The 144,179-nt window shown below is 38.8% G+C and overlaps 1 long non-coding RNA gene across 1 annotated transcript; it reads right to left on the reverse strand.

Moving 5' to 3' along the window:
• Positions 1-11,629: 11,629 nt before the first annotated feature.
• LOC137141187 (uncharacterized) lies at positions 11,630-76,197 on the reverse strand. Its single transcript, XR_010916563.1, has 3 exons — positions 76,084-76,197; positions 17,591-17,697; positions 11,630-13,659 (listed from the first exon to the last, which is right to left on the reverse strand). It is a non-coding gene; the product is annotated as an uncharacterized lncRNA (long non-coding RNA).
• Positions 76,198-144,179: the final 67,982 nt, after the last annotated feature.

A 144,179-nucleotide genomic window follows, 5' to 3' on the forward strand; every position in this document is an offset into this window, starting at 1 on the left:
CAATTCGGGCTTAAGGGGGTGTTTAATTGTCAACTAAACTTCTGGTCTGGGGCTGGAGCCCAGCCTCTAGGGCCTTGCAGGGTGGGAGAGTCCCAGACCTCCAGCTAGTCTGAGCCTGGAAGTCTGCAAAGCAATGAAACAGCCCTACAACCTGAGCTCTGCAACCCCGAGTCAGCTGGCATAGGCCAGCTGCAGGTTTGTCTTTGCTGTGTAGACATACCCTTCAAGTTGTCTGTGCTTGACATACATGGAAAACATTAGTATTGTCATCTGCTCGCTGGAGCCATATAGATGTGCTAATATGCCTACTAAGGAATCTATTTGTCAAGAAAAACATTGTCCTGATTCTATTTTGCTGTCTGCGTAGTTACAGACATACTTGCTGACAGGTATTTTGAAATAAATGACCCAAATAATTGAAAATGGGGTGATTATGTTGTGTTATTCTGACAAATAAAATATGCAGAATTTTTATTTTTTTAGCACAGTATTCTCTCAGGAGTAAATGTTTGATCACCTTTACTGTTAAAAAGTGTGCCTAATTTCTCACTTGAATTTGTCTGGCTTCAGGTTCCAGCCATTTGCTCTTGTTAGACCTTTCTCTGTTAAATTAAAAAGCCCTTTAGTACCTGGTCTTTTTGCCCCATGAAGGTACTTAAACCCTGTAATCAAGTCATCTCAGTATCTTTCTGATATGCTAAACAAATTGAGCTCTTTTAATCTCTCATTGTAAAATATTTTCTCCAGCTCTTGAGTCAGTTTTGCATCTCTTTTCTGCACTTCTTCAGTTTTTCAACATTCTTTTTATATGTGGACACCAGAATTGTTCACAATCTTTTAATATCAGTCACATCAATGCTGAATACAGAGGTAAACTCACCTTCTTACTCCTACTCACTACTTCCCTGTTTATACATCCAAGTCACAGCATTGCAATGGCAGCTCATGATAAGTGCTTGGCCTTTATGACCCCTAAATCTTTTTTCAGAGTCACTGCTTTCCAGGATATAGCACCCCATTCTGTAGAAATGACCCAAATTCCTTGTACCTAAATGTATAACTCTGTATTTGCCTGTATTAAAACACATTTCGTTTGAAGTGCCTAGGATACCAAGCGATCCAGATCCCTCTGTGTGACTGCCCTGTCCTTATCATTATTTAAAACTTTGTCAATCTTTATGTCATCCACAAAGTTTATCAGCAGTGATTTTATATTTACTTCTAGCTTACTGATGAAAATGTTAAATAACATTTGGCCTACAGTTACAAATCTCAGTTATGAACACCTCAGGAATGGAGTTTGTTCATAACTCTGAACAAAACATTATAGTTGTTCTTTCAGAAGTTTACACCTGAACATTGACTTAATGGAGCTTTGAAACTTTACTATGCAGAAGAAAAATGCTGCTCTTAACCATTTAAATGAAACAAGCACAGAAAGTTTCTTTACCTTGTCAAATCTTTTTTATAAACTTTCCCTTTTTTTTTTAAAGTAATTTACATTTAACACAGTACTATACTGTATTTGGGTTTTTTTATTATTTATTTATTTATTTATTTATTTTGGTCTCTGCTGTTGCCTGATTGCATACTTCCGGTTCCAGATGAGATGTGTGGTTAAATGGTCATTTCATAACTCTGAGGTTGTATTGTATTATTAATCTTTGCAGAACCCCACTAAAAACATGACAATTCAGTAATGATTCCCCACTGGCAACCACTTCTTGCAATTTGTTAGCTTGATTCCATTTAACATGTGCTTTAAAAATTTAGCACTAAACAATATTAGTAATCAGAAACATCTGCAGCACTAAGTCAAACATCTTACAAATTGTAAGTGTAAAACATCTTTGCAGTTATCTTTATCAAACAAATTTATGAAAAAATTAAACCAGGTTTGTTTGACAAGATCTGTTTTTCATAAAACCATGTTGACTGGTATTAGTTATATTTTTATTCTTTAAAATCTCATATCAACTTTTCCAATATTTTGCCCAGGTCTGATGTCAAGCTAACAAGACTATAGGTTCCGAGGCTATAGGTTTCCGCTTGCCCTTTTTTAACACTGGCACAACAAGCACTCTTCCAGTATTCTGTAATTTCCCTATTGTTCAAATATTCAATAATATATTTAAAGTTGCCAATTCTTTTGGGACTGTTGATTTAAAACATGTTTATCCCTAGTAGATATTGTCTTACACCCTGGTTAGTTATGAATGAACTAGAAAGTACTTCATCCTCACACGAGACAATTATACCAGCTACTTTCTAAATACAAAATAAATATTTGTAACAGAAGTGCTCTTTTTCTTCATCATTTACAATTTTACTATATCCTATTAGTAATGGAGATATACCATTGCTAGGATTTCTTTTGTCCCTAATATGCTTTAAAATATACATTAAAAGCTGCTTTAACACTGGAAAATAATTATGTAAAAATAGTAGATTCCAGCTCAACATATCTGCTTCCTGTCTATATTCAGAGTTATCGCTACTCACTTTAATTTAAAAAATGATTTCACTGCTTTTTCCTGCTTTTGATTTGCAAAGTTTACACAGCAAAGACAGTGATTAGTGTTCTATTTTTTTTCTCATGTCCCAATGATCACAACTGTGCACTATAATGGAAGGCAATGGAGTTACGTATGTGTCCACAAGCGCTTTTTATTGGTACAATTATTCATAATTTCCCATTCAGAAGAATTAAAATCTTCCTCTCCACTAAAAATAACCTCACTTAATTCACATATGCTGATTGGATAATTTATAATTTTTAATAAAACCACCTTCTTTAATTTAATAATGTTTAATAAAAAAAAAAAAATCAAACTTTACATCCTCTGTGCTTGTCTCAGTCTCTGCTGTGTAGTTTTCATTTATTTATATCATTTGAATTTTAAAGTCCTAAAAGTAGCAGATGTTCATTCTTTTCTTATAGAATTTTTATTTCGTGCATATAAAAGGGATAAAATTGCTTCTCGTGACTGTTATACCCCATAGTAACCAGGGGTTGTTTCTCAGAGAGCACAGCATGATAAGAGTCAGAGGTTGAGACCAGGAGGACTGGCCATGACTGTACCCCCACTGATTAAAGTTGAAGGCGTTGGTCTGCTAAGCACACTTTTTAATAATTTTTGTGTGTTTCTTTCTTTGTTAAGGTTTTCCTCTGAGGAACTGTCAGGGAGAACGTAAGAAAGGCCATACGGGGTCAGACCAATGGTTCATCTAGCCCAGTATCCTGTCTTCTGACAGTGCCCAATGCCAGGTGGCTATTGATTGTGATTAACATAGTTGTTCTTTCTTTTTTGTGGTTCTCCTTAAATAAAGGGTGGATATCTTGGAATGGATTGCATATAAGTCTTCCCAGAGTTACGACATTGTTTGATCCCTCTCTCTATCTATATTATTTAAGATTTCTACTCTGTTAAGGGAGCACTATAAATTAACAAATTGCAATCCTGAGGATCCAGCAATAATAGGACTAAATTAGTTGATTATCTAAAGTTTGGAATTTGTATTATGCAGAGTTTAACATACTTCTAATTCTCAACTACTATGTCATATTCTAGTCTTATATTCTGTAACGTTCATTATTATCTATTTCTATGGCAGCAGAATGGCAATTTACAGACTCAGACAGAAAGTTTTATAGAAGTATAACAAATAGGAACTGAGGCTTGAGATGACCAGGGCTTTTGTAGTTGGGGTAGAGAGGAAATGACAGGTGATATAGATGATATAAAGGAAGAACTGAAAGGACTTAGTAGCAGCTTATACATGATGAGAGAGAAGGAGTTGTAAGGCTGGACAATGGGGAGGATGGTGAAATCATAGAATCATAGAAGATTAAGGCTGGAAGGGACCTCAGGAGGTCATCTAGTCCAACCCCCTGCTCAAAGCAGGTCCAACCCCAACTAAATCAAAAAAAGGAGGGAGGAGGAAGGAATTTTTAAGAGGAACATGAGTTTTTCTAAGACAGCAGGACAAACTGTTTCACAAAAATGGTGGGATATCTCTGTTATAAAGTGAAAACAATCTGATGGCCTGGTCTTGCAACCTGTGTACTAACAAGCAGAATAGAAGAATTATTCATGGCAGTAAGCAGAGTAGCCAGAAGTAAATGTTTGTGACTGAAGTTATGTCTACACTACAGTGTTACAGCTGCAGCGGCTGGTATGCTGCTGTAGCAGAATAGTGTAGACATTTCCAATATTGACGGGAGAGGTTTTAGCTATGTCAGGTTGTGGTCCAATCCCCGACAGTCCTGGTTTGCAGAATAACAAAGGTAGACCCAGTCACAAGTATGAAGGTTATCAGGCCTTCCCTTCTTCCTGCTGGTGTCAGTAGCACCCTGACACTTCCCACCCAAGTAAAATACACTCAGATCAGGTAACCAACAAGATAGTCCTCCACAGGCCTAGAAGGAAATAGGCAAATCAAGAACCCGCACAACGGTTAAGAAGGTTTGCTGGATGGGACATTCCTCAGGGCTAACCCAGAGCCCAGATTCCAGTCAGGGCCTTGTTGGAGGCCCAGTACAATTTTAGTTGCTTGACCCATGTCCTACAGGCTTAGCATAGCTTCAGTTGCTTGGCTTAGCTATTCTGACCCCCGTAGCATGACATCTTCCATTTGGCAGAGACTGAATAACCTTATAGATGTCTCAGTTTCTGCATAGCACGGCACATAACAAGACAAAATACAAATACTGTATGCTTGCAGCTGCACATAAATAACAGTGAAGGGAACAACAAGTTATCCTTGAACATCTGGGGGTACACTGTTTCATTGACAAGGGGCATACTTTTACTCCACCCCCCCATCACCAGATGTTGTTTTGATGACCCCAATTATCATGGTGAGAATGGAATGTAGTTAAGGGTGGAAACCCAATGTAGGTAATTAGCATATATGATAATGAGAGAGATAATTAGGTGAAGGTTGCTTATGGAAGGGTATAAGTAGTCACCACTTAGACAAAGGGGGGCGCTCCATCAACACCTGACTCCGCGGGAGGTGTTGCTGGTCGGACCAGAGGGTCCATTGACTCCCTGGCAGGGCCCCTGAAGAAAGTCGTTCCTGTATACAGCCTTCTGAGTGACTGCTTAGCTCTCCAGGCTTAGTGAGTATGATATATTGTAGTTAATTTTAGGCTTTGTATCTAAACCTCATTGATCTGCAAATCGGGCATACCGTTTCTCACTGGTATCCACACTGATCACTAAGTGTCCAGAACCAACAGGTCTTGCCCTAAGTGCTTCAATTAACCACTTGCATTTGAAGACTCCCCCGACCTTTGTTTAAAGGCACAGACAGTTGATTCCTGAATTGCTATTTTGGTGCTTGATTGTTTAAAGATTGACACAGGCTACCCTGCCCCATGCTGGTAGCCAAACCTTGCAGACTGAGTCAGGGAGACCCTGCAGTACCACCCATGGCAATATAGAGCAGCTCCGCGTTCCACAGAACTATACTCCTAAACTGCGTCATGCAGTCCTGAGTCATGCTGATAGCCAAGGGATAGGAGCTTGAATCTTTACCCCCCCCCCCTTTTTTTTTTAAATTAACAGAATAAGAAACTTATGAGCAGAAAAATGTTCAAGTGTCAACTTTGTTTCTATTAAACATATTGCATACATAGCATCGAACCTTAAACCTGAAAGCAGTATTCCTGGATCTACATGTTTTTAAAAAGCAATAAATGGCATTTGTCTTTAGCAACTATGCTCAGTCCATGCTCAGTCAAGGATTTTTTTTTTTTTGCCAGCAACATATGGTCTGAGTCATACTGTTCCAACTTCCTAAGTCCAATAAACAGAATTAAGCTATTATTTGACCACAAAATTGTCATAAAGTGCAAGCATACAGTATACTGTTTTATAAGCATTTTCATCCTTATGTATTTCATAAGCTCTCTCTCACCCCTTGCCCTCCCATGACAATATATTGCAAGCATCTGAATTTTATTTTATGTCATTAAGGAACATTAGAGGCTGATGTAGATTGCACACTGGGGATCTCAATGGGAATTCTTGTTTATTCCATCCATATGGATTCCTTGTAGCAATTACAAGTGAAGCCTATTAAAAGGGCATCTTCTTGACAAAGGAAATGGCATTATTTTTGCATTGTGTATCTAAATGGAAAGTTAAAATTTCTTCACAAAGAATCTTCCCACTCTACAAGTTCACCTCTTTGTTAAAAGCATTCCTACTATGTAGCACTGACACATCATCAAAATTAGAAGTATCAGTTACTTTACCTCCTTTAAAGTTAAATATGGCTTAACATTTAGAAGCTGTTCTTAGAAAGCAATATGAGACAATTTCTCAGTCTCAGTTAGTTATTATTCTACTAGGAAATGCTTTTTCGGGGCATCCAGGACTGGAAGTCACCTTGTTACCCCCATTCCTCCAAAGTTAAGGAGTCTCTCTTGAGATAGCTGGATGTCAGCACTTGTACAGAAGCAGCCTTCCAAATATTCAAGCACAGTCTTCGAAACTCCACTAGTCCTACTTTGCTTTACAGGTTATCAATAGGTGCATCCTAATCCCTGAACCCTCTTGAAGCACATTCCCCTGTAGTGTTCATCCCCATCACCAGATGCTCACAGTAATTACTAGGTTCACTATTCTCAAGGGAATAGTACTTACACAGCAGCTTGTTTGATTCAACTGAATATCAGCGCCAGTGATAAGTTACAGGCACAAGATGGAGTCCAGGGTCACATGAGCAAGTCACATGCTCTCATATGGCTTGCTGACTCACATGGGTCACCATTATCCATATTCTGGATAGGGTGTCCACAGGAAGGCTCACTGGGCGGGATGAGCTTCTTCTATGGTCCATGGTGAGAGTTAATTGCCTCTGATGGGCCATCAACACAAAGTTGTCTGGCTTAAATGTAGATTTTACCTAGTGGGTATTACCCCAGGAACAAACACATTTGGGATATGGATTATATATCCAGTATTCATAACTTCAGATACAGTGATGATACATGGATTTAAACAGGATAATCATCTTTAGCAAATCATAACTTTTCCATTGACACCTTATATTATATATTTTGTACAAGCTTCATTGCAATTGCCTAACAGTGGCAATATTAATTATATAAATCATACATCAATCATATTCAATCAATTAAATCATCATATTCAATCATATAGCATCACAGAGACTGAAAACTACAATCCTCGTCTAAAGCAGTCTTATTTCACCTAAGTCTTTTCTGCAGCATTTCAACCCATGTTGTTCTAGCTGCTGTTTCCCTGGATGTAACTGCACTGCCCAGTTTACCCACTCAACTGCAGGATAAAAGAGGGGTCCTGGAGTCTTCTTATACCTCAAAGTCTCTATGGGGCCAGTAAGACAAAGGGGGGCAGTTACTGGTACTTATCGAAACAGGTGAAGTCTGTTCACACTTCAATAAGGCTTAAGGCTCATAACAGAGACTTGCCTCTTGGGTGTGGTTCAGAGACCTCTTGTGGGATTTTAACATCTTTATCCTAATTTCAGTTGAGGCATTCTGTTAATGGTTTAGCCTGGGGCTTCTATTTCAGTTTCAGGCTACAACTTCAGGCCAGGCCTTCTATGACCAGTTTCAGACCAGGCATTCTATTAATCAATTTTATGATTAATTCTTGGATTCCACACTCCATCTCTCCCTGGCATCAACCTGTTTCTCCTGTTGATTTATGGAAATGGGGCTTGCTGCTTTGTGTCCTCCTTACATGTAGGAATAAAATTGTAATTGTAACCCTGTAGATTAATTCATAGCTTTTAATTCATACCCTTATTTGTGTCAACCTCTATATGGTTATTACTGAAATCATGTAACATTTGAACTTCTCTCAGTCATACTCCATATTGTGAATGTAAAACCCCATTTTGACCTATGTACTCCATCTTGTGTAAAAACCCCATTTTGACCCTATGTACTCCATCTTGTGTCAAACCCTTTCTAAACCTTTAGATGAATAAGATAGTTATCTGAACAAGGTATGAATGGAGGGTGTATGTGTGTGTGAGTCAGACCCAAACTGCCAGCCTGTCCTGATGAAGTTGTCCTGATGAAGTGTGAAGTCCATCCTAGGCTGAAGAGTGTGAACATAGCCCCAAAAAGCAAAGAAGGATCCACCCCAGAAAAACTTAATTAAACTTAATCAAAGACATCAAAGAACAAGCTGAAAGTCACGTCTGCTATTGTACCAGCAATCAAGGGTCACAGAGAAGCGACGTGACACAGCAGAACTGAAAAACCTATAAAAGACTGGGTGAGATTTCAAGGCTTTGGGGGAAAAACAGCGTTCTACATATCATCTAAAGAAAAGCGTCGGTGCGCGCCCGACAAGGACCCTGCTCTCCTTGTGCCCAGCTTCCCTGGCCAGGTAGCTGCCATGAGCCACGAACTCCAGCAACGAACCCTAGCTACGATCTCAAGCCACAATCAGGACTGGTAGCTATATATAACTATAGAACGCTTTCTGGTACGTTTGGGCGCATGTATGTGTGTGTATGTGTGTATGTGTAGGTTTAAGTTAGGTATTACTTTAGTTTCTGTCAATAAATGCGGCATACTGCCTTTTCCCCTTGAAAAAGTCCCGAGTGCTTAATTTTGCACAACAACAATTCTTAATTTACATCAGACATGGGGTGGACAAATGATTCCACACTCCTTTGTCTGGCAAAACCTGCTTGTCAACCCTGCACAGAACACAGTCAAAACATATTTTTAATCCATACATACAACTTAAATATCACTTGTACATTCATCACACAATTAGGAAGATCAGTATGACATAAGCTCCTACTTGACACCTTGCATAACCCTTTTTAGGTAAATACCATCAAAGCAGCATAGTAGGTGTAATGAGTTTGTCAGGCCTGATAGGCGTTGCTGCTACAGAACAGTGAATCCTTTGCCAGTTGGCTTTGAGGTGTCCTTAGCATCACTATAGCATACACCTTTATTTAATTCCTTGTCTGATTGTGTTAACAATGGGAAAGTAGACAAAGAACACATCACTTTATGAAGTTTCCTGAAGGCTTGGACTGTGGTAATTAATTACAAGATGGCAAATTCTTTGGTATGCTCATGGTTATTAAATTCTGTACTTAGGCAAGTTCTAGTGTGGTGTTACTACTGTATCTTTTTAAGATCAGTAACCTGCAGCTGACTGACTAATTTCTCCAAGCTAATTGTCTGAGACGTACATTTGGAAAGCTCAGAAGGGATAATAATGGTGTTATGACTGTTTACATGCCTCGTCAAAGGACTTAGAAACAATATTAGTCAACAATTTTAAGAATTTACTGCTTTACAAGTAGAAACTTGAATACCACAATCTCTTTTAGACAGGAAATATATTGAAGTGTTGGCAAATTTTGATTCCAAACCAACTGCAAATTATTAAATGAAATAGTACATGCTTTAATAATGAGAATTCTGTGGCACTTTAAAGACTAACAAATTTAGTTTTAGCAGGCATAAGCTTTCGTGAAGCTCAGCTCACTTCGTCAGCTGCAGAGGTAGAAATGAGAAACATAGGATCATCATATACATATACAAGTGCATAGAGAACAATGGGGGAGGTGGATGAAAGCCGGGTACTTGAGGGCTAATGACAGTCATTGAGTAGGAGTTGAGAATGGGTGAGCAAAGCAATTTACCTCTTGTAATGAGAGAATCATTCCAAATCTCTGTTTAAACCCAGTTTGAATGTGTTAAGTTTGCAGATCATTTCTAACTCAGCAGTTTCTCTTTGAAGTCTGTTTTTGGAGGTTTTTTTTGGAGAAGTACAGCAACTTTCAGGTCAGCGACAGAGTGTCCTGGGAGATTAAAGTGTTCTCCCACTGGTTTATGGATGTTATTATTTTTTATGTCTGATTTTTGTCCATTTATCCTTTTGCGTAGTGATAGTCCAGTTTGGCCAATGTACATTGCAGAGAGGCATTGCTGGCACATGATGGCATATATAACATTAGTGGATGTACAGGTGAATGAGCCCCTTTTGGTGTGATTGATGTGGGTAGAACCAGTGCTGTTGTCACTAGAGTTGATGTGTGGGCAGAGCTGACGACGGGGTTTGTTGCAGGGATAGGTTCCTGGGTTGGATTTTTTGTAGGGTGTAATGTTGCTGGTGAGTATTTGCTTCAGGTTGGGGGGGCTGTCTGTAAGCCAGGATGGGTCTATCGCCCATTGCCTGAGTGAGAGACGGATCATCTACTAGGATAGATTGTAGATCTTTAAAGATGTGTTGGAGAGATTTTAGCTGGGGACTGTTGGTGATGACCAGTGGGGTTCTGTTGTTTTCTTTGTTGGGTCAGTCCTGTAGTAGGTGACTTCTGGATACCCGTCTGGCTCTGTCTATTTGTTTCTTCACTTCTCCAGGTGGGTACCTATGCTACATTGATGACATTTTCATCATCTGGACCCACGGGAAAGAGTCCCTCGAAGATTTTCACCGGGATTTTAATAATTTCCATCCCACCATCAACCTCAGCCTGGACCAGTCCACACAAGAAATCCACTTCCTGGACACTACAATACAAATAAAGGATGGTCACATTAATACCACCCTATACCGAAAAACAACTGACCGCAATACGTATCTTCATGCCTCCAGCTTTCACCCTGGACACATTGCACGATCCATTGTCTACAGACAAGCCTTAAGATACAACCGGATTTCCTCCGATCCCTCAGACAGAGACAAACACCTACAGGATCTCTGTGAAACATTCCTAAAACTACAATACCCACCTGGAGAACTGAAGAAACAAATTGACTGTCATTAGACCTCAAGTAGCCAGCTTTCATCCACCTCTCCCATTGTTCTCTAAATGTGTTAGTCTTTAAAGTGCCACAGGACTCGCGTTGTTTTTGCTGTGTACAGACTAACACGGCTACCCCACTGGAACTCTAGTACATGCTTTGAAATGCCTCCGCTCTTTCTGAGCTTTAGAGTGCCTTGAGAGGACCAAGAGTCACACGTTCACTGTTCACACCTGTGTTCCAATAAAAAAAATAATATAGCGGATGTACTTAAAGGGCTTTGTCTGTATATACACATCTGTTCATATAAATAAGAGAAATAACAAACTGAATTAATCACTAAAAGTTACCTTTTGAGTACATATAAAGGAATTCTGTTTACCCCACCAACTAGTTGCCATATTATCTTAAGAAGCTTAAATAAGTTATAATTGTAACTTACTTAATGTCTGGTTCAAGAATGAACACTAGTGTGACATTCCTCAGGGTACAATCTGGACTATTGAACTGCTGGGTCCCCTCAGTTCTCCAACCTGGTGTGCCTTTTACACTGCTTCATTGTGAGAATAATTATTCCTGGTCTGCCCTCACACAGCCTTCAGCATGTAAATCCCCCCCCCCCCCCCGTTATACTGTAAAAATGCTATAGAATGCTGTAAGAATGCCACCCACCCATTTCAAGTCCCAGACTTGTCCCCAGAAATGTGTATCTTGTATTGCCCAGTACTCTCCTGGACAATGGAAGCTCATACAAAGTCCATTATTTCAATAATAGAATAGGATACACACAGATCTTATCTCAAATGAAGTTCCAAACACTTCAATTCAAACACACACTGGTTTAGATAAAATAACTTTATTAACTACAGATTTTAAATGATTATAACTAATGAGGCGAAAAAGTCAGAATTGGTTACAAATAAATAAAAGCTAAAACAAACTAATACTTAATGTAACAAGCTAAGTGAATTTAAAGCAAAAAGGTTTCTCTCACAACATGCTTACAACAGTCTGGCTGGATTCCTTTCAGCCAGGATCCCTTCCAAAATTCAGCGTTAATTTCTTTGTTCTTCAGGTGTTGACGCCATCAACAGAGAGAAAGGGAGGTGTTGTTTAGTGAATTTGCTCTCTCCTTTTATGGTTGTTTCTCTTGTGCAAGAATTATCTCCAGCTGAGAATCAGGAGGCACCGGGTCTGGGGAGATGGGAACTTCCATCCGTTTCTTTGCCAACATGTAAAATTCTCATTCATACTCTTTCTCCAGCCACTTAATCAGGTGATAGTCCATTTGATTTTTGTTGAAACCTGGCCGAAGCCTCAGTTTGCCTTTTGTCTTTGAGGAAATTATTTGTACCTGCTTTTCTAAACATAGAACATGTTTCAGTAATGTTATACAATAGAATCTTATAACTTTACATACAGTGTTGCCACACATACTTTACCAGGACAATAATGATCAGCAAATTATGAATTTTCATATGATACCTCACAAGGCATACCTTGTATAAAATACAGTATAGTTTTGTAAAAAGGGTGAGCATAGGGATACAGACTGTCACAACTAGGTTTTACCCTCTAAATATGTTCTTAATTTTTTTTTTGCAAGATATTAAAGACTGACCTGGCTGAGGGTTGATCTAAAGCTCTTTGCAGTTGATGGAAAGATTCTTATTGACACACTGAACTATAGATCAGGCCTTGAATGTACTAGCTTGACCTCTGTTTATTCTGACAGATCCTAAGTAGAGAATTTATGAACATTCACTTGAATAAAAATGGTACATTTTCTTTGGCAGTATTTGTGACCCATTTTATTCACTTCATATGAAAGTTTGTATGAAGTTTTTCAAAAAAAATATTAGTGGGAAGATTGTATTGCCACTATTCATGCAAATTTATATGCAGAAAGGTGATCATTCTGAAAGCTTTGGTTTGGCTGTCATCCAAACAGTTATCAGAAACAATGCCATGTGTTTTAGGTGACCATTCACTGCACAGACATTAAATTAGGGACATATCATACTCTCAGAGCAAAAATCAGAGTAATTTTTTCATGAGGAGATCATGCTGGAATATGTTTGCATAATCCATACGTCAACTAAATTTGATCAAGGACAAGTGTGCAAAAATCAATGACTTGTCTGAGTAAATCTTGGAGAAAAGATGACTAACTGCATTATATAAAATACTGTATAGAGCTCACCTTGCTCTGAAAATTTCTGGATTATTTGCACCCTGGTGGATGCAAAAGAATTAAAAACTTGATTAGAAATCATCTGTTGTTGTTTTTTTTTTTAATTTTTCAGATGTAATCATGGGACTATGGATTTTATTTGGGCTGAATAATACATAGCATAATATTTTTCCTTGAATTGTCTTAACTCCTACAAGAGCTGCTAAAAATTCAGCCCTAACGATAAGTAAATCTGTATATAATAAATGTAAATTAGTTCAACATATATTCCATTGATAAGAACAAATTAAAATCAAACTATACATTACAGTAAACAACTTAAGCTAGCCCCTTTTAAGTGTCAAGGATCCTCTTGTTTGCCATGCTCTTTTCCTTGCATAGATAAGGGGTTATTAATTGCAAAGGTATGATTCTTTTCTATTGCATTTTGTAAATGACCCAGCAGAATAAATTGGAGGGTGAGCTGTTCTCTCTGTTATGTCATTCTTCCAGTTAATGTGGAGCTGAAGTGATTATATCAATGTACTGCAGGCTGTGTGTCGTGTTGGGGTTCTGCAGTTCTCAGTTTTTCATTGATTTATTAGATCTGAAGCTGACATATGCAAGGTACACCATCAATTGCTGTTGCAGAATCCAATGCCCCTGGCAAAGTCAATGTCTCGGCTGTTTGGTAATATTTATCCTGTGTTAAGAAAAAAGGAACTTAACTGTTAGCAGTATTGTACCACAATATCCAATTTACATGATGGTCAGTTTCAGGTCATTGTTTTGTCTATTGCCAATGGCATGGTAGATTAAAATGTGACTTTTTAAAGATAACTGTTCTAGAGCAGAGATATTTACAGGTCACTGATACTAAGCTTACACAGATGTTGCTAGTTTTCTAATAATTAACACTGAATATGTATATTACAGTATCAGAAATGATCAGATTTAAACTCATAAAAGCTTGTGAATTCCTAATTAAGGCTTTCACTCCATCTTTAGGATTTACTTTGTTGTGATAAGGTTTTTCAGTTGTCTCAGACCAATGACCTGACAGAATTTGCAAAGCTGGAACCAAAAAGAACATGTTAAGAACAAAGATTAATATTTGAATTTCTTCGTTTCTATGGTTTAAATCACATTTGTGTTACTTACGTAGCATCTTTTTGTGTGTGTTTCCATTATTTTGTTTGTATAATATTATTTACAATGTTCTATTTAAAGAAACATACAAAAATCATAAATATATGAGAGAGTCTTTCTATAGTTCATGACTCATTGGTAAGATGGACCATAATAGAGTTATTTCAGCTGATCATGTCAATGTATATTTAGAGTTTGAACCATGGATTACAAACACAGTAGATCATAGCAGATCCTGATATGTGAATGGGTGATGATATGTACATAAATGTATCATTACGCAGATAGTTATTTTGTCTAAATTTAGACCATTTTCTCCTGACATTTTCAAAGGTATTTGTTTGGGTATCATAGTGGGAAGATGGGAGGAGGCTTAGCACGTGTTCATATTCATTGAATTTTATAGATGTCATGCAAAATAAAGCCCTACACAATGGAATTGAAATATAGGGCAACTGTAGGTGCAGACTTGAATGAGGTCCTGAAAAATTCTGGATTGCTGCGATGTGGGTAGCTTTATTTAAAATATTTTCACCAAAAACTCTAGTCTCAGATTATAATTATACTGAACAGTTGTATATTTCTAAATAAAGTTATTGTTTGTTTTTAATCTGCATTCTGTAGCATGCAGGTGCAGTATGTGTCTTAGAAAACCCTATGAAAAGAAGTTATTGCTTATGCCCTAAAGTTGTTTTGAAACTCCAGTGTCACTACAGTTTTATATTTATTTTGTTTTCTTTCAATGGCACTTATGGGTTAAAGATTAGATATACATGTCCACAGAAGGCCATCAAAATTAGGGGGGAACTAAAAAAAATATTAAAAAGAGTTTGAAGCTACTGCGGGTTTTTTTTTTTTCTTGTAGGACTAACTAAACTGAATTCAGCACTTATAGAAAAAATGAAAAACATAAAAGACACACAGTTGCAACATTTGTATGCCAGTTCAAACCTGGGAATAGGTTTTTATTAGGAATTTGTAAAAATAAATAAATAAATAAAGCACCCCCCCAAAAAAAAAAAAAAAAAAACCCCACAGCACTGAAATGGAAACTAGAACATAGTGTGCAAAACCTTCATTGTCTTTTATGTCAGACTCAACAGTAAAACTTTTGTCAATTGGGTCAACAGAGAAAGTTACAGAGAGTGTGTGACTTCCTACCCTTACAACCCATTGCACAACACTAAATTCAAATAATGGATGATCATTAATGTTTGCTGCAAAGTCAGGGGAAAAAAGGTAACATGAATGGGATCTTGAGGAGTAAGGACACTGATGGGTTAGCCAATGAAAATTTTTGAAGAAAATCAAAGAGACCTAAATATGTAGGAGTTCATGTTCTGTAAAATGTCAGAAAGGTCTTTACCTGTCCCACATGTTTCATCCCTCTTAAGCCGTGACATGAAGCTAAGAAACTCATTGAGAACAAAAGTTTCTTTTCAAGTAATGCTCAGTCCTTAGTGCAAAGTTGGGAAATATTAAAGAAAAGCACCAAGCTTATAAAAATGAATATGACAGCAGAAGTGTTACAATAGTGAATCTCTTTTAAGTAGGCACCATTCATCAGAAACAAGTTTTTATAGTTGGGTCCACTTATTTCTGCAAAATCTTAACTTCAGGAGACTTATTAGCAGGTGAATTGTAGATGCAGAAATTCAGGGCCTCATTGTGTAGTTCTTGTGCAAGCAAAAGTCCCAGTTACGTCAATGACAATTTGTGTTTGCTTAAGGATTATAGAATCAGGTTTTAAGGGGATTAAGAAAAAAATGTATTCATAAATTAAAATCTGAAACTGGCAGATGTTCCACCTGCTGTCAAAATTACATTACATTGAAAGTTACTTAAGGAAGCAAATATGAGTGAGGTTTCCTTTGTCAAATGTGTCATCTGTATATGTAATTCCTTTCCTTTGATTATAATCATGGAGACACAGGACAAATTCTTTGTTGGTGTAAGCTGGTGAAGATCCATTAAAATCAATCCAGCTGTGCTCATTTACTACAGCAGTGGATTTAACCCAATATGTTAATGGCACTCAAGAATCAAGCTGGTTTGAGAGAAGACACATTGCTTCTCATTTGCTCCAGAATCACTCAAATCAGTCTGATTCTGTTTAGGCTTCTAAAACGAAGAGTTTACACTGGACACACACAAAGCATCATCATGGGGATTAGCATAGTCACTTCTATATGAAGAATATAGAGTACCTAAATGCCTAAATTCATTGTCTGGACAAGCTAGAAAAAAGGAAGGAGGTAATGGATGTGGTTTAATTAGATGGAAACTTTATTCACATAGAATATCTTGGAGTACCTGGCAATGAATTTTACCATGCAGGTCATCATCATTTCCTTAGTTTTTTCCATGTGATTCCTAGCCTGGTCCCATTAATTTGCATCAGTTTAATGCATTAGCCCTATCTGGGGATAAATTCCAGTCCAAATTCTGAAACGGGTTGTATGCTACCAAACTGCACTCTCCTTTCATAGTTGTTTCTGCAAATTATTCCCACATTAGAACTCATTTTTTTGTTTTGGATGTATTAGAGTAGGTAAAGTTTCTGCTGATTGTACATGCTTCATGTGAGAAATGTTTGATGCTACACTTTGGCTTCATACTGAAGGTCATTCAAATAAATCTAAGCTGAACGCTGATCATGCTGCAGGTGACTGCATAGCTTAAGGAACTAAGCACTACCCCATATTGGCATTATTTTTTAAGAAAATGATTTGAGGTTTCAGAAAACTGAGGATTAATGACATTCAATACTGATGCTACTACTAGTGCAGTGATTTCACTCTCTCCTCCCCTCCCCTCTCCCCCCCACAAAAAAATCTTTTAAACATGGTGCTGTGTATTTTGTTTTTTTCTGATGGCACAACTGTTTGCAGATGGGCTGGTCAGGACAGTCCTTTCAGACAAAAACGTTTCCAAAAGTGCTTTGACTGACATATGATTGACCATTTGACCATTGGCTCCATTGCTGTGGTGATTTAAGCATGACCCTCTTAACTTACTTTGGATCATCATTAGTCTTCTGCACACAACTTCACAGATCCATGGATTATCCTTTTTCAGCAGGATGATCAAAAAGGAAGATATTAATACAGATCATCCATAAATATAATGAGAGGTTTCATAGGACTGACATTAAACACACATCAGTTAAGGTATGAGCTCTCTAGTGTTCTTATTCCAAACAAGAGCAAGTGGCTGATTCATAGGGTTTTTTGTGGGCACTATTTCAAGTCTTGTTAATTGTTCTGTATGGCACACTTGCTGCCTCACTCTGTTGTTCCTGCTTTACAGATAACTGCCACATTCTAACTCTCATGACCACTAGGAAACATTTAGAGAGTAGCACTTACCTGGGGGGCAAGGAGTGGGAGATTACTTTAGATTATTCAGGATGCAGAAATGGCATTAGCTAGGAAAGGCAGTTTGGTTTAAGGAAAAGAGCACTCATCCCTAGGATTAAGAATTACCTGGATCCTATTCCTTGCTCTGCTGCTGACCTCGATTGTGTGAACGTAGGCAAGTCATATCATCTTTCTGTGCCATTGTTTCCCCTTCCACAGGTGGTCTGTCATGCCTGTTTAGAACAGAGACTGTCTGCTATAGAATGATCAAACAATGAATTTTTCAGTTCGCTGGCCCTTTCCAAACATTGAAAAAGTGTTTCTTTTCAGGTCAAACTGAAAACATTTTTTAAATTTTCAATTAATCAAAGTTGGGTTAAAACAAAACATTTTGTTTCCTTCTTATTCTAAATTCGTCATATTGACTTTGTGCATTTTGACACAACAAAGGAGGACTAGATTCACAAAATGCTCTGGGAGGAAGCAAATGTGTATGCAATCCACTAGTCAGTGTGTATTACCTATCCATCACTATGCCTAGTCTACACAGATACGAATCTCTTACAGGCAGTAGCTACACAGCCTGACTCTTTGATTCAAGCTGTAGAGACTTGTGTTTTTGGCTTTGGAGGTCTCCAGTTCATAAGATGATGTCAGCCATGATGGTGGCTATCATACATGCCCCCAGTATAGAATTGTGCAGGAGTATAATCGTTACTTTCCAAACCCACCCAACCCTCTGTAGAGTGTCACGAGGGGAGTTGGGGATTTTGCTTCCCCTTGATTTTTGCTTAGAGTTGAGGGGAGGAGGACTGACAGAAAGGCTTCTGGGGGAGTTAGAGCTGCAGCTTCTCACAATTGTGGGTTCAAATCTTTGAGAGCTGCAAAGTGGTCCCAGAAAAGAGGAGCTGCATTCTGAATGTACTCTTATGTCATGTTTAACATTCACTTTTTTTATACACCCCATTAATTTCCTTTTGTCTTGCTGACGATGAGCAGTCACAGATGTATTAGAGAAACACCAAATTGTCATATACACTACAAATAAAAAACTCAGCTGTGAAAATGAGAGAGCATGGATTAAAACATCCCAGGAAGAAAATTTCATCCCAGTACTACGGGTGGGGGGGAGAGTCAGCCAATTTCAACATTAAAGAATCAAAGAGAACTTGATCATTTTCCTTGAATCAAGGTTAATTAGTTGAAGATAAGTTGGATTTACAACAAAGAACTTCTAGACATTAGAGAGAAATTGAGTCTGGCTTGAAGATATAAATATATGAAGACAATAGAAAACGATTGGCTCAGTTCACCACCCTCCCCTGCCCTTTTGCACTGGTCTGTTATCATACAGGAGTTGTAAAACTGCCCTAACTAGGCAGCTGAGTATTCCTTCAGCAAGGGTGGTACCAGTGTAGTTGGCTTTATGCCAATCTCCCCCTGGCACAGATGGGCTGTGGGATAGGGTATGCCTGGAGAAAGAGTTGGAGTATCTCTACATTTGGGTGATACCCTAAGAGTATAACATTCCTTTTGGAAGGCAGTACCAGCTGTCAATTTAGAACAGCCCTAACAATGCTCTGGGGTTCTGCAGATCTTGGACTAGAGAGCAAAAAGTAGCACATAGACAGCTTTGTTGCCCTGCTAGACAGCTTGACTGTACTTCAGAAGTGGGCCAGTGTTTCCACAGTGAAGCAGATTTTGCTATGTTAATAGTAGCCATAAGAATCAAAGTCGCACAACTCACCCTGCATGGAAACCATGGACCTGATTATTTTCTTAGGCCACTGAGATGTGTAAATCCATTTACTTTATCAGTATTCCCCTTAATTTAAAATGGTGTAAGTGAATCAGACTGGTGTAGTTAACCGATCAATATAATGTAGATTCATTTATATAATTTAAAATAATAGATAATCTGCTTGCCCTCTGACTATTTTTGATGCAGTGCATATATAGTCTTTGACATTTTCAAGGGTTTCATTTTTTTTAATCTTTGATATTTTTCCTCTATAATAAGTCTCAGTGTGTAGTTGGCATTTCCACACTTTTCCTTAAGGCTCATCAACAAAAAGTACACATAATACAAATGCAGATAGGACTTTATAAGGTAAGAACATAGAATACACAACACATATGTATCAAAAACTAATAGAGTGATGTAGTTAGAATGAAGAACAAGCACCTAAAACTCAATTGTTCACTAATTACACCTCAATAAATAAAAGAAATTAAATTAAAATTTTAATATAGTAATCACAACCACCACTAAAGTATGTGTATGTTGGATTTTTGTTTGTGTGCGCTTTCCTCGCTCTAACAACATTGAATAATTTATTTCCTGTCACAGGAATACCACAAGCTATCTCCACCACAAATTAAGGATTCTGGCAGGTTTTAATCTGTCATACATTTTGTGTGTGACTTCTATCAGCAAACTCTCATCTCCCCACCCTGTCTGTTCTAAGCCAATAGTCTGTAAAAATATTAGCCTTAGAAATATGAAACAATGAAACTGGGGGGAGAAAATTTAAAAAGAAAAAACATACAGGGGAACCCCTAAGGGGCTCCATTCTTATAAATTCTTCAGGTTTAACAAAATAGAGTAAGAGGGACTTCTAAAATTAACACAGATGCCCTGAGTATTGTCACTATTGTATTATTCATCAAGAGATGAGTCCTATCATGAACAATACAAAAGGGGAGAAACAGTTATAGTCTTGGAATCCATCCATGGTGGGAATAGACACCTATACCAGCCATCAATAAACCAGTAGATAAAGGACCAAGAAAATATCGAGAGTTATTGACATCAAGAATTAGTAGCCAAAAGCAATATCTCCACTAATGCTTCCTGTTTGACTCCAACACCACATTTATCAGCCAGTTGTGGGGAAGGTTGGAAATTCTAATTTGTAGAAGAATTGGGAATATTTTAATGATCACAGGGTGCAGTGTATTTCCCCTTTAAGAAAGGACTTTGCTCTTTCTGAAATTCGCTGGAGTAGGGAGAAAGCAGGAAGTACCATAAGAAAGAAAGGAGAGAGTCCACAGCTGGCCACCAACCTGAAAAGATGCTTGTGTGAGCTGCTTCTGTAGAAAGCCTGGAGACTGACTTGACTTCCAGATTCCCAGAGAGAAAAAGCCCCTCCAAGAATGTATAAAATATATTTAAATTATACAAGTTGTACTTTGTAAGGCATTTTATAAAATAGCATTCCCCTTTAAAACAAACAGTCAAAAATCAACTTGAGCAAGTAGCTGCAAATCTATTGAACTCAAAAGACCGAATGAACTCAGTTACAGTATGGCTGGATTTAGCCTCTTGTGTTTTTCTCTCAGTGACAATGATATATGGATGTTATAACATATGGATTATGATCCTTTTTTTGGACCTCCTAGTTGCCTTATCTCAAATAATTGTACTGTAATTTTAGGAGCCGATCTCTTGGTAATATCAAAGATCCTTGGTGAATTTTCATCTTCTGAGAAAATACAGAGCACGAAACTTATAGATTCTTTAGGGTATAAATCTGCTACTGACTGCTAAAGTCTCCTACTAAAGCATTTTAAATAAGATAAAGTAACCTAGGGGCATCTTATACTGTATAAAAGACTTTCTTGGATAGCCAAAGAAACCAGTTCTGGACTCAGCAGCACAAAAACATGTTAAGTTAGTAATAGTTGCATTTGATATTCCTAGGAGCCTGAACTAATTCTCTCTCTCTGTAATCCCAAGGGAAAATGAAAATCAAATCTGGGAGAGCTCCTGATGGACAAATAGAAATTTTTAAAAAGGGTTTTGTGATCATGCCATAGTAGATAGTTAGAAAGTAGGATTAACAGAAATGATGACAACATGCTGAGCCCAAATGAACTGTTTCCAAAAATGATCTAGAAAGTAGCAAGAGAAATGGAAATGCCATTGGCAGAGGTTTTTGCTAGCTCACAGAGAGAAAGTCTTAGAGGACTGCAGGGTGGCTATAATGTAGTTCTCATTTAAAAAGAAAAAAAGAAAACAAGAGGAAGGTATAAGCACAGATATCTAAGCTTTGCTTCAATGGTGTGCAAAGCATTATAAATATGGGGACAAATTCTACCATGAGACATGCATGTGTAGCCTCATTGAAATCATCGTGACTTGCAGAGAATTATTCCTGGGCAGCATTTGATCTAGATACCAAAAGAGCAGTTTTTTAACATACGAATATAACTTGGTAAAGGCCAATAAACAGATTTGTGTTCATGATTGATTTGAGAAAAAATAAGAAATGATAGTAAGGATTATCAGGATTTTTTTTTAAAGTATGTTAAGATAAAATAAGAGGTTGATCTGTGTGAAACTGCAAGTCTAATTTACAGGAAACTAACTAGGAAAAAAAATCTTGAGGATAAAGAGAGCACAGTAAAAGTAAAGGATATAACTTCCATAAAGAGACAAAACAATTTACATCTACATCAGCTTTATTTGTGTTTATGTTGAATATAATTACTACTAAGAGTGGGAGTGTGTCCAGTGATTAGAGAAAGGGACTGGGAGCCAAAACCTCAGACTCATTTTCCAGTTTTGCCACTGATCTGCTGTGTGACTTTTAGTAAAACACAACCTATCTACGCTTCAATTTTCCAATCCGAAATATGAGGCTACCTGAGGCCCAAGGATATTGAGAAGCTTAATTCAGTTTTGTAAAGTTCTTTTAGAGCCCTAGACAAAAGGCACAATCTAGTGGGGATGCCATCTCTTGCAGTTTTGTTGTATTAAAATGTTTGATGTTCTTCTTAAAGCCCCAGCACCTGGAGTCATGGATCATGTGGAAATCTTTCATTTAAAAGAAAGTATTTCTAGTAGAGAAAATTAATGGGAAATAGTCTTCCTCCAGAAAAAATTTCTACAGAAGAGAAATATTTTTCATTTACATCAAAGTTTATTTTTCAGTTTTTGGGGAGTTTCAATCAAAAATATGAAAATCCCAAATCTGAAATATTTCAGTTTTTTCTACATTTGATTAAAAGCCATTTTTCAACAGAAGAAAGATTGGAGGAACTGTTTCCCCACCCACCACTAGCTCTGGTTTCTAGCCCTCATGGTTCTGAATAGAAGTATGAAAAAATTGAATCCTAAAGTTCAAAACCCAGAAGTCAAACACAAAGGAACCTTAAAGTTTATTATTTTCTAAAAATCTTATGATTTAACTTCAATGTTATGATATTTTGGGGTCTGACTTTTTTTTTTTTTTTTTTTTTTTTTTTTTTAATGGTTGGGTTTCGCAGTAATGATGTTGTGTAACTGCGTTACAAAAACAGCATTTACCAAGACTTGCAACAATTAAGAAAAACTGTGATGTTCAGTGCTGTGATACTGTGGCTTTTAGAAATGCTGACTTTTAAAAAATATATGCTACCATAAATGCAAAGTATCCATATATATGAAAATGTGGGCTAACTTTAGCAAGGGTTAGAACTACCATAACACATTTAATTGGTGATGGATGGATAAGTACATTTTTCCGTGTATTACATTTTAGGAAATAAGAACAGTTACAAAACAAGAAAAAACCTTGACATCATAGGGGATAGCTCAGTCTTTGAAAGCAAATGTTAAAAATAGACCCAACAGAACACAAAGTAGTTTCTTACTGGTAAACTGCCTATAATCATCCATTATACTACTTAATCAGGTCCATTTCAAATCACTTAAAAGGTGGTGATATTTAATGTTGGCTACATCAGAAATGCAAGAAGAATAGGATCTGGGGGACAGCAGCAAGAAGTGTGTTTCAGAAAGCTGTGATATGGGAAAATGATTTTTTTTTAAATTGAACCAGAGAAGAATGACATCTTTTTACTGAACCACAAAAGAGCAAAAGCCTTGGCAGAATGAATGGAAGGAGTGGAAGTGATTGAGAGATGTCAGTGCAAAAGAAAAGTTGTCTTGAAAGCACAGAGGAAACTTGCAGAACTTTCAGTAAGAAGGGAATCAAAATACCTAGTATAATACAAAATATGATAGATAAAGGGAGGGAAGTTATTAGAGAAGTGGTTGTCTACAGCAAAAATTATACCACTTTAAGCAAAAAAAAAAAAAAAAAAGAGTTTAAAGAAATTAGGTTTTACAGCAGCTGTCATTAGATAATAAAGTGGGTACACAGGCTTCCATTCCCTCTAACTGAAAGGATGTAACCCGGCTGATTCTTTCTTCTTTATTATGATGGTGGTGTCAGGAAACTCACACATGAATGTTTTAGCAAATTGAAAGTGTTTCTTATATTGTATGGGGAGGGAAAGAAATCTCAGCTACAATTTAGACTCCAAACTGCAATAAATTCCCCACCCACAGGGAGCTCATTGCAGAGTCAGGATTTTATACATGAACTTCATCTGATATTAAATTCAATACAAGCCCTTCCATCCAATCCATGTGCCTTTGAATTCTATGGAGAGCTTCCTACGTCCTTCAGTGGACTTTGGGTGAGTTCCATGTTGTAGGAACTTCAAATACAGTTATAAGTATCATACATGTATACATACATCTTGCTCTTCAGTAAGAAATACAATTAAATAAAGTCATAAGAAGTCAGGATATAGTAAAGTTAAGGTTCTGGCATGTTGCACATCCTAGATATTTTATAGTATACATTCTATAAAATAAGCAGTAATATCTATTCATGTAAATAGAAAAACAGAAGTAAAGAATCCGACATATGTTCAACACAGGTTAACTCACTTAACTTGTCTTTTGGAACCTGGACTTTTGTATTGCTTGACTTTGCAACTTTAAGGATTGTATTGAAGTAGGACTTCTGTTTTGTTTTCATTTAGTATCTTTACTGGAAACAAAATCCTATGTTTAATAAATAATTATAGCATTTTAAAATATCTCTTGGGTTTTCAAGGTATTGAAGATGGAATAATTCCCCCTATTTGGTGCTGCTAGTGTTTGGCTTCAGACAGATTTTTTAAAAACTAGGTTAATATTTTGACAGTTGTATTTTTACAATGGAAGACACAGAACCTTTTATTTTGTAAATGAAATCTTAGAATTTTCATATTGAGAACACAGCAAAAATTGTAGAGAGACCCTAAAATTGCAAGATTTTTTCACTCCAGCAAGGGCCTTGTGTTAAAACTCCTACTGCTTTTAATGGATCATTCCTTCTCTAAGCAGTGCTAAACTATCCCCGCCAGAGGTTCTAATCTCACAGATTCATAAAAGTATTCCAGTCCATAGTATATTCCCTTTCAGAACAGATTTGGTTGCACTAAATGGTCCCGCCACATGGGGCTTTTTTACAGGTTAGGGGGGAAGTTTTTGTGGAATTCACTTTTTAAAATGTTAACAGGACATCACTACTTTTTCTCAGTGGCCTGATGAGATCTTTTAGGTGTGCTGGAGATAAGAACCTACAAGGGGGAAGATATTTCTGATAGTAGAGGCCTCTTTAATTTAGTAGACAAAGGCATAACAAGTTCCAATGTCAAGAACTTGAAGTTAGACAAGTTCAAACTGGAAATAAGGTGCACATTTTTAACAGTGAGGGTAATCAACCACTAGAACAGCTAACCAAAGCAAGCGATAGTTTCTCCATTATTTGAAATCTTTAAATGAAGATTGGATGTCTGTCTTAGGTTAAGTTTAAATTACCAGCTAGAGGTAAATTCCCTTGCTCATGTGCACATACCTGTGCAAGCTCAATAACAGTGTAGCTACAGTAGCATGGATAGTGGCAGCAGAAGTACGGCTGAGTCATACCAAATAGATACCCAGCAGTTCCAAGCAGGTTTGTGCTCAGCATGGCTCAGCTAGTACCTCTGCTGCTTCTCATACTACTGCAGCTACACTGCTATTTATACTTGCTGTAGTTCAATGACAGCCAGTGCAAGATGTGTTTGCAAGCAGGGAATCTCATGCCTACCCTGTAGTGTAAATATAGCTTTAAAAATATACTCTAGTTCAACCGCAAGTTATGGGCTTCTTACAGGAATTATTAGGTGAAGTTCTATGGCCAGTGTTATTCCAGAGGTCAGACTAGATAATCATAACAGTCCCTTCTGGCCTTATAAAAAAAACATCTATGGAAGATAAGGTGTTAGTTGCAAACAGTGTAATAGCTGTTCTCCAGGCTATGCTGATCTCTTTCTCTTCAGTTCTCTAATGCAATTGGAATCAATTTTTAAATTTATTTTTTCTGCCTTCTCTGTCTTTGGCAATCAGTCTTTTAAATTTAAGTTTTATGCTCTCTATTCTTCCTGGTTCCTTTGCATTCCTTTTTATTTGCAACAACCCCCAATAAATCTCCTATCAGCAGACCACCCAGGCAACATTTAACTCTTCAAACCTGCTGTTTCACAAATGCTTTTTTCCGGTTTTGTTGAAGCCCATCAGCTTGTGTGCCACAGTACAAGTCTTTATATCCCATCAGCAACTTTTTTTAAAGAGGCACCATCTACTGCATGACATCACTCACCTAACACCTCCTCCTCGTTGGTCATCACAGTTGTATAAGGTTTTAATTATATTCTATTAAAGCAGTATGTTGCATATTTCTGTGCTGAAAATTGTAATTTGTATTTGTAGAGCTAATTGCTTTCCTAGCTCTGCAACTCAGTTTCCCCAAAATACCTGAGAGCAAAGGGACATACAAGATCTTTTAACAGAGCATGCACCTTAGCACAGTTAAAGATTTGGTTGATGTCTAATAGGAAGTTTAAAAAGATTCTACCCTGAATGAACTCAATAGAAACTTTTATAGTTGTCATTTACTGTATAATATTCCATTTGTACTGGAAGCTGAGGGAAGTTTCCCCACATTTCTAACTAAGCATAGCCTCAAAAGTAAATATGTGAGCCAAGCGGTTTCACTGCTCTTGTGTTCTGGTAGAACGGTATGAGTCTCAGTGGTTGCATGTCACTGGCATTCACGAAAGCACTTTCTTCATGTTTGATCCACATTGTTCATAGTCTCCAGAGACTTTTTCTATAATATTCAAAGAACTTCAGGAATCTCAAAGTGAGATTTACTCCGAACTGTAAATTTAACCTGGTTTCACCTCAAAAGCCACATAATTTGTCATGATTTCAATAAGTAACCATAAACTGGCACAAACTGGATTAAAACTGGGTCCTAGTTTGTTTAAAGGCTTATGAATCTTTCATGAACCTCATCTTAGTCTTGTCCTTATAACAAAACCAGGTGATTCCCCTCACTCCCCCCCATGACTTTAGTTTTAGGTTACAAATATATATGGCCTGATTTTGATTCTGATTGCACTGGTGTAAGTCAGAAGTAATTTCTCTGAAGTCAATGCAATTATACTGGTGTAAAATTGGCATCAACCCTGCTGTTTAAAAATGGGTGTAAGGATATAACACAAAGAATTTTAAAAAATCAGAGTGAAACTTGTATTAGTTACAGACCCAAAGAAATGTGTTTTAGTGAAAATATGCATTCAGCATTCCCAGTTAAACTGTTTTAAATCAATATTAATTCCCTCAGAGTGTCTTTGGCATCTTGGTTTACAACCAATGATAGTGAGGGGAGAAGCATACATGCCATACTTTCAAAACAAACAAGTTGCTCAGTACACAAATACACTACATGCTTTCTGTTGCTTTTTTATTTATTTGTACTGCAATATGACCCAAAGGCCTAGCCAGATTCAGATCCATATTGTGCGAGGTGCTGTACAAAAGACAAAGTGACAGTTTGTACACCATGGAGTCAAAACCATCACTATGCAGAAACATTTTGGTGGTTTGTGATTTTGAAATTCTGTTCTAGAATGGCAGAACAGAGAAAAAAAATTTGAAGTTTCCTATGAACTGAAATTCTGAAAACAATTGCATTTCAGATTGATTGGAATATTTTATTTCAATAAAACTGAAACATTCCATTCTGATTTTAGAGAAACAAGGTGGGTGAGATAATACCTTTTATTAGACCAACTTCTGTTGGTGAGAGAGACAAGCTTTTGAGTAGCTTCTGAGAGAGAGTGTAAGATCAAAAGCTTGTCTCTCTGACCAACAGAAGTTGGTCTTATAAAAGATATTACCTCACCCACCTTGTCTCTAATATCCTTGCACCAACAGAGCTATAGCACTGCACACATTCTGATTCTGACATTTTAAAATTTCATGTTCTATTTTAAGATATAAAAAATGAAACAGTCATTTTGAAAAGGAAAATCAGTGTTCCATTCCAGATTGGAATGTTTCAACTTTACTAATTTTTTCTTCAATTTCTTTCAAAATTCCTGGGAAACATTTAGCTTTTGAAAAGCTGGCATTTTTTGCTAGAAAAATGATCAGCTGAAAAATTTCTGACCAAGTATAATTAAAACACTGTTTTAATCAGTGAATCAGGTTACATCATGTGTAGAGGTCAGTGTGATAGTCACTCATCCTGTTAATTCAACAATTCTTTTTCTCCCCATAGACCCATGTTAGGTAACATAGGAAGGGTGGGAGAGAGGGATAATATCAATATATATATAATTTTATATATTATATTATTTTTATTTTATTATTTTAATGTATTATATTTTAATGTAAATATCTATTCATAAATATGTAATATAAATTGATTATAACAGATTCACACGCACACTCCACCCCCAACTTATTTATTTTAGTTGGTCAGCCTACTGTAGACATTCCAGCAGAAACAAGGTTTGAGGAAAGATCTGAAATAAGATAGGGGAACAATAACTTTACAGATCAGTTTAGGAAAGGAAAGGAAAGGAAATTCTGGATATTTTGGCTCAGAAGGAGAAAAAGGGTGCATGAAAGCATCTGAGAGAATATTGGGACATTTCTCTTGATTAAATCTGCTGTGGATAATTTCAAATAAATATGTGTTTTCAAAATGATATGCTATTTATGACATTACAGAGAATTAGGTAGAAAATTTGGCAGGAATACTGATTTAGCCTACAAAAATAATCTGAGGGTTATGTTAAAATATATATATTTTTAAATAGAGTAAAAATATAAGATGTTGAAATAACTAGAATAAACAAGTTACAGTGTGCAGGATACCAAAACACGAAAGATGTAGAATGGGCAAAGACAACCTTAAAAAAATTCTAAAGGTTGAACAATGTATGTGAAGTAGACATTTTCTTTGAAAGAGAAAACAATATCGAGTGAGACAATATTTTAAATGAGTAGACAGACATGAGCAGGTGTTTGGCTTACAAGGCGGGCATTCCTCCCATTCCTCTCCTCCAAACAGGTGGAGAAACTTTACAGAACATCAAACAGTCATTGAATGTCTCCATGATAATAGGCAGCAAGATACAGAAAGGGAGGAAGTCTTCTTTGGTGATGCAACTATGTACTATTGCTTTGATTCTTTCAAGTGCATCTTATATATTTCAAAGCTTTTTTATTAATTGCTTCAGTTCAGTGTGGGCTGAAACAGTTTCTGATGCCACAGAATGAACTGTGCTGTTTGAAATCCACACTCCAAGAGTGGCCCCCTATTTGAAGCAAGCATTAGGATGCACTTGGAACTAGAGCCTAGTACAGTCCATGGGAGTCTTTCCATTAATGTCAGTGGGCTTTGGTTATCTCTGTACGTGAACAATGTGTCCCTTACAACAGCGTTATTACAATAGAGAAAGGAGGATCCAGTGGCTAGGAGTCAGGCCTGGGGCTCAGGAGACTCAAGTTGAATTCACTCTTCTGTCAAAGGCTTCCTGTGTGATCTTGGGCAAGTCATTTAGTTTCTTTGTGCTTCAGTTCTCCATCTTTAAAAGGGAGATAATAACACTTCTTTACCTCACCAGGGTGTTGTGAGGATAAACACACTAAAGATTTTGAGATATCGTAAGGCCCACCTCTTGAGTGCCTCCTGCTGCTGCATATGGTACGGCAGTCCTTTTCCTGCTCCTGGTGCCCCCTGTAGGCTGTTGACTTCACTTGCTGGGTGTCCAGTGGCTTGGACCTCCAGCCAAGTCACACAGTAAATACTATACACATTGATATGAAATGCTTGCAAATTGCCAGGCATTAATCTCATGTATAACCTCTATATCCCATGTGATACTGCAATATTTCAGTGTTTATTCTATAAGTGTAAAATGTTTGTTCTGAAACTCTGTAACTCAAACAGGAAAAAATCTTCCCCTAATGCAAAATGTTGGATTCCTACAGAAGGTATCTCCTGCCCATCAGGGAGGACTACTGAATCCAAATGAGCCACTGCAGAACAAAGACTTTGTTGATTGCTTCCCCCACAGCTCTGAAGTGAGCAGGTGTCCAAGCCCTCATTCCATCACAGCTTGAATGCTAGGGGAAGGTAATACAAATGCCTATTAAGGGATACTTATTATTCCTATGCTGCTTGAACACTGAAGGGTGAGGAGTTCTAAGCATAAACAATGAGTCCCAAACTGTTTAGCTTGGGCTGGCCCTACTAGACCTATAACATTTGCTTATTAGAGCAGTTTTTATTATCATTTTGAATTTTAGATTAACTCTTTTGTTTATGAATGTAACCTACTTTTAACCTTGGAAGTAACTAATTTCTTTTTCCTAGTCATAAATCCTTAGTTTACTATAGGATTGGCTTCAAGCATTTTCTTTGGTTTGAGATCTAGGGTGCAGATTGACCTGGGGTAAATGACTGGTCCTTTGGGACTGGGAGTAACCTGAATATTTTGTGATCTTTGGTGTAAACTGACCACTTAATCACAGAGAGCCAATGCTTACCTGGGGTAGTAAGATAGGCCATAGTGCATAAGGGAACTGTCTCTGACTTCATGTTAAGGCTGTTATAGTGCTTTAGGAGTTCACACTTGCTACTTGGTTTGTGAAATCCGATTATAGAACACACAGCCAATTTGGGGGTTGTGCCCTGTTCCTGGACAGTCTTCCCTGAAGTTGGCACTCACAGTTGTAAGCCACTCCAAAGAGTTTAACAGGAACCCAGGCCTGCCCACTACTCAAGGTTCCAACCCAGGGACCCTATAAACAGCAATCATATACTTTTCACTTCAGTTTGGTGCTGTTATTTCTCTGGACTTCTTCCCACCAATCTCTTAATCTGCACCCCTTACTTTAGGGATAAAGTTCTCAGGTTCTCTTTCCCAGATTAAACAAATGCAGCCAGAACCAAACTCTGACAAGCCCTGAAGTGCCTTTCACCAGCGAGAAGCACCTTGCCTCTGCCCTCTGGTCCTAACCAGGAACTGACCTGATGAGTCCATGAAGTTCCTTTTATCTGAGCCTGCTGGGCTCTAATTGGCTGCCCCCATGAGGTCCCTTTAGGCAGGCCTGGAGAACACACATTCTCTGCTCCTTTCCTGGGGCAGGTGTAGTAGGAGCACAGGGCATCCTGTATGGAGCCACAAAGAACAGATACACCGCACCGTGGCAACAGGGGGAGGTCCCCGAGGACTGGAAAAAAGTAAATATAGTGCCCATCTTCAAAAAAGGGAGGAAAGAGGATCCAGGGAACTACAGACTGGTCAGCCTCACTTCAATCCCTGGAAAAATCATGGAGCAGGTCCTTAAGGAATCCATTTTAAGGCACTTGGATGAGAGGAAGGTGATCAGGAACAGTCAACACGGATTCACCAAGGGAAAGTCATGCCTGACCAACCTGATTGCTTTCTATGATGAGGTGACTCTGTAGATGTAGGTAAGGCGGTGGATGTGATATACCTTGACTTTAGCAAAGCTTTTGATACTGTCTCTCACAGTATTCTTATCAGCAAGTTAAAGAAGTATGGGTTGGATGAATGGACTATAAAATGGATAAAGAACTGGCTAAAGCATAGGGCTCAACGAGTAGTGATCAATGGCTCCATGTTTAGCTGGCAACCGGTCACAAGTGGAGTGCCCCAGGGGTCAGTCCTGGGGCCGGTTTAGTTCAACATCTTCATTAATGATCTGGAAGATGGGGTAGATTGCACCCTCAGCAAGTTTGCGGACGACACTAAGCTGGGGGGAGTGGTAGATACCCTGGAAGGTAGGGATAGAATACAGAAGGACCTAAACAAACTGGAGGATTGGGCCAAAAGAAATCTGATGAGGTTCAACAAAGAAAAGTGCAGAGTCCTCCACTTAGGAAGGAAGAATTCCATGCACAGCTATAGACTGGGGACCGATGAGCTAGACAGCAGTTTTGCAGAAAAGAACCAGGGGGTAACAGTGGATAAAAAGCTGGATATGAGTCAGCAGTGTGCCCTGGTTGTCAAGAAGGCTAATAGCATATTGGGCTGCATTAGGAGGAGCATTGCCAGCAGGTCATGGGAAGTGATTATTCCCCTCTATTCGGCATTGGTAAGGCTGCATTTGGAGTATTGTGTCCAGTTTTGGGCCCCCCACTACAAAAAGGATGTAGACAAGTTGGAGAAAGTGCAGCGGAGGGCAACAAAAATGATTTTACGGGGCCTGAGCACTGGACTTATGAGGAAAGGCTAAGGAAACTGGGTTTGTTTAGTTTGCAAAAGAGAAGAATGAGGGGGGATTTGATAGCAGCCTTTAACTACCTGAAAGGGGGTTCCAGGGACAATGGAGCTAGGCTGGTCTCGATGGTAGTAGATGACAGAACAAGGATGGTGGTGAAGCACTGGAATGGGTTACCTAGGGAGGTGGTGGAATCTCCATCTTTAGAGGTTTTTAAGCTGAGGCTTGACAAAGCCCTGACTGGGATGATATAGCTGAGGTTAGTCCTGCTTTGAGCAGGGGGTTGGACTAGATGACCTCTGAGGTCCCTTCCAACTCTAATCTTCTATGATTCTATGATCACAGGTATTCAGATACTACAGTAATGGGCTCTATATAAGTATCTCAGACAGATTACCAACTGAGATTTCCTTATACTTGAGGCTTAAATCTTGGTTCCTGTGCAGTCAGTAACAAAAAAAAAAAAAAGGGATACATTTTTAAATCAGTCCATCAGGTTTAAATGCTGTTAACATTAATTAATGGGATTTGTGTGAATACTATCCAAACAGTGGCTTGAAAATGAACCCCTAAAATGATCAGTTTACATTTAGTACTATATATACATACACACACACACACACACACACAGTGTAAGTAAGTCACTAAGAACTGACAGGAGTATCTTTAACTCAGCTAAATTAAACATTGTTTAAGCCTGTGCTGCTAGGTATATCCTTATCATAGACACTGTTTTTAATTCAATGAGGAGACTGTTTAAATCCGATGACCGACATGGGTTTATTACCACAGAACAGTTGGAAGGTAAAATCTTCTTTTTAAATGTAACTGTCAATGAAGTTTGCATTTTAGCTGATTTGTCATTAACTATGAAACTACTGATCATTAGTCTGAGATGACGAAAGGATAGCCTTGCTGTCTGGGTATCAGGTTGAAAAAAAATAAAGATACAGTATTTTTCGTATCCATCATGGCTTTGACAGCCTGGCTGGAGATAAATGGAATTCTCACATAAATAGTTATTTTTATGACTCCAACCAACAAAATGCAGAACAACAGTTAAGCAATAGATTGACTGACAATTGTAATAACAACCATTATCTGCAAGTTCTCAATTTCCTGTTACTTAAAGGCACAGTCAGCTGTATAAAGAAAAATCATGCATCATTTATTGCAGATCAGTCCTGGTTTTTTACTGTTAATTATTTATAATTATATGTCATTGGAGTACAATCCAGCTCCCATTCAAGTCAATGGCAGTCTTTCCAGTGACTTCAATGGGAATTGGATCACTCCCTTAATAAATACAAATAAATAAATAAGTTTTATTTATTTTTAGTTTTAAATATGGTGAACAAATGGCTCAGGGTGCTAGTAATGAATCCAGCTTAGGCTGTTCCTAGAAGTGACCAAAATTTTAATAGATTAATAGATTTTAAGGCCAGAAGGGACCATTATGATAATTTACTCTGACCTCCTGCATATCAGTGTTCACAAAATAATTTTTTCATCGAGCTTATACCTTCTGTTTGAGCTACAGCATATGTTTTAGAAAGGTAGCCAGTCTTTATTAAAAAACTGCAAGAGATAGAGACTCCACAATGCTCCAAGGTATGCTGTTAAAAATGTTCACCTTTTTTCTAGTCTGAATTTTAGTTTCAGTTCCAATCATTGGATCTTATTATGCCTTTTTCTGATAAATTAAAGAGTCATCGACTATCAGAAATCTCTTTGCTTATAGACCACAAGTCACCTCAACCTTCTCTTTGATAAACTAAATAGGTTGAGTTTCTTCATTCTCTCATTACAGGCATGTTTTCTAGACCTTGACTCGTTCTTGTGGTTCTTTTCTGAATCCTTTCCAAATTGCAACTGTCTAGCAACTGGTAGGAAGTAGATGTGTAAGTTGGTACTTTCCATGCAATTCCTAAAGGACATGTATCCATGTGATGAGAACACCGTATTTGGAACCTTTGTTGGCAGTCAAGCAGAGAATTCAAGGACCGAATGGACATTGAAGCTGAACTACTCTTTCACCCCATATGTTATGCTTTCAGTTTAAACTGTGGCATAGTGATGGGAGAGTATGGGAAAGCTTGCCTATGTTCTATAGACCTTCTGATAGAGAAATAACTGTCAGTCTGTCATGCTTAATGTGCATTTAGTTCACTAAAATTATTTTTTAAGAAAAGAAAAATACTTTGATGTCATGCAAGTAATTCTGAAACGTGTGTAAATCCCTTTCATATCACATGGGAGAAACAATCCCTTAGGATATAACTTTATTCTGTAGTAAAGTGACATCACTGATATTCAGATGAAACAAAATTATTAAAATACTTATTGTGTTCTTTGAAGTAAGCTATTAATGGAATACATATTAATATATTGTAAATGTCATAATAATGACATTAATATATTATAACTATTTATAATGGATGTTTTACGCTTACAAATGTAGGTTCTGAAACCAAGTCTGGTTTGAATTAAGATTTATAAGAAGATAAACAAATACAACAAGTAAATTGGAAGTTAAAGCTATTAGGGAAATAGTAACTCTAGAAGTTCAGGAGCTAAACCTACCCATTATCATTTTAAAATGAGCATAGATGCTCATAGGAGAAGAAATGCTAATGGAAATGTTCTCTGACTTCCTTTGTACCCCTCTCCGCTGTCCCCTCTGAAAGCCTCATGTGACTTCTCCCTTCCCATTGACTTTCCTTGCCTTCTTTCTTTTTCCCTTCCCAGCCCAACTCCACTTGCCGCACTCCTCTCATACCTCCCAGCTTTCCCCTCATATTGGAGAGTCTTGTTCTTTTACTTTACACTGCTGGATTTATTTCTGCACAGCATGGAGCTTCAGCTAATGGTTTAAGGAATCCCAAGGTGAGCTAACGTATTGTTACACACTAAAGAAAACACTGGAGCAGTGCACATAAGTATAATATGGGTTCCTCCCCCCCCCCCCCCAAAAAAAAATACTTTGTCTTCATATAGGACCTTGTATTCAAAGATCTCAAAGCTCTTTACAAAAATTAATAGCTAATTAATAAAAAATATAAGGCAGTTTGACAGATAGGTAAGCAGAGGAATAGAAAATTTCACATGTATAATCACACATTTTTTAAAATGATTCACCTAAGGTAGCACAGCAGAATCTGTTTTGATTTTCCTGTGACTGTTGTCTAAGTTGCATAAAATACATCTTTCTGATGGAGCAGAGAGTTCCTTAGCGCACCCACCTTTCAAGTTCATTACTTAGAGAGTTTGATAACAATTGGTTTAACTACAACACTGAGTTGGAAAGCTCAATGCCCTACTACTGTAGTTATAACCTGAGACTTCTTTGTTAGGAACTTGCATAGAATGCATTCTTTATACAACAGTATCCATTGGCTAGTCTGAGACACTGATTGTATTTAACAATTATTCCATACCCTGTAATGCTTTATAAATATCTCAGATGTTAAACTGAATAAAACTGATGTCCTACTTTCAGATCCCCACCTATGTCATTAATTGATGTTTGCTCTGAAATGTGCTGCATTTATATGCAGTAGAGACAAGTAAAACTGAAAAGCGTTGTCACTTTTTCAGAAACAAGTAAAATTGAAAAGTGCACAACAGGCGGCAAGGGATTCTGTGGGACAGCTTAGAAATTTCCATTATAATTCATTAAGTACTGCAGGGAAAGATTTGCAGAGCTCAAGCGGAGATAAACTTGTCAACTGGCTTCAATGATAATTTTGTCTCTATATAAATAAATACCTAATTATGTGTGAGAGTGTGTACACACATATCACCATAGACTTGGATGGACAGACAAACCACAGATACGTTGCAGTTAATGTTGGCTATACAACAGCAGGCACACAAAGAGTTCCATATGTTCACATGGTAACTCTCTGTTGCCAACTCTCATGATTTTAAAATGAGCCTCATTTTATTTGGTGTTTTTCTTAAAGTCCAGCTCCTGGAGTTATGTGATTGCCTGAAAATCTCAGCTTTCATTTTAAAAAAAGTAAATTTCTATCCCTCATTGTTGAGCCAAAAAGCTTGAAAATGTGACCATAAAAGCTCATGCTCCAGAATGCAAAGGAACCCCAAAAGTCTCATTTAATTTTTTTTCAGGATTTATAAGGCAACTATGTGATTTTGTGGAGCATGACTTCTGATTTTTGAACCCTTGAGGGTGGCAATACTGATAATCACACAAGAGGAAATGAAGCCATTAGTTGTGAGGCCTGAGAGTAATAAAGCTGTGGAACATAGGAGTCCTGCTAAGATCATGGACTTTATTTCCTAGTCCCAGTCACCCGATATGAGCTAGTGTTACAAAAGGTTAATACTTGTGTCACATAACAAGGGTCAGTATCAACTGGAAAATGGGCAAATGAGTTCTTTTATCTATCTATCTATCTATCTACATATTAAGAATTGGTTTAAACTGAAACAAAAAACTTTCTTTAAAGGCACTTTCCCCTACCCAGAACCTCAGGTGACTTTCTGGTTGGCCTTCCTTACCACCTGGCCTTGAGATGCTGCATTTTCAACATTTATTTATTCTAGAAACAACGAGAATCCTATAGCACCTTAAAGGCTAACAAATTTCTGCAGGCATAAGCTTTCATGGGCTGCAACCCACTTCATCAGAAGCATGAAGTGGAAACCACAGATAGGAGGTATATACACATCCAAGGGTCAGAAACAGCAATGGGGAGGGCAAGGGCTAACAAAGTCAATTCAGTTAGAGTAGATGAGGCCTATTGATAAATCTCTGCGTCAAATCTAAGACACCTGTTATTAGCATCTTTTAATAATCCTCTTCTTGTAACACTAGAGATTACCCATTATGCCAACTGTTATAAGCCCAGGAGGAAAATATTCCATTATAGTCACTGAAGCACATAAAGGTCCTTCTTCAGGACAGTCCCAGTACACATGACCTCAGCTCTAGAACTGATCTAAAACTGTGATGAACTTCAGCATATTTTGACCAGTTCAGCTCAGCACCCCTTAGTGCCTCAAGACTAGCTAATTCTGAGTTATACATTTGGAACAGAGCCTGCTCCCAGAGATCAATGAGAGCTGGTGTATTTAAAAAATGCCATTGATCCACACTTTTTTCTACATATGTGTCCACTGCATAGGCACAGCCTAGGATATTTCATAAGTGATTCTGCTTTGCTTTGCAATTTGTGAGTAAAAGTTATTACCAATTCAGGAAAAGTAACCTTATTATTTTATTGTTCTCTATTGCGCTCTTCTTCAGCATTAGAATAAACCAGTATTTCCAAATAGTTTATATCAACCCTTTTTTAAAAAAATTAAAATGTGATAAAAATTACTTGGAAGGGTTATAATGATTAATCACAACTGCATATGTTCCATTTTAGCTTTTCTGGTTTTGTCCCAACTTGCAAATGCCATTACACTCAGGTTTCAATGCTGTAATATGGTATTTTCTCTTACCTATTAAAAATTACATTAGAAATGTAGTAAAAATTCCTACCACACAATTATTATCTTTTAAAAAAAGGCTTTCACAAGCACAGAAAGCTGACTTAATTATTTTTAATATGGTCGGAATGTGCACATATTTAGAACGTATCAAGGAGTTTTCATAGTAGACGGCTCTAAACAGATTCCAAATTAATGAAAAAATGCAGATTTCTAGCACAGAGTGAGTGCTGTTTGTTTTGTCTAAGTATTTATCAATCATCCAAATTAAGAAGTGACTTCTTAGGCCTAGGTCCAAGGTCACTATGTGGGCACAGTAATCTGTCCACAAGCTACATTTTGAAGGAGTAAGGCCTTAATGTGTTACACTGGTTTAGACTCCCTTACCTATGGGCAGAATGGGCCAGGGGGAATGTAACTAAGTAAAAAGGGAATTAACATATACCAGCTTAGTCATCATTTTACTTCTCAAGCTGGCCGTGATGTCTCCTCCCTATCATAGATAAACACTAGGAGATGTGTTTTTTAAAATAAAAGTTTCTCAGTAAATTGCTACAGATGGCAATATCAGAACCTAATTATGACTGTGGAGCCAGAAAATAGATTGCATTCCCTATACATTATTAATGCTCTTCTGATCCTCATTTGTCATGTTCAAGGTTATGCAGAGATGACATTCAAGGAACCCTAACTCCTTGCTGCAGTCACTTCCATAATTCTTCTCCCTCAACACACCATCTTCTTAAACTCCTGGATACTATCAGAATTAGAGTACCATTCTTATGGGATTTTACAGAAAATGTAAGGATGAAAGGAAATCCTTGATGATGAAAATTAGGCTCAGTACTATAAAAATAATTTAATTAACATTTTCAGCTAGATAGTAGCTAATGATCTGTGTGCGAGAAGAAAGAATTAATTTGATAGAACTGGATGATGTTTACTGTATGCACATCTCTAGTAGTTAGGTACAGTATGACCTACAATTAATCTGAACGTGTGTTACACGATTAAGGGGCAATATGAAATATTATTAACATACGCATACCAATTCAGTGTTTTCGACTAATGAATTCCAATTACCAGTTTAAGCAGTAAGAATGTTACAGATGTTTTATGTCACTGGCAACACAAGAACTCAGACATTCTATAAAGCTTTACCACCTTTACTTATACCAAGTACTCCTTGAGGTGTAAGATACACTCAGTCAAAGTAACAGTGGGACAATCTTGCCCATAAGCCCCAATTCCAGAATGCACCTCAGCACATATTTAAAACTATGCCTGTTCATCAAAGCCAGATCAGAGAGTAACTTTTTGGGTTCACAAAAAATGCTGTCAAACTGCCAGTTTCCTGCTGGTTTGATACTGAATCATGCAAAATCATGATTGTAGAGAGTTCTCATGTGGGTTTTATACTGGATAGCACTATTTCATGAAAAACAAAAATGTTACTCAGTGTTACTATTTATTTCAGGGTAAATAAACTCCAATTGCTAATAGAAAAGAGGAACATTCACAAATCTTTGACAAGGACAATGAGAATTAAAATATCTCATGAAGTAAAGAGTTTATCCAAACAATCTAAAAAGGTACAAAGCCTCTCCCATCCCATTCACCAACATTTTACATTTGCAAATGCTATAAGCCATTTGCTAAAAGAAAATGATATAGCAAATAAGATGCTGCCACATAGTTGGTTGTCACTTAACACAGAATTATACCAACAACAGCTGCTTAAACTTTTATAGTACCTTATCATTACAAGCCATCTCAAGGTGCTTTACAATATAACTTTAAAACTGAAGGTTAATCTATTTTGTAAATTTGCTGTTTAGATAAAAATCTAATGGACCAAATTCATCCCCTGTGTAACTTCCAAGATCTCAAGAGAGTTACAGAAAGGATTAATTTGGTCCAATGAAAACAAGAATGTCTTATGTTTAGATCTAAAAAGGAACTTTCAGACTAGAGCAAATAAGTGGCAGGGGGTGGAGGGAAGGGAAGGGGGGAGGAAAATTACTGGCTTGACTTTTTCAATAATCCCTTTGCTATTATTTCAGATATTTGGATTTGAGTAAGTGCTTATTATTATTCCTTCATATCTATTTCTCCATCTGCTTGATCTTGCTGTGTTGCCATAACCTTGCCTATATGTATGTGACACCATGTCATCTCTTGTGATGGAAATGAATGTGATGAAAAAAATCAGCATTAGAGCTTCCCTGTAAGATTAAGAAGGAAAAGAGGATGGGCTGGAAAGAAACAAATCCCTATTTAAATACAAATAATTTTGACAATCAGCAAACATGCTAAAATGAAATGAATACATACATTTGTCCATCTTTGAACAGTTTTAAATTTAAAAAAATCCTCCTGAAAGTTTTCTACATCAAGCAAATCAGTCATAACTGATATCATTAAGCAACGACATCCATAAAGCAGCTGACAGGTAAAAGAGTGATTATTCAGAATGACATATTTCAGCACTGAAAATTCATAGCTTATAAAGGTCAGAAGGAAAAGCAGGGGTCTGACCTCCTGTATAACACAGGCCATAGGACTTCCCTGAATTAATTCCTACCCGAACCAGAGTATTTCTTTAAAAAAAAAAAAATCTAATCTCAATTTTAAAATTTCCAGCAACGGACAATCCATCAAAACCCTTCTTGTTGTTTAAATGATTAATTACACTCACTTAAGAATTTGCACCTTATTTCTAGTCTGAGATTATCAAGCTTTATAATGCTTTTGCTTTATAATGATTGTAATGCTGATTTTTTGCCAGCCGGGATTTTGCTGGAAGGATAGAATGGAAGGAGACCTGGAATAGTTGACCTAAACAAGAGACCAAGAAAAAAGGAGACAAGATTTTTAAAAATGGATGCCTAAATTGTGCTACTACATCTTCCCTGAGGTACCAAAAACTGACCTATTTTCAAAAGTGCTGATGCCCCAGAATCTCCCACTGACTTCAAGCAACTTTTTTTCAGTGCCTATATATAGAACTATCTGCCTAATTTTAGACTTTTTTTTTTTTTTGAAAATGTTGGCCAGAGTCACTAATTGAGAAAGGTAACTTCTTTTAGAGCTTTTTGAATGGAGTTGCTCAAAAAAATGATAAGTATGTTTCATTACACTTTCACTGTTCAAAGTTTTGCAAATTTGAAAGTTTCCAATTTTTTTAATTAGAGAAAAAATGTTGCGTTTGTCAAAAATAAGAATTTTTTGAAGAAAATTAGCAGCGTTTTCCCTAAAAAAGAATATTTTTCACTGAAAAAAGTTTACAATTTCTGACCATCTCTATTTGTGAGTAATACATATTAAATTAACATGAAACTGAGTTGAACTCTTACAACAATCCCTTTTTTAAATATTTTTTAAATTAAAATTAAAATTAAAATTTGGTTCAGTTTTAGATTCTGTGCTGACTAAATTTTGAATTATGTTTATTAGCAAGTTAGGTAAATTATATATTATGGAATAGAGTTTGATCCTTCATTTATTTCATAAACCCAGCTCCTACTGAACTCAGAGATGGTTGCAGGTGTACAAAGAATGCAGGAATGGTTCATATATTAAATAACTTCTTTTGAAAGTGCTAAGTTGAGATCAATGAAAACATAAAATCTATGGTTAGGAGTAGCACAAAAATGGCAAAACGTGGGTTAAACTCATTCATAAGCCCCCACAACTCACCTCTTATGCCCCAAGAGCAAAATCCTTTGCTCATTGATCAGTCTACATGGACAGGTTGGATACTGGACACATACATGGAAAAGCAGAGGGTAATCCTTCCTGGTAGATTGTGGTGTGACTGGAAAGTCACTCTGATTATGATACTTCAGATCAATAGCTAAAGTAACCACCATAGGTCATTTCATGGCCAGAGAGGTAGGCAGGATATCTCTCACCCACCGATCACCCACTCCCTGAACAAACACACACACGGAGCTTATGCAATGGAGGGCTCTGTGATTTGGAGGGATGAATGCTTTCTGCCCCAAAATGTTGTATCCCATTTGATTTCATTGCCTAGAGGACCTCTGCCACCATGTAGTAGGGGGATGGATTTAGCCTTTAACATGAAACTTATAGGTGCTGAAGTGATGCATAGGGCCTTGTGTTCTGGGGTGAACTAGACCAAGGAGAACCAATCTAAGGCACAGGAACAGTTCAGTCTCCATGTTTTATCCAGTCCATATCAGTTTAGACTGTCAATAAAAGTAACTTCAAATTTATAATATGATTACTTGTTTCATCTGCTAGGAACTGGACTAAGTCCACCAGCAAACTGCACAACCAAAAAAAGAGGAGTAACATAACAACATTGGTCACAACCAACCTGAGACAGATTTGAACCAATAATTTAACAGTTAAAAGCTATACTCCCTAGAATCAGAGCCATTGAACCATCAAGTCCCCCTGTATTGTAAGTCTACATTCTGATTAATATAGCCTTGTTCCTGAGAATATCGTCTCTCTTCAGTTTTCATTTAAAACATTTTGCGTTTCTGATTAATCTTCCCAATAGGAATCACATTTTAAATACATTCTCAAGACTGATTACTGCAGTTCTTTATGCCTCAGTGGGACACAGCACCATAAAACAGTTTTATTAATGATCTGGAAGAAGGGATAAACAGTGCATTAATTGCATTTGCAGATGATACCAAATTAAGAGGTGTTGCAAACACTACTGGGGCATGAGAAATACAAAGGGATCTAAAAATGTGAGAAATAAAGTATGGGAAGGAAATAACAAAATGAACTTCAGCCAGAAAACCTGCATACCAAATACACCTGGGAATTAATAATAATCCAAAACACAGATATTCAATAGGTGTGAGATACTTGCAAATACAGTAACACTGAATGGGACCTCGGGCTCTAAACTGGCAGCAAACTAGAAACAATGTGGCTTTGAGCTGCACAAACAGCAATGCAAATGTGATAGTGAAAAAACCAGGTCAATTTTGTCTATATACAGTACACAGAATAATCAAATCATAGACAAAGGGGATGAGAGTCCCTTTCCATATGGCAATGTGAGACCATACACCTAGAATACTGATACAGTTCAGGGCACCTCATTATCAAAAAGTGGAGCAAATTCAGAGGAGGACAATAAAAATGATTAAGCAGCTGGCAAAAGTGATTTATGAGGCAGATTAAAAGAACATGAATGTAATATGTATACAGTATGGCTCAAGGGTTAGTTACCCACTAGGATACTCAGTCTGTACTGGGCTGCAAGTAACTCATATCTTCTCTGGATCAGACACAGAAGGGACATGTAAAACACATTCAACACTGGGTGGAATACTTCCTTTGGACAAAGGCCCTATTGTTTGAAGTACTTAAAATCTGGATGAACCAGTGGGTTCACTGGTCAGTATGTGTACATGTCCCTCTTTGTTAGGGTTACCGTATGTCTGGGTTTTCCCGGACCTGACCTCTTTTTTGGTAGCCCGCTCTCCGTATGGGCGGATTTTTGAAATAAGAGTCAAAGTCTGGGATTTTTATAAAGCAGATGTTGCAGCTCAGAAAGAGCCCTGATTGGTCCACTTCCTTGTTGGTTCATTCCCCTGAACCCCCATTGATATTAATAAAATCCCATGTGACCACCACCATTGTTCCTATCTCCTAACATCTTCTTCTGTCCTGTTAACAGCAATGAGGTTTCTTGTTTGGTCTTCTCAATCCTCTCCACTTACCCCAGTGACTCCATTTACTACCACCTTAAAAACCCTTCTAGCCTCTTCTTGGGTGTTTGTACAGTGCTAGTGTGATGGTGCATTGATCTAATTAGGGCTTCTGGAGAGTCTCAATATTTTTACTATTAACTATTGTTAATAATAATAATAGGATCCTTTAAATGGTAGAGACTCAATCTGAGCCTCTGCTTCTCTCACCCTTATTTCCTGTCTTCAGGAATTAGCCAGCTTGTTCACACCTCCCATTCGTTATGCTTAGAGGGCCTCGCAAGGTAGACCTACTCAACTTTCAGATCCCCCATATATCTTGGAAGGCAGAGAGTATACTCATTTTCTTTCTGCAGCAGCTGGAGAGAAAAGCTCTGGTGCTCATGGTGTCAGCAACCGAGTTATGGTGGACTAGTCTAATGTTTGGAGCAACAGTCCAGCCTACCAGTTATAGCTGAATCCAGCCAGAATAGGATTCAGAAGCAAAGCTAAAGGTCAGAGCCAGGAGTCAGATGCTAAAGCCTAAGCTGAAGGGTTAATAGAGTCACAGTCAGGAGGTATAGCAAGGGTCAGAGCCAGGAATCAGAAACCAGGTCAGGTGAAGGGAGAGAGAGGCTGAACTAGAGACAACAGGAACAGGACCAAACACAACTGCAGGTGGCGACACTGAGCAGCCAATGGACTGCTGCAGCTACTAAGAAAGTATCATCCTGTTGACTCCTATGGCCAAGCAAGTATCTCAGGCAATCAGATAGCTTCTATCAGGACCAGCTGCTCATATTAGATTGTCAGAAGATTGGCTCTACTGCAGGACACAGTGTTACTGCCACTGCAGTGACTTGTCCTCTTTGAAAAAAGGGAAGTTTCTTCGTCCCAGTGGACTCTGGGACGTTCCATCCCCAAAGAGAATGCATGTAGCACTCCAGCAATAGAAGAAAGAATCTTTCCATTTCTGATGCTGCAGGATTCATTAAATACTAAGCTACTTGGTTGGGAAGCAGGCATATCTGGCTCACCACCCTGAAGACACAGGTATGAAGGAGTGAATAGAAGGCCATCATCTTAAGATCTGGGTGCTTCTAAAGAGAATGGGAGATGAGTGGAAGGGTTTGGGATATAGAAGGCCATCAACTGTATGTGAAGAACCAAGACTTGTTGGAGGATCTATTCTAAGAAGGATTCCAACACACAATATTTCAACATAGATAAAGAGTAATTAATTTGTGAATAGGACTGTTGGGTTTGATTCTAACATCACACTATGTTTAGTAGAATTACTCTATCACACCCATTGCCCATCTACATATTCTATCTATGGGATTTTTGTAGTGTCTATCACCTTAGTATTTATTTCCATAGTGATATTGCTTTTATTACTTAGTTATGTGTGTGGCTCCTGTTACACTAAAACATTAATTAAATTATATGTATTTTAATTAACATATATTTAATTAACATATATACATATACTTTTTTCTCTGTGATTTGTATTGCTCCTATATTTTACCATTCAGTAGTATACAATAAACAAGATTGAGAACAAAGGAAAATAACTTTGATGGCTCAATCAGCATTTTTCACTATGATCGCTATTGTTATGTATGTCTTCATGCAACTCTGTATAATTTGAAATCCACTGCTAAGTACAATCAGTCACACTAGTCTTTTTTCTACAAGTTGATCATGACACTATCAATACTGACATTATTCTACCACACATTAACACCATTAATTAGCATTACCATGTGAGTGACATTGAAGATAGATACGAAAGGAAGCTGTTAAAATATATTGCTGTAATCTTACTGTGTCTTGTTGTCGTGATCCAGCCCTAAACTACATTATATCTAAGGGCTGTCTTCAGCCGAAATTGTTTGCAGTGTTGTCATTGGCATGTTGGTCCCAGCTTACCAGAGAGACAAGAGGGGTGATGTAAAATCTTTTATTAGACCAACAATAAGCTTGAAAGCTTGTCTCTTCCACAAACAGAAAGTTGGTCCAATAAAAGATATTACCTCACCCACCTTGTCTCAGCAGAAATTGACAGTGACATCTGAAGAACAGATTTCTTTTCTCATCTGAAAATTGGCTAGTCATGAAAGTCATGAAAGGATTTTTTTTAAAATGTTCTGGTCCTCTACAGAGTTAAATAAGGGTGAGACGAGCTTCTTGTAAACTATTATCTTCCTCCACTATTCACAGCCAAGTCATGAAATTACCCCTTACTGCAGCACAACAGCTATTTTCATTTTCCAGTTAATCCAGGCTAGACCTGGATCAGTTCCATAGAAAAAGCACAGCATCATCCATTTTAATATATACTACCATAACAAATATATTACAGCTACAGCCGATGGTAAATATTGGTTTATACAGAAAATTATATATATCATTTCATTCAGGATTTGCTCTCAGCATTGCTGGCCATCAGCTGCATATCCCTCTACATCTAGTCAAATGAACTAAGCCAAATGAGTGAGAATATGAAGAGAACACAAAAGGATGATTCAAACCTGCCCCTTTAGGCACTCTGAATAGAGTCATGCTCCTACTGAGTCAAGGTACTTGGGATATTGAAAATATACTGCTGTGGCTCATAAAAGATCAGTAGGGCTCAATGGTTTGAAGATCCATATCTTTAAATGGTAACGTTTTAATTTATATTGTTTTTCAAAAGTAAAGAGAGAACAGGAAAAATAAAAACAAAAGTAAAGGAATGGAAAGGGTGGAAAGGAAATGAAGGTGTGGGACAGGGAGGGGAGACAAGAGTGGTATCTCGATTTCTATCTGCATAGAATTAATCAAAGGTTTCTAGAAAGTTATACCAAACTTTTCATATATGTTTGAGGATCCTCTTCTCTGAAACATTACCCACTCTTTAGCTGCCAGGTCAAACAAGTCTCTGAGCTTCTATTCCTGGAGGAAGCCTAAGATCACCAATGATAGAAAATAATGCTATCCATCCCTTGATAATCCCACAATTTTCCAATCACGTGTAGGAGTTCTTTCTAGTTCTGATGATTTAAAAGATACCAAACCAATAATCATAAATCAGATAAGTTTTTGGGAGCTTTAGGTGGTCAGCAATTCTGAAATGCTTTATTCAAGTTCCTAAATACCAAATATAGATGCCCAATTTTAGGCACCTACATTTCCAGATTTTGGCCCTACTGGCTAATTGTTTCGGGGTTTTTTTAAACTGCTAATTTAAGACATTTCACATTTAATTTAGATTGGTTTAAAAGTCACTAATGCAAAAAGACCTATTTAAGGTTTAAATTTTGTTAGATATGGTGAGGCACAGCCAGCAAACTAGACTCAATGTGTTTATCTATCCATCTTTATGGGAAGGAAAGAGAAAGTTATAGCAACTGTCAGTGGTGCTCAAATGCATTGGTAGTGCCAGTTAATGCCAAGAAGGTACTGCAGATAAGTGGTAGATATAACTGACTCTGAAAACAAGACACCCAAATTAGGGCTCTGTTTAGTTCTAGAGGTGCAGAGCTTTTACTCAAATACTATGTAGTTTTTTAAAATATACAACATCATGTGGCAATGACCTGATAATAGTGTAAAAAACCAAACCTTTTTGGAACAATGTGACAAGTCCCCCATCCTCACTGCAGGAAACCCTGAGCAATGGAATCAGCATGGTTCTGTTGCAGGCTGTGAGTGGCATCCTGGCTCCATTGAAGTCAAAGCGAGTTTTGCTATTCCATGGAGCCAGGATTTCACTCTGGGAGCCCATGCGGGCTGTTGAACCTGAAGTTTACAACATGGTTGTGATCAGTCAGAGCTCCCTGTATCCCATCTACAGGGCTCTTTGATGAGGGGTGGAACAGCTAGTGGAATAGTTGACCATTGTCTCCCATAACTTGCAGCTGCACACAGCCAAGCTGGAGGCTATTACATTCCTGAGAAGGAAGTACACCCCCACCACACACACAAACATCCCTCCTTAGCACATAGCCTGCATATTTAAAGAGTATCTTGTGTAAAGAGTTCAAGATTAGCCCCGTGACTATATTTTGGGTTCTTAAGTACTTCTACCTTCCTTATCTATCCATTTTCCATCATCTTCTTTTTTCTTATACAGAAAAATACTTAAATGTAAACTATTTATATATAGTCACTATGGGCATGCTAACAGTATGTTTAATTATTCTTTCAGGAGATTAAATCATGTTCAAGGTCTGCCATATTTTTGAGTGGTGATTTGCAGCTAAAATGTACATTAAAATGTGTGTGTGGAGATTCAGCATAATATTTTAAATCACAAATTTACTGTCTATTAAATAATCTACCCTATGTTAACATTATTTTAACATAGGGCAGGCCAAGTGCATGAATTTTCTCTTAGTTAGAAATTTAAAGTAGAAGTTTGTTCCTTTGATAACTCAGGCAAGTCTTTTTCTATTGGATCAATAATATGATTATAGCAAATGTTTTCTGGATTAGAAGTCAACAACTTGCCATAGCCTCAGTGCAAGCTTTCCTTTCTTTGCGTGAATGATTCATCCCACCGACTCTTCTTTTAATTTTTTCATTTATCTAAAAGAAAACACTTCTTGTATCTAGATTTAAATTGTTTCTGCTCAGTGCAGGACAAATTACAATGGACCTTGTAATGGATTGCTCTGCATCCCCTGCCTCTCTAGGTGGTCTCACTTCTCTGCAATAACAGGACTCACAGGCTTCACCTGGTGCAATTACCTATGCTCATTTATTTACAGTGTATAAGTACAGACTCCACTCCCAAACCAGGCCCAGTTGACCCCCAAGGGTTTGGGCTGCTGACCCTTGCTTGGCCAGGAGCCAAACTAAAGTGCAGGACTTCTACCCTTCTCCCTGGCTATGCCTCTCTCTGGTGTCTCCCTGGCTGGGTTATATGCACCCTGCAGCTAGGAGGACAACTGTTCCCACTTGCCTCATTAGGCACCTTCCCGGCTTCTTCTAATCAGCCCCTTCAGCTGTGGGTTCCTTTCCTGCCATCTGGGGCTCTGCCGGCTCACTTTACCCCACCGTAGGCATCTGGGGAGCGGGATAGAGGGGACCTAACCCCCTCCACTCTGCCACAACCTTTTAAGGGAACTGCATTGTTACTAAGACAATATTAAAATAGAACCAGAGTTTTCCTGAGCTGCAACTAGGGGTCCTCTAGTTCCAGCTCTGCCAGTGACTGTGGAGAATTCAGTCAACCTCTGTGTGCTTGGGTTTTACTATCTGTGAAATGGAGATACTATTTACCTACCTTACAGTGGTGTTATGAGATACTGACTAAAGTTTTTAAAGATGCTTTTTGGTTCAAATGCGCTGTACAAATGTAAATTATTATTATTGTTAATTACTACTAATATAGTATAACTCTTTGAATTACATTTGCTACCTTTAGAACTACAGCACTTTCTGATTCAAATAGTCAAAGCTATGTCTACATTACTGATGTCGGCAAAACTTATGTCGCTTAGAGTTGGGAAAAAACACCCTCCTGAGTGACACAAGTTTTACCGGCATAAGTGGCAATGTGCACAGCACTACCGCCATTGTTCAGGTTGTTTTGTTATGTTGACTGGCGAGCTCTCTCCCATCGGCATAGAGCAGGTACACAAGCGATCTTCCGCTGCATCAGTACAGCTATGCTGCTGTAAAGTCGCTAGTATAGACATGGCCTAAAACAAGGGGCAGTGAGAGGAAAAAGGAAGCTAGTATGAAGCTTCCCCTTGTCTGCTAAAAAGCAGAGGGAGAGCTCCCCCTCTTTCTAGCTGGTGTTGTGAGAGCTTCTCCTCTTGTTTCTGTACACTTTAATCAGAGTATAATCCTTAACAAAGCATTCATTTCTAGCTGCTATTTCATAATGCTATTATTTGTATTCCGGTAGCACCTGGAGGGTAAAATGGAGATCAAGGAATCACTTTGCTAGGCACTTTCCATATATATAGTGAGAAATAATCCCTGCCCCAAAGAGTTTACACTCTGAGTCAAGGTAGACAAAGGCAAGAGAAAAAGTGGCCTAGGGAGGTCAACTAACTTGCCAAATGTCACACATCAGTTTAATTACATTGTCTAGCTGCACAATGAGGGTCCAGTCTTGGCTGAGATAACCTTTATGCACTTCCACATTGTACTACTACTACTAATGTTTACCTTCTAAATTCATCCAGGGTGCTATCCTGAGTTGAGAGCTCACTTCAGTTCCTCTTTGGAATAACAGATTAGCCTACACATTGTGTACCCTACTACATTATTTTAAATCAATAGCACAGAGACTACATATATTCCCAACTACTATTTTGACCTTTATTTAGCTATGTGAGCCATTACACATAGTTGGTTGAGCATCTCACCTTGAAGATGTACAACTATTGATTTTGTATGTGTGTTCATTTTTGTAAAGATTCTTTAACAGCATCAAGGGAATTGTGAACAGGTTGGATATCTTATTTATTTATTTAATTAGTGTATTGATATGTTTTGAAGTGATGTATGTGCCCTTTAGTAGTTAAGATTTCATTCAATTCTTTAATACAACTGAGAACTGAACTCATTAATCATATGCCAAATTGCTGAACTATAGTTATAACTCTGAAGTTTTGGAGTAGTAAATTGAAAATGTTATCTTTAATGTCCAAACAGATTGATTCACTGACCAGTGAAAAGTTATACTCATTAAGTTTGTTTTCTGTTAAATGTCACTCTACACTTTGGACTCAATAATTAATCTGATAGCTGTTGTGTTTCTATAAAAGGAAACAACAATTGAATGGTTACAATATTCAATATACAAAACATCTATTCAGCAGCTATGTCAAGATGGTTTAAAATTATGTAAATGAAATTACTTATTAATTGAGCACATACTGTATGATTGGTGCTGTACCAAACAAAGATATGAATGGGTCATATCCTGCTTACTGATGCAAGTAAATCCTGGGCAACTGATCAACATGATGAAAAAATATTGACTATAAAGATGAGAGATGAGTCCAAATTAAAACCTCAGATCCAGACTCTGAATTCACATACAAAATGTGTATGTCAGTAATGGGTATAGCCATCATTGCAGAAGCAAACATTCCTGAACTTGGGAGGGTTGAATCCAGATGGAAATGTGAATTTTTCCAAAAGTTGGGGTGATCTGACTGAGTGGTTGAATGTATGGTTAAGTTTGAGTTGTATAGTCAGTAGATTGGGGTGTCTTAATGTTGATTATAATTTAAAAGAGAGATTAACTTGTGGATGTCTCTGGTGCCTACCTCCTTTCACTTCTAACCTTCTACAGAAACATGGGACCCTCTCCTTCACAGTAGCATAGACTTTCTATTCTTTATGATTGCACAGACCACCTTTTCCCATGGTAAATAAAACAATTGCTCCAGGAGAAAAGTAAGAAGAGAAAGTATCTGATGCTTTTTAAGTTGTCTTTCAATGAACTTCATCAGCTTGAAAAAAGGACTATCCTGCACCATATGACCAAGCCACTCTGTTCAAACCATGAGCAATTACTCTGTAATTACCAGTGGTTCATAGAGCAGTTTGAAAATTTCAGTTCTAATGAGAATATATGCAATATTTTTCTTGAGTAATTTGCAATCTTTGAATAGCCCCAGTCTACCCAAAATAAACTATTGTATCTGAAATTCTTTGACTGATCAGACCATCTATAAAAACAACCTGCCCTCTGTCTGCTCTTCCTGCCTTTGAGTCCTATTAAAAAAAGTGAGCATTCTCCTCCAGTTAATTTTCTCACCCTCCCAATGCTAAATCAATTTACTTTTTGCTGAATTTTCTGAGGCATATATCTCCTGAGTGCTCCAGTATTTAATAGTTTCTTGAGTAATTGGATCAATAATTGAATTAATCTGGATTAAAACATTAGGATTTTAGGACACTGAAATACTGCTTGAACATGTTGAAACTCTTAACATCGGAAGTCAATGTTATTTGAACTATGAGAGATTAAGAAACCTTCCTGGGGAGTAAACTGGCTTCTTTAAAAGAAAAAAGTCACTAGACTGAGGCACCTTTTAATTCAAGTCAAAAGAATTTATAAAATTTGGGAAGGGTGGGGGATTAGTAACAGGAAATGAAGAAAAGTTTTAGAACTAGATCATACCCAGAGAGCCTTGCAGAAACTAGAAGATTAAGATTCTAATAACTTTAAGTATGTGAGTAAATCCATCTCCGTTTTGCAAAGCACTTAAGCATGTATTCAGCTCAATTGGGACTACTCAGTATTTAAAGTTAAGCATGTGATTAAGTGCTTTGCTGAAGCAGGGCCTGTGGTGCCAATAACTGACACTTCAATGGGGGTTGAGAACACTCATCACTTTGCAGAATCAGGCCTTATTTTACAACTGTTTCTTCTAGGGTCCACTTCTGTTTGGCTTCTGAACCCTCCTGAACTATATATTTTAATTCATATTATATTACTTGCAAAAAACTACATTAGAAGAATATTAAGGTTGCAAAGTCAAGACACAACCTTGCTAGGAAATGCCAGAATTAAGGGTGCTTCTACAGAGTATGGAGTGGCAACAAAGACCCTTCATCTTTTGCATGTTCTTCCTCCTTTGTTGGAGTGGGAGAATCAGGAGATGGCTGGCTGATCTACAGTCAAGTATCCACCAGATTACCTCTATTATTTTCCCAGACCGCTTTTACTTTGCCTCCAAAAGTCCCTGCATGCTGGAATACAGGGGGTACAGATAACCACCAACAGATCCTGGCACTCTTTTAATCATGCATAGAGTACCACACCAGTTTAACTAGGCCCAAAGCCCTCTACTTCCTGAAAAGAGAAGTATGGTGATCATATGCCAACAAAATTCCATATTGTACTACAGACAGCACCCGAAGGATGTATTCATTTATTTAAAAAAAAAAAAAAAAAAAAAAAAAGGAAAGCTTTGTAACAGTGATGTCTCTGTCAGAGATTAATACAATTACCACCTCTGTAACTAACAGCATTAATTCCAAACTCAGAAATATACACGATTCTGCGTTAGTTGAACTCAAATTACACATACAGTAATGTATTGTTTTTTCTGAATTAATTACTATATTAAGATAGTCACTCTGCATTTGATCTATTTCCATGTTTAGCTTTTCTTGGATGTCTGTGCTGCATCAAGGATGGCTTATGATCTTGAACTTAATAAGCTGGCATGAGAATTTTAGGGTTATTTGGGGGTTCTCTAAATAAGAATGTCATGGGAGGTCTCTGGCCTGTTAGTTTCAAGGGTGAAGAACCCTGTACAGCTCTCTGCCCAGTGTCTGTTAGAGATGGGTTCAAAATTCTGGATTGGAACATCCCTAAATTGTAAAGGAGTTTGAACCTCGAGCCAAGAGCTGGATCCAAAATTAGCAAATGGAACCTACGTTTATGGGAGTAAGCCTGGTCTAGTGAAAAGAGCACAAAAATGGATTAGTGCTTAAAGCATTGTGAGATCTATATGTGTAAAGAACTGAACCCAGACAAGACTGTGGTGATGCCGGTAGGAAATTGAAAGTTCTCCAAGGGAATTCAGCGCTTTTACCACATCCCCAACTGAGAGCACATAACTAGTGATTGTAAAAGATTCACTTCTTTGGGACTCCTCAATGTTACTAGGTGGCAAGAAACCACTCCCATCTGTGACTGGCCAGATTATATCTCATCCTCTCAGAGACAGATCTGACCATGGTGATCCTCATATTTATCACCTCCATTCTTGATTATTGCAACTCACATCAATGAGTGAAAAAGCTCCTATTAGTATAAAATGCAGCAAATAATATTTCCTTTATTAGCAAATGATCCGCAAACTACTAGCAAATGATCTGCTTAGCTGCCTAGGTTGCTGTGAACAAATCACTCAGATGCTCTGCTTTCTACTCTAGCTTCCCACTGAATACAGATGCTAACAATTCAAATTCTCCAAATATTAAAAACATTAAGTAGGATTGCTACTCCAGGAACCTTCCATGGCCTTCCACAACAGCAAAATTCCTGAAAATGTGACAGATAAGGGGAAGTTAAGCAGCAATGCAGGCACAGCTTTTACATGAGCTGGAACTAGACTTTGTAGTTTAGTCCTTTGAGATAAGACTGACTATGGACTTTACTGCATTCAAAATTAAATAATAAAAAAAAACCTTACCTCTTCAGCTAGATTTTTCCCTCACTAAATTGCATGTACACACTCACACTCATATACAACATCCTAATTGACTTATTCTTAAGAAAGAGATACTAATATTGTTTCTTATTTGTAATTTGGAAAGACAATCAGATACTACAGCGACAGGAACCATGTAAGAATTTAGATAAGTAGTCAGATACTTGGAAAGGTTACTATATTACTTTGGATCAAACCAAAATGCTGAATCTGAACACCCACCTCATTTTGTGTCTTGAGCTAAATCTGTTTTTTCTGTATGACTGTTAGATGGTGGAAATCATTTGGGCTAGAGAATCCATGCATGTGGAAATGATAAAGACCTTTTGATGGAATATTTGGTAGATGGCAAAAAAATTATAAATCAGAAAAGCTAGTAGTTATATAGAGGGCCACTTCTTAATTATTGTTTGAACGTATATTTGAATGTGCATTTTAACATTCCATTTTCAACTAGCTCCATTAGAGAGAGAATTTGAATATCTGCAAATTTCCAACCCTCAGGGATGAGGCAAACAGGACAGTAAGTATAAACTATGAATACTTCATGGATCCATCCACCTAGACACTACAGCAATCCCATGGGGCTATTTGCTTTTGGTTAGCCAGCAGGACATTTCCTCAGAACTGACTGAAGTGGTTGTCGAGGGGTGGTGTCAGGGTTGCCAACCGTCCGTACACTTACGGTCAGTAAAAAAGTGTGCAATTTTACTGCTGTCCATAAATCCGTAAAAAAAATAAAATAGTCCATAAAAACTGCCTCCTGTCCTGAATCCCAGCAGACTCCCAGTCAGTGGGGAGGAGCTCTGTCTCCCAGCCCCGCTGGCCAATTCCAGCCACAGGTGTTGCCTGGCTCCCTGTCTGTGCTGCTGGCTGGCTGCATAGTGCTGCTGCCACTGCCTCCTCCTCCAGCTGTGGCTCAGCCACCCGCCCGCTCCTCCTCCTGCCTCACCACTGGTCCACCTTGGATGCCCACCACACAGCTTCAGTAACCGTGCCAGCCACCTCCAGACCACCCTCCCCCCCGGCTGAGCTCTCCCGGCCCCGCTCACCCACGGGCCGACAAAACCAAGCCAGCTGCCTGCTGCCTCCCTGTCTGCCAGGCTCCCTGTATGCCACTCAGAAGTGGCATGGCACAGTCGTACCAATGGGGAGTGTGTGTGTGAGGGTGAGGGTTCGGGGGCCAGGGCCCCCAGGGCCAGAGGTGTCAGCCTGCTGGGTGGGTGGGGGGGCGCTGGCTGGTGCCTGACGAAGTCAAGTGAGGAGGGCTGGGCTGGCTGACAGCTGAGAGAAGCGGACTGAGTCCCTCCCAATCCCAATCCCAGCTCAGTGCCCAGCTGGTGCATGAAAGCACTGGGCCCAGAGGGCAGCCACAGAGCTCCCTGGCACAGCACAACAGGGACGGGAGAGCTGAGCCAGGCTCTGCTGTCATGCAGATGTCCAGCTGGCTCAGGTATGTGTGGTGGGCCCCTCTGTGCTCCCCGTGGGGTTGCGCCATTGCGCCTGGAGCCTGTCGCTTCTCCCAGAGCCTTCCCCATCGCTCTCCACCATCACCCAGCCTGGCATTCCTGCCTTTCCTCCTCCTGCTCCTCACCCTCATTTCCCCCACTCCACTTCCCATCCGTCCAGCCAGGCAGCCCTAGTCCTGCTGCATGACATGACTGACTGCTCCCTGCCCTGCCCCTGGCCTCCAGGCGCCATCTCCCAGCAGGTGCTGGCTGGGCTGCGAAGCATGCGATCTGGAGCAGATTGACTCACTAGCTGGTGCCGTGCTGTCACGTCAGCCAGGGAAAGCTGGGGCTGAGGTGTTTCATGCGAGAGAGTACACATTTTTGTGACATCATTGTATTGTTTATGGCATTTTTTGTGATGTCAGTAAAAAGTTTAACGTGCCAGTAAAAAAAATCAACTTCAGATCTTCATGGCAGTAAAAATTAAAATGCAAGGTTGGCAACCCTGGGTGGTGTGGAGTGGGTATCTCTGATACTTCTGAGCCTAAGCCTGCTTAAACCTGATGAGTCAGATTTGAGCCAATTCACAGGCAAGGAAGCACCCACGTGTTCCCAAGGCAGCTAAATAGGCTCTTAAGAGAAGTATTCCCTTCAGTCTGTTCAATGCCATCACTTAGTCACACAGCATTTGCTCTGCCTGCTCTAGCTCTTCCTCTTTCCACACTATCCAGCCCATACTCCAACTTGCATCTGCTTTTGCCTCAGCTAGGTACTCTGTGAACAAAGCCACATAGCACCTGATACGTGAGTCCTAGAGGCCAATAAGTGAACAGAGTCTGTGGAACTAGGCCCCTACCCTTGTTTTGGTCTGGAAGAGCCAGGATCACGTATCCATCTCACAGGAAGGGTAACTTTAAAGGTCCCAGCAATGAACACCACAGAGAGGTGAATCAAAAGGAGCTTTCTGAGGAGAGCAAATTTAGTTTTATCAGAAGAGAACAAATGCAAGAAAACTCAGATGTCTGCCTAATGATTTGGTGTGCTTTTTATAACCCTTTGTTGCAAGTGAACTAAAACAAAAATATGAAAATTCAGTCACCTAAAAGCCCTTTGGTTCCTTATAATTCCCAAGTTCTTGACCTTGTTCACAATCTATAGTTTGGGCTTTTTATTTCATGGAATAGTAAAGATCAAGAAGATGTCCCTTTTCTCTCTCTTTTTTTTAACAGAAAAGTTTGAGACATTATTTTAAGGCTCAATCTCTTGCTATTCCGCTCTTGGTTGTGTTGGCTAGAAAAAAAACAACACTGAAAAGTTGCCAAGTGATAAAGTTTGCAGCCTATATGTCATTTTCTTAGCCCCCTATTATCTATAGAAATTCCAAACAGCAAACTTGAATCCTTGAGAATCGCTCCTGCGCTAATATCACATGCAAACACTGATAGTTCATACAAATACATTAAAATGTTTAATGACGCCAGGAAAACAAAATGATCCATTGAAGCCAGGCTCATAATTAACCAGAGCAAATACATACCAACTTCTATTTCATCATTTTTATTCCGTCAATCTATGTACTTTCTGATTTCCTTCTTCCCTCAAAATGTGTCCAGTGCTCTTGCTCTTTCTTTATCTCAAACTGATTTACAGCCTTTTCTTTTATTGCTCCCTTTAGTACTCTGTTCCATATTTTGACTTGTCTCTTTGTTAAGTAATTCTGGCTAAATTGCATTTAGGCTAGTCCCCTCATTAACTTTAATCCCTGCCTTCTTATTTTCAAATTAGTTATATGCTACTATCATAAGCGGTTTATGGCTATCAATTCATTTCTTTCATTTCCTGAATATAAATACAGTTATTGTGTGCCTAATAATACCATCTTCTCCCTTCCACTTAAATGAGAGGGCTGTGTCTGGCTACACTATTGTTAAATCATAACATATCATCTTAATATTCTAAATCATTTTGATAGCTGTCTGTTCCATCTCTATTGTGCTCCCCTTGTAGCGGAATTGCACACAATATTCTAAATATGGTCTCACTAGTCCAATATTAATACTTCTATACTTATGTAGGCTATGATCTTCAAACCCTTTCCTGATTTTTTAGTAGTAGAGTAATATACTGTTTTTATTTTAAAAATCTTCAGTTAGACTTTTTTCTCTCCCCTCCTCCTGGAGTTTACTTTACCCCATTAACCGGTGGTGTTCTTCTCTGTGATATCTGATCATTTTTACTTAAAGGAGATAGTTTAGGTTAATGTTTAGAGCAGGGATTGGAAATAACAAGATTGAGTTCTAGCCTCATCTCTGAAAATGGCTCGCTGTGCAACCCTGGGCAAACTGTTTAGCCATCTGGGCAAGCTACCCTATGGCTTAGCTTCTCCATTTGTTAATTATGATAAAAATGTGTCCACCTCTTTAAAAGCATTTTCAGAAGCCTGTATGGCAGTTTAAAATAAGAACATAGGAATGATCATTCCGGATGTGATCAATGGTCCATCTAGCTCAGTATCCTATCTTCCAACAGTGGACAATAGCAGATGCTCTAGAGGGAATGAACAGAATAGGGCAATTATTGAGTGAGTCACTCCCTGTTATCCATTCCCAGTCAAAGGGTTAGGGACACCCAAAGGCAGTCAAAGGGTTAGGGACACCCAAAAAATGTGGTTGCATCCCAGTCCATCTTGACTAATAGCTATTAGCTATCTCTTCATGAACTTCTCTAATTCTTTTTTTAATCCAATTATACTTTTGGCCTTCACAACATCCTCTGGCAATGAGTTCCACAAGTTGACTCTGCATTGTGTGAAGAAGTACTTCCTTTTGTTTGGTTTAAACCTGCTGCCTATTAATTTCATTGGGTAACCCCAGTTCTTGTTCTATGAAATAAATGACACTTCCTTCTTCACTTTCTCGATACTATTCATGATTTATAGACTATCATATCCCCCATCAGTCATCTCTTTTCTAAAATGACCTATCCCTGTCTTTTTTTATCTCTCCTCACATGGAAGCTATTCCATATCCATTAGTTTTTGTTGCCATTCTTTGTACTTTTTCCATTTCTAATGTAGCTTTTTTGTGATGGGGTAATCAAAACTGCATGCGGTATTCCAATTGTGAGTGTACCATGGATTTATATACAATAGAACCTCAGCGTTATAAACATTAGAGTTACAAACTGACCGGTCAACCACACACTTCATTTGGAATCGGAAATATGCATTCAGGCAGCCTCAAAGACAAAACAAAACAAAAAACAAAAAAAAGAGAGAAAGAAATACAGTAGAGAACTGTGTTAAATGTAAACTAATACAAAACTAAATGGAAAGCATAATTTTTCTTCTGCATAGTAAAGTTTCATAGCTATATTAAATAAACGTTTGAAAGAACAACCATAACATTTTGTTCAGAGTTACAAACATTTTGTAGTTACAAACAACCTCCATTCCCGAGGTGTTTGTAACTCTGACGTTCTAGTGTAGTAGCACCATGATATTTCCCATTTTATTATCTATCCCTTTCCTGATGGTTCCTAACACTTAACTTTTCTGAGTGTTGCTGTACATCGACTGTATGTTTTCAAAGAACTGTCTACAATGACTCCACTTCTTTCTTAAGTGGTAACAGATAATTTAGACCCCATCATTTAGTGTGTATAGTTGGAATGATTTTTTCCAGTTTGCATTACTTTGCATTTATCATCATTCTGTTACCTAGTCACACAGTTTTGTGAGATCCCTTTGTAACACTTCAATCTGCTTTGGACTTAACTCTCTTGAATAATTCTGTATCATCTGCAAATTCTGCCACCTCACTGTTTACCACTTTTTCCAGACTATTTATGAATATATTGAACAGCACTGGTCCAGGTACAGATCCCTTGGGGACCCCAATATTTACCTCTCTCCATTTTGAAAATTTACCATTTCCTGTCTTTTAAGCAGGTACTGATCTATGAGAGGACCTTCCCTTTTAATCCATGAGTGTTTACTATGCTTAAAAGCCTTTGGGGAGGAACCTTGACAAAGGCTTTCTGAAAGTCCAAGTACACTATCTTCACTGGATCACTCTTGTCCACATGTTTGTTGACCCCTTCAAAAAATTCTAATAAATTGGTGAGACATGATTTCCCTTGATTAAGCTGTGTTCAATTTTCCCCCAACAAATCATGTTAATCTCTGTGTTTGATAATTCTACTCTTCCCTATAGTTTCAACCGATTTGCCTGGTACTGCAGTTAGACTTATCAGCCTGTAATTGCCAGGATCACTTCTGGAGCTTTTTTTAAAACTGCCATCACATTAGCTATCCTCTAGTCATCTGGTACAGAAGCTAATTTAAGTGATAGGTTATATATAACAGTTAATAGTTCTGCAGTTTCATTTCTGATTTTCTTCATCTGGTCCTGGTGACCTATTACTGTTTGGATTATCAATTTGTTCTAAAACCTCCTCTACTGACACCTCAATCCAGGACAGTTCCTAAGGGCTTGTCTACACTTACCTCAGAGATTTGGCGGCAGTCAACTGGAGTTACGCAAGCTACGCAAAAAACTTGCATAACTCCTGTCAACTTTTCTGCTTCTGTTCTGCGCACCGTCTTCACTGCACTGCGCCACTTGAGAAGGTGGTCTTAATATGTCAATTTCTGGATCGACTGAGCGGGTCTTCACTGACTGCTCACTTGATCCAGAGAAATTGATATGACGGTGGTGAATTTGCCGCCATCAGTGAAGATGTAGCCTAAGATTGGTCACCTAAAAAGAATGACTCAGGTGTGGGAATCTCCCTCACATTCTCTGCAGTGAAGATCGATGCAAAGAATTTATGTAGTTTCTCCACCATGACTTTGTCTTCATTGAGTGCTCCTTTAGCAACTCATTCTTACAGTGGCCCAAATGATTGTTTTGCAGGTTTCCTGCTTCTCATATACTTTAAACAATGCACTGTTAAGTTGAATCTTTTCATAGTTTCTCTTCACATTCTTTTTTGGCCTGCCTAATTGTACACTTTACACTTGGCTTGCCAGAGTTTATGCTTCTTTCTATTTTCCTCAGTAGGATTTGACTTCCAAGTTTTAAAGGATATCTTTTTTGCTTCTAACCACCTCTTTTACTCTATTGTTTAGCCAGGCTGGCATTTTTTGGCCATCTTACTAATTTTTTTAAAAATTGGGAATATTGTGAGCATACACACCCTGCACTGGGCAAAGGTGGGTTAACCAATCACTTTTGGCAGAGGAGGCCACATCCCCTTGCCCCTGCTTCAGATGCTCCCTGTGGAGAGAGCAGATGACAGGCAACTGGTCGGCTCAGTCTGTACTGGCTCACAAGAAGGAAAGATGTGTGTTGCGGACTCCGGCAGAAGAACTGCCAACTCTCCAGACCGCCAAGGATGTGGACTCTGACTCTACTGTGGAGAACCAGCCCACCACAGAGACCGATAGGGACACCGAGCCACTGCTGACCAAAGAGATGTTCAAGGTGGGCTTAAGGATAGGAAGTGACCCAGGGAACGTGTTGGGAGCCAATACTTTGAACCCTTAATGGGGATCTTAGAGATGCAATAGGGCCTGGTCAGAAGCTGGAGGAGTAGGTTGGGCCCGAATTCCCACCCTCAAGCATTTGCCATTAGGCATCACCAATGGGGATCCTTGATAGTCTACTTATTTGCTCCATCCCACTCAGATGGCTGGAGCCCCCAGACTGCTTTTGTATGCCCTGGCCAGGAGGCCATTTGTTTGTATCTTGAATTTAGATGACTGTGGAATGGGGTGTAGCAACCTCAAACTGAGCAAACAGTGGCAACCCCCACTGGATGCGCAGAACCTCTGTGAGACATATACATTTAATTTGAGCCTCTATTATGGTGGGTTTTTTTAAAGTTTCCATGCAGCTTGTAGGCATTTCACTCTCGTGACTATTCCTTTTAATTTATGTTTAACAAACTTTTTCATTTTTCTGTAGTTCCTCTTCTTGAAGGCAAATGCAACTGTGGTGGAGTTCTTTGGTAGTCCCTCTCAATCATACACATAAGGACATTACATTTAATTACATTGCAGTAGCTGTTACTTAGCAGTTTACCTATATTCACCTCTTGGACCAGATCCTGTGCTCCACTTTCAACTAAATTGAGAGTTGCCTCTCCTGTTGTGGGTTCCAGCACTAGCTGGTCCAAGAAGTGGTCACTAACGGTGTCTAGAAATTTAGTCTTTGCATCCCCTCCTGAAATGTACCAAGTCAACACTGGGATAGTTGAACTCCCCCATTATTATTGACTTTTCTATTGTTGTAGCCTCTGTAATCTCTGAGCATTTCACAGTCACCATAACTATCCTGGTCATGTGGTCAGTAGTATATTCCCACTGCTATACTCTTATCATTCAATCATGGAATTTCTCTCCATAGAGGTTTTATGGTACAGTTTGATTCATTTAAGAATTTTATTATATTTTACTCTATGCTTTCTTTCCTCTCTAGTGCAACCCCCACCAGGATGACCTACTCTGTCATTTCTCTATATTTTGTATCCTGATATTACCATGTCCCATTGATTATCATCATTCCACCAAGTTTCTATAATGCCTATTATATCAATATTTTCAGTTAATACCAGGCACTAACTTTCACCTATCATATTATTTAGACTTCTAGTATTTGAATGCAAACTCATAAAAAGTTTTCAATATTTAGTGGTCTGCCTTCACATAATGTAATTAAATGGAACTCTTTTTCATTTGACTGTTTCGCTTCAGTTTCTACCTGTACTTTATCAACTTCTATTCTCTCCTTTCTTTTAATGGGATTAATGTTAACAACATTTAACAGATAATGTAGCAATTAAAAATTCCAAGAAATTACTCCTCCCTTTATTATTCTTTAACTAACGGAAAGACCTTATAGCCAAGTTATTAGACAATGCCTCTGCCAAGTCTAATTCTCTACTTTGTGTGCTCATTAAGCCATGTGCCTCTACATTAATGGCTGGAAAGTATAATACACCTTTACCACTCTCAATAAAAAGAAATCCTGATTTCCACCTACCACTCCCCAAAAACAAACAAAAAAACATTTCCAAAGCTTAAGTGTAGATTAAGGGAAATTCCAGATTTCTGCTATATCACCCTACTCTGTCACTAATTTTCTACTTATGTTCCCTTACCGCCCCATTGACTCCTTTCCTGGTTGTTTGCTTCTCATATTGATCTTTTCTTCCAAAGCTTTAACCTGTCTTAAGCACAACAAACAATTTAGGGACTTTATTTGTCTCTTGAGTAACAGTTTTAACTCCCTTTGATGACTTTATACTTTCAGCCTATAAACTCCTATAGTGGTCTTCATTAATGCTTCTAACCCTGTCTGCCATCAAATCAGATGTTTTGTCTTTCATCTCAGTTTTCCTCAGTTAACATTAAAGCTACTGCTTTGGGCTGCCTGCAAGCTTTGTACTCTCAAGTCCAAATTCAGTAAACATTGACATGTGAACATCCATTTGCTGTGATTATCCACATCAGATAGTTTCTTAGCATGTTTTCTGAAAGAACAAGGTAGAACTATCTACCCTTTCTTCTACTGTTCTGTGTTGAAGGTTCTCTGAGGTAAAATTTATTCATATTTTGGATGTGTCCTGGAGGTTATAATTTGTTAAACATCAGAATTAAACAGTGTTCTTATTCCCTTGTTCTATTGTCATTAAATAGGGATTTTCTGGAATCTCTTCATGTTAGCAGTTCCAGATTGAATGAATGTCTCCTTTATAAAAAAAAAAATCAATATTAACCTTTGTTAGGACAGAAACCTTGTCTAGCCATGTTTGTATCACAGATATTAGATTCTTGTTTAAACACACTTTGTCAGTTGCCAGGTTTGACATTTAGATTCATTATTTCCTCTTCTATAAGGAGGACATTTATTTCCAGGGTATTGTCTGAAGCTTGTAACACTTAAACATATTTTTAGACAAATGGATTAATCTCATATGCTTTTTGCAAGTCACTGAATGCTATTTCAGCACCAATATAAAGATCCCAACTCTGGCTATCGGCAGTAAATGAGTGATGGTACAGGTTCATTTTAAATGTTGCATTAATGATTTTATTAACAAGTAAACTGGATCTAGGGGACCATCCCAAAGAATCCAGAAAAAAAAAATCAGTTGCTTACCAGAGGTCAAACAAAATAGTATTGGAAAAATGGGATTCCTTTAAACAGATGATTCAGCATAGAGGTGTACGGGTGGTATATAACACATATATTTCCATGTATTCATACATATTTATACTCTATATCTTATGCATATATAGATTAAAATTGTATTGCTCATGTAATGAAAGACTGTACAGTACTGTGCATGTGCAAGACGGAAGAGGTTTCTGTGGATAAAGAACAAATGGAATCCAGATCCAATCCAATCAACAGGCCCCTAATCAAATAAAGCTCCCAACAGAATAGCAAAGGGCTGTGGGGCCTTGTCCACAAATGTGTTTGACATGTGTATTTCCCATGTCTGATACAATCTCTCCTTCCTCAGAGCTCCACGGTAACAAAAAAAAGGAGAGGACTTACTGGGGTCTAGTGAGAGACAGGGGCATTGCCATGGACTGCACCATGCATAGACCCTCCTCTTCTGGACCATGCCTGGTCAGAAAAAGTGAATGTAATGTTCCACTTAAGTGGGCAAGAAATGAGAAGGGAAGATAGCTTTCCCCTCTTCTTTATGCTGGGAATTTCTAGACAGCACTCAGCCTCACAGTACAGCTGCCAGTGCCTGGCGGACAGCAGGCAGGAGCAGAGTCAGATAAGGGAAGAAGTTATGAGACAGGGAGGGAGCCAGGAAACGAATGAGCTCTGGCACCCTTCCTCTTAAGGTTGTACCCAGCTCCCAAGTTCCTGTGCTAGAGCCTAGAGCTTCTGGCAATGGGACTTTCCCATAGATTCTTGAGTCCAAGTTTTGGGAGTCTTAATCCATCCTCGGCAGTGTTATGGTTGGGTGGGCAAATTGGCTTTGACATTTCTTGGTTTGTGCACACTTCACCTTGCAAGTTTAATGCTCTTTCAACAGTTTATTGAAAAGGTATTATAATATGTGCCTAGATATTATGGTAAAATATCTGTATCACATATTTTTAGGACTCTATTTGTATATACAAAGATATGGTATGTGTGATTGTATATAATGTATACAGTGGGTGCCATTAAACTCTTGTGTTTAGGTTATTAATTATTGTTATCTCTGCTCTTGAAGATCTCTCACACATATCCTTTACTATACTGACTACCTAGGGAGTACTAAAAATGTGAAGATAACAGTAATTAGTTATTTAAGGCTATAGAAACATTTTTAAGGCAGATCACAATTTACTTTGTATCTTTTTCTATCTCTTAATTGTATATTGGGCATGATTCTTATATACATAACGGCATTTTACACTGCTCTAGTGATGTAAAGGATCCTTAAAACAGAAGCAAATTATATTTCCATTCATTTTATGATCCCTTTGCACTGCTGGAGTGATGTAACACGGCTTCAGTATGTATGAGAATCAGGCCCACTGTGTTGATAAATGGAAAGTTATTTAATTTGCTGTTCAAATCAATACTGAATCACTGTTTTTCCCTTTCTTGTTGTTGTTCGTTACACATTATCTTCTGTTCTGTTTCTTCCTTACTTTCATCTTGTCCTTCAATAAAATTCCTTTTCTCTGGAAGTCCAAAACTAAGAAAGCAGTGGGCCCATGTAGCCTTATGTTTAGATTCCCCTTTTTTCTTCCTAGTGAAAACTGGAGAACCTAGTTAGAAGATTTCAAATAGTGTAGTGTGTCAGGTTATGTCCTGAATTGATTTTGCATCTGTAAATCCTCTCCAAACAATCTTTAAAATGCTTCATTTTAGGAGAACAAAACAGGCTTTCTTTGCACCTTTTCAGTGTCACTCCTGCAGTTGGATGGAGTATTTGCTTGAGAACAATGTGAGGTGCTCATTTCAGGATGCATTATGCTATATTTGCAACGTAGACAATCTTTGGAGGCCTAGGATTGAGCTCAGGAAGGCCATGGGGGACAGCATTTTAATCTTTTTACATTTTTATGCATCATATCAATGTCAGTCATTTTGAGATATTTGTATATGAATACATTTTGAATTTTCCTAAATTGTTACTTATTAGTCACCTGCGGTAAAGGAAGGCTTTGTCTCTACCCATTCGGAACTGATTCCCTGTGGAATCTCTTCTGTGTTGTTTGTTGTTGACTCCAATTGTAATTGATTGGCTAATTTGAGTTAACTGGCAATATCTTTGTATATGCTACTCTGGACATTGCACAAATGCTTATTCCAGGACAGAGAAGTGTGGTGTATCTTTCTCTTTGCCCCACACAGCTGAACCCTAGGATAAACACATTTGTGGAGCGTAGAGACTAGCATATACAAATCTGTTAGCTAACTTTAGTTTATTTTTATTATTTGTACTATCATAGCACCTACAAGCCCCAGTCATGGGCTTGGACCCCAGTGTGCTAATCTGCGTACAAACATAGAACAAAAAGACAGTCCCTACCCCCAAGTGTCTTACAGTCTCAGTAGTTGGCAATTAATTATTTGAGTTAAAATACTCTAGGATACACAACCCACAGGGGCTGGGTTATAAGATGGGTCTTGGAACCTTGCTGGGAGGAAGCTCTATCAGGAAAAAAGCTCCATTAAGAAACTCAGTAACTGCTTCCTCAGAAAGAAGTCAATGTTATTTCAAAGGCTGGAAAAGAGTGGATTTCTCTTTTGTTGTATGGACTACCTGTCAGACTACTTCCAGTGCTTTTCTGTGTGATTCTGAGATTTGTTTCTTCATTTGCAGTTTTACTATTGCACTCTGCACTTTTTTGCAGTGGTATGATAGAAAAAACCTCACCACTTACCTAGCTGTGAACCTTTCCCCCTTACTTTTCATCATTTTGGAACCACCACCCATGCAATGTCATGTGTAGAACAATAAGTTTATGACTTCAATGTGCCGACAATTAGCTTATCTATTCACAGCACATCCAGCTCCAGAAGGCCATATAAAGATGCTCACAATATACATCATTGTCTTCAAAACACTTAAAAAACCTGGACTGCAGCCAAAATTTACAAGAACTTGGACAAATTCTTGAACTGGGTCCCGCTTTAGGTCTTATATGGGTTCAGGGAGGTTTAGCCAAACTAGACATCACTTCTCTCTGAAGATGGGAAGTCCATCTTCATCATCTCTCCATACACTACCACAAGTTTAAAAAACACACATTGGCATGGAAAACAAGCGCAAACAATCCCAATACCACAGCATAAGAGAATGCCTAACCCCTTCCTCCTATAAAGTCACCTGGCAATTCTTGACCCCGTCTTCCACACCAAAAGTCAGGCCTTCCTCTAAGTAATCATACTAAGTATCTCAAATAGACTTCTCCCTTATGCACAGCCTGACTATTCCCCTACCACAGAGCACAGACTGATTGCAATCTAGAGAGGAATGATCTCATCTGTGGGACCTGGGTACCTCAGTGCTTTTGAAAATCCCAGAAGGTGCTATCTACATCTTTTGGTACCTAAATATCTTTAAAAATCAGCCCTGACAGCTTTTGTTCCCACACTGACGTGTTTTATTCCATGCCTGTCTCCATTCCCTTTATACCTCTTCACAGTTGGTTCTGAAGAGAACCATTTTTAAGAGGTAGCCCAGGCTCCTGGCTTAGATTGGGACATATATTATCACTATGTCTAATGCTCTAACAGGTAATGGCAGACAGCTCAAATGCCTGCCCTCACAAACAGGAGCATACACTCAGAAAATCCTCCCTCGTCCCTCCCACTTCCTTCCCCGAGTAAAACAACTAAATGGACCAGATTTACTCCTGCCTTATGTTGACTTCTGTCAGCTTAAACAAGGACACAGGGCCCTTAGTGACAGATAGTATGCTGAGCATGGACGAAAGGTTTCAGAAACACATGGTGGTGACCTCCTTTTCTAAATACAGGGCCTTAGAGAGATAATAAAGACCAAAAAATAGGTGGTGTTGTCAGAAAGGAGGTGTAGTCAGGTTACTCTGGCTATGCACCAATTCAGCTCATTCCCACCACAGTCCTCACTGCCAGAGCTCCTATGGAGTCTTGGCCATGAGTTAAAGCTCCGAAAGGGGTAGCAATGAGAATACTGTGAGCCACACCCTCAGCTGGTGTATATTAACCACTATGTCTCTCTGCCCTTGTGTGAATTTCCCTAGAGATTATAGCAAGCCTCAGAGGCCCAGAGATGTATAAATGTCCTCTTCTTTGTACCAGCCACAGTAAATCTGGATAGGTATGTTTAAACTAAATGCAGCAGAAGTGAAAAGAGAGCTATAGAAGATAGCACATTTCTTTTTAAGTAGCTTCTAAAAACAGTTTGTGGAATTCTCCAGTTAAGTCTTACTGAAGCAAAAGCAAGGAAGGAGTCCATTAATTAAAGCCATATGGAAAAAATGTGCACTATTATTTAAAAAAAAAGCCAAAAATATACAGAGATATGGAGGGGCTCAGCTAGTGCATAAGGGAGGGCCTGGGCTGAAATCCAGGCCAAGGGAACAACAGGGGAGCCAAAGGCCAGGCTGGAGGAGGGAAAGGGGAAAGAGGGCAAAGCCTGGAACTTGGAAGCCAGGAGCATGAAGCCAGGGAAGACTGAAGTACTGAATAGATTTGCAGAGAGGAAGATCCAGAGAGGAACAGAATTTCTTAGCCATAAGATGTGAAGAACTACATGAGAGCAGAAAGGGAAAAATGACTTTTACTACCAACTTCCTACTCTATGCAGTTTCACTGGCCATGGAAGAGAAATATAACCATTAGCTTACTTCTCCACCCACCTGAAATGGGCTTTGTATTTGCTGACTTTGTTTTATTGCTTCGCATCAGAGTTAAATTTTAAAATACTTTCCTCTCATATTGTAGTTTTATTAATCTATTTTTTTTTCTTTGCTGGATTTTACTGTGATATTGAATTAATAGTTTTGCTTCTTTATTTCTTTGCTTCAAGTACACATTTCTCACTACTAACACATTTAAACTTGGATGAAATGTATTATTAACTGAATTTCTCTGGAATACTACTTTAAAATCTAGACCTTTAGTGAAAAAAGCCCCTGTTCTCATTACAAACCACATGCATTATTTATAAGGATTTTCTTTTTGACTCTTCATGCAACATTTCACTAAGAAAATTCCCATGCTCACAGATAAGCTATAAAATATTGTTCCCAAATACTAACATTCATACCAGTACCAGTTAGGCTTTTGTGCCTGCTACTCTAGACTCTCTTTCCCTAACACTAAGCCTACTTAAAGGCTTAAATACAGAATTGTCATGAAGATTTCAGTCTAGTGTGCTATGGTAATCACAACACAGGTACTCTGTTAAGTCCCCTTATTTGTACCTTACCAATCAAGTTCTCTGCTGAGTGCAGAGCTCTGATGCGTCCTACCACCAATTCACCTCCATGTCCTCAGTGTAACTTTGGCAGCACCACATTGCACTTTTGCAAGTTAGGGTTTATGCAACGGAATGGGACTGACTGGTACAGCTGAGTTACTGACCATTGGTACAACTGGCCTGAAAAGGTAGAGGATCTTTACATAGATTAAACAAATTCGTAATAAGATGCTAACTCATTGCTATATGGGTATAGGAGGAATACATACAGCAGTGAACCTAACCTTATTCACAATATTTAATACTTCTTCCTGACTTCTGCTTTGAATTAATTAAAATATTCAACATCATATAAATACTCTTCGAGCCAGGAGTAAGGATGCATTGATTAACATGTATTATAGAATCTTGCTCATCAGTTAACTCAGTAAAGCTATATGTAGTGTTCTGCTGGCAGACTGTCAAAACCTAAAGCAGGCAACCTTTCAAAAAATCTAAATAAGATTACCTATGGACTGAGCACAGTATGAAGATTCCTATGGACAGACAGTTTGGAACACAGGAAGTTAGTCTGAGATACTCTTTGACTATAAAACACAAGGTCTTACATGATTGAAGCAATTGGTATTAATCTTTTGAGCAAGACAAGGTTCCTGTTTTTCAGTTTCATCATTTGCATTAATTATGGATCAGCAGCTTATTTATTATGCATGAAGACTGATAGAGGTAGAGACCTATCCTACTGCTCATTGTAATTGTATCTTCAACAGCAGAAACTATCTGGTGACGAATTTTGTAAAAGATTAGATGATCATTTTAACTTTTCCCTTGTATATTTTGTTCCTTTTCATCTCTAAATGATCAGTGATTGGGGTGGAAGATTTAACTCTTATTAAATACTATCATTTTATCATCTCTGCTTTTCAATCTGCTGCATGAACCTTGCAATATGCATATCTGGATTAAGCTCCCAATTTCCCAGCAAGCTTGCACAGCAGAAGCATCATTTACAAAGACGTGTGAGTTTCCACTTTCCAGTTGTCATTGTAATCAGATACAGTATATGCTATTTAACCATGTCATACAACTGCATCCCTACCTGATTGGGGGGAAAGGAATGTAAATGTAAGGAAGTTAACAAGTATAATCTCGTTAAAGCTAAATTTGTAAGTAAAAGCCTACTCACATGTGTTCTTGAACATTGTGATCATCACATCTGTGTAACTTTTAACAGTGAGAGTAATTAACCATTGGAACAACTTACCAAGGGTTGTGGTGGATTCTCCATCACTGACATTCTTTAACTCAAGATTAGATGTTTTTCTAAAAGATGCTCTAGGAATTATTTTGGGGAAGTGTTACACAAGTGATCAGAATAGATGATCACAGTGGTTTCTTTTGACCTTAGAATCTATGAATCTATACTGCAGACCTGTATTTAAATTTTCTCAAAGCAGTTAAAGCTAATAGCAGTGTAAAAGAGAGGCTGTAAATCAGAAAAGCATCAAGCCACTGTCTAAGGCTAGAGACATAAATTTTAATCAGTGAAATAGAATTTCTCCTTTTCCCTCAGTTAATCTTACTTTGTTTGGATTTTCCCAAAAGGATGATACTTTCTAAAGGATGAAATCAGTTATACATTGCTGCTCTGTATAAGGGATTTAACCCAAGAGTGATCAGAAATAGGATACTTTAAAAATATATTTCTCTCTTTAAAAGAAAGTTTTTCTTCTGTCTGCTTCCGCTTTGTTTATTGTTGAAACTTATAAGTGTTCAACCCTTATTTACTGAAGAATCCTGATCGACTGTGCCAGAAAAAAAAAAAATCCCAAATCTCCTATATAAGTGCCATACAGTGCCCTTAACATTAACAGAAGTTGGATGTTGGTATCAAATATAGTATGTGGCCCTTATCAAAAGAGCTATTGTTGTTATCAGTGATGATCACCTTGTATCTCTGGATCCTTCTCATCTTCCCCCCCTTACAATTAATTTTTATTCTGACTTTACATAAAATAAAATTACAGTCATGTAACTGTACTAAAGGATGCTGTTGTAAAAAAAATTCAAGATTTTCAAGCTATTTAGTCTGCAGTCTAGAAAAACACCCCGGACAAAAAGGAATAAAATGCAAACCATTAGCAATTCAAAGACAAGTTCAAAAGTCACTAAGACTGACTAAAAATTTTCCACCAAAGTGTTTTTCCTGAGGAAAAATTCGGTTTTTGAAAAAATGATTTTTGGATGGAATACTATACATGCAAAAACAAACATTTTTGGTGGCTGAAAACCAAAACATGTTTTGATTTCCAAAAAAAGTTGATTTTCATTTGCCATAAATTAAAAGAATTCCAACGATAAGTCAATATTTTCCATGAGAAGTTGCATTGAATTTTGGCATACATAGGAAATAACAGACATTCAGGACATATGTTTACCATCAAATATTCTGACTCTTCATAGGCAGTCCACAAAGAAATATCAAGACACCCCCGGAACTTACAGTGTTTCATTTAGATATACAAGGTGGGTAAGGTGATTGGACGAACTTCTATTGGTGAAAGTGACAAGCTTTCAAGCTTACACATGTCTTTAAGCTTGTCTCTTTCACCAACAGAAGTTGGTCCAATAAAAGATATTACCTTACCCACCTTGTGCTAATATCTTGGGACCAACATGGCTACAGCACTGCAAACATCACTTCATTCATTCATTGTCCTCAATACATTAACAGAAAGGCTTTGGTATCACTGTACCATCAAGCTCCCAGCTTGTCAAGGTATGCCTTGAACAATCAAAATGAGTGACCTGGGTCCAAAACTTTTCCCTCCCTTGTTTCCCCACTCCATTTTTGCTTCCCCTCCTTATTTTCTTTCCCATTTTGTTTGCCGTGTACTCTCTGCTTGCCTCTTATGTTCTGTTAGTTTCCCCCATTAGACCCACCTTCTTTTCTCCCTGATTGCTCCTCTTATTGGCTCCACCCTACTTTCCTTCCGTCTTCTTCTCCCTTGATGATTGTTTGCCACCTCACTGGCAACCTTTTAAAGAACTATGGAGCATGACCACATCTCCAGGCTTTTGTCAAGCTTGAGATGGTGGCAACAGAAACAGGATGCTCACAGCTTCTCCCTGTGTTGTGTGTGGCATGTGCTTGGTAACTTGACCACACACTCCCATACAGGCATGCCACAGATTCTTCCTTCCCCTACTACTTCCACCTGACTGGTGTTGCTCAGGCTATTTCCCAGAGCAGTGTATATGTTGAACATTTCCCAAATCAGCAGTACAGTGAAATGCTGCACACGTGAGAAGTCTGGGCATCACTAAAGTGTAATCTTTTATATATGTCTCAGTTTTGCCAGCATGACACAGAAGTTGAAAAGTCAGTGACACCTCAGGCTTTTTCTTCTGTGACTTTAAGGTTCTTTAATATACAGAAAACAAATAAAGATATTTTAGATAATATACAATTCAGATTTCTCCTACTTGTCATCATTATAAGTTTCCAGTCTCACTGTGATACTATAGTCTCTGTGACCTCTCAATTCAGAAAAAAAACACTTAAGCACATGCATAAACTTAACTGCTTTGCTGGAGTAGGGGGTATAATCAGTCCAGTTGAGACAGCTGAATTGGACTAAGATTGAAATGAAGGAGATTTGAAAGTAATAGTGAATATCTTTAGAATATTTAATAGTAGGTCAAATTTGATAAGGTTAACTTGCAAAACAGGGTATTCTTTCAAATAACTTCTCCCCTTCCAAAGATTGAGATACTTTATATTTTTATACTGATAGATTTGATAAAGTTTTCCATCGCAGTTTTGCGATGTCTAAAACATTATGTTTTAACCCTTGCTAGAGATTTAGTGCTCTCAGTTATGCACCTGTGCACCATTAATCTTTTCTCCTTGATCTTTCACATCCCCCACCCCAATAGTTAAGGTACTTTGCTCCAGATCTAATATCTTTGATGATGCCAGATACATCTTTGAATCAAACAAATGAAATGTAAATTGCAGGGACTGACTAGCTGCTTTTGAAATAACCCCTGGTTCAGTTTGTTTAGCGGTAGGTCTCTGATCAGTTAATTGGACTCCCTCAAAAGCATTAATGGTTTATAGAGACTGAGGGATGGGGTTGTGGGAAAGAAAATCCCTACTTCTTGCATCACTTATCCCCTTTATTGTTATGGCAAGGTCAACGGATAGAAAAACTATAGAAAAATTTCTCTCTCCTTGACTTACTACCTTCTTTAGGAGACAATTACAGACAGAGAGGGGAAACCTACTTAAAGCACAGAAATGCAGATTAAAGTTGATAATGCTAATGATTTAACAGAGAAAATAGGATGCAGCAGGAAAACCGTATTCTTAGCTCTGCTGAAAAATCTGCCCTCCAATATAAACAAAAAAGGGGAGGATATTATGAATACACAACTAGTGATTTACAATCAGTAAAGATAAACAACAGCTGCAGCAGTGGGAGGGGGAAATAAGCTCCCCCCATCTCCTTCAAATCACTTTCAAATTCTCAAAGGATGAGAACAAAACAATAGTATCATTACTTCTTAAACAAGGGCTTAGAAAGTTACTAGGCCTATGCCCAAGGAGTGGGGTTTTACTGTTTTTCCAGTAGGATGTCACAGCTGGGCTTCCCTGGGTAAAACAACCAAGTTCCATTATCAGCCTCCTTCACCTTTTTGTAATCATGACCAAATTTGCTGGACTGAGCACATCTTTCATGCTCGATGTGGCCAATGAGATTGTTATCCCACACCCTCTAAAACACTCACTGAAACATCTGACTGTACTTTTTTAGTTTAATGGATCTTATGCTTTTTTTTAAAAAAAAAAAATCATGCTGTTTCTAAATGCAGCCAAATCAGAATGTCAAACCCCCAAATAAAAAAATCTTAAGGCCACACTGATGGTACTGTGACACTCCCCAGACCCACACTTTTCAAACTTGTACTTACGACATACATCCTACATCGTTATGAGTGGAGACATTTCAGAACTGGTGTCCCTCTCTTTGATCTTCAGGCTCAGTCATTTTGATTTATGCTAGCAAAGGCATGAAAAGGGTGGTTGGTTTTTGCTTTTCAATACTGCATTTCATTTTTATGGAAAGAGTGAAAGATTCTAGGTGAAATTGCAAAATGTCTTGCTTATCACCAATGGGTGAAAAATGATTTTTAATGGTTTTCTGGATTCAATTTTAGTTCATGTTTTGTACTGCTCTTATGTTCATTGTAGCCAGCTGTATTCAATCAGTATGTCTTTTCATGCTCAGAAACTTCTATGTACTTTTATTTTTTGTAAAACCTTCAGTAACACTCCCGAAAATCTTAGTCTGGCAGGTTGAAATGCTATATGATTTTTAAAGTGTCCTGTTTTGTCCTTGCTTCATATACTACTGCACAGAGGCATTAATTCAACAGACCAGTGGCCAATTTAAAGTTCATGGTGTGTTCACCAAGTGGAGATGGTAGCTTCCTATAATGAAAGAACTACTCCCCTTGAGATACTCATAGCTCTGCACAACTTAGAAGTGTCTTAACTTCTGGAATTTATGTTTCTTGTGCTACACCCAGTATCTTTTCTATCACTGTTATATGAAATGAAAGTTTCTCAGACTAATTAGTGGCACATTTGGATCTTATTTGTACATTAATCTTTGCAGAAAATAGTCTCCGGCCAGGATTTTGAAAAGCGACTAGTGATTTTTGGTGCCTAGCCTGAGACACATTAAAGGGGCCTGATTTTCATAAAAGGTTGATCACTCTGACCTCTAAAATCAGGCCTCTTTATAATGTCTGAAGTTGGGCAGCAAAAAACTGAGGCTCTGTGGCAGTATCACTATTAGGGCTGGTGGAAAAGTGTCATTTTCCAGGATTTCCCCCCCACAAGAAATAAATACCAGTCATTTTGTTCTAACTTTTCCCCCTCTTTTCTTTGCTTTTCCTTCTATATTTAAAAAAATTTCAACCAAAATGAAAAACAGCAGGAAAATATTGATTTTGGTCAAACAGCCTCTTTTCTGACCATACTACTACTATTAATCCTCCAATTGTTCAGCTGCTTCAACAAAATAGAAACCAGACCATTCTGACCATACCCAATGTCTACCAAAACCACTCCTCAGCTAGGGCTCCATCAGGCTCCCTGTGAGATCAGCAGTAAAACTTCCATTGACCTCAGTAGTGTAGGATCAGGTCACTAGTCTACATCCAAAGCAGAGTGATTAACCCACACAATTCCCATGAATGGTTGCCAGGGCTACTGCTGTAGCCAATCCTCATGAGCTCTCTTGGGTCAGGCCCTCTACGTTTAACCCATTATATGAAAAAGTTTCCTATTGAGTAGAACTCTTTGAAAAAACCTCAACGGAAGCACAGTCTGTCAGAAATTGCTATTTCAATTTTTCCAAAATTTTGTTTTGGAGGGAAAAAAGAGGGGGTTGTGTTTTGAAATTACTTGGGTTTAGAATTTAAAATATATATATATTACAATATAAAATAAAAAAACAAAACATTAGAATGAAATATTTCAGTCAATCTAAATTTTTTTCCAGAATTTTTTTTAAATGGAGAATTTTGATGTTTCCAGGTTTTATTCTGAATCCGAATAAAAACAAATTTTAAAATTCTTTACAAAAAATAATTTCCACCTTCTGCATAGCTCTATCACTATGTGTTTACAGCAAGCTTCATAGCATGCATTTCACAAGCAACTTGAACATAATCCATTTTATTTTCTTAGCCATGCATGCTAGAGATCCACAGTTTTACTGATCTGGATCATGTTCATCAGAAGTAGATGAATCTAAATATAAATGAGAGAGCCTGATGTTAAGATTGTTCACTGGTGTTCAAATTATTTCCTATTGCTCTTCTATATCACTTGCAGAAAGTAATTGAGATTACTCATTAAAAAAATTCAGTGCTATACAAGAGGGAATCAAGTTAAACTTAAAACTAGCACCAGAGTGAGCTCATTTGCTTTATGTACTCAAGTTTTGAATATTTTTCCTATGAGAAAAATAACCTGCACTTCTCAGTGCAGATTACTATTTCATATTTAACTAAAACAAATAGAGAGAACAAATGTTCAGATTCTATGAGCGAAAAAGAGAGTGAACATGCAATGATTTACTCTAACTTTCTGCATCTGACCTAAAACACAGAATGGGGGTTGCTTCAAAGCTGGCCCCAAACAGACTGAGAGTGGGTCAGATGTAATTCCACATTTTAATCTTAAGTATCCAGAAAACGCAATAGAAGCATCTTCTTTTATTTCACCCCTAAATATACAACACTGCCTACGCTCAACACCCTAACTATTGTAATTGTTATTTAACGTTTGTAGGCTTTTTTATTGGTTTGTTTTTAACAGCTATTGAGCTAGGAGTGATTTTCAGAAACAATGAAAGAAGCTGAAGAGAGAAGCTACAATAACAGTTAGATAACAATAATGTATGTCTGAGTCTGACCATGGCCTCCAGCAGAGCCATGCTGAAATTACAGTTTTGCCTTGTTTAAGCTAAGAATGGGGCAGGCAGATTCCTAAATACTGGTGGTTTTTCCTTCCATAAGATATACCAAGCCAGCAACAAACAGCTTCTGATCACCTCATGGGTTATTCAGAAGACAAAAATACAGTTCCCTTAAAGTTCTCCAACCTTTTGACCTCCACCCAAACAAATATGATGGGGACTATGGATAGTCTTTATCCATCATATGTAAAAATGTTCTACCAGTCCCAAAGGATTGGACACATTACCAATCAAGTCAATGAGTATTTCAGATCTTACCCAAATACACGCTTAAAGCCAATGCTTATTAATTAGACTAATATTTATTGAAAAGAGAGAGAGTATTGGTTAAAAGATCATATACATATAGATGAGAATAAAAGTTTATAAGTCAATTTCAATTCAAAGTAGAGATAAATGAGTAGTAAAGTTCTTAATATGCTGAAGTCTCTGGAAATTACCCAGACTGCATGGGGGTCATCAGTCCTTGTTTAGAGCTTCTTTGTTAGAAATCCAGTCCAGAGAAATGAAGCAGAAAATGAAGACAAAATGGAGATGGTGAAGCTGCCTTATATACTTTCTCCCATGAGGGCGGATGCTTTTGTTTCAGCTTGTGGAAATTCAGAAAAACAAGATGAAGTCCAGGGTCACATGAGCAAGTCACAAGTCCTTGCATGCTTTGTTGAGTCTTAGGAGCAGCCATTACTTATTAACTGGCTAAAGCATCAACAGGAAGGCTCACCAGGCAGGAATAAACTCATTTTATGGCCCATTGTGAAAACTAAGTATCCTTTGTTGGGCCATCAACTGGCTTCGTTCATTCATGAAATAGCTAAATGGATACAAACAAATCAGATTTGAAATCTAGATGAAAAGTCATATTTATAACTTTAGATACAAAGATGATACAGGCATATAAACAGGATAATCATACTCAACAAATCATAACTTTTCCATTGATACTTTACACGACATACTTTGTATAAGATTTGTTGCAATTATATAACAGTGGTAGCAACAATGATATGGATGGTCTTATTTTAATCATACACTGTCACATTTTAGTCATACAGCAGCACTGAGATTTTCTGAAAAATTCAGAGAATTTTCACAAGATAGAAACGTAAGTAATAGTAAGTAATAAGAGTATAGAAATCTTACTTAATAGTAAGTAAGAACCTCCCACAGATAAAGCCATTGTTTGAAGTCAGTAAATTGGCAAATATTTGCATTTCTTATCTTAAGGACTTAAGACTGTTGCTGTTTGATCTGAGATGTTAGGAAAGCAATAAGATCAGCCTACGCCTAAATTGTAGCAGGATAAACTATCTTGTGAGTGGAGCTTTAAAAAGTTTTCTTCGTTTCTGCTGCTGGAACTCCTGGTACTAACATGCTCTAAGGTTTACTGTTCAAGGTTCTAGCCTATGTATTACTTTGGGTTTAGCATTTATAGTTTGGGACAAATATATGCTATGTAATTATAATCTCTTTTTACATGCTTTTACTACTATTGTCTAATAAATCAGGGATGTCTGATTTTCAATTATGCTGATCTGCAAAGGGACCATGAGATTCCTTCTGATTTTATTTGTATAAAACCAGAGTAAATGAGATTGAAATGAGGCTCATACACCATGCAAACGGGTACAGAGATCAGCGACTACCTCTTGTAATGAAAGACAGTTGAGGAGTAGGTATGTGTCACTAACATAACACTCTCACTTTTGTCTATTTTAGAGTATATTGCAGGCCATTCATGATACTAGTATCACCTAGTTTTAATAATCTAATCTGCACATTCTTTGGTAGTCCGTGAAAATTCAAGTATGTCATTATTATAAATATTGTTTTCAGGCTGCCATTGGGAGATTCTATGTTTATATTCACATTTTACTTCCACAAAAGGTCAAATTTGCCTTCTGATAAATATAATCAAACCCTTTCAATTATTTTCTCAGTTGCTACTTCATCTATTCTCATTTTATTATTCTGTTCACAACTCAAACTGAACTCGAACTGATCGAATTTGGAGGTGTCCAAGAAATCAAATGCAACGAAAGGTTCAAAATAAAGCCCCAACCCACTAACCTGCATTTAGCTGGGGTTTTACCATCAACTCAAATCTCAACCCAAGAGCACTGAAAGGTGTGATAAGGTTTATATACCTTGTGAGTGAACCTGGCCTCAGTTTCAAGTGAACCTGTGGTGACTTTGGAGGAAACATTGGCCAGTTGATTGACATTAACTCAAAATCATAGGACATTTGCAGATTCACATGGTTCTGATGTGAAACTAGGCACAACCCAGTCATTTTATTTGACATTTCACTTTGAGTATGATGTCATTTTGACCTGAGGCTAGAAATGAAATGTGGTAGTGCAAGTGCACAAAAGGAAATTTTCCCCTGTCGTCTGTAACTACTACGTTCTGCACAACCCTAGTGCTGAATTTAGTGTAGAAAGTTACGTTGTTGAAACAAAAATCCTGCCTTAGGCCACCGATGAATCATTTGCAGCAGAAGATAGACAAGCAGTGGAATCAAAACTCAATTCTGAGGCGTTGTTTTTCTGAGTATTTTCACTAAATGGATTTGCAATGAAACTCTCAATTAGGGTCTCTATCCTGCCAAGTGCTGAGCATTCTGTGGGCCTGATATAGTCAACTACATGCATAAGCTGAAGCACAATGCAGAGTGTCCCTGAAGTCAATGAAACCACTTGTCTTAAAGTTAATGCTTTGCTGTATGACAGCCAGAGTTTGTTCAGCATCTTTTATGATTGAACACTGGATTAGTACGGTATAAGGTACTGTCTGTCTGATACATCCATGTCCCTGATTCAGCAAATCCACATATACTATGTTGTTCTAGTGCCTACATCTCAGCAAGTGGGAATTATTTAATATCATTGCGAGTTCTCATTGCCACCTGCAGGTTCTTCCTTCCTTTTGATGCAGCATTGTTGAAAAATAAAAACACTTGGAGGATTATTACCTGCCAGGACATCGATACAAAACTAAATGCAACTGATTAGGGGGGGCAAAAAATTATATGTAGGCTTCAGTTGAGAGTAACACTCATTTTCTTCTATATCTTTCCTTGAATCTGTCTCTTAATTGATAATTTACAATAATTGATAGAATCTATTGTCCACAAGATAATTTTCAAATTTTTAGCAAAATAAAATGAAAATGTTTTGACTGACAATAGATTTACGAGCATGGGGCCTGATCCTGCAGGTTTTACTCCTCGAGGGGAAATTTATCTTTGTGCAGAGCACATGATCCACTTATGTCACACTTCAAGACTTAAATGGGGCTTACTTGGTGCATGGAGTTGGTGTTGACCAGGCAAATAGGAAGAATTTCACCCTGAAAGCAAAGAGATTCATCACATGAATATGATCTGAAGATTGTGCTCATGACTTTAAATTGGTGACAACAGTCATGAAAGCTTTGCTTAGTTTTGGAGACTTGTTTTACACAAATACAAGAGAAAAAATTACACGTGTTTATACAATAAGTGAGCTATTGATCAGAATCACTTTAAACAATTTTCATTCGAGTCCCTGCTAATGTTCTATACTGTAGTTATACACTCCCTTATTCTTCCTCTAATAAAGCTGTCATCAAATATTTTACCCATGTCTTATTTTTTCTTCATCTTTAAAATTATATATTACTGCTTTCATGATCTGCTTCTTGAGAATTCCAATTGAATATGAAATATGCTATTAGGAGGTAATAAATGCCTTTAATTATTGAACCATTAATATTATATTTTACATCTAAAAATCAGTTTCTTTCTAGTGTGTGTATATATATTCAAAGATAAAACATATATATCTAGATAGAATATATAATTTTATCTGTAAATACATATTCATGAAGTAATAATAAATAAGTGATAATAATAATATAATTAATTAAAATGATCATATATGGCCTAGATCCTCAACTGGTGTAAATCAAAATAGCTAAACTGAATTAAATCAGCATAGCTCCATGTGAGAGCTGCTGAAGATCTGTCCCATTATTTCTAATTGATATGTGTCTTAATACAAGAATGAATAATAATGAGAAACCCAATGATCTTAGCTAAAAGCACATGACTTAGAATAGTTTTGGCATCTATACCACGCATCATCTCACTTCTCCACCTATCAATTACTGATAAAACTGCTTGTTTTATTTATATTACTATTCATTTTTATGTACTTAGAATTTGTTTTTGGTGATGACCTTAGTTTTGTTATTTTGCAGCTTCTGGATCACTTGATTGAAGTTAGTTTTACATATTTGTTGAATAGTTGCATTTATTATGCAAGTTCAGTATTTAACATAGATAAGGTCTGAGCATACTCTTTCATTATCTTATGAAAACTTCCTTGTTTCATTAACTAGAGGATTCTAATTATTTTTACCTTTTTGCTTTGCTCAGGAATGGAATTCTTTCCTGCTACCCTGCATCTCTGTGAACCATTTTAATGCTGTTAATCATTCTTGTAATGGCTTTTTTCTTTCGGTGTATTTTCTGTCCTGTAGGTGTGGGATATCTTTCAAACATCTGTTTCCTGAAGCGAAGGAAGATTTTTCTCATGACAAAAACCATTTCTTTTAAAAAGCCACCCCCCTCCAAAAAAAAAAAAAGTATTTCCAGTGCTTTAGAAGTATTGTTCCCTATATTTTTGCAGTGTCTCTGTTCTCTAAACAGTTTCAGATGTACCCACTGCTTTTCAAATCTAAATTCCTACTGTTTTCCCCTAGACATGCACATCTTCTGTCCCATCAGCAAGCTTATTTTATTTTTCCTTTTGTTTTATTTTCACAGGGTAAGTTTATTCAAAAGGTCATTAAAATACAGTTTTCATGGTTTGTTTGGCTATAATTGCTTGTTTGTTTACTCAGAGTGTTTGGGGAAATTCATGTAAAAATATGTTATACCATAAGTGCAAAGCACACTCACAACTGTCTCAAGTGACTATTTAACCAACATTGGTTACTTGATGGAGCTGGTTGTCTAATAAAGGTAGAGAAGTATGCACTTAGTATATCTGCAGGACTGACAATCCCATGAGTTCAAAAATCATAAGTCAGACCCCAAACTCATGCTATTTTTAAATGGGCTGCAAAACAAAAGTAAAATTACTTATAAAACTTGGAAGGATTTCTCCTTCCCCCTATCTTATGGCTCTTTTTTATCGCGGTTCCTTTACTTTTCTTTATTTGGATTCTCCAGTCTCATCTTCACTTGCTGGAACAGGATTTCCTGATTCAATGGGACTTCTTCTGAGCAAAATACTGCTTCATGGAAGACAGGGTGGCAGCACCAGATCCTAGGGAGCAAATACCAATCAAAACACCTGACGTGCCAGTCTCAATATGCCTGTCTCTACTTGGGAAGGCATTCCTGAATTGAGATGTACAGTTGTCTTATGCTGCACTTTACAACTACATACTTGTAGTGTAGGTCTGCTGTAATATACTTTGAACAAGTTGCCCAGATAGCAGATTTCCTAGCTTTAAGAAGAGCACAAAGAAAAATATCCAGCTTCCTCCAATGCAAATTAAAATAGCCAGTTGGATAATTCAAACTGTGATTAATTGAGAGGATTATACCCCTGGAAGTATGAAAAAAATGCATCAATCTCCTCTAGGTATTACCAAGAACCAGTAATTATTTCAGTATATTTTCTCTTTTTTTAGGGCTCCTCACAGCATGAAGGATAAGGAAAGAGGGAAGGAGTAGGAAATACAATATTTCATTACTCTATTCAGGCTGGCTAATCACATGCATGAACAATACATTCAAATGAGCCGATTACCAAAGGGCCATTGAGGTAGACACACTTCTCCCTTCTCATAATGATATGGTACTTGTGAGTCTGCTAGAGAACGTGTCACAGGCTGTATGAAGAGGTATTTGGGAAAGCGAAAGTTCAGTTAACAATGTGAACTGTATTTGAAAAACAAGGCAGAGAGATATTATAACCAAGATTCTGGCCTGTGGCTTTACACTCTGCTCTCATTACAAAAGCAACCTTGGAGCTAATCATGTCAAAACCTGCAAAGGTTTCCTGCTATTGTAGAGGATTTACATAAAATAATAATAATAGTGAATATCAAAGTACTATTCGAAGCCAAAATAATATGCAACTCTCATCTTCTACCTCCGTTTGAAAAACAATCTCAAGTAAAGGTGCGGCCCAAGATACTCGGTAAATTTCCTATTTCACACACACAGTATAAGAAGAAGAAAAGTTTAATGCAGGCATGTTTCTGGCAAAGATCCACAAATAGCACTTAACTGGTAAGGATGCCCCTAAATGATTACCATTTGGACACCCGTAGTGGAAGAGTGGAACAAATGTATTTATTGGGAGTTTGAGTATTTTAAAATTGATACATCTGTGCAACTGTAAGCTCCTCAAAGCAAGACCTTGAGTTCCCCTATATTTGTGATGTGCGCTGCACCCCCGTGATACTAAAGGCTTGATCCACAAAAAGGATTTAGGCTCAGTATTGCAAGGCCCAACGTTTAAACACCCTGATGCCTAGTGGAATCGACAGCCCAGAATTAGGTGTCCAGTCTCTCTATCCAATGCATGAGGAGTGTTATCCACTTATGAAAAAGATCTACAAAAGCCAACCTGCTGAATGGCCATCTGCCTAAGCCAACAGGAAATGCTGAAGAGAGGGGTTGGTCCTAAGCCCTGCCCTCAAAGGGAGTTAGGCGTCTAAGACCAGGCTGGAGGGCAGCACCACCCTCTGCTCAGGATTCACGGCTGTGGAAACCCCTCCTGGAGTTAGGTGTGTGAGCCTTTTCTTCCAAAAATGGAGGCAGTATCCTCCCGCCACCCCCATGCGCTAGCCCTGTGATTTGAGCATTCACCCAGGATGTAGGAGATCTGGTTTCAAATCCCCAGTCTGCCTCAATTAGAGAGCTTCACTCTGCCCTCTCCTAGCAGAATGCCCTAACCACTGAACTATGGCAGGTTCCAAAGCATGCGTTTCTCCTGTTCCACTGTGTTTAAATAAGTGACTATGCATTGGTGACAATGTAAGTGAGAATGACTCTATAGACTGGGAGGTTTCAATCCCCTGGCTCCAACAACTGGTTAATTATTTAGACACAGAAGAACAGCTTCAACTGGAAAGAGTGAGAGAACACTTCCCCTTAGCCTAGTGGGGCACTTCTCCTGTGTTGATTTGTACAGGGCCTAGTCTGCTAGATGGCCTCTGAGCATGTCTATTGGCAGGTGACATAGGCAGGGGAATGCCTAATCTGAGGATTCTGCTGAGGTTTAGATATGAGCTGGGTACACGCCCGGCAGGAATGAGGTGGATGTGGACGTGCTCACTGGCAGATGTTTGCGGACTTCACCAGCAGAAATTGGGATTATGGGATCCTAAGTGCCTAAATCCCCCTTGAAAATGAGATTTAGGCTCCTCCATCAGCTAGGCATTGCAATGTTGAGTGCAGCAATGCCTAATACTTTTAAAATTCTGGGACCTGGGGGTTATGAACACTTACAAGTTAGGCAGCGGGGAGAGTTGAGGGTCTAAATTTTGGATTTAGGTGCCTAAAGTGGCAGTTAGGTGCCTAAATCCCTTTGTGGCTCTAGCCACAAATACATAAATGACAATAATTATAAGCATCTTCAAAAATGTTTCATTCCTCTTTTTATTTTTTTTTATAATATAGCACTGTCCTGTAAAACATCATAATGGTCTAGCCCTTACTCACTCTCACATGAGTAAGCCGACTGACTTCCATAGGACTACTCACATGAGTAAGTACTCAGCAAAGATAAGGCCTCCATAGTTTGGATCATTATGATGAACTATGTCGGTTTGTTTAGGCGCTTACACTGTGTTCAGGGGAACTACTCACATGAGTTAAGATTGCCAAATTGAGCCCAAATTTGTTATACTGCCCTACAAGACAAATCTAGAAATATTGTAAAAGATCAGTATATGCTATGAAGTACTTTTAGGTCCAACTGCCAAAGGGTCACATTCTGCCACTCTTACTTATACTGAGTAGTGCCTTGCTTATTGAATAATCACTTTTGGACTATTTGCAAAGTACCACTCGCTGGGAATAAGGGTGCCAGAATCTGGCCCAAAGTGGGTAACATGGAAAGTGAGGCCAAATGAAATCTGCTTAAATGATTCACTTCAAACAACAGCACCAGGAGAAATCCTGAACAGCCTCCTGTAAAATTTTGTATGAGCTTTAAAAGTCGTGATAGTGCTGAAGACTTAAACAACCCATTTGCTGGTGCTTGACTGGCTGTGCCGGAAAGCTGTGACCACAACATCTTTACATGTAAACTGAGATCTTTAATTGCTGTTTGATCTGTGGGTAACCTATTTGTTTCTTGCCCAGAGTCCCCAACAGGCAATGCTTATAATGAAATTCTGGCGAGAACCTAGCAACTTGCCCCCACCTGTGGCTAGTTGAAAAATAATTGCAAACCCATATGAGAGAGAATTTTCTCATTACCCATTAGCGACTAGTGACAGGAAAAAAGTGCATAAATCCTTTCTGGAAGTCAGTGAAAACCTAAGAAGGAGAAAAGGCTTTATGTTTAAAACCCAAAGTGCAGTATGCACTCCCCTCTGGAGCAGGTCAGCGCTGCTGCCAAGGGCTTCCAGGTCATGAAGGGGGAGGCTTCCTTTTGCTCTTCCCTGTTCGTAAGTCACGTACAAACTGGTCCTTTGTAGCTCAAGACTAACAAAACATAAATTAAGTCTCCAGAAACCTAAGGTTCATATCCCCAGGGGACTGACTCAGCCCTTCATACTTTCGAAGGAGTCAGCCTAAGGTCTGTGTAGAGTGTGTGGGGGAGCAGGGAGAGAGAGGAGTCTTTGGGCTGAAATGTTATAAATCAAGTCCCTGTCTGTACTACTGGGACATCCAACATCCTATGATGCTTTTCACATGTCCTTGTACAAAAGTGTCCTTGTTCCCCTCCACCTGTTGTGTAGCATGCTGTGCACAGGTTGTCCACCAGGACACAACATCCACCCTTCACAGAGCTGTGTGGAAGTGGTATTATATATGTATACAGTCTGTGAAGTGCTTCAGGCTTTAACATACATAACTATGTTGACTGATGAATCATGAATGATTTTGAAAATTTACGAATGTATTCACTTATTATCAAAGAATTGTTAGAAGCAAATATTTGTGAAACCTTCTTGGTTCTAAAAAACCCCATTTTTAAAAAATCATATTTTTATTTTGTTTGTATCAGTAAGAAATAGTCTGTCCTCTCCTAATCCACCCACACCTTTCCCTAGCTTTACTCCAACTTTAAAAATTCCCACACCCCATCATTTCACACAGTAAAAATCAAAAGATTACACTTTCCCCTATTTTCAGACTACGAATCTAAGCCTTTTCCAACATTGTCAATACCTGTTTGACTTTAGCTTCAGCAGCTGTCTGCATAAAGCTGATCCAATGCCCACTGGAGTCAATAAAAGTCTTTCTATTAACTTTAATGGACATGGGATCAGGCTCATTGTCTCTTTCTGTCTCTTCCAGCCCATCTCCTCTACTTCCTGTGGATATTTCTCTCCCTGAAGCATCAATCTTCAAAAAAAAAAACCCCAAGATATATTGAAATTAAGATACTTATTCATTCAAAATACATCTTATTGAATATTTGCACCATTAGCAGAGACAGAAAAATCATTATCTCTGCTGATCCTCATTCATGTTCTTTGTCATTACTGATTTGGGGACTGATCCTATTCTCATGGAAGTCAATAGCCAAACTCCCACTGGCTTCAATAGTGCAGGATTAGCCTCTTAAAGAAACAAATCACAAAGACTTGGGAATAATCTCTTTGAACCATGTTCAGTGCTTGTTCTGTGGCCCATGATGTCAGATATTGTTCATGTTGAAGCATGTGATAAGATAATAGTGCTGTAGAAAAGGCACTGGTGGGATTTAATAAGGCCTGACGTTCTCGCCTTTCATCTGTTAGCTTGGATTTTGATGTAAATCATATTAGTGTATTATAAAGATTGGCTCAATCTAAATTTCCAGATCAAACAACTTAAACTTTGGTTGAAATGGAAGCCAAGAGCAGAATCCCAACGCTACTGCAGGTACCATCACTATAATGGGCCAAACTAAATTCCCCACCACTCTTTTTTCTAGTACAGAAGAAGTATTTAGTCCTCAGGTAACACACACTGTGTATAAATTTCACTCCCAGTTTTCACTTTCCAGTCTCTGAAATTTCATCATCCTCCCCAGCCTAGGAAAACTTCAGATTCAGACTTGAACTGTTCACCATAGGCCCATCACTAGTAGTATATGCCATTATGTGATGCAATATAATGGAAAGTGACTTGCATAATCAAGAGGTGATGTGTTGCAAATTAGTACATCATTTTGGTGTTGTAGGAATCATTTCAAAACTGGAGGTGACATCCATATTGCATGTTATATGTGGAGTATGTGTTTTCTATCTGTACTAGAATAATATCAAACAAAGTACAGAGGTTATACTTAGTTAAACACTAAGACAACCAGGTTTACCTATATTTAACAGGGATCTCCATTCATATTTAAATTCAGTACATAGTCCTGGGGTAACTGGTTGAGGCTAAATAAAATCCATCTCAAACATTTAATCATGTCCCAAAACAAAATCATTTTGAAGATTTTGGAAAGTTTTTTTTTTAAGGTTTATTATTCTTCCTTTCCCTTTCCATCTCTTTCTTCAACCTCTACTTCCCACCCCATTCAGTCGCAAAATGAAAAAAATGAGGAGCACAAAGAGAAAAAAGAAAAATTGAGGAAGGATAAAAAGGAGAAAGGAATGAAAAACCAAAACCTTTCAAAAACAAAAAATTATGAAAAATTTCAATACATGAACATTTCTTTATATCTGCCACCCACAGAACAAAAAAACTAAGGGTTTTTTTTTTTATTATTTCCCCCCACCTTTCAACCAGCTGAAATGTAAAATGCAGTATGAATAGTTTGTGATACAGGCACTCAACCAATGACAATCCAGATTCTGTGTTTAGTTTGTCATCTAGGCAGTATCATTATGATATGATGTTCCCTGCATGCCAGTTGGTATCTCATTGCTCCTTTGAAAAGACTGGCTCATGAAAAAATACTATGTATAGCAGCTTTATTTGCCAGCTTTAGGCATCAAACATGGAGGGATCATTCAGGCTGATATTCACCACTCTTGGTCAAGATAGGGAAGAATGTCTGCAGTTGCAGATCACTGCCAGAAAGTACAATTGTGTCATGATCTTATTATCAACCTTCTAGGGGTTTAACTGGTGTGAAAAAATGAAATGTATTCTCTCTAAGTACTCAGCATTGGAATTACAGCTACCAAGAACCGTTGTAGACAAGGGGAGGCAGTATTCAAACTATCTGCCCTTTAAATATACACATTTATTAGGGACCAAGCTGCAAGGGCCCATGTCTTTTGCTAACTGAACACAATAGAAATGAAGAAAATTAGCTTTCAAGTCTTTACTGATCTTGATACCATTGTGGTTTTTTTAAGGCAGCAATGTATCACTTGAATGGGACATATGAACATATGGATGAGCTTTCTTTGCTTCCTGTCCGAGTTTGTTTTAATGGTACTTTTGGGCATATCATAGATCCAATCAGAATTTGTGGACGTTAATATGGAATGGTGGAGATACAGAGGTTGTCAAGTTACTTTAAGCATGTGGATAATTTTCAACAAGTGAGTAGTCCCACTGACTTCAAAGGGACTACTAATCTGTCCTCAGTTATATTGCTGAATCAAGAACAAAGGCTATGAGATAGTTAGATATTTTCACAGAAAAATAAAGGCAATATTTAATACCCCAGGATATATAAGATTGTGTTCTTTTTGCTATTATTTAGATTTCTCTAAAAATCCAAATTGTTACTTTAAATATGTATTTTAACACATTTTGTAAATTAAATATTTGAATTTGGCCCCTGTTTTATGCAAAATGAACCTTAATAACTATGAAGTTTCTAAGTTTTTACATATAATGGTACAGATTCTGTGCTCATTCACAACTAATATAACCCCAGTTAAATCAATAAAGTCATGCAGAATATAAATCAGTGCAGAATTTAGGCTAACATTGATATAAACCCCAATTGAAATAATACATTCCAAATAAATAAAAATTAATAGAGAGAAGGGTATTATATTCCTCAATTAACAGCAGTTTTTACAATGTGTCAGTTATGAAGAGGTTTTGCAGGCTACATTACTTAATAATAATAATAATAATAATTCAACATACTATAATCACACAGATCTCTGTAAATGTGATCATGCTTACAGACTAGACAGAAATCTCAGACTCAATCCTTTATAAGGAGTCGAGAGGCATTTTTTGTTAAAAGTTGGTAACAATTTTTTCTATCATAATTTGAACCTGCTGATTTTGAAAATGGTTATTACCAGCTAAATTTTTATATTTAGACCCTCAAACTTGCAATAAATATGGCTGCCAACATTCACCAGAAATGTTTGATATATTAACAGCATGTGCATGAACTTGTCAGCAAAATTAAACTGTTTGGTATCATTCCTTTTCAGTCATTTAAGAATAGAAATGAGAAGACACACATCAGGTCTCACTACCTATTGCACCCTAATATTCAACTTTTTATAGCATCTAGTCATCCATAAATCGTAATACGGACATAAGTTAGTCACAACACAAAAATCATTTTCCTGTAACATATTAAATCATTTTCCTGTATGCTTACTATTTGTTTTATAGTACATAATGCTTTGCATTTAGAGCAGAGTTATCATAGAAGCAATGGTGATGGCATCTTTTACAAATAAAGAGAGAACAATAGTTAGATGAGGTGGTAGCACACATATTGTTACAGTGGTAGGTAAACCATGGAACAAGTAGTAAGTCTCAAGCTTCCTACCAACTCTGCATTATTTGCCAAGAATTAAGTAAAGAAGATGTGTGTAAAGCAGATCACCAAAGATTGCATACAATAGGGAGGCAAAAGTGATTAGAAAGAAATTGCCAGATGTCAAATGCAAAGAGACCAGTGACAAAATAGAATGAATTTTTCATTCAGAACAGACAGTATCATTCATGTGACACAAAAATTGCTATGCCCAGTACATACAAAGGCAAAATCCGATATTACTGAAAGCAAGAGCATCTGCAACTGATGTACCATGTATGGCAAGCTGTAGTCATCTAATCCAGTCCAGTCTAGTTCTGTGAAACTTTGCACTAGAGATGCAGCATGTTTTGCTAAGAAGTGAGCCCTAAACAGAGACTCATCCCTGTAACTACAATCAAGATGAGTGACCAGATAGAAAAGGCAGCTGTATTTGACCACAAAATGAGTGGCTGATTAGCAGAAGAAGGCAAGTACCACCTGACTTGTTATTACTCATTTATGAAGACTGTGATGAAAAAGAGTGAGGGCACCAAATTTATGGATGCAGCAATGCTTTGGCTTCAAAATGAGCTTCAGCATGCAGCCAGTCAAGCCATGTTTTGGAGCTCTCTGAGGTTTGGCAGTCTTGCAAAAGGAAACTGGCATTGAAATTCCACCATCCTACATCATTTGTAAATCATCAGTCAAGGAAAAACTCCAAGATAATATTGAGGATTTATTTCAGTTTCTTTCATTACCTGATTGCTCTCCTGGTGAGAGATAAACACTCTTAGTTACAATCAAGTATAAATATGTACCCATCTCAAAAATGACAGATAATTGCCACGGTGATGAGAAGATGGCTATTCCCCAAACTCACTACAACCTAACACACTGTTGTCAGAAAATATATACCCAAAAGGTGTCATATAAGAGATATAGGAGAAAAAAATATGAGAAAATGAATAACTCACTGATTATTAATATTCTTGTTTGATGTTCAAATGGGGTGTATACAAAGAGCTATGAATATGTGCCAGAATTTTGTTTTTAAAATGTGTTTGGCAAGCAATGCATAACCCTTACACAAAATTATGTGTATTTGTTTGTCTGTCCAGCCTGGTCATCAGGCAGAGACAATAAAGATCTATTTACATATCAGGTGAACAAAACTATAAAGCTAATAAATGGGAGAAAAGAAAGCACGTTGTCTCGACCCCAACAGGATAGAGAAACATTATCTGGGCTATAAAAACAGGGAGTCTTGATGCTCAAATGATAAGTAATTGATCAACTGATCGTGTACAATATTCCTGGATTAAAAAGTGTATCAAATAAAGTCTTTTATGAAATCCTGAGACACAGTGGGGATTAATACATTGTGAAATGTATGCTTTAAGACAATGAGAAATTATGAATACTCACTAATAGTATGTTTTAAAGTCTGTGAGTAAGAGGTGTTTAAATCAGGCAGGTATGGGGGAGTAGATAATTAGGTTTTCTCCCAGATAGGAGGGAAGGCAGCTATATATATCTGTCTCCTGTGAAATTACACAAGGTGTGACCAAAAACAATAGAAATCCCATTTACATACAAATCTGCACGGGATTGGGAAGTCCACAGGCAGAGAAGAACAGCATGAAGTCATCCTGAGTATTGGGACAAAGCAGTAAGTTTGGGAAAATGTGAGGAGAGAAAAAACAACGAGAGTCCTGTAGCACCTTAAAGACTAACAAATTTCTGCGGGCATAAGCTTTCCTGCGCTGCATGAAGAGGAAATCACAGATAAGAGGTGTATATATATACATCCAAGGGTAAGAAACATAACAATGGGAAGGGAAAGTGCTAACAAAGTCAGTTCAGTTAGGGTAGATGAGGCCTATTCACAACCGTTGATGAGAAGGTGAGAATATGTGAACAGTGACAATTACTTCTTGTAATGAGATAACCATTCCAAGTCCCTATTCAGACCCAGTCTGATTGTGTCAAGTTTGCATATGAGTTCCAGCTCTCCAGTTTCTCGCTGAAGTCTGTTTTTGAAGCTTTTTTGAACTTTCAAGTCAGCTACAGAGTGTCCTGGGAGATTGAAGTGCTCTCCGACTGGTTTATGGATGTTACCATTTTTTATGTCTGATTTGTGTCCATTTATTCTTTTGCGTAGTGACAGTCCGGTTTGGCCAATGTACATGGCAGAGGGGCATTGCTGGCACATGATGGCATATATTACATTAGTAGATGTGCAGGTGAATGAGCTCCTGATGGTGTGGCTAATGTGGTTAGGACCTGTGAATGGTGTCACTAGAGTTGATGTGCAGGCAGAGCTGGCAATGGGGTTTGTTGCAGGGATATGTTCCTGGGTTAGTGTTCTTGTTGTATGGTGTATGGTTGCTGGTGAGTATTTGCTGTGAGAGTGCCAATGCCTGAGATGATGGGGTGTCCAGGATTCCCGGGTTTGTGGATCTTGGGTAGTAGATAGAATAACCCTGGTCGGGGCTCAGGGTGTGTGTCCATGTAGATTTGTTCCTGTGTTACTTTAGGGGACAGAGAAGAAGCACCCAGCACTATACAAACACAAGGGGCCAGAGCTCTTGCGAGCTGAGAAATATGGGTCCTTCAGCCAATGGGTTAAAGTCTCTGGGAACTGAAGATTGGTGAAGAAACTACCTTGAAGAAAGAGTGACAAGGTATGTGAGGTAGTATCTTTTATTGGACCAATTTCTGTTGGTGAGAAAGACAAGCTTTCAAGCCACACAATAAAAGTCGAATTAAGATATTACTTCACCGACCTTGCCTCTCTAATATTCTGGGCTTGACAGCTACAACTACACTGCATTGAACAAAGAGCAAAAGTTGCTGAACTTAAGTCTAAGCCATTAAAAAACTATTTTTACTTGTGTTTGTTTGTAAACACTTCTAACTTTATTTCTTCTACTTGGTATCACTAAACATATATACTTTTGTTAACAAACTTTTTTTTACACTTAATCTAAACCAACCCTGAGCTGTATCTGAATTGAAGTGATAACTCTAGTTAACTTTATAAGCTGTTCTTTCGTCTCTTTATAGGAACAAATGCACCTTATTATTTCTTTGGGTGTTCCCAGAGAGGCCTGGACACTTCAGGGCAAATGGCTTTGGGGAAATTTGGGACTGGGGTCACCTCTGCAAGTAGTAACCAAAGCTGGTGGAGATCAGGGTGGAGCTGTTGTGTTGTAGGCAGGCTGTTGGGGTGAGAACACTGAACCAGGACTGCACAGCACATGACACTCATGGTGCTGTATGCTTGCCAGTTGGCTGTTGGTGTCTGGGCTGTGAGCCACAGCAGCAGAGCATTTAAAGCACTCAGAGTTATAGGGCAGGAGGTGATACAACCCATCACTGGCCTGAATTGTACCACAAAATGTGACAGCACCAAAGCATATTGGTCTTGGATGTTTCCTCCCATGTATCAGGTTACAAGATCAAAACCACTTGTTCAGCTTTTCCACAAAGCTGGCCATTGCATTAGTTAGAAGCAATCCTAAGGATGGACACATTCCTAGAGAGAAAACCATACAAAATACGAATACTGAGAAGCGTGCTCTTCTTCCTCCCAACCTAGTTCCCAAGAAGTTTGTTCACTATGTAGCTGACAATATTGACAAATGATGCTTCTCTGGGCGGCAAAAATCACATTTCATGGAACCCAGGTTGCTGCTTGGCAAAGACAACCTGCCCCATATCTGATGTTGAATGATTTAAAGCCATCGAACAACATCACAATATTGTTCCTGATGCAATCAACACAATCACTCCAGCCAATATAAAAAATGGTAAAGGTAAACCAGTATTCAAGGACCCAGTTTGCAAAGAATTGTACTCTGCATCCAAAGAAAATTGCAAAGATGCAGTGCGGGCAAATATTAAAGAGTTCCTTTGGGCCCAGCTAGCTGTGCCCCACTATACCTGCAGCCAGTGCCAGGCTTGGAGGGTGTTGAAAAGAAAAGAGGTTGTCTCAGTTCAGGGCTGACTGGAGAAGAGGCAGGAACTGGCTGTCTTCCTACCTGAAGGGAAGAAGCACTAGCCTGCCAGCCAAGGAAGCCAATTGCGAGTAAGTATTGGTTCTCCAGCCACGGGAGACTGTGAAGAAGCCTCCAGCACTTGAGGGAACTGACTGTGTGAACCCCATTGTGGGCCTCACCCTCACCAACCTGCGACTGCCCCACCCAAAGGAGCCGGGGACCACGGCGAGGCACCACCCAAGAGGGGAGAAGCTGGCTGCCCAGTGAAATGGACTAGAGGGGCCACATGCCAAGATGAACAGACTAGTAGCCCAGGGCAGTGGATTCTGACTCCATGTAGGCCAGCACACAGAGGTACATAGCTAGCAGAAGCCTGCCTTGAAAGTGGAGTTCTTGGACCAAACTCAGCTAAAGAAGCAATGAATGGCAAATCATATGCCAAGGTGATGTGGCCCATAAATTGATATTTCAAACACTGTGATGCCTCCTTCTTCCACAATTCTTGGACTTTGTGTGCATGATGTCAACAGCTTGATGTCTAGTTGGCAGCTGGTAACAAGCAGAGTGCCCCAGGGGTCAGTCCTGGGGCCAGTTTTGTTCAACATCTTCATTAATGATTTGGATGATGAGGTGGATTGCACCCTCATCAAGTTTGCAGATGACACTAAGCTGCGGGGGTAGTGGCTGGAAGGTAGGGATAGAATACAGAGTGATCTAGACAAATTGGAGAATTAGGCCAATAGAAATCTGATGAAGTTCAACAAGGAGAAGTGCAGAATCCTGCACTAAGGATGGAAGAATCCCATGCACTGCTACAGACTGGGAACTGACTGGCTACGCGGCAGTTCTACAGAAAAGGATCTGGGGGTTACAGTGGACAAGAAGCTGGATATGAGTCAACAGTGTACCCTTATTGCCAAGAAGGCTAACGGCATATTGGGCTGCATTAAGTAGAAGCATTGCTAGCAGATCAAGGGAAGTGATTATTCCCCTTTATTCAGCATTGGTGAGGCTGAATTGTGTCCAGTTTTGGGCCCCCCACTACAGGAAGGATGTGGACAAATTGGAGAGAGTCTAGTGAAGGTCAACAAAATTATTATGGGGCTGGAGCACATGACTAATGAGGAGAGATTGAGGAAACTGGGCTTGTTTAGTCTACAGAAGAAAAGAGTGAGAGGGGTTTTGATAGCGGCCTTCAACTACCTGACGGAGGATTCCAGGGACAATGGACTAGGCTTTTCTCAGTGGTGGCAGATGACAGAATGTGGAGCAATGGTCTCAAGTTGCAGTGGGGGAAGTCTGGGTTGGATATTTGAAAAAACTTTTTCACTAGGAGGGTGGAGAAGCACTGGAATTGATTACCTAGGGAGGTGGTGGAATCTCCATCCTTAGAGGTTTTTAAGTCCCAGCTTGACAAAGCCCTGGCTGGGATGATTTAATTGGGGTTGGTACTGCCTTGAGCAGGGGGTTGGACTAGATGACCTCCTGAGGTCCCTTCCAACCCTAATATTCTATGATTCTATGATTAAGAGGTAAAAGATTATTATCATCAAAGCCTGGTAGTCACATTCTTATGGTGAGCTCATGTCAGTTCCTAGTTCACAAAGATTTTGAAATACCTTTTCCAAGTTTGTGAACAGAAAAGGTGAAGGTTATTTTAACTCAGGTTCTGGTGGCAATACATGGAAATGGTGGTCCTACTACTCATGTTCAACCATGCACAGACAGAAGGAAATTGGCAGCTGTATTTCTTCACCATTCTGCATGAGATTTGATCACACAAACTATGCAAGGTGGGGTGGCATCTGTATCACAGAAATGCATCAACTGAAGTGCTCAAGGAGTTCCTGCAAGGGAATTTTATAGTCAAGAGATCATGTCAGAAGTTCAACCAAGTGGACCCTGATCAAAGCCTAGAGTGGCTTAAACGCATAAGAAAAAATAGTAGGTGGAATTGTAGGCATCATCAAGACTTGCTCAGCCCTCAGTTGATGCCCTTGTCTTTCAAACTGAGAGTCCATGTTGCAGCAGACACCAGCGCCACGTTCCATATTGGCTTGGATGACCAATGTATTCACAATGGGACAATGAAGATGCACTCTTACCAACATTTCAGAGGTTCAAGGTTTTATCTGGCAAGGAACCACCCACTTCACTGCAAAATATTGCAACAAGAGATGTGGCAACTGAATATGTAGAAGATGCACTGTTGAATGCAAAGATTCTAGGACAAGTGCAACTGAACAGCTTTCTGAAGAAAAGGCTTATGACACAAGAAGGGGAGTCTGGACATGTACACATTCATGATCCACTGCCAAACAATAATGCTCCAACTTTTGATGTGCTATATAAGGTAGAGAAAGAAGTCAAAGGAAAGGCCTCAACCATGAAGGCAGACAGAAATATTCTTCAGGGAATAATCATAGCCTATGAAGCCAGCAGGATTGTGCATTTGCAACAGATTTTGAAATGTGTTAATGTCTGTATCTTTGGCATTAGCACAGACAAATAGAAATCTAAGAACAGACACAAAAGCAATACTGAGTGATGTACTGACAACTGATTGTAGACTATGAAATTCAAGCTAGGCTGGGCCTTCTTATAAAATTAAGCTACCAAATATTAATAAGAAGAAGCATATTACAAAAGTATGGTGGTGGCTGGAATTTCTTTTTGAAAAGAAGTGATTGCATCTTATTGCATCAGACACGTGCTGTTTTCTTCTTTAAGCATGTCTGGTATTTCATCAGGGTAACTGCCTTTTCTATGATTAATGGCTTTTCTGGACTGACCAGTCTCCCTAATGAAATTATCGTCTGCAGTTAACTTGTCTATACCTCAGTGGCTCTGTATTTTTCAAGCATACCTTATGATCCTATCTTCTGATGGGTATCAACTCAGGTATTATTCAATTTTCATCTCAGCAAATCCCATCCCTCTTTTGTTAGGAAAGGGTGGAACTTTGTGACAAACAAGTGCTGGATTGTTGACTAAATAAATCCAGGCAGCTAACACCTTTTGAACTGAGCAAAAACATGAAGGTCTTTCCCCTGTTGCTTTTGTTTGGATCTCCTTTGTTCTCTCATGTAACTACCAAAAATGTTTTGAAAACACTAAACTTGAGAGTATAAAGAGGGAAGTTATCCCACTAGCAAGTGCGCTTCAAGATTGGGAAATCATTCCAGACACAGAACTGTCCTCTCACCCAGCTTTATTCTGAGACTATGGATCCAAGCTCTCAGAGAAGCTATCAAGAATTCAAACCACCACCTCTTGCCTGCATTAGTGAGGAAAATTGCTTTTGCAGCTAATATTTACTGGACTTTTGGGTTAAGGGCTCAATTTATAAGTGTAGTAATTAAAGCCTTTCTTTCATTATCAAACGAGTGCCGAATAAATTCCTCGACGCACTAATAGATCCCAGTTGGTCAGATAACAGTGATGTCCACTGCGGTTGGAAGAAGCTGTCTTGTGATAGACGCACAAGCTTTGGTAGAAGCCATAGGAAAGCCATCTGGAGGCAAAACATTTGGAGACCTCGCAGATGCATTTGTAAAACAGTACTTAGAACTGGAGCTGAGTTCCACAAAATAGTTGTGTTTGACAGATATTACAAGGAATCTATTAAGGGTGATACAAGACAAAAATGCTCCAGAAGTACAAGACCATCCGAAGAGCGGAGGAAGGCAGATATGTGCCTCTTCTAAGTAACTGGATGAATTTCATTTTGCTTTCAGGAAGTGAGGAGGACAGTGCCATATTTTTATATGATCAACAATTGGCACAAGTGCATGATAAAATCATCGTTCTGGCTCTCGCCTTCAGGATGAGGCTGAAGTATGGCAGTCAAGAGCAACAGTTGACACCAATCAGCTGTGCTCTCATCAGGAAGAAGTAGACACAAGAATGATTTTATACTATATCCACAGTGATGCTGACGGTATGGTTCTTGCAGCCAAGACCTTGATGTGCTTATTCTTTTGCCGGCTCTCTGTAGCAAAAGACATGTAGGCAACTTTGGATGCAAGCTGACACATAAAAGGAACTGAAATACTTTACTATTCCTGCCAGTTGAGAAAAGTACAATATAGACCCACTGTTCTGGAAACTCTGCTTCCATTTCATGCCCAGACTGGTTGTGATTTTTGCCTTTTTCAGTTTGTGGACAAAGCAAGAAGACTGCATGGGAAGTTTTTCAGTGACACCATCAGCTTTTAACACACCTTGAACAGGGTGATGTGGACTTGGAGGAGTTGAAGAAGAGTGTATTTGTACAATACAAGGCTTGCCAGAGGTACATAGCACTGATTAAAGCATGTGACATTTGTTCACATGCTTGTGGTTATCAGAAGCTCTATCTCCAACAAGTGATGCTCTTTTTTTCCACATACAGAGAGCTCATTATCAGGCACTAGTTTGGAGACAGGCTTATTGCCCAAATCCAGTACTTTTGTCCTCCAAATACAATCAAGAGGTTGGAATCAGCTCATGTCATTGCCACCCCTACCAGCAGACTGAATGGAGGTAATATTCTGTGGCTGCACAACAAGGTACAGAAGTTAGCAATCCAGGTGCAGGACAATACGACTTGTTTGTACAGAAGCATGCAAATGGAGAGAACTGGAACAAGAGTGTGTCAATATACCTGACAATACTTAAAGAAAGTCTTATCAAATAAGTAGATGTGTCATAATAAGTGATGTAATAAGATGTTGATTCAACCTGCCACTATATATCAAAGTTTCTTGAAAAAATGCATTATTAACATATCTGCTTAACTTGAATGCATTCAAATGTTTACTTACTGTTTAGTCAGTATTTTCACTTGTTTTAAAAACAGGTGTTTTCAGTTTGTGTGTTGTATTTCTGTTAGTTAAATCAATTTACATAATTTTGTGTCAAGAAGCTAATGCTCAAGTAATAAGAGCCACATAACCATGCTCTTTCCTGGTTGTGTAACATATTAAAATATTTCTAGTACCTCTTGCAAATAAGAAATTGGCATTCAATAGCTTTATAAAAAGGTTGTGCATATTATCTGATCATTTATTACATTCTACAGCTCATTAAATTCCAGCTGAAGTATGTTAATCCTAATTTTAAAGGAAATACTTACACTTCAGTGATTTCTCTGTGTTACTTTGTTCTCTTTGTAGAGGCCTTTATAGACAACATACAGCTTGGATTCAGCAAATCCTAAATATGCCTCTTACAGTTAACTTTTTTGAACACCTGACTAGTCTATTACAGGGCAAGCTACATCTCTCACTCCTTTATGGTGTCTCTCAGTACACCCCCTCACGGGTTTGGCCTCCTTTCCTTACCTGTCTCAGGGTGAAATTATGTGATTCTTCCCCTCTTAGACTAGGACTTGGATACAGTACCCCATGTATACTAAGTGCTTACCATCCTGAAGGCAGGTCTGATTGGATTTTGGGTAGAACTGGGTAAAAATTTTTGGCTGAAACTTTAGTCAAAAACTGCAGATTCAGGTTGACCAAAATGTTTGATGAATTTGGTCAATTCCAGTGAATTGTTTCAGTTGAAATAAGATATATATTTGAAAATACTTCAACAGTAATTGAAAATGAGTGAGAATGATTTTATAGCCCAAGAATTAGGGCACCCCCTGGGGTGCAGGGACAGCTGGGTTAAAGTTCCTATGCCTATGAATATTCAACTAGTTGACACAGAGTGGATCAGCATCAACAGAAGATATTGAGAGAAACCCACCCTAGCATAGCCAATAGCCTGCTGATTAAAGCCTGGAAGGGAGGAGAAACCTGGGTTCAAGGTCCAAGGCCGGAATAAGGATTTGGACCTTTGTCCCAAAACACATTTCTTGACTTTTCAATTTGTTAAAAATTTAGAAAACCATTGGTTTTGGTTTGAGGTGAACAGATTTTTCTTTTTTTTTTTCAGAGCTGCCCACAAACCAAAAAATCAATTATTTTCACAGCTCTAGTTTTGGACACCTGGGTTTATTTCCTCTTGGGAACTTGTGACCACTGAGAGTGACCAACAACCTTCTTAAAACAAAGAATTTTTATTTAGTAGCTGGAACAAAGCAATAGAGGGAAAAAAAGGATTGAAAAACAGCTTACGTACTTAACTATGTTACCTAACGTCCTGCTGTCCCATAATTGCGATGTATGCAGGCCTAGTTTCTCTACACAGGTAGCTTCCTGTGTCTTTTCAGATTTTTTTCTTCATCATCACTCTGCAACTTCTTTTAAATCCTGCAAAGGGTCTTTATTTGTCATTGTAGATGGGCTTCCGCCTTTCCTGGTCAAAACAATTCCATAGGTTGATAGGAGATTGATCCAGAGACAACAGAGCTAATAGTTCTGGCATTGTCCCTTAACTGTTAAGTTGAAACAAATAGTGTTGGTCAAGAATTTTCCTTTGGAATGATTTGCTGACAGAAAATGCAGTTTCCACAAAATTGAAATTTTCCAGGGGAAATATCTTGATTTTACTGAAAATTTTCTATTAGCCATTGGGAAAACTGAAATGAAGTATTTTGGTTTGGGTCTGTTTGACCTGAATCAGAAAATTTCATTTTGTTGAACTGACCTGAAATGTTTCAATTTTTATTCAGTTCAATAAAATATTAAACAGCATTTCACTATCAGCTCATTGTTTTATGGAAGTTATAGTTTGGGTCTCTATATTCTCCAGTAGGTTGAGCTCTCTGGAGGACTATATCTCCCATAATGCAATGCACATTTCCCTCTGGCCAAACTCTGTGTGGTGCATCCTTGGAGTTATAAGATTCTGGGTGCAGCATGTAAGATGTAGTCTGGCTAGGGAGCCTGGTCTACAGGGGAGAATGGGGGCATCGGGCTCCTGAACTACAACTCCCATAAAGCAAAGAGTCACAATGGGAAAATACAGTTTAATGTTGAAATTACTCCAAATGAAGTGTTTCGGGTCACTTCAACAAACTAAAATGAACCATTTTGATCTTGGGAATAATGAAATACTTCATTTCAATCAAAAATGGCAAAACAAAATGTTTCAACATTTTGAAATCAAAATTTCTGACTATCAGTTCCATCAAAAAAAAAATGAAAATTTCAACTTTTTATCTCAATTTGGAATGAAAACAAATGTTAAAATGTCATTATTAGTTGTGGGATAGAAATTCTGAATGTTGTTCAGCTCTGGAAACAGAGCTGACCATCTTGTGCTATCTTCTCTTTCCTGCCTGACTTATTTCCGAGAATCCCCTACTGAAAAAGCATTATATTAAAAATATATATATATATATTTGTACAAGAAAACATTAGACCACAGTCAAGCCAACATATATTATTAACAAATTATGAAAAAGCAACTCCACGTTCATCATAAAATGTTTTAAGAGAGGACATTTAAAAATAAAAAGAAACTGGGAAGAACTTTTCATCCATTTCTCCCCTAAATATCTCTGAACATTTTTTCATGTTGCCATCTGAATGCCCTCTTCACTATGGCTCACCAAGACGTAGGCTGCAGCGCTGGGGAGGGCCACTCAGGCCGTGGCCCTATGAAAGCTAAATTAACCCATCACTAGGCCCTAGGCAAACATACACTTTGGGATTCTTCTACTGGCCAGCTTAAATAGACGCTCTCGTGGTATGGATAGATTTATATGAACTCTTCACCTGCCAGCACAGCTGCACTAGTGATCTATGATCCCAAGCACATCTGTCTCTTACTGCATGGGAGTAATCTTCTCTTACCCATGTCAGTCAGTGATTGGGTCCTGCTGCATGGACACTGTCCTATTAACCTCTTGTGTATATTCCCCTGGGCTTCCTGCTGCCCCTCACCTAGTCAGTTCCCCAATGCAGGCACTTACAATGGCTCCCTTTACCTCTAGAAGGTTTTTAGGCTGTCACTGAGTGAGTCCTGCAGGAAGAGCACAGGGAACATGGGCTTCTGAAAGTGGGGCAAGGCCAGGCAGCTCCCCAGAGGGGAGCCCTGGTGCAGGAATTGGCCCCACAGCAGTGATGAGGGAGAGCAGCACTGACCACTCCACTTGCTCAGGTTTGGCCCAGCTACCCCTTTTGGGTGAATGGCATTTTGAAACACCAAGCTTGGTTTTCCTGTGAGTTAATCATGATGGTCCTGTCTGGCCTTAAAGTCTATCAGTCCATGACTCTGGCTCTGGGTCTGACCACTTTTAAGTGGGTAGGGGCTGCTCTAGCTATCGACAAACTAGGCAGCTGCCTAGAGTGGCAGATTATAGGTTATATGGAGCATCCAGGCCAAACCCTAGTGGCATTGTGACCCCATGCGGCAAGTTGCAATGCCACTCACTCAAATTTGCTCCTGCTGTTCCTCTGTCCTGATGGGGGGCAGCTGGGCCAAATCTGAGCAAATGACATTGTGACCTGGTGCCCCCACTCAACTTCTACCACCGAAGCATCAGAAGGCTTGCTGTGCCCCCCAGAAACTCTAATTTCCTCAGTTGAGAACCCAGTCCTTGTTGGTTGGAGTGGCGGCATGCTGTAGTTTACTGTATAGAGCAAATCTATGTCCCTGCCACCTTTAATGTTGCTCCACAGCCCCTGCACCAAGCTACTTCCCTTGTCTCTTTTCAAGCATTCCTGTAATTCTCTGCTTCTGTAATGCCTACAGCATATGAACCAATAATACTCTGCCTCATCCTTACCATTCACTTACCAATATCTCTCCAGTTAATGCTATTTAATCACAAACCCTGAATCAGTGGTACCCAAACTATTTACGTTACGTTGCATTCCCTCTTGCCCCTGTCTGCACCCACCCCCAGGGAGCCAGGCCTCAAGCTATGGCTAGGAGCAGGGCCACGGTTGGGGCTGGGAGCCAGGGGCCCAGGCTGGGGGCAGGTCTGGTGCTGGAAATGGGGCTGGAAGTGGAACGGTGGCCAGGCCGTGGTTGGGCGCTGAGGCTGGGGTCAGGAGCAGAGCCACAGTTGGGTGCAGAGCTGCAAGGGCCAAGCCTGCGGCTGCAGCTGGGGGCAGGTCTGGGGCTGTGAGTGGGGTCATAGCTGGGGGCAGGTCTGAGGTTGGAAACGGGGCTGGGCAGGGCTGTGTCCAGGCTGGGAGTCAGGGGGCAGGGCCTGGGGGCAGAGCTGGGGGCAGAACAGGGCTAGGTGGCATTCCCTCCCCACCCCCCTTGGGGTCTGGCCTGGGCTCTGCTGCGCCCCCATGAACATTCCTCCGCGCTCTTCTACGGGGGCCAACAACTATAGTTTGGGGATCTCTGCCCTAACCGCCAAAGTTTGCACATACCTGAAGGATCTGAATCAAAGCTCATTGACGTCAGTGGAAAGAGTTCCACGCATTTGGGATCATGTCTGCGGTGACTTATAATCCTGTGTTTCAGTATCTTTTAACTCTTTTAACCTTCAGACAGTACCAGCCACTTTTTATCACCTCCACTTGCAAAGTCAAGTCTGACACAAAGGGGCTGATCCTGCAAACACTTCTACATATTCTGTAATAGTTAGTGTAGACAGCACCTCCACCAGTAGATGTTTATCTAAGTATTAAGTTGTTGTCCTGCATTTTAGGATGTTGTTGAGCTTACCTTGGGCATTAGCAGGGAGTTCAATCCTGCCTATGTGCACTGGAGCTGCTTCTTGCAATGTCACAATAAACCTCTGTGATTCTATAGGCACTGGTGTAACTGTGTCAATGGCTTCAAGATGGCACAAGCACTTTTGCTTGAGAATAAATTCACTGTCATGCAGATAAGACTGGAATCTGGGAGTCCTTGATAGACTTTAAGCTGTTGCTCTCTGTGAATGAGTGAAATAAGGAGAAAGCAGCACAATACCCAGCAGTGTTTTTGGATGGTTATGCCAAAGCATTTTACCAACAGCTTCCCAGTGCAGATCATGGGATTTAGACAGTTACTCAAACACAATGAGCAGGGATTGGCCCTTTTGAAATACCATAAGGAATGGCAAGCCAGAAGACTGTAGGAAGGGGAACCCCTGCATGACTATTTGTTTGCATTGAAGAGATGAGTTGAAAATGTTTTCTCTGTGACACCCTGTCCAGGAGATGGCTTGAGTAAAGGAGAACCTGCTGTGCTGAATCTGGAACTGGCACTGCAGAGAAGGGTATATGCTCGGTGGCAAGCCATGAAGGAATCCAATGTGAAAAGTCTGTTGGTAATCAGTTTAACAGGGGAACTTCATAACCGGATAATGACAGAGGCTAGCATACTGTATAAACCCCTGGAGCACATTCTACACAGAATTCAAAATGTGAAAGAAGATACTGGTGTTTCCTTAAAGGAATCAGCTGTTAATTCCCAGCTTCAGGGTGACTCTTTTATACCAAATGCAACACTTCAAGAAATGACTGCTAATGAAGTGGCTAAAAAACTGGAGATGGCCCAAGTTCAAGCTATTCATAGACATCCCATGGGTCAGAAGAGAGAGACTAGATCCTGAGTGGGTTCCAGTCCACATGACATTTGCATCCGATGAGCAGGCAAAGGGCATTGCAGTTGGAATTTTCCAAGCAAAGGGAAGCCACACCAGAGAAATCTAACGTCTCATGTGAAGAGCTGACCTGATATCTGTTACTATGTGTCTGGAGACATTGACAGATGGAGAACAACAATGCTGTTGGACTCAGGATCTGAAATAAGCCTGATTTCATGGTGAACAACAGGTGCTGAAAGGGAAGAAAATTTGTACAGCAGGAATTAAGTTGGTGACTATTAATCAGCCATTGCAGACAACAGGAGAAATCCAGCTCCCTCTGAATTTGGGGTATCTGAATACTAAATGCACTTTTGTTGTGGTGACCAATATTTCTGTTGCTCTGGGAGTGGATTTCATCCACAGTCATCACAAGAACTACTGGGGTGTTAATAGAAGAAACGTGCTCCTAGAGAATATTCAGATACCCCCTTCTGGATGAGAGCAGAAAGAAGTGTGGGCCTTGAGGAGCAACTCTTGGGGCTTTACAGCTGCATCTACCATGTCTATAGGATGACAGAGAGAAACTGCTCCTGGTGGTGTTTCAGAATAACGTTGTGTTGAAGTCAGGTCACCATGCAAACCCCAGGGGAGCTGAACAAATAACGTAAACATTGATTATAAAGTTACTGCAGTCTAAGGGTGGGTGAAGCTGCAGATGACTCACTCCCACTAAGGTGGCAAAGGTACTTAGAGGTAGACTAATGTCAGTCAATGCACTTGTCTGGTTGGAGGACTATTTAATGATAGTAGCTTATACCCCATTCAGCAACATGATCTTCAAGGAAGTGTGCTAGTAGACTTCTATATTTTCCACTGCAGTAATAAAGGTCTATATAGGGAACATGTTGTTGGAAGTGCATTCCGGACCTCTGATAAATAATATGAGGGAAAGGACACAGGGAACATGCAGCAGCAGGAATGAGATACCTTACCTGTCAAGTTCTTCCTTCATCTTGAATTGAAGCAAGGGAGCTTAATTACATGCTTTCATGCTTGTTGAGAGCTAAAGGGTTTGCTCAGATAAACCAAGAACCACCAGATCAAAGTATTTTTATGAAGAGCAATGGTTCTCCCATCAGCAAAAAAAGTATCAAACAGAGACCTCTTCACGGTGCTATTTAGCCTTTTGGTAGGTCTTCTGACAGTTACTTCTGATCTCTTCTAGTGTTTATTGAGTTTGAAATTCATTCTCATTCTCTTCTCTTGTAGAATGGTTCACAGCAGCTTCAGATTATAAATTATACAGTTCACTTAGAGCAGTTGTCACAGGTGCTGCAGAAAGTCTTATAATGACAGAGGTTAATACATCAAAAAATCCATTGGAATGATTTATTTTCTCTGTTTTGCTTCTGGCTTCCAGTGCATGGCTTCTTATTTACCATTTAAATATATTAGACTGCAGAATATTTTTTTCCCCACTATAGTGGAGAATCTAGTAAAACAGAGACTCACTTTTCCCGTCTGTAAGCATCTTACCTGGGATTTATCTAACTTGAAAGCTGAGCCATTTGTCAGTGGTATTTTTTTTTTGTAGTGCACAAAACTCTATTTGGTTTATTGTCAGACTCCTGCACATATCTTTACCCTTCTCTTTTTCTTATTTCAATAGGTTTATATTAATTCTATAAATCTACATAAATAACAACGTAGGGTCTGTCATCCCATCTGGTATAGTATGAAACAGCAGGCTATGGCACAACTTATTTGCCGTAGCCCCAAAAAGTATAATGTTGTACAAAAGAGTGCCTGCTGTTATGCTGTGTTCCCCCTAAAGAGGAAGAAGGGATTTGAACAGGGAGCTGCTACTTCTCAGATGAGTTCACTAGCTACTGGCTATGGACACATTCTGTCCAGGGACATTTTCAGCCATTTGGGCCAGTGAACAAAAGCACAAGTATGAGAATGATACTATACCCTGGTGGTTAGAACACTCACCCAGGATGTGGGGGATCCAGTATCCCTGCTCGGATGACTCTTTAATTATTTATCCATAGTGCAACTGCTTCAACAGGAGAGATGGAGGAAGCCACACATAAGAAAGCAGGATGCATTTGTAGCCCAAGGGTTGGTGTACTCAACTGAGAGATGGCAGATCTCTGTTGAGATCTTTTCTCCTCCTCAAGTGGAGGGGGGACTTGAATCTGGGGTCTCCCACATCCTAAGTGACTACCCTGACCACTGGGCTAAAAGTTATGAGGGACGGCCACTGCCTTCTCCTCCTCCGGCTGTTTTGTGCAGGTCCCAATCTGGTATTCCAAGGCCACCTTCCGGATCGGACTCTGCACGCAACTTAAGTGGCCAAATGCCTATCTTCCCCTGGTATGTTAATCTCTTTGGGGCTTGGGCAGGAGATAGGCATCCGTGCAACTAGAGTGAGGCAGCAGGGTGCATGCTCTGAAACAGAAATATCAGTGCCAAGTGGACTTTTACTGCAGAAATGTAGGCACCAAATGAATTTAGGAGCCTCCTAGGTTCAGCGGGAGTTTTGTGCATCACACTGGTTCCTAAAACTTAGACTTAGGCTTAACTGCTTTTGGGTATCCAGGCCTAAATTACATATATGTAAATACAAAAAGAAAAAGGGGTAGGGGGGATAATCTTTGGCAATCATTTATTTTGCTTTAAAAGGTCTGCATTTCTCGATCTGAATTTTTCCCTATTGTGTGGCATTACTGGACCACAAAAATCCTGATCTCAATTTTCCATGTCCCAGTTATTCCAAGGTTCCTATATCAAACACACAGAAATATATTCCTTAGCCTGGCAATCTCACCTCATGCTGGATGCTCACCAATCCAGACACAGAGAACCCCATTTTAAAATGTGACCCTTCTTAACGAGAAGACAGAAGTCCAAATTTGGATTTCATGGTTTAGGTTCCTATTTTGGGTTCTTAATTTCAGGGCCTAAACGTGGATCAGCACCTCTTCATTTAGGTTCTCCAGTTTAAAAACTGGGTCCCTTTGGGTTGAGAAATTAAAATTAAAATCAGGAAGGCTAAATGGATACAACTACTTAGTCCTGCTGATTATTAAACAAATGTTGTGTCTTTATTTCTTCAGCAGCTATTATGAGTATAAAGCTGAGAGACATGGGTTTTGGGTCAGGATTACACTGAAATTCCACCTGTTCAGCTTGTTCATTTGCATATTGTAACCCTGAACAAGCAGAAGATGAATACAAATGCAGCTTAAAGCTCTCAGTCTCATGAATGCACAGATTGTAAATTTACCCTTAATATATATTCAATTTTATTAGCTAATTAATTAAAATGCAAAATGAGGAAATTTAAAAGGGAAAGCCAATTTGACACTTCCAAATAAGATTTAAAAAGGTAAAAAATAAAGGAATTAAATTATAGAATTATTTTAGTAAAATAATCAGAAAGAGGGGAAAAGCATGAGAAAGCCAATGGCTAGGACTGGTACAAGTGTTACTTAAAGTATTTAAGAACACTTCTACTCCAAACTTTACTTCCTGACTGAAGTGTATTAGTCAGCAATCTGAGCATCAAAGCAGCGAGTCAGCATTCACAGTATGGCTTGCTGCTTTCAAGAACAGCTAAAAATGTGGAGGGTGGAGCCTGATTCACTTTTATATGCAGGCTTTTTTACACCAATCTGGCAATGTAAAGGGTAATTTATTCCCTCTTGAAGGCCCTTTTACACTGCCAGAACGGTGTCAAGGGGCCTTTGTATAAATGAGCCTGGGCCCTGGGAATAAAAAATAACACTTTGTGATGCAAATTGTGCCTTGAACTTGAAATCTTAAGCAATTATTTTTAAATGAAATCACATGATAGTAGCTGACATTTTCCTAATTTTTTTCTGGATGGCCTCACAGTCTCAGAAATGTCAATCAAGGCTCCTGAAATTACGCATTGTTTTTCAGTACCTTAGCCCTCATGCGTCTGTTGTTAAAAAGCATTGTGTATCCACAGCCCTGCTCTAGCTATACATATATTTCTAATAAACTTTATTGATTAAAAACCAACAAATATAAGGTAACTGAACATCAAGAACTGGGCCACACATGCACAGTGGCAGTAAATCAATGAAGGTTCAAGTGGAAAGGAACCACAGAGTGAGCAAGCTAGTAACTGATAAAACCAAGGAAGATCAGAAGGGTCAGTTTGCTCCTTTCTTTAGGAAAGTATTATGCATGGTGCTGGGCTACTAAGAAAAGTACGAGCTTCAACTCCATAGATGGATATGGGAAGCAGAAACCTAGAGGGAACCAACTAAATGGAATTTTCCGTTCAGTTCAGTGTTAAAAGTTTTTAGTTTAAACATTTAAACCTGGAGACAATGTCTGTTCTCTCCTACTTAGGTTCTGAGTGTTTCACCTGAATTTTTTAAAGGTTTGTTTTCTGATGTGAAATAATTAATTTTCTACACCCACAGGTAATGTATAATCAATTATCATGTTCATCAATATCCACACATTTCAGTCAGCAATAATATTAAAAGTATAATATGAATCCAGACATAAAATGAAAAATCAAATAAAGAGAAGAATATTCTTTTATTACACTCCAACACACAAAAGAAGAAGGGAGAGAAAATGATCATTTGATGGATGCTAGTCAAACTCCTTATACACTTCTGTAAGCCACTCAGACACCAGAATGATGGGTGAAGTACGATGATGGGTGCAGAATCACCTAGAATAGAATCTAGTGTAGATATTTTTAATTCTGAATAAATTGCAACTGAAATATGTATTTGGATGTTTATGAATATAGTAACAAATGACAGGTACAGGCAGTGCATGGCACTGTATATATCTTAAGGACCTTCTCTAAAGTTTTGCAGTCAAAGTGAATGCCATTGTGAAACTTCTTCCCTCTTATTAAATGTGTATAAATTTTGGCAAAGTAATTGTTAGTACATTTTGGTAAATGAACATACATTTAAGTTATCTCTAATCCATATGCTGTGTATGAAACAGGCACAATGAAGGCAAACAGAGATATACTAACATACTTTCTGTTAGAACTGAGAAACATTTTGACAAAAACAAAAAATGTTGTTTTGTCAAACATGTATTGGAATTGTTTCTAGTCTGCAGCAAAAAAACCAAAAACCTGAACATCAGAATTTTCTCTGGGTCAAGCAAAAATTGATATTTTTGGTTTTGCAACAAAAACTTTATGATTTTTTTTTAACAAAGTAGCATCTTTTTCATGAAAGTTTGTTTTGCCGAAAAACAACTTTGACTGAAAAAGTTACAACAATTTTGTTTTTTAAAAAATATGAGGTCTACTTTCTGTTGAGTAGTATCACAACAGCTAGCACATCAACTAGATACCAGGGAATAGCCCCACACTTATAGGAACTCCCTCAACCCCAAACACTGAGGCACTAACACGCTATGGTTTTCACTGCCTCCATTATAAAGTCAGTAGCACACAAACCTCATCCTGATCCAGAAGGGTATGTCTACACAGCAATTAGACATCTGTGGCTGGCCCAGGCCAGCTGACTCAGGCTTGTGGGGCTTGGGCTGTGGCCTGTTTCATTGCTGTGTAGACGTATGGGCTCGGGCTGGTGCCTGGGCTTTAGGAGCCTGCGAGGTGGGAGGGTCCCAGAGCTTGGTCTCCAGCCTGACCCTGGAAGTCTACACAGCAATGAAACAAGCCTGCAGCTTGGCGAGCCTGAATCAGCTGGCACGGGCCACCACAAGTTTTTCTTTGCTGTGTAGACAAGCCCTGCTTCCTGAAACGAGGACAAACCAGTGTAATGGCAGCTGGATCAGCAGTAGGACTGAGGAAGCTTTGCTTCAGGATGATCACAGAACCCTTGATATCAGGAGAACTGTGAACCACATCAGTCAACTGAAGGGAAGGGAAGTTTTGGGCTGTTGATTAAGGGCTGAAATGACCACAGGAGGGAGAGGCAAGGAAGAGGGAGATAACAGGCAGGCACTGAAATAAAAGAAAATAAAGAGTCAATGAGGGCTCGATCCCATGCTCACTGAAGTCAATGGAAAAACTCCCATTAATGGTGGAGGATCAGGCCTTTTTAAGACAGAAAAATGGAAATGATTATCAAGAAGTGTAAATGTCACACACTACAAGACAGTAATGCACAAAAATATTAAATAGGCAAGGGCTTAAAAATACAAAATGAGAGAGTACGAAGGGTTAGTCATTACATAAAAGAGAAAAAGTAGACAAGTGTCATAAGAAGAAATCTAAACAGCCTTAAATAAACACATGGATAAAAAGCCATAGCTACAATATTTTGGTACTGTGTGAGAGGACTGAAGCTATCAGCTTCATTCCATAGCTCCCTTAGATAGTCAGCCGCTTAGAGACCCCATCTATTTGTATTATCCTCCACCAGAAATGCCTCCCTGATGTCATTAATGCCCCCCAACCTTTCCCAACTTTCAGTCTATGCACCAACCGTGGTTCGCCAGTTGGCAGTCCCTGTTTGAAGAATCAGACCAGGATTCTCAATGGGCAAATGCCACTTGATTCACCGGCCAACGGTGTGAGCTGGTGGCAGTTTCTTGTAATGAATGTGTAACAGGGTACCCTGTTATGAGGTGTTATGAGGTGGGTGGGGCCACCTCTGAGAACTATGAGAGACAGCCCAAAGGCAAGAAAGAGTTCACAACCCAGAGTCTAGAGTCCTGATCGTAGAGTGACCTCAGAAGAACAGAGCTGAGCTGAGAGCTTCAGGGAGGGGCTGCTCCAGAAGGAAGGAGCAGTGAGAGTTCCCTAGTGAGGAGTGGAGCCAGCACAGGCTGGTGAAAGCTGAAAGTAATTGGGGGATCACATACAAAATTCCCCAGACCAGACCACCATGGCTGGAGAGGTCTGAAGACTGAGAACAGCAGAGGGAGATGCCTGCTGGCTCTTTGAGCTGGACAACTGAAGTCGTTGGGGGCTGAAGTCTGAGGACTAATGGAGAGATTAGCCCACTGATATCTCTGGGTAAGAGCTGGAGCCATCCGTGGGAAGACAAGAAGGCAGAGAAGCATCCTAACTAGAGGGGCTGAGCTGAGGTGTGGTGAGAGATGATGGAGCCGGACCTGAAAGTGGAAGTATTGTGAAAGATACCAGAGCCATACTTGGTGTGTTACTGGGGGACCACTGGGACTTGAAAGATTCAATCTGGTGGTTGAACTGTGCTGGGGAATTCTGGATTATGATTGTGGGACTTCGTGTAAATAAATTAATTCCACCAAGGGCTATTTATAGTGTTATGAGCTTCATGAAACCTTGATATGGGTTGGGTTAAAACCCCATTGAGGTTGGTAGGTATGAATTCACCCTTGAGTTAAGATGTGTGTGAACCCAACCAGGAGCTTTTAGGATGAGTATTGTTTTTTGTATGTGTTTGTGTGTGTGTGTGTGTGAGAGAGAGAGAGAGAATGCACAAAAATTAATGACACAGAAAAGAACAGCAGGAAAAGCAGAGGGTAAAAAAAGAAAGCATAGGAGTATCCTAAAAGCACAGTGTGACCTGGAAAGAGCTAGAGCTTACCAGGGTACGTCTACACTGCTGTAAAAGATTCCTGGCACAGCCACAGCTGGCCCAGGTCAGCAGAGCCCAGGATCCAGCCCAAGCCTGAACATCTATACTGCAATTGTATAGCCCAGCAGCCTGGGCTCTGAGACTCAGTGTTGTGGGGTTTTTTTTATTGCAGTGTAGACATACCCTGGGTCTCGTGGCTGAAGAGACTTGTGTCTGTAAGCTAAGGAACTGCTCCTTTTGTTGCTCCTGCATTCAGAGACAAAGGACTTTTTGTGCATTCTTCATAAATCAAACAGAATCAAAGAAAAAATGAGATTCCATCCATTTCTACTTCCAACTAGGACATCCTCAGGCCCCTGAAATTTGATTAGCTACTTGGGTCACAAGGGACAACACTACTCTGAAAGCCTGCAGGGAGTTACTGGGAACTCCAGAAAAAAGAAATTGCAGCAAGGATCCTGTTGCAGGGTTTCTTGAGGCTGTGAGGAGTACCATGACAGTAGTAGTTCTGTCGCAATGTGGGTGTCTGGGGATGTGCTAGATAGTGTAAGTGGAGCAGGCGTGCAACCAGAATGTTCCTAAAGAGGAGTCCCAGAGCTCTCCCTTCTTTGCCATGAACCCAGCCCCAAGTTCTCTCTCCTGCACCCAGCTCCATACTCTCCCCGCTGCTGCCACTGTGCCCTGTGCAGAAATCTGTACTCTCCTCACCTGCACCGAGCTCCACACACATGCCCCTCACACCTAGGTTGTCCCACACCTAGCCCTGTGCTTTTCTCTTCACCTTGACCCACACCCATCTCTGAGTTCTGCCGCCTGCCCCCGGCTCTGCAATCTCTCTGCCCCACACAAAGCCCTGAGCTCTTAGCCAGAGAGGTAGTCAGGCTGAAGAAAACCCTCCCCACCACGGCCAGGAATTTCTGAATGCCCCATACCTCACACTCTTCTTGAGCCCCACTCCCCCAGGAAGCCCCAAAAGCCTGGATTCATTTCTCCCACCTTCCTGTGGCCTGGGGCCTGCTGCTCTGCTTCTCCCCAGGGATTGGGGTTGCCCGTGGTCCATGGTGCTGGATGGATTTCAGTGGTGGAGTTTCAGGAGGGCAAGCAGGCACACAGGATTGCACTGCCACTTAAATCTGGCACTCCATCCTGATGGCAGGAGCAGCTGTGCCAAATTTCCAGCTCTGATCATGGGCCAAAGGGGAGGAGACTACTTGGTCTCTCCCCACTCTTCTGTCATCCTTGAAATATGATGGCAGGTAAAGAGTGAACTTTGAATAGGAAGTTTGCTTGATGGGGCGGCTGGGGACAGATTGATGGCTGCACCTGACATCCTCTTGTGGTGGGAGGATGATTTAAAATATTGGTGTCAGTATCTCCTTTCCCAGTGGCACTGAGACGACTGTGTCTGGAGCAATACAGGCTCTGTCAGTACCTAGCCCTGAAAACCTAAGGTATAATTTGAATATTGTTTAGCCTCCATGGTAGTCAAACTGAAACACTTGTTATGTGCGGACACAAGGTGCATTTTCCTCAGCTGAGAAGCAACAATTGTGTCTTTGCCCTGTAAAACTCCCAAATGTATGCAAAGCCATTCCCACCTCTCTAGCCCTGGAGAAAATTCCAGGAAAAGATAATGCATCCCTCTGGATGGATGACCATTTCTCCAGAGTCTCCTTTCCTAGGGATGCCTGATGGCTGTCACAACCAGAGAAGTCCCTGGTAAACATGGCTACAGTCAAGCCATGCTGCCACGGAGCCAGATGTTGGGCTGTTGCTGCGGGAAAGGGGCCTGAGCAGGGTCTGAACACAGATCCTATGGATTCCCCAGACATGACAGGTTTGTAACCCAATTCCATTACCTTTTCTGTCGGAGGCTGGGTGGGATCTCTGTGAAAGGATCCTTACAGAGATAACCTCCTCCAGGGCCTCTTCCTGCATGGATTTTACAAATGAGAAAATAATCTGCACTTTTGAAATCAATGAAAATTTGCTGTTGATGAAAATGAGAGCAGGATGTTAGCAACAATATATAGATACTATACACACACTTACACATGTATGCACATCTGCAAGGCTTTAAGGCTTTAAATCACCCACAAGAGAAATATGAGATATTTAGGGTCTGATCCTGTAAAGTAAACTTTATGTGAACGAGCATCTCGTATGCACATGAGTAACACTAGTTACTCACAGATATTCACAGGAGAAGGTCTCCAATCTGATTTTTGGACCTATTTTAGCACTGAAGTCACCTGAGTTTTTCATTGACTTCAGTGGGAATAGGATTGGGCTCTTCAAGAACACAGATTTGTAGCAGTGCCAAAATAATGCCAACAAATAGTTGATTGTGCGGTGATATAAATTAACTAGGGACCAAATGTAGGCTTCTAAACTTTTCTCATTTGCACTGCAGCTTGGACTTAAGCCAATAAACCAGCAGGAGAAAAGAAATGGTTATGCACCAGGCCATCAAGAGCTCCATCTATGAGAGTCTGAAGAGTGACAGAAATAATAGAATATAATTAAAACTGCATGAAGCCAAGACAAAAATAATTAATATACAACTTGGAAGGCTCCAAGAAGCCTATATCATGACAAAAGCTTTATATAATTTTGATCTCCAAAAAGCTTTTGGCTTTCAAACAAGATATCAAATGTAATTTAAACCATTTTAGGTTTGAAGCCTTCAGATTTTACTAAACTGAAACTACCAGACATGAGTTCTTATTGGAACCTAAACTAGAGCTGCCCAGATTTTGTGTCATTGAAGGGAGTTAAATGAAAACCTCTGCTCAATGGGCAGCTGCAGTCAAAAAGCTAACAAGGTGTTAGGTTGCATAAGGAATGGGACTGGGAAACAGTACTGAAAGGATTATAATGACTTTATATAAATCAATGGAGCGGTCTAATGTAGAATACTGTGTGTAGTACTGGTCATCAAATGTCTAAGACGATATGGCAGCACTAACAGCATTTCAGAGAATAACAGTGAGAATGATCAAGAGCCTGAAAGCAAAACAAAACACACCTCTCGTATGAACGAAGATAGAAAACGTTGGGGTTGTTTACCTTAGAAAATAAATAAGATAAGAGGGAATGTGATAAAAGTACATCAAGTAATGAATGGTATAGACAAGGTAGATCAGGAACGTCTGTTCTCGCTCTCTCATAGCACAAGAGCAAGGGGACAGTAGTTAAATTAAAAAAAGGGAAATTCAAAACCAATAAAAATAAGATTTTTTTCACACAACATGTGATTAAACTGTAAATCGCTGCCACAGAATGTTGCTGAAGCAAGAATTTAACTAGATTCAAATGGGATTAGACATTTATATGGATATCACAAATATCCAGAGTCATAATTAATTACAACAACATTTTAGGAAGGTATACGGACCATGGACTTCAGAAAAGCGGACTTTGACTCCCTCAGGGAACTGATGGGCAGGATTCCCTGGGAGGCTAATATGAGGGGGAAAGGAACCTAAGAGAGCTGGCTGTATTTTAAAGAGACCTTATTGAGGGCACAGGAGCAAACCATCCCGATGTGCAGAAAGAATAGCAAATATGGTAGGCGTGTAGCTTGGCTTAACAAAGATGTCCTTGGTGAACTTAAACGCAAAAAAGAAGTGGAAGCTTGGTCAGATGACTAGGGAGGATTATAAAAACACTGCTCGAATGTGCAGGAATGAAATCAGGAAGGCCAAAGCACAATTGAAGTTGCAGCTAGCAAGGGACGTGAAGGGGAACAAGAAGGGTTTCTACAGGCATGTTGCCAACAAAAGGAAGATTCGGGAAAGTGTGGGCCCCTTAGAGAATGAGGGAGGCGACCTAGTGATGGAGGATGTGGAGAAAGCTGAGGTACTCAATGCCTTTTTTGCCTCTGTCTTCACAGACAAGATCAGCTCCCAGACTGCTGTACTGGGTGGCACAGAATGGGAAGGAGGCGAACATCCCGCAGTGCTGAAGGAACGGGTTCAAGACTATTTAGAAGGATTGGACATTCACAAGTCCATGGGGCCGGATGCAATGCACCCGAGGGTGCTGAGGGAATTGGCTGAGGTGATTTCAGAGCCATTGGCTATTATCTTTGAAAGCTCGTGGCAACACGGGGAGGTCCCTGAGGCCTGGTAAAAAGCAAATATAGTGCCCATCTTCAAAAAAGGGAGGAAAGAGGATCTAGGGAACTACAGACCGGTCAGCCTCACTTCAATCCCTGGAAAAATCATGGAGCAGGTCCTTAAGGAATCCATTTTAAGGCACTTGGAAGAGAGGAAGGTGATCAGGAATAGTCAACACGGATTCACCAAGGGAAAGTCATGCCTGACCAACCTGATTGCTTTCTATGAGGTGACTGGCTCTGTGAATGTAGGTAAGGCGGTGGATGTGATATACCTTGACTTTAGCAAAGCTTTTGATACTGTCTCTCACAGTATTCTTATCAGCAAGTTAAAGAAGTATGGGTTGGATGAATGGACTATAAAATGGATAGAGAACTGGCTAGAGTATAGGGCTCAACAATCAATGGCTCCATGTCTAGCTGGCAACCAGTCACAAGCGGAGTTCCCCAGGGGGTTGGTCCTGGGGCCGGTTTTGTTCAACATCTTTATTAATGATCTGGAGGATGGGGTAGATTGCACCCTCAGCAAGTTTGTGGATGACACTAAGCTGGGGGGAGTGGTAGATACCCTGGAAGGTAGGGATAGGATACAGAAGGACCTAAACAAACTGGAGGATTGGGCCAAAAGAAATCTGATGAGGTTCAACAAAGAAAAGTGCAGAGTCCTCCACTTAGGAAGGAAGAATCCCATGCACAGCTATAGACTGGGGACCGACGAGCTGGGCAGCAGTTCTGCAGAAAAGAACCAGGGGGTAACAGTGGATAAAAAGCTGGATATGAGTCAGCAGTGTGCCCTGGTTGTCAGGAAGGCTAATAGCATATTGGGCTGCATTAGGAGGGGCATTGCCAGCAGGTCACGGGAAGTGATTATTCCCCTCTATTCGGCATTGGTGAGGCCGCATTTAGAATATTGTGTCCAGTTTTGGGCCCCCCACTACAAAAAGGATGTGGACAAGTTGGAGAGAGTCCAGCGGAGGGCAACAAAAATGATTAGGGGGCTGGAGCACAGGACTTATGAGGAGAGGCTGAGGGAACTGGGCTTGTTTAGTCTGCAAAAGAGAAGAGTGAGGGGGGATTTGATAGCGGCCTTTAACTACCTGAAAGGGGGTTCCAGGGAGGATGGGGCTAGGCTGTTCTCGGTGGTGGCAGAAGACAGAACAAGGAGCAATGGTCTCAAGTTGCAGGGCGGGAGGTCTAGGTTGGACATTAGGAAAAAGTTTTTTACTAGGTGGGTGGTGAAGCACTGGAATGGGTTACCTAGGGAGGTGGTGGAATCTCCATCCTTAGAGGTTTTTAAGATGAGGCTTGACAAAGCCCTGGTTGGGATGATATAGCTGAGGTTAGTCCTGCTTTGAGCAGGGGGTTGGACTAGATGACCTCCTGAGGTCCCTTCCAACTCTAATATTCTATGATTCTATGATATTAAACCTTGAGAAGGGAAGGGAGAAGACCAGACGAGCTGTCCCATTGTTCACAGGAGGGGAGGGAGGATGAGAGGGAGCAGAGCTGCTTGGCTCGTTATGCTCCCTCCTTCTCCATCCACTCCTGTGAGAATGGTTTCAGCTCTTGAAAGGAAGGGGCACATGTCCGCATGCTTCCTGCAGCAGCTTTGATTGGCTTCTTTCCCCACTTACGAATCAGCGGAGAGTTTCCCCCAGACAGGACTAAAAATGTGCTCATCTCAGAGCCCTGGTTTGCTTTTCAGAAATTTTATTTTCTAGGTCAGCGACTGGCCCATTTTAACCACACTTCCCATCACGAAACGCTGACCGGTGTGACTGAACTGGTGCAGAGGGGTAAGTAAACTGTGCTAGGAAAAGGGCTTGTGCATCTCACTTCCGCATGGAGGACACGGGGAGGACAAGAGGAAGCAAGGTTTGAATTATGAATGAATCACTATTCTTCTCTGGGGACAACACAACTATGGGTAGTTCCTTTCTTAGGGCAGATTGCACAGTGCCTGCCAACCTGCCCCTATATGTTGTTAACACATTATGAGATTGGTCAGCTAAGCAAATTATTGTTTCTGGTCCCTGACTGGATTATAAACATATTCAACAAGGGTGAAATTTACTGTACAGAGAGCCAGCACAAAGTCCTATGCATCATTTAAGTCCTTAAGGCAGGGTTTAAGAGAGACTTAATTAAATACATAGGCCTTGTTCTATCCTCATGAGAATAATGAATGAGAAATATGGGTATTTGTACAGAGCAAAATTAATCCCTGTGCAGAAGTCCAGCACAAGTCCAGAGTTTGGAGGGGAATGCAGATGATGCTTAGTGGCAGCTGACCTCCCTAGGAGCCCAAAATGGAGATTCAGGCAGTGGATTTTTCCGTATGTTAATTTCAGGAGGATGATCTGGCCCAAAAGCTGTTGGAGAGAGAATGAAAGAAAATGGAATCATAAATTCTCATTGTGCCAGCACTCACATTTCTCTAGGAAATTACAAAGGCAATTCATTCTTCAAATTAAAATTCATTTATTTTCTCCATTCTTTAATATTAAATAATTTAATATCATAAAATGATTTTTCTGAAAATGTCATTCATTAGAAACCACAAGCCGGACTTGGATGTTAACAGGCAATTTTTTGTAATTTTGTTTTTTATATGTAACGGCAATGCCATTCCTATCAGTAAATAGAAATGCTATTTATTTATTGGGGATTTTTTAAAATCACATGCTATCCATTTTGATTAATGCAGTGCTAGGGGTCACATGACATGTTATTTTATTAAGCAACATATCGCTTTGACCTTAATGGCACCAATCAAATATCAGTTACTGTTTGCCTTTGAAATGTTCACTTCATGTGCTATTTATATAAATAAATCAGGCAATGTACCTCTCCAGTGCAAATCCTATTGATTAATATCACATGTTTATCCTGCAAAGGACTTCACAGGTTAGAGATACATAAACTGAAAGGAGGATAATATCAGGAATCTGAAGCACTTTGTATAGAGATATTCAAATAACTTTTCTTCACAAATGAAGACAGTGGGCTGATCCTGAGCTGCTGTCAACCAGTGTGAGTCCATGGAAGGCAATGGACCTACACTGATTTATACCATTTGCCCCTAGTCTTTACAGATATATTTGCTTGGCTCGAAAATGAAAGCTAGAAATGTTTTATGAATAGCAGTCTGGGTAGGCTTTTGTGTTCTTCACAACCTTCAATGTTTTGCCAGTTTTCATCTGAGTTATTTCACCGTATATTTACAGTATGTCAAGTTCCTAACTGAATTAATGAGTTTAATCTAAATCCATGTATTTTTTGCATAATGGCCATTCAAGGCTCCAGTTCCAGCAAGAAACAGGGAACACAAGTTATATTTAGTAATGTTAAACACTTGATTAATCTCTGTAGTCTGAAATTGAGCTTTCTTTCATAATTTGATCATGCAGAAGATACCCCTCGACACATAACATGATTGATCAGGACAGGCAGAATGACAGCATAGGCACATGAATGGATAATGCAACTTTATTCATTTTAATATTAAAGGGGGGATTTGCCTCCTTTAGCTGTTAGGTATTAATTGGATCACTTGCCGGTTTAATTGGATCAAGGTGCTCGATGCTATTGGCTTCCTTATTCAAAGGGAGCTAAACCCCTGTGACTCTATTCATGAGTCAGCCATCTGCTTAATCTCACTCCTCTCTCCCTGAGAAAGGGAATGAGGGGACACATGAAGGGCAGCTCATTGTGCAAAGACTTAAGATTTTCTTTTGCCCTACAGACAGACAGGATCGACCAGTCCTGTTTGGGTCCTGTGCTGAAGTTCACACCAGGATCTGTCCCCTTTAAGACTCTAATGTGAATTGGACATGAGCAGCAAGTTTTAATATTTTAAATGTAATTGTTCCCACCTCTTGGGATTTGATTGTGAGACTCACAATATTTAGTGCTTTTTCTAATAGGACCTGCTCCTGGAATCATGTAATTTGGTGAGTATCCCAGCTTTCATTTAAAAAAAAATTGTGAATTTCTATCCCATTTTGTTGCAGAGAAAAATGTGAAAGTGTGAGCACCCCAGAGGCTCAAAGGCAGAAGGCAATAAAAATAGCCCAACATTTATTTTAAAAAACTTCATGATTTTTAAGCCAATCCCATGATTATTTTAGAATAAAAGATGATTAGGGTAGGAAGGGACCTCAGAAGGTCATGTAGTCCAACCCCCTGCTCAAAGCAGCACCAACCCCAACTAAATCATCCCAGCCATGCCTTTGTCAAGCTAGGCCTTAAAAACCTCTAGGATGGAGATTCCACCACCTCCCCATGTAACTCATTTCAGTGCTTTACCACCCTTCTAGTGAAAACACTTTTCCTAATATCCAGCCCAGACTTCCCACACTGCAACTTGAGACCATTGTGCCCTCTTCCCTTATTTTGGAGCTTGACTCAATTTGGGAATGGCAATACGGAAATATATTCCCTTTTATCCTTATTATCCCTTCCAACCAGCTGTCCAGGATTCTGTGAGGAAGTTGAAAAGACCCAATGGATGTCTTGCCGATCTTGCCTGAAAAATTCCTTCCTGACCCCCAAAAGGTGATCAAGTTAGATCACAGCAGGAGTGGAAATACAGCTCTGTCAACTACACCACCCACAGGGTAGAGTGGGCACTGCAGTTTTAAGCAGCAAGAAGGGCTGGGAGAGGGGGTTTTGCTGGATCCAGTCATCTCCCTCACCTCACTTCCCAAATTGGCCAAAGGGTGTCAGGGGAAGATGAAGCTCTGTTCCATTCTCCGAAGGCCCAGCCCCAGCACCTACTTATGATACAAACAATTCCCATGAGTGTCTGGGCAGAGAGAGAGGAAATGGAGGGGGGACCAGAAGTTAGAGAGCACCCCTCCTTCCATCTAGCACCTATTTGGTGGCCATTCCCCTTCCAGTCTGATCAAACATCTCTTGCAATCCCACACAAAGATGGGACTGGGCAGTGCATATAAAAATCAGAGGATGTTGGAATACTAGCAATTTCAGACTATTAGGGCAGTTTCTCAAGAACACAGTTGTGGAGGATAGTTCTATGATAAGAACTGTGCAAAATTGTAAATTCAATGACTTGCATATTCAAGGACTTGTTATTTTCTATAGTTAAATGATGTGAAATCTACATTCAACCACATGTTTTGCCAAAACCTAAGCAGGCATTGGAATGCACAAGAGTAGTTTTCTATCATTTAGTATTAAATATGCCCTTTAAAAATAAAAAAATACGCCTAAAAATGCATTGAGAATTTGTATAAAATGGACAAAAGTCCTTATCATACAGTCTCTTCTGTTCAAAATGGACTGAAAAGTAAATGAAATATATCATACTATTTTGTATATTTCTAATATAAATCATAATTGTCATATATGAAAATCAATTTACTTTAAAGACCTCATCTTCTGTTCTGTTTAGTCATTCTTTGTTCTCAAACACTGCTAATTTCTTAAATACAATAGTTTATTCAGACCTTTATTTGGTTAAATAGCTGTCAGCTATTCTGTACATAACAAGCAGATTACAGAAGGCCAATGCAAAGACTCTGCATCATTCAAGGCCTATTTTCTGGCTTAAGACATGGTGCATAGGATGTAGGGGTTATTAATATTATTATTAGTAGAAATATTTGTATTACAGTAATAACTAGAGACCAAAGTCAGGGCCCAATTGTGCAAGGCACTCTACAAACACATAGTAATTGATAGTCACTGCCCCAAAAGGGCTTACAATCTAAAATGATAATAGAGAAAGAATAGGAGGAGAAACTATGGGTAACTAAGGTCACTGGCAGAACCAGGAACCAGACTTTTGTCTCCTAAATCCCAAAGCAGAGCCCAATCCACCAATTCTCCAATTGTCTCTCCAGTTGCTACTTGCATCAAACTAATGGTTCATCTGCTCCTGTATCGTGTCTCCAACGGTGGTCAGCTGCTTCAGATAGAAGACATCATGCAGTAGGCAGCTATGGAATTCTTCCTAACTCACATTAATTACATTAGAATTTGTCTTAAGACTTCAATTAGAAGGGTTTATATTCCTTCCCAAACTCTTAAGTTTGTTATTTGTTTGATTTTAAACACTGCTTACTGTGGGAATTCTACATATTCTCGGTATCCAAGACCCAATCCCTTTTGAATTCTACTAAGCTATTGACCTAAGTGATATCCTGTGGCAATGAGTTTCATGTTATGCACAAAGGAGAAAAGTATTTCCTTTTCTCGTTTTTAAATTTGCCGCCTTTCAATTTTATTAAGCATCCCCTTGTTCTTGTATTATGAAAAATAGGCAATTTTGTTCACCTTAAATACCTTTTCAATACCATTCATTATTTTCATACATTGATCATCTCCCTTTTTGTTTGTTGCTTCAATAAGTACTACCAACACTTTCCCCCCTCCCCCATATCATCAGAGGCCTGCTGTCGGCTTTTTTAACAGGGCTGAATTTCACCAACGAAGAATAATGTCCATGCACAAATTGCTAACCGGTTACAGAATACAGAAAATGAACATGCTCTAATACTGTATAACCAGTTCTACTGTGATGTATTAAAAACAACAGGACTAAAGAACTTAAGAACATGAAAATGCATTTTAGAAGCAAGTGGTTAATAAAATGGCTAATAAAAACTCTTGCTTCTTGCAACATCTTCAAATTACAAGAAAGCAACAAAACAGTTTTTTTTTTTTAAATACAAAAAGAACCCCTGGTGTTTCAAATTATTTTGTATCATTAATGATAATACTCTTGTTCCTGTAAACCAGAGATGTTGATCAAAATATGGAATTTCAAAAGGAAACAGTAATAAGCATGAGTGACCTACTTTGGTTTTGTATTAATTTCCTTTAGGGGCCTGATCCGGTAGATGGAGCACATCTACCAGATCAGACCCTTTCATGTGGTTTAGGTGGTCAAACACCTACCTTCCCTGGTGGTTTCTGAATCACTTTGGGGCTATCGTGAGGCAGCAAGGCACACGCCCAGGTGAGAGATAGGCAACTGGGCACATAGAGTGAGGCTGCAGTGTGCATTCCCAGCAGCAAAAACTTAGGTACCAAGTGAGTTTAGACACCTAAGGATTAGGCAGTAGTTGAGCAGTTTTGGGGATTGCAGTGATGCCGAAAAATGGGATTTAGGCTCAGAAAAATAGGACTTATCTGCCTAAGTACCTTGGTGGTTCACACCCTTAGTATTTCTGTGCCTCAGTTTCCCATATATAAAATTTGGAGAGCACTTCCTTACCTCACAGGAGTGTTATGATGACAAATACATTAAAGATTGTGAGGTGCTCAGATACTATGGCAGTAGGCCCAGATAGATAGAAAAAACTGTCTCTGGTATTTTGAAAAAGACACTAGTTGCAAAATACCGATATTCATATGAATACTAACTCCATTTTCTCTCTGTGTTATATACTCTTTACCAATAGTTCTGCAAAATCCTTTCCAGAAGTGCTGCATTTGTAACACATTTGTTTAGAAATACCAGACCTATATTAGGAACCCTTGAGATACATTACAGGAACTCACTGGGCACCATGTTTCCTTAGTGTGACAGACTTTGACCTGATATGAATGGAAGTTGTCTGGTTTGCACCCTCTAGATTAAGTTCAATTCATAATTTCATTAAAACCCCACAACCTCCTCTTTGTCATATAGAATTAAGATAAGACGCTAAGAAAACAAACTTTCTCCCTTCTATTTTTATAATGGAATTTAGAAATGAAATCTCTCTTTTTTTTCAGTTGTTTCTTTACAATTTACCAGAAACAGACATCAGCATATTTAAAGGGAACAAGTAGCGTGAAGCAGGTTTAAACTAGTAAATTCTGAAATGTTCTGCAGTGGAGCAAAAGGTGTATGTGCAGCTATGTATAATGTCACTTGAGGTTAACGATGAAATAGATTGTTTCCCCATTTTCGGTGAAAGCATTTGTGAAAAAGATGTATTGCTCTAAGTTGGAAATCCATGCTCTGAGACAGCTGCTGACTAGTAACGAGATCTAATGAGCTGTCTCTTTACTGGAAAAAATAACATTTGCAATAATAGCCCCTTTGCAAATTGTAAGAGCATGAGAGCAGAGACAACTCCCACTTATCCCAAGCTGATAGGGAGATGTTGTTATCAATTCCATTTTAATTTAAAACCATTCTCGGAATAAGATGAATATGAAATATGAAAATAGTGAACTTTTTAAATGTTGTGTTTGTGTATTTCTTTTTGTAGCACCTGGCTAAAGTTTTCATTTCTTTAAAGTAATATTAATACAATATTTACATCCATGTTGTATACAGTAAGCACAACAAATATTATGTTTAAGTAGAGTTAGGTTTTCATGTAAATAGACAAAAAGATGTTGATTCAAAACTGGCCCTGAGATTTTGTAGTTTTGTTTCACCACTGCAATGGGAGAGGTGGTTGCATAATTTAAAGACATAGGGCCTGACTGTAATTTCACTAACAGTGTTAATCAGGAGTAATTCTATATTGATTCTAAGCAGTTGATACATCCAAAAAATGGCATGTTAAATCAAAAGAGACCAGAGTATCAGTCTTAACTTTGAATTCCTGGCATGTGTCTCACAATCTTTATTATATTTAACCATATTTAACTACTGTTAACAGACTTTCCCATATTTAACCATGGTTTCATTGTACAGGATTTATTTTAAAAAGAAAAATTTTTGGAACGTTCTGGAAATAAGCATCCCTTATATTACAGCTACTACAGGATGGAGAATTATTCTGGTGCCACAGATGGCTTAGTTTTTTCAAAACATGTAGTGCATTATTTACCTGTGATTCAGTCTTTCTGATGTACTGGATAAATATTTATTCTTGAAAAAATATATATCATGTTAAGCAGCTGACAAACAGGATGCGTTCTGAATTAGATGCTTAGATTTATTGATTTTAGGGGTTTTTTTAAGTTTATTTATTTGTAATGTATTTTTAACAGGTAGGCTGGGATGGAGCCATTCCATTGATCATCTATATCACTATCCATATATATTTATACATTGTGGAGATATGTATTTAAAACATATATGCAGTCTCTACCATATTAAGGTCTGTCTGCAATAGAAGGGAAAAAGGTGAGTGACTTCTCTTTTTAACTTAAATAGGTTCAGGTTACTCTCAATTTAAGAGTAAAAATATAGTCATTAGTGTGTCATGGAGAGAATAAAGATAAACTGGTAATAAAAAATTTGATTTCTGTAGGATCTGAGTTTAGTCATGTGTTGAAGACACAGAAGCAAAAAACTTTTGCCACTAATTTATGCAGTCTTTCATTAAGATCCTGGGGAATGAGTAAGTGATAAATAAGCCAAAGAAGGGAGCCCATTTTGTTTCATCAATGAAATAGAAACATACTGAGCTCAGAAAAATTAATCAAACTTTTTGTGCAAAGGTAACAGAATGTAAAGTGCATTCCTCAGTTGAAGCAAACAAGCAAGCAAACAAACAAACAACATATAATGGAAAAACAAACAATGTTATATAATGCTGCAGAGACACCTGAAGATATCATAACAGAGATGGGCCTTCATTCTGCAAACCTTGCTTTTTGTGTAGTTAATTTCACATGTGCAAGCTTGGTGTAATATGTTCTGTTCTGACTTGAATATTTCATCCTACCCCCACTTTGCACTGATGTGAATGACTACACAAGGTCTAAGGTGATGGAGAATCAGAGTTTTTATGTTTAAATGGACAATGACCACAATTTGTATGAAACCCTGCCCTCATACCCGGCAGCTGGGAAGTCCTTGAAAATGCCTTTAAATTAACCTGATGCTGTGAATGCTCCCTATGCATCAGCTCTAACTCAAAAAAGAATCAAATCCACATGCTTGTTGCTCCTCATACTTCTGCAGTACTCCCCATTCCTTCCACCCTCTGAAGCTGATTATGACCTATATCTTGTCCAACATGGAGTGATGCTAGCCTTTAATAGTCCAACTTAATACCTGAGTTTATGAATTAGATGCACCATCTTTTACTTAATAGTATGATGGTTTTTATATAATGTTAGAATGGAAAAACATATCAGAGGAATGTTCAAATGCTTGTTACTGCCAAAGAGACAAGGTTGGTGAGGTGATAACTTATATTGGGCCAACTTCTGTTGGTGAAAGAGACAATATTTTGAGCTACACAGAACTTGTCTTCAGGTTGATGTTATTACCAGGGCAGATTCATCATCACAGCTCACAGCCACTGAATTCAATTAAAAAACAAGATTTTGGATCAGGCCTTTGGTTCTGTATAGCTAGCAGTAGTAAAGATCTTTTCCTAACTTAGTTCAAGTTTTTACCATGATTCTCAGTTTCTAATCAAAAGTATTTTCTCATCCATTGAAAAGCAAAATGAGAAAAAGAAGAATTCAGCCATAAAAGGATGAGTAATATTAGCTAAGAAATGTCCCAATATTCACTGAAATAATGAATCAAGACACAGTTAGGGCTACTTGGATAACTAGAATATGCTGAAACTTTAATTGCCTGCTGCTGATGTTAATTGTCATATGACCACGTCACACCCAAACCCTAGCCCGTAAACAGTTTTTATCCAAAATAAATAAATAAATCAATCAATGAATCAACTAGCTAACCAGGCAATAGTGCCCCATTATTTTCAGTTAAAAGGGTCTATCTGAATGGGCTGTGTTGTTCTAGCCACAGCTATAAAACTAACTGATGTGGTGGGTAGCAATTAAAGAAATAAATGCATATGATTATATATTTATATAACTCCTAGGTATCGGTTGTCTGATTTCTAATGGTCTCCATTAAAAACTCGGCAATTATCTCCTGTAATTAAAACTAACTTTTCTGTAGTGTTCATGGCATTCCTATATTTAAACTGTATATAGAAAGTTGCATTCTGCATATGCAGTGCTAATTGTGCTGCAAATATCATAGTCATTGTCAAGTTTTTAAATGATAGCCACTGTACTTGTACTGTAGTATGAATGCAGCTGTTAGATTTGCTCATTGTGATCTGGGACCATTGTCTGGCAGAGTCCTTTAAAGAACAGTATGTGAAGAGTTTAAAGAGATATATGATCAGATCCTCAACTGGTATAATTGGAGTAACTTCTTTGACTTCAATGGAGCTATATGGATTTATACTGACTGAGGATCTGGCCCATAATCTTGAGGAAACCTGAGAAAATCAGTCATATGGTAACAGCCGCATAATAAAGATGAATGCCAAAGGAATATATGCAGGCAGCAGAGAGATAGGACTGAGAGAACCTGACAACTTAAAAAATAAAAGGTGTTTTAGTTTCATAAATCAGGTATGTCACATAACTACCCAAGAATGTGGAATTTATTTTCATTTCTTAGTGGTGGGCCATTACCTCCTTGTGACTTTCTTTCACTATACCACTTGTGAGTGATCAGGCCCCCTGTCTCATGAAGATGGAGTTCAAATCCTAGTACACCATACTGGCATATAAAACTATGCCTTTGTTGATGTTCATTTCCTTTTGGCAGGAATTTTATTTGAATCTGTTCTAATTTTAAGTGTCAGCTTCTATCATAGCTAGATGAACACATACCTTATGTACTGACTGAGAGTAATGGGTATTTCTATTTGTCACTAAAACTTCACAGGCTAGGAGCAAATCCCTGATTCAAAAGATAAAGATTCTTCAAATTTCTACATCTTTCTGACTTACATAAAATTGAGGCTTGTTAACTATTCCCCCTTCCACTTACTTAATATAATAATAATTATTAATTGATAGTATAGCCTACGGTGAGCTAGGGACTTTCCAGACATTTAAGGATAGTCCCTGCTCAGAGGAATGCACAATCTAAGGACAGACAGGCAAGCAGACCAATATTAGGGAAAGGAAAACAACAATATTCAATTTACATTTATACAAGTGAACTCAAATCTCTGCAGGCATCTTGGAAGAAGTGGGTCTTTAAGAGGGATTTATATACAGATTAGAAAAGGGAGGAACTCATGGAGGTTGGAAACACATATAGGCATGGAAGTGATTGTGTGATATGGAAGACATCTGCCTTTAAATGTCAAACAAACTCCTCCAAATAACTCAAACTACAGTTGCACAGTTGAGACTGTGACTATCTTTTTGTTGAGTATTTGTACAGTACCTAGCACAATGGGGTCTTTGTCCATGACTAGGACTCCTAGGCACTATGGTAACACAAATATAAATAAATAAAAAGAAGTTAACAATGTATTATTTTTTTCATTTCTCATTATCCTGAATAGAGTATGGGAAATGAATTACACAGTGGTTTCGCTTATCAACCTTGCAGTTTTACTTATGATAAATACATAACACTACTATGATATTCGTAGATTCTGTAGGAGAGTAAAAGATGGACAAATGGTCAGGCCTAAGCTACAGGGAATGGGATCAAGGCTCAGGCAAACCTTGTTTCTGTTAATTGGTGTAAATCCTAGTTAGAGTCTGTTATCTTTCTTCTTCTCCTCCCTTCTGTGCAGGGAATGAGTCTATCACCACTCCTGCGCAAGGCCTTGGTGGGAAGAAAGCATTGTCTTCTTTCCCCTCTGGCATGCCTTTACTTCAAAGAATGTTAGTGTAAAATATATAGGTTTTAAGGTGGTATGCCTGACCTCTGTATGATAATCCTGTAAACAACAAACAGGGGCATGTATAATTATATTCATTATGTAATATTAATATTACATTTTGTTAATATTCATTTTATAGGTGTCAGTGTAACCAAATAAGAGTCTATGGGGAGTTGCTGAAAATATATACATTTACATACTATTATGGATAAAAGAATTGTAAAGTAACTCCTTGTTGCTCACTCGCAGCGCCAAGGTGGAATGAGCAGGCAATAAAGGGTTCCGTCTCCCCAATCCACTGCCAGGACAACCTGTTTGGTTATTTCTAACAGATTCCAAAGCCAGAATGGATCATTCTGATCATTTCTGACCTCCTCTACTACATTGGTGTGAAGGGATTGATTTGCTGTTGGTGCTTTCTTGTGGCCAGGCATGGCATAGCAGCTCTCTCCGCCCTGTGTTTCTCCTGCCAACAGCCACTCCAGCTCTGCAGTGCCTCTTCCTGTAACTTGGCCCTCTGGTCAGGTTACTTCAAAGTTTATCCCCTTCCACAGTAGTCCATCAACAAAATGCAAGGGGAATTAACACAAATAAACTGAGTTAATAGGAAATAGAGGGGAATAAGTCCCTCTCAAGATGCATCAGAATGTGGACCTCCCTTCCTAGAGGGATTGGTCTTCAGTCAGCAATCTTTTGAGAAGCTCCTGCCTTCATGTAGACCATTCCTCAGGGGCTGAAGATCTGTTCTCCTCCCAGCAAGTAGACTGTTCTGCTCCCCTTTTAAGATCCTCCTCCAGCCTGTACATTCTTTACTACCTAGTATAAGAAGTAGTTTAGTCTCCTGTGTGTTGTAATTATTTGGTCTTATTTTACTTGTTGGGGTTAGTGTGCGGGTGCTGGATGGTGCTGATGGCCTTTGACACACATGAGGTCAGACTTGATGATCTAATGGACCCTTCTTGCCTTAAACTCTATGACTCTATGACCTAGATGGTTTTGGAAATGCTTAGGGACAATGGTGAATACTAAGGTAATGTTTCATTGAAATTCTGAAATTCAAAAGATGCCAATCATCTCTATTCACTAGCATCAATTCCAGTGCTATGAGGCTTTGTCTTACTGAAGTATGAGGCAGCCTAGGAGGTACTATCGTAGGAGACTTCTGGATGTATCCATAAAAATATCATTTTGATAGAAAATTCCCGATCATTTCTACTTTGTAAATAGTATTTCTGGGTTTCTGACATCACTTATGTCTGTCTATTTCAGTTTATCTTGTTTTTTCTAAATTATATGGTCTTCAGGGTAGGGTGTGTCTTTCATTTTATGTTTATACAGGCCCTAGCAAAACAGGGCTCCACTCCTGGTCAGGGTTCCTAGGTTCTACCACAATAAAAATAAAAAGTATCGTGTATATAAAATATGCCCATGAAAATAAGCCAGGGTATTACAAGGTCTTGTCAGAGCTTATCGTAGCAATATTTATTGTAATTGTTATCTCTAATGTTAAACAGAATTGTTAGCAAGTTATTGAGGTGTTAGCCTATTTTATTCTATATATGTTCTTATACTACATGTATTACCATAGTAACTTTGTGCCTTCTGGTAGTGCATTGACGAATGTGACAAACATTTGCTACATGTTTGGGACTATCTACTGGAACTACTCAAGAGCTTAAAGTTAGGCATGTGCTTAAGTACTTTGATTAAATATGAAAAAGAACTACTGCCTCTCTATACTTACATAATGGGTTCAATTTTATAATATTAGGAATATATTTTCAGTGTTGACAATGTATTGTCTGACATAAATTTATTCTTCTCCTGTATGGAGAACAACTGCATTGTGACCTGTAATATGTAAAGCAATGGCAAAGGTGGCTTTTTAATTTTTTTCCCTTCTATTCCTCTAAGTTTAGCTGACTGTCACAAGTGCTGTTCATTGAATGAATGAGCACCTTTCCCACTAGCTATTGCGAGACAGGTTGTTTAACATGTAAACTGGAGTAGGAGAGTAGCTAATCCATTTGAGAAGTTATTAGATCAGTTAGAGTTACCTGAGAGCAGATTCATCCCTTCAGGTCAAAAAAGTAAAGGTGCCTTCTTTTATTAGTGAAAGTTCTTGGTTTAAATCCCAGTAAAAGTCCAAGTGGGGTCAAATACCAATGCACCTGGCCTTTCACTCACAAATTCCAACCTAGCCACTAAGTGTGTGGAGGATTTGCACCCATCTTATTTTTCATGTTTTGCCCAGCTTAATTAGTTTGGCTTTATGCTTGTAAGCACTTCTCATGACTAATTTACACTGGCAGACTTAATATACAACTACTTCCACTTCCATTTTGGATTTTGTCCCTTCTGGCCAAATTCACCCCTCATTTAAAGAACTTCTACTTCACTGAGTTCACCAGTATAACTTCGAACAGAAGTTACTTCTATGTTTAGGCAAGGTCCTAGAAACTCCACCTTTAGTCTAACATTATATCAGCAACTGCACTCCCATATAGCAGTGACTAGTTCCTCAGACTTATCAGGGTTCTTAAAATATGCTGCTTCATGGGGAAAAATAATGATTGTCCCTGATGTCTCTCAGCCTAGCCAGGCCCAAAGGTAGGTGGTTTGATGTGTAGGCAAGATGTTTTAGATCTTGCTCTTCATTTCTCATTATTATTTCCATGCACATGTTTTCTTCAATACCAATGAAATATTATCATATTCTTTTATATCAGTCAATTGGAATCTTTTTTTTTAAAGGGACAGCTAACTAGATGCCATTTGCTTCATCTTCTGCTCCCAAAGTGGATGTGGACCAGTTTCTTAAATCTAGCTTAGAAGGTCTCACGGATGACAATTTTTAATGGTTCAAATAATTTCCTGGAACTGGCTTGGGATTCATTATTTTAATGGGATCATTAATATTTTTTCTTTTGATTCGTTTTCAAACTTCATTCCAAATAAAGATGTGTAAATAGCACTTATGATTAGAATTCAGTTCAGATGGTAATATTAATAATTAATAAGCAGAACTAAAGACAATTTGATTGTTTCTGCTCAGATTCTATTTATCATTTTATTTGATTTTTCTCCCCTCACTTTCTCCAAACTCCTATTCTTGTAAATTCACTCTAGGAATATATTATTCAAGGTATAAATACAGGCGTATCCTCCTGAAGAGAATCCTATGGCAGAGGAACTAGTGATTGTATGAATGTGGGTTGTCACACAGAGGTGTGCACTCTCTGCATCGTGAAGACCCTAGCTCTGTGCAAAATTAGGTAGGAGAAAGGCATGGATGGGCCAGACTTAGAAACAGAGGAACCATTGCTATTTGCAGTCTCCCATTCTCCCTTCCAAAAAGATTCAGGGCTTCTTTAACGGATGGTGCAACTATGGAATAGGCTGAGGGTGGATTTATTCCCCTTGTTCATATATAGCACACAAACCCAAATTCCTCAATAATATGAGAGACGAATTTGATGAGAGACTCTTCCTAGAGAAATCTTTCCCAGAGGACTTTCACACAGGTTTTTTCATAGAAGGGATGATCCAGGCAATGGGCATTAACACTATTAGCATAATTGACATGATGAAATACACCCAGTGAAGATTGTTCAATTGTCATTATAGTTATAAATTCATAGATTATGAAGCCAAAAGGGACCAGTGTGATCATCTAATCAGATGACCTGCATAACACATCCCATTAGACTTTCCTGAATTAATTTCTGTTAGACCTAGAGTATATTTTTTAGAAAAAAAAAATCCAAACTCAATTTAAAAATTCCATTAATGGAGAATCTACCACAGACCATGTTCCAGTGGTTGTTCCAATGGTCAATCACCCTCACCTTTTAAAAAATAATGTGCTTTATTTCTAGTTCAAATGTTTTTGGTACAACTTCCAGCCATTGGATCTTGTTGTTCCTTTGTGTGCTAGAATAAAGATCCGTTTATTACCAATTTTCTCTTCCCTATACAGATACTTATAAACTTTGATGAAGTTATCCCTTAACCTTCTCTTTGTTAAGCTAAATGGATTGAGCTTCTTAAATGTTTCACTTTAAGGCATGTTTTCTAATGCTTTAACCGTTCTTATGGCTCTTCTCTGAACCAATTCCAATTTATCATCATCCTTCTTGAATTGTGGACACCAGAAATGGACACAGAATTCTAGCAGTGGTTGCACCAGTGCCAAATTCTGAGGTAATATAACCTTCCTCTGTATTAGTGACCTGTTCTCTTTATTATTTACCATTACCCCAATCTTTATGTCAGCTGCATTGATAAAGATGTTAAATGATGTACAGCCAAGAACCCTGCAGTACTCCACTAGAAACACACCCACTCTGCTTACAGTTACATTCTGTTACTTATCAGATAGCCAATTCTTAATCCGTTTAATGTATGCCATGTTTATTTTATATCTTTCTAGTTTTTAATCAAAAAGTCACGTAGAACCAAGTCAAATGCCTTAAAACTAGCCTAAGTATATTACATAAACTATATTACCTTTATCGATCAAACTTTTAATCCTATAAAAAGAGATAAGTTATTTTGAAAGGCTCAATTTTCCATAAACCCACATTGATTGACATTAATTATATTACCCTTCTTTAATTCTTTATTTATAATATCCCATATCAGCTGTTCCACTATTTTGCCTAGGATAGAGGTCAGGCTTATAATTGCTTTGGTCATCTTGTTTACCATTTTTAAATATTGGTACACAATTAGCTTTCTTCCAGTCTTCTGAACTTTCCCCAGTGTTCCAACAGTTATTGAAAATCAACATTAACAGTTCATCAGGCTCCTTGGCCAAATCTTGTAAAACTCTTGAATGTAAGTTATTCAGATTTGCTGCTTTTAAAATTTTAATTTTAGTAGCTGCTATTTAGCATCCTTCTGGGTTATTGATGGAATGGAAATTATTTCATCCTCCTCATCAATTATCATATGATATAGATACATCACCTGGATTTTTCCTAAATATAGAACAGAACTATTTATTCAACAATTCTGCTTTATTGCATTATTATTGACAGTTTTGCCATATCCATGTAGTAATGGACCAATATAATTTTTAGGATTATTTTTGTTCCATATATATATATATATATTATTATTATTAACTCTGCTGACTGTAGATGCCGCTTTGTGTCCTTTTGCTTCCCTTATCAATTTCCAAAAATTCCTAGCTTTTACTTTATATTCATTGCTATCAACTTCCCCCTTTTTATTTTATTTTATTGTATTGCTGATTTCACTTCTCCTCTGAACTAGGTTGTTTTTTAAATAGAAAACTTGAAAACTACACTTTCTCACTTTACCTGCTGTAGCCCACATTCCATCTCCATGTCATGACTCATCTTCTTCCACTGATCTTGCAAAGCCAGCTTCTCCTCCTCTCAATGTATCATGCCAATATATTACAGGAAGAAACACCCTAAAGACAGGAAAAATAAAACACTGTCCTCCTGCCCAACCAGTAATTTGTCCTAATCAGTAGTATGTAGGAGTTTCTGAAACTTCAGTCTCTTTAATAGGCTGTGTCTTGCCCACATTTAACATAGCTAGAGATATCTGTCAGGGCAATTATTATTATTATTATTATTATTATTATTACTATTATTTATTTTAAAAATCCTACCAGTCAGCTTGACTGCATTGAAGTACATTTTTAAAGCATGAGTACATGGTTAAAATTCTGTGTTTATAGTTGTACCTAGAAAAACAATTTGTCCCCCTTTATCTCATTTTTTATTTCATGTCAGCTTACGTTGGGCTTGATGGTGCATCGTTACTCACATTGCTGATCACTTACATATGTGAGTAGACCCAGTGACCAAGAGACCCAAACATCTTTGCTCTTCGCCCTTTTCCAGTATGGCCATTTAATGAATGCAAACAATTCCCTAAGTTAGTTCTGCATATCATGCTATTTAACTCACCATGGGAGAGATTTGGGCCTTTAGACTCAGCTCTGAAGCTACTCTGCCCCCAAAAGAGCACTGGGAAGACACTGTAACTCAGATACATGCCTCTGAAGAATGTTTCCTCTGGAGCTCTCAGTTTCTAGTGATGAATGAAGAATGCTCCATTGTCCCTTTTCAAGATAATGTATCTTTTTCTTCATGGGTCTACTTATTTCCACCCCTTCCCCATCCACTTGATCACAAGGGAGAGCATTAGGTATGCAGAATTGCACTCTCCCTTCCTCTGCCATGAACCACAATCCAGGACAAAGCTACTCCTGGAGGAGAGTGGGGTGAAATCACTTTCTCCAGATATTCCCTGGTGAGGTCACATGAGATGAAAGCAAAAAGTAGCTTCAAATCACAAAACAGGAGATATTATTATAAATTTAATGAACACATCTTCCAGATTCAATGTCATTTACCAGAAAATTCTCAGACACTGGTCATACTACTTGGTCCACATTTTAAATGCTGCAAAGTGGATGTAAAGGCCCAGACCCTCAGCTGGTGTAAATCAGTGTAACTATTGAAATTATCCTGATTTACACCCACTGAGGATCTGGCCAAATTATGAAGTGATCTGGAATATTTATAGAACAGTGAAATAACTGAAATACATTGTGAGTAAATGTCAGGAATCCAAGATATTCTGAATAAAGAAAAGCCTATTAGCACATATATTTCTTCTGTCTCTGTATATGTTCAAAAAGGCAAAAGAGTTGTTGTTTTCCTTCATCCCAAAGCCTAGTGTCTGTGGGAAAAAATGGTGGCACAGAAAACTAGTGTATTTTTACTGCAATCTCTGTCTGTGATTTTGAATTATTCAATGACAGTATCAGAGATGACCTTCAAAAACACTTGGCAAGGGCAAGAAATAATCAGCCAATGGTTCTACTTAACAAAGCTTTCATTTACTGCATCCTTCAACCATTTTCTTGCCTACACTGTTAATAAAATACCATACATACTTATTGCACTGTATAAGTGATAATTATACTATCTTGAATATATAATATTTCAGATTCTTGAAAGGAGCTTTAGGATGCTTTGGTGCTCCACCCTTCTATTTCCCATCTCTAAGAATTATGAGAGCAACACAGAAATTAAGTAGGTCTCAAGCAAGACCTAAAACCGTACTGAAGATATTGATACTGATTATTGTTTCTGCCACTTTTATTCACATTGAATAACACCTTACTCCAACAGCAACAATGGGACTACTCATGTAATAAGGTCATATTTAATGTGACTAAGACTAAGGGAGAATCAGGCTTTAAGATTGGGAGCCCTTGCAGCATTAAATAACCCCAGGAGACAGGTGCAATCTATATTTACAGTACTTTTAATGTCATATATGTACAATACACTTACAGCATAAGCAGAAACTGGATATCAAGGTATATAATTTCAATCTCTCTTTTTTAAACTTATCTGCTGTGTTTCTTTAAATTGTATAATTTAAGTCACTTACGGGTAAGTCACTGCCTGCCATCCTGCTTCAGAACATGTACTTGTATGCTGCCACACCTACCACTGCTGTCCCCTGTGTGTTAAAATACTATGTTCTACTGCCATGATGTCTATTTCTCAAGATGAAATTGCCATACAGCCTGTCTCCTGTGCTTAAATACTTCCCAATCATGACTTTCGCCTCTGACTACATCTTGGCAGCTGACAAATCATTCTTATAGGAACTTAGACAACAACTGTGATGATGTGTAATAATTTTAGGGAACAGCAAGGGTGGAAGCAAAAAGGTATTGCTATTTTCTTTTTCAAAAAGAGCATTATATGTGTAAGAGGTCTATTTCTAACATAAGTGATGCTTGAAAAGCTAGCTTTCACTGACCAACAACTATAATATTTTCAATGCATATGCTTGTACATAGAAATGATCTCAAACCAAATCTCAGGCAATGAACACAAACCTAGATATACATTTTGAAAATGGCCCTTTTTTTGCAGTTTGAAGAAAGGAAAGAACAAACAAGTAAACATATGCTCTGCATTGTACCTGAGAGAGCACTGTGTGTGAGAGGCTCACCCTGTAAGAATAATCTTTGTAAACTTACTGATAAGGACATAAAAACTCTGGATTTAAACTGACATGAATTCAGGCTCTGGATCAGAATTTTGCATCTAAACCAAAGGCAGAGAGTAAAATTCTGGTCCTATTAAAACCAATGAAAAAATTCCCATTACTTCAGTGGGGCCAGGATTTCACCCAGATGATTGTTACCATCTGCAACTAGTGAGTTCAAAAGCATCAATACACTCATATTGAGCTAAGAGCCCATGCAGCTACTGAAAGTGTTGTCCCTTCTTCCCTGACAAACCAGACTCATGAGTGCTTATTAATCATTGCCCAATGTAGATAATAAACATGAGGTGTCTTTAATCAATAATTGTATTCAGGTAAAGTACCAAGGAAGTTTTGTCTGGGGAAGGAGAGTAGTTGTTCACAGGGCTGTTTTAAGACCTTCATAGACCCTAGGCACACTTGCCTTCGTAGGCCGACCGAAATAACTAATTTGATTTTAAGCTATTAATAAATAGTTTTTTAAATAAAAATAAAAAATTATATATAAGAAATTTTTTCGTAGGCCCTGAAAGTTTCGTAGGCCCTAGGCACTGTGCCTATTGTTCCTAATGGATAATACAGCCCTGGATGTTCAGGATTCAGGCACAGTTATATAGATTTTAATGGGAGTTTTGCTTGGGTAAGGACCTCAGAGTTTGGCCCTTTATTCCTAGTGTTCTAGCGTATATCTATGCAACTGTGAGGCTTTTTTGTGTACTGGCCCTTTACCAATAAAGTGGTAGTCTGTTATATTGGAAATTCATTGTGAGTTAGTTCAAGATGACTGCAGGTTTATAGAGCAAAGGCCCCAGTACTGCAAATACTTATGCATATTCTCAAAGGTCGGGGACCTAAATCATACACCCTGTGTACCCATGTTTGTTTCTTCTTTGTTATTTCTTTTAATCCAAAGCATATAGGGCATGTTCACTCTGTGTCTGAAGAAAAAGAAACATATATAAAACTCTAAAGGAATATAAAAAGATAACTATCATATAAGCCATTATACAGACCTGGTGTACATTTAACTACATAATACATAAAAAAGAATGAAAATTAAATCAAATCCAGTCAGAGTCTAGCTATCATACTAATCATACTAATTAGCTATCAACTAATCTAAAAAAACACCAACAAAGCCAACCCAGTTTATTATTACAATGCATATTCTGTGTATCTGATTATTAAAGAGAACACTGAAAGAGTAACAAGAAATGTAAGAGCCAATTTCAGGTCTTTTGTTTTGGAAAAGAATTTCTTTTGATATGTTCTGGGAAATTTACTCAAATCAGCTAAATTCAAGGAGATTCGTCTGTGTTTTATAACTCATTTGTTCAAAAGAGGATATCTCTGCATGACCCAGCCTTTAAGCGTGGGAATGAATTTCATACTCCATTTTCATAGAAATAGCTTTTTAGTATAGGATGAAGCTGTAAACAGCCACTTCTTCAGTATTGCTGTGGTGGTTGTAATTGAGGAACATTTGTGTAAGTATTAACTGAGGTATATAAATTCAGTTTTTGAAACCTAAGGGGAAAACTGCCATGTGGAAAGAGGGGAAAATTGTGCTGGAAAAGACATTTTCCTATAAAGTCAACAAAAGCCTATCTGCCATTTGAAATAATAGCAGTCTGAATCCCACAGCCCCATTTAGTGGGAACTTTGCTTTTATCTATGTATCTAAGTGTTTACACCATACCCATTATAATAAGAGTTTGACACAAGTAGCACTGTAGCACTGTGATGAATTTCACTGGTTCTTGCAATGCTACATGATTTCAGGAAAATTACATATACTGGGAACCAGCTCATCCATGTTAACCAGGGGGTGTGACTACTCAGGGAGAACAGAGTTTTAAAAAGCCTGCTCCTAAGTGACCACAGGAGCTAGTGAGCAGGAGCTTCTAACAAGGGAGTTTGCCAGAGAGTTTAGAGGGGGAATGGGAGAGTGGGGTGCCTAGATATGCTTAATTAACATTCTTTAAACTAAAGACTGTTAGGAGAATGTGAAGCAAATAAGGTGAAAGACTAAATAACAATCTTGCTTTTAATCCAAATAAATTAGGAAGCAAGCAAGAAAGAATGAGAGTGAAAGCACAAGGTTAAACTCACCCCCAAACAGAGCAAAAGTTTTGCCTCTCTGTAATGAGAGACTGTAAGGGGACATCTTTGAGCAGGAGTTATTATAGTAATGCAGCAGCTGGGAGGGGGAGAGGTGGAAAGACGCTGAGGTACAAAAACTATGACCAGATGTAACCCCTCTCCCCAGCCCCTTCCATCAGATACAAAGAAGGCGGTGTCAAAGATCACAGACCCCAAAATGGAATATGACCAAATACTGGAGGGGATGGTACTGGGAAGAGGCCCTACAGGTATAATTAACCCTACCAAGCAGTAGGAGGGGAAGAGGGGGTTTCGTCGGCATGTGGGACCAAGGTCAGGGAAAGAGGGAGTATGGATGTATAGAACTATGGTTGAGGGGAAGGGAACTCTATCAGTGTAAAGAGAAATAAGCACAATTGGAGTGAAGGGCTTGGAGGTATGGTTATGGTTTTAAGCTTGTCAGTGTAACCACCAATAAACCCATTTCAGAGTGTCTGCAGATTGGACTCTGGACTGTTGCTTTCCAGTGAACTGTGTCTGGGAACTGAGAGGGGACAGGGCGGGGGAGCCTTAACAAAGCCCATAAACACCCCCGATAAAAACAAAACAATAATAAAGGAAAGATCTGCAGGAGTAAAGAGAATGCAGGCAGAAGTCCAGCAACAGAGTGGGGGCTATCCAGTTTATTGCACTGAATGCAAAATGTCTGATTACCTGCCTTATGGAATATGTGCATTCGGTGCAAGGAGCTCCTGGCCCTCAGAGACCATGTATGGGATATGGAGACCAGGGTGGCTGAACTGAGTTGTTAAGGGAGACAGAGAGGTACATAGTTGCAACTTTTGGGGACACAGTAGAATGGTCCCATCCCTGGCCTGACAGCATCTGTACTGCTGTGGAAGATGAAAGTCTCAGGGAAGGGAACATGGAACTGGAGCTGAGGGAAATGATCCATAGTTGGGATCCTCCTTCCAAATGATGTCATGGTATCCTCTCACACTGAAGGGGAGGGAACTCCAGTTATTAGGAAGAGACAGGTAATAGTAATGGGGGACTTGATCATTAGAAACATAGATAGCTGGGTTTCTGATGACCAGGAGAACCACATGGTGAGTTTCTTGCTGGGTGTGAAGGTTGTGGATCTCCCAAGACATCTAGACAGACTTATGTATAGTGCTGGCAAGGAACCGTGGGTCATGGTACATGTACGTACCAAGACATAGGAAAGGATAGCAGAGAGGTCCTGGAGGCCAAATGTAGGCTGCTAGATAAGAAATTAAAGTCTAGGACCTCCATGGTAGCATTCTCTGAAATGCTTCCTGTTCCTCGTGCAGGGCCAGTTAGACAAGCAGAACTGCAGGGTCTCAATGCATGGATGAGACAATGGTGTAGGGAGGAGGGGTTAGATTTATTAGGAACTGGGTAACCTTCTGGGAAAGGGGGAGCCTATACAGGAAGGAAGGACTCCCCCTAAACCAAAATGGAACCAGACTGCTGGCACATCAAATTTAAAAGGTCGTAGAGCAGTTTTTAAACTAAGGCCTGGGGGAAAGACGACAGGTGCAGAGGAGCACATAGTTCGAACAGAGACATCCCTTAGGAAAGGATTTATTAATGGAGATTCTCTATATCCTAGTAAGGAGGAGAGGATGGAAAATGATAAAATATGGGTAGGATCTGATGAGAAACAGTCAAATGAAAAAGAGTCCCATTCAATTATATCACATAATGGCAGACAGTTAAAAAGTGATAGTTTTTTTAAAGTGCTTATATAAAAATGCTAGAAGATGGATGAACTTGAGTGCCTTGTATTAAATGAGGCGATTGATATAATAGGCATCACAGAAACTTGGTGGAATGAGGATAATCAGTGGGAAACAGGAATAGCAGGGTGCAAAATATAGCGGAAGGACAGAAGAGGTACTGATGAGGGAGTGGTATTATATGTGAAAAAAAGCATAGAGTCAAATGAAGTAACCACCTTAAATGAACCAAACTGTACCATAGAATCTCTATGAATAGGAATTCCAAGCTTGAATAATAATATAACAGTAGAGATATATTATCGACCACATGAGCAGGATGGTGATAGTGATTGTGAAATACTCAGGGAGATTAAAGAGGCTATACAAATAAAAACTCAATAATAATGAGGGATTTCAACTATCCCCATAGTGACTGGGTACATGTCACCTCAGGACGAGATACAGAGATAAAGTTTCTTGACACTTTAAATCACTGCTTCTCGGAGCAGTTAGTCCTAGAACCCACAAGAAGAGAGACAATTCTTGATTTAGTCCAAAGTGGAACACAGAATCTGGTCCAGGTGAATATAGTTGAACCATTTGGTAATAGTGACTATAACATAATAAAATGTGACATCTCTGGGCATAGGGGAACACCAAAGCAGCCCACCCCAGTAGCATTTAATTTCAAAAAGGGGAACTACACAAAAATGAAGTTAAACAGAAATTAAAAGTTACTATGCTAGAAGTGAAATCCCTGGGGGCTGCATGGAACATTTTTAAAGCCTTTTCATAGGGGCTTAATTTAAATGTATACCCCAAATTAAAAAAACATAGTAAGATGACCAAAAAAATGTCACTGTAGCTAAACAACAAAGTAAAAGAGGCAGTTAAAAGCAAACAGGCATCCTTTAAAAAGTGGAAATTAAATCCTATTGAGGAAAATAGAAAGGAGCATAAACTTTGGCAAGTGAAGTGGAGAAATATAATTAGGAAAACCAAAAACAAATTCAGAGAACAGCTAGCCAAAGACTCAAAAAGTAACAGGAAAAAAAGTTAAGTATATCAGAAGTCAAGAAGCCTGCTAAACAAGCAGTGTGGCCACTGGATAATCTAGATGCTAAAGGAGCACTCAAGGAAGTTAAGGCTATTGCAGGGAAACTAAATGAATTCTTTGCATCGGTCTTCACAGCTAAGGATTTGAGGGAGATTCCCAAACCTTAGCCATTCTTTTTAGGTGACGAATCTGAGGAACTGTCCCAGATTGAGGTGACATTGGAGGACAATTTGAAACAAATTAATAAATTAAACAATAATAAGTCACCAGGACCAGATGGTATTCACCCAAGAGTTCTAAAGGAATTAAAATTGGAAAATGCAGAACTATTAACTTTGATATGTAACCTATCATTTAAATCAGCTTCTATATCAGATGACTGGAGGATAGCTAATGTGATGTCAATTTTTTTAAAAGGCTACAAAGGCCATGCTGGCTATTACAGGCCAGTAAGCCTAACTTCAGTACCAGGCAAATTGGTTGAAACTATAGTAAAGAACAGAATTACCAGACACATAGATTAACACAATTTTTTGGGGAAGAGTCAACATGGTTTTTGTAAAGGGAAATCATGCCTCACCAATCTATGAGAATTTTTGAGGGGTTCAAAAAGCATGTGGACAATGCTGATCCAGTGGATATAATTTACTTTGATTTTCAGAAAGCCTTTGTCAAGGTCCCTCACCAAAGGCTTTTAAGCAAAATAAGCTGTCATGGGATAAGAGGAAAGGTCCTTTCTTGGATCAGTAACTGGTTAAAAGATAGGAAACCATGGTCAGTTTTCAGAATGGAGAGAGGTAAATAGTAGTGTACTCCAGGGGTCTGTACTAGGACCAGTGCTGTTCAACATATTCATAAATTTTCTGGAAAAAGGTGTAAACAGTGAGGTGGCAAACTGTGCAGATGATACAACATTACTCAAGATAGTTAAGTGCAAAGCAGACTGTGAAGAGTTACAAAGGGATCTCACAAAACTGGGTGATGGGGCAGATGAAATTCAGTGTTGATAAATGTAAATTAATGCATATTGGAAAACATAATCCCAACTATACATATAAAATGATGGGGTCCAAACTAGCCATTACTACTCAAGAAAGAGATCTTGGAGTCATTGTGGCTAGTTCTCTGAAAACATCCACTCAATGTGCAGCGGCAGTCAGAAAAACTAACAGAATGTTGGGAATCATTAGGAAAGGGATAGATAATAAGACAGCAAATATTATATTGCCTCTTTATAAATTCATGGTAGGCCCACATCTTGAATACTGCATGAAGTTCTGATCACCCTATCTCAAAAAAGATAGGGGGGATATGATAGAGGCCTATAAAGTCATGATTGGTGTGGAGAAAGTAAATAAGGAAGTGTTATTTACTGCTTCTCATAGTACAAGAATGAGGGGGTCACCAAATGAAATTAGTAGGTAGCAGGTTAAAAACAAACAAACAAAATAGAAATATTTCTCCGCACAATTCACAGTGAACCTGTGGAACTTTTTGCCTGAGGAAGTTGTGAAGGCCAAGACTATAGGACGATTAAAAAAAGAACTAAATAAGTTCATGGAGGATAGGTCCATCAATGGCTATTAGCCAGGATGGGTAGGGATGCAGAACCATGCTCTGAAGTGTCCCTTGCCTCTGTTTGACAGAAGCTGGGAATGGTAGCCAGAGGATGGATCACTTGATGATTACCTGTTCTGTTCATTCCATCTGAAGCACCTGGCATGGGCCTTTGTCGGAAGATAGGATACTGGCTTAGATGGACCACAGGTACGAATCATTATGGCTATTCTTATGTTGAATTCCAAACTGGTGAGGGATTCAGGAAGCTTTGTTTATTTTTATGAGAGTTTAAGTTTATTTCTCACACTATATCGTAAGGATATGATGTACCCATCACCAGGGAATAACCATGCCTTTCAAAGCTATAGTAATCCTAATGAATGGTCTATCAAGAGATCAACATTTCTTGTTTTCAGTAATTGGACAATTTTTTAGAAACTTCATAGATCTTGTACTTCTATTCTGATTCTTCTTTTATTCCTCTCTCGTTTTATTCTAAGAACAGAGAGAGTGATTAAGTTTTCAAAAAATAATAATTTAGTTTCCTGCAGTGTTATTAGAAAGTCTCAAATGCATGGATTACTTAGATCTGGTCTATGTTTGATTGGATAGAACATAGTCTCACCTAAAGTCCAGTCCACTATTCAAAACAGAGTCTTGTGTGAAATAGAAGAAAGTCTAGTGCTGACTACTAGGCCTAACCAAACCGAAAACTGTCTGAATCCTGAAGTCTCAGTGAAGGACTTTGAGACCCTCCTAACAATGTTCTTGAATGTGGTTATCTTCTATATTCTTATAGCATGCCTCACCCTGAGAACAATGTAGAGAAACATGTGCCTCAGTAAATTATGAATTAGAAAAGCAAGAGCCCATTGATGTTTGTCTCCTCAGAAGTACAGTATGTTTTGCGATTCTCCTGCACATTCTATATTATGATCACTAAGGGTATGTCTATACTGACGGCAGCAAAGTCGCCACCACCAGATTGATCTTTCTGGATCGATTGATCGGTCAGTGTAGACCCACTCAATCGATCAGGAAGTCGACTGAGTAAAACCACCCCCTCAAGTAGCGTAGCGCTGCGTCGACAGGAATGCAGTTCCCGTCGGCACAGTGCAGTGAAGACGGCGCACAGAAGGGAAGCACAGCAGTCGAGAGGAGTTACGCAACCTACTCGGCGTAGTTTGTGTAACTTCCGTTGACTGCCACTGAATCTCCAGGTAAGTGTAGACCAGGGCTTTGTCTTTTAAAGACATTTGTAAGTGTTGCCTCACAAGGCCTCTCTGAGGAAAATGAAGCTTAGTATAGTTAAATGACTTGATCAAGGGCACACGAGACATTTCCTGCAGAGTTGGGAATAAAACTCAATTTTCCTTATGCCCAGTCCTTGGTTTTAGCCACAAAACGACACTCCCTTCATCCAATATCTATTTTAGTACAATTTGCCAGCTGTTATTTCCTAGCGTGCATTCTAGCATACATTTGAGTAGAAGCAAGCAAAGAATTACTCCATTGACTTCATTAGATATTGCTAGGCAGAGCAGTCCTTTAATGCAAGGACCAACCACATAGTTCATGTAAACCAGCGTTCCTTCGTTTTTTTTTTTTTTTAAAAGATGTGGCTTTCATTTCTGGGTGATAGAATTTATCTGCGGGATGTGAAAATTGCAAACATATTCATCACTATTCTTCCTTTTCTGGCCATATTAATGGGTGCTCATACTCAATATGATTGCATCCTCTTTCTATCAATTTATGAACAGGAATGATATGTTCTTTTCTATTAAACATCTCCAGGAAAACATATTCACAAACAAGCAGCCCTTTTTGTACCATAATGAAATCCATTTTACCACAGTTGAATGAATGCTACAATGTGTCTATTGTTATTATACTGGAATCCAGTGCAAACTATTTTTTTGTATACAAAGATAATATATGTTTGCAAAGCAACACATATTGTTTTGGTGAAAACAAAAAGAGTAGTGTACCAGTGACATTGATTTACCATCCAATGTGGAAGATGGGATGGCAAAGAATTGTTTAAGGAGGTGATTGTAAAAATTATCCCTCTCACCTCTGCCTGCTGAAAAAAAGTAAAGTATCACAAGTGATGGAATTTGGTTCATTTTAAAGGTGCATTTGACTATGTTTTCATCATCTGAACTTTTAGTGTATATGATTTTTAATAACAGCAATAGTAACAGTAACAATTATGCAAACCTGTGTATGCAAACCTGTGTTGCTGCTTCTGTTTCAGAAATCTGCAGGGATGGAATGGAAGCAAGTTATACCATTACCTCCCCCCACGCCAACTCATTGGGCCTACTTCTACAGTATGTTGGCAATGCTGTGCCTCCTGATGAGTAGTAAATGTGCTCTGTAAGCTGTTTTTCTTCAGATTCTTTATCATGTCTTAAGTCTGCTGCTAATCAACGGCTGCAGTAATATATATCT

This window comes from Emydura macquarii, unplaced genomic scaffold (genome assembly GCF_026122565.2).
Source record: "Emydura macquarii macquarii isolate MOO-44397 ecotype Brisbane River unplaced genomic scaffold, CSIRO-AGI_Emac_v2 contig_3019, whole genome shotgun sequence".
Classification (NCBI taxonomy): domain Eukaryota; kingdom Metazoa; phylum Chordata; order Testudines; family Chelidae; genus Emydura; species Emydura macquarii.